The sequence below is a fragment of the Armigeres subalbatus genome, chromosome 2 (assembly GCF_024139115.2).
Source record: "Armigeres subalbatus isolate Guangzhou_Male chromosome 2, GZ_Asu_2, whole genome shotgun sequence".
Lineage (NCBI taxonomy): Eukaryota > Metazoa > Arthropoda > Insecta > Diptera > Culicidae > Armigeres > Armigeres subalbatus.
Window position 1 is genome coordinate 179,337,024 of NC_085140.1, and position 144,179 is coordinate 179,481,202.

Below are 144,179 nucleotides of genomic sequence, written 5' to 3' on the forward strand. Positions count from 1 at the left end.
GGGACTATTGCGAACATTCCTATAATGATGGCGAGATGATTTCTACTACACTTGGGCAAAGTTTCAGCTGAAAGGCAATGACAAGTAGGTTTGACAGCTAGTTATATGATCGCTTGATTTATAGCACTGAATTTTGCATTTCAAATGAATATGAACATTATTATTATAAAGCTAAAGAATGTGTTGGTTTATCTCACACGAAATTGAAATGTAATTACGTTGGTGATCAGTTGAGCACTTGAAGTTCATAACATTAAACGAAATCTGATTAAGATACGTCTCTCGGAAAATTTGCTACGTCGCTACAGTCTATATGAAAGCAGAGTGGTAAACTCTACTGAATTGAAACATAAAGAAAAGGATCTTGAACTAACATACTAAATTGAACTAAATCAGATTACCGGCAGGGTTGTTAATCGTTAATTTATCGTTATCGCCGATAAAGTTGATTGTGATCAACGTTATCGGTTGCTACGATAACGATGAATCAACTGAATTATTATCGGAGTTCGATAAATTAACGTAAGTTAACTCGATAATTTTGCGATAATGGGGTTACTAGATTACGCGAATGAAGTTGGTGTAAAATTTTGACAGAAGCCGAGAATGAAATAAATTTTTTACAGCTGGTTGATGAGAGTTAATTTTGATTGAAGCGGGGCACTCTAAATATATTGCTTAATGCCTGCTATTCTACGAAACGATGAGAAGTGAGGTGCTCTGTTGGTGGTTTGGAGTTTTTTTTCACTATGCAGCATATATGTTCCAATAAGAAGATCGCAAAAATTTGCAGTACCCAGGCGGCCTTAATTCTCTGAGACAGTGACACATAAATACGCTTTTAATGAGAGAACATGATGACTTTCCCTTGCTAATCCTTATCGTATAAGCAAGAATATTCACCTGGAATCGGAACCCCTCGGCAATATATTGGGATTCAAGTACTAGAAATTTATTTGATGCAGCGATCTGTTGTGGTGCATTCCAGGCAGCACCAGTAACGAGTAAACATTCTCTCAACAGTTTGGTGGACTAGCCTCGTCACCTATTCAATATGATTTAGTTGGACTAAGCAGTTTAGTCTTTGAGTCATAAAATATTCATATAACTGGGTGCTCCGGATCTTCTAAACAGAAGTTTTGTTAATCATGCTAGATTAAACAAGTATGGGTAGACATTCAAAATGCTCTCAGATTCTCTACTATGAACAACTGCGGCTTTGTAAGAACTTTAATGATTGAATAAAAATGATTTGGTCAATTCGGTGCCCTCCTTAAATCCCAATTTAATTCCAGGATTTAAAGGCATAACTGAATATTGTAAGGCGATACAATATTTTTTAAATAGATATTGCAAATCCAACTTGTGAATATTTGTACTTTGAACTATAGTACATGTTACAGTTAACTCGATAATTATCGATAAATCAACGAATACTCGATAACGATAACGTTAATTCAACGCTCACTTTATCGCCAACGAAGTATTATCGCAAAAGCGTTATCGTTATCGAAGTTGGCGTTAACTTAACGACGATAATTTATCGATTAACAACCCTGTACCGGAGCATTAAAGATCTATAGACCGAGTTACGGAACGTTAAGTTGACTATTTATGAAAGCATAAATCGTAAGCTTACGATTCAGCGAAAAGAAATTAGCTGTGGAAAATAATATTTGAACCTGGTTCTCCGGCGAAACTGATTAGGCTGATACGTGCATCGCTTGAGTGCTTGAATGTAATAGTGCTTAATGAGGGTGTGTTCAAAGTTTACGAAGAATTTGTTCACCTTGGTAAGCTTGTAACATGCGACAATGACATATCCCGTGAAGTAAAAAAGCGTATTGCTGCTGACCTGCCCGAGTAGCACACTAGTCACATATCAGTCACTATGACTCATATGCGACCAAATCCAGTCACATTGGAGTTGCTGCAACCAAATCAATCTGAACTGTCTGACTAGGGTCTTCTTCTTCTTATTGGCATAACGTCCCCACACTGGGACAGAGCCGCCTCGCAGCTTAGTGTTTATAAGCCAGGTTACCATTTTTGCATTCGTATATCATGAGGCTACCACGATGATACTTTTATGCCCAGGGAAGTCAAGACAATTTCCAATCCGAAAATTGCCTAGACCGGCACCGGGAATCGAACCCAGCCACCCCCAGCATGGTCTTGCTTTGTAGCCGTGCATTTTACCGCACGGCTAAGGAGGGTGCTACTAGGGTGGGAACCCAAAATGTTCGGAAAAATTGGACGAACATCGCCCAAGACCGACAATTATGGACCTCTACAATGCGCCAGGCATAGGTGTAACGATGATGTAGCTAACCAGGTATCTAGGTATAGGTACAGAGAATGAATAATGAAGGTTATTTCTCACGGGACTGCTCATTTGATCGGACGGTAACCTGGGGTGGCATTGTGCATCTCGATTCGAACGTAATTCTATCGAAGCGAGCATGTTTGCAAATATACTATATTAACAATATGATTCACTCTCACGAAATTTTGGCGACACCACATGTGGCGCCAACTCGCGTCCAAAAGGATCGATACACACGTAAATCGAACTACCCAAAATATGACGATCGTTTTACACACACTTCAAAATGTCATCATGAAAAAATAGGGGTGCTTGATGTTTTTTTTTGCAAACTTAATCGATTATGTTTAATCGAATGCAAACGGAAAATCAAATGTTGTAGCAGAGGTGTGGTAGGCATATTTTTGTGGAAATGTATAATAAATTTGATATAGCTCGCTGAACTGTATCCGGCGGGACCATTCCGGTGCACCATATCGAAATTAACGCACGCTGAAGCAGTTGGAGAGCTATACGAGGTTGCTGTGGAAGTTAACATTCTTCTAGCATTGTACCTACTCGCTCTCTGTTTCGCACACCATGTTGCTGTTTGCTCATTTGACTGCAACACTTTTATCAAATATACTATTGTCGCGCTAATCTTTTTCTAGAATGCTGCGGCGGTCTTACACTCGCAGGCTCGACTGCATAGGCATTTCGTTCCAGATTTTGAGAATTACGTCTTGAACTGGTCCAAGTTACTGACCTTGTATTCGTATAGCTTTAACATAATAAAGGATCAAACAAGAAAGTTAAGAGGGTTCAAATCCGGGAAGCTGGGAGGTCGCAAAGTTTTGTCCAAAAAGTCGATGAAATTGTCCCCATATAAGGCTTAAGTCGCATGTTCCGTGTATAAAGGGTTATCGTCCTATTGGAACATGTAGGGCTGACCTCCGTCTTATCACCGGCCCACTGGGGGTATCAATCATCCCCGAAATCTCAGTTTTGTAGTGCGGTGTACGGAGTTGATCTTCAAAAAATGCTGTTTGCAATGCCCCAATCCATTTTCACCGCGCGTAATAAACAAACAACAAGTGACAGAATGTCAACACCACTCACATCCATTAGCGTATATATACCGCTAACGCTGACACCAATACTTGTACAGAATATGTACATTGGGCTTGTAAACACAATGATCAAACATTTGTATCCGAACTTATTGAACACCCTGTATAATAGGTTTATAGTGGTTATCTAGAGAGGGCCACTTGGCCATATTTTACACTTATAGTGGTCATCGGAAAGTTGTCGTGTAATATTGGGTTTTATTATTAGATCCTATAAATTGATCTTGAAAACCATCCCTAGAACGGAATGAAACTTGTTCTGTTGCTTGGGATATCGCCGCATGGCTAAGGAAGCCTTTTATTTTACTATGGTAGATTATTGTTTAGCATGATCAATCGTTTTGAATAATTTTATGACCAGTACATTCAAAGTTAATTGCCTATATGCCGGGTATTAAGCCACCCGGAGTGGAAATTAATTACTATGTCTGAAACTTGATTATGCATATGTACAACATGTGATAGATTTAGTTCGGAAAAGGTATTGGAGGGTAACCGCCCCTTCGGTGGGGTTTGATCCCACGACCCCCATTTTATGACACCAGTTAAACTTATTCATTCGCATAACAAGTTTCAATTTTGGCAGGTGTTGAGAAAGAATTGGGTATATGTGTAAAAAAGATATCGAACCAGTGCATAATCTCCATCCAAGCGTTTCTCAGCTATTTTCAGAGGATTACATACAATTATCGAGTTTGGCTTCGTTATGCTCTTTTAACGTTTGAGCTTCAATAAACAAGTTATTTAGACTATAACTTGGTAATAATCGATTCCTCCTTAATTTTTATATGATGATTTGAAGAAAAAAATCGAGGAAACTCATTTAGTAGTGACGTGGTAAATAATTGACTGTTTTACAACTGAAAGGTTCCGTTTAAGGGAGAAAAAAAAGTTGTTCGGGACCCCTGGGTAGATTTTTTTCAAATAGTCACGAAAAGAAAGCTTAAAGGGTCAAACACAATGGATACGTTTGCGTGCGTTTTGACAGTTATCCATTTTGTTTGGCTCATAAGAGCTATATTTTCACGTAGTGAAAGTATTAGCGATGCTAATAATAAGCTCGCATGCATAATCCCATTTTTGAGAATTCCCAAATTGTTTTAAATTTTTGAATATGATTTGACAGAGAGAAACGAAATTTTGTGAACAAACTGCCCGAAATGAGCGTCTGATATAAATACAATTTAAACATAATAACGTTTGTGGTACAATCTCTCTATATAAAAATGAGTTTCCATTTCCTTTGAGGCAATATAACTCACGAACGGGTTGACCGATTTGTACGGGTTTCTCATTAATCGATTCGTCTTGAGGGCGCTGTTATAAAATATCACTAAATTTTGAGGAGAAAGTTCAGAAATTGAAAAAATACAATTTTGATGCAAGTTGTAAGGAAACCCAATACGATCGCGCTAAAAATGATCTGGAGTGCGGCGCTGAATGAACTCAACAATTGACAGTAAGAATGCAAAATATAGGCGACTCTATAAATCTCGATGTTCTATATCTCGATATCTCTCCCTATGTCGATGGTTTCCTCGGTCCCTTCAATCTATATACATTTTGGCTTTCTACATCTCGATAACTTCCCTATCTCGAAATCTTTCTATCCCGATGTGTTGTAATCGTATTTTGTTCTGGATTCACTCTCCTTATGTCGATATGTTCAAATTTTTAGGCTACTAGACCATATTTGGACGATAACAATACAGATCAACAATAAGTAATGATATTTGTTTTGTAGTCGTTTTTCATAGCAACAAGCTGTTTTGGATCTAGTACCCATTAAAATGTTCCTTCCATTCCTCGATCTCTCCCTATCTCGATGGTCCCTTCAATATCGAGATGTGGAGAGCGACTAAAGTATCCAGTTTTCCGCGAGCGGTAATGGCCGCCAGCTTGCTTGCGGTTCAGTCTCTGATTTGACGTGTCTGGAGGTCAACTGCACCCACCGCTCCGAGCATTCTGACCAATGTAGCATATAAGAAGGTGCTGATTCAATGAATTCAAGCCTTCTTATATACCACATTGATCAAAATGCTCGAATGGTGGGTGCAGTTGACCTCCAGAAATGTCAAATCAGAGACTAACCCGCAAGCAAGCTGGCGGCCATTACCGCTCGCGGAAAACTGGATAATCCCGAGCAAGGTCGGGTACGTTCAACTAGTTTTTCTTGCGAAATCGAGAAAGCACAATAAAATAGGCGTGATTAAGTTTAGCCGAAATATCTCACCGTAATGCTACATTTTGAAAGGGCAAGTGAATTGAACAACTTAGTTGATTGCAATTTACTTGCAATAGAGTTGAACATGTTCAACTTACTGTCCGTTCAAGTGAGTTGAGCGAAGGTGTTTGGACGCGTTTAATCCAAGCGACTTGTTCAATTCACTTTCCATGTCTAAATGTAACAAAATAATCATACCCATTATTATAAGCGCAACATAACAAAACGCAATCGGATGAGTGTCATCTTCATGGCTTTCCACTCAAGATACATATTCATTCAATCAATGGTGGGCAGCAAAAAGTTTTCAATTCATATTAAGTTGAAACGCAGGTGTTAAGTTCCAGTAGGAATTTAGGACACCGAAGTGGAAGAAGAATGATGCATTGGAATAATATCGATAATATTCAGAAAGAATTAATCAAATTTCTTGCTCAAGAAAATGATAGAAATATTTACAGTGGAACAATCATTTTAATGTTTGCGGAACGGCTTTCACAGTTTAAACGATTGAAGCAAAGGTGTAGTTTGTCTGCTTTGCACTGCTGCATCGAAATATTTACAGTAGTGTTTGCATTTAACAAAGTCGATATTCCGGTAATCGATTTATTGAAAAATTTATGGACATCCCCACACTGTAAAATGTCATCGAACAACTGTATGACTACTCACCGGAAGATGGCAGGAGGGTTTTCCAGCACAAGCTAGAAAAAAACATGTTTAGATTCCTCTTTGCTCGCTAGATGATGTTGTTATCACCGGCAAATTGTTCGCCATTTCGTTGTATGGGAAAACTCGAAGTGAACCATATTGTTAATATAATATATTTGATGTTTGGCATTACGGCTTTCGATTCGATCTCGAAAACGACTCATCGTTCGAGTATGCTCGAGGAGGTACAAGATCAACGAGATGTTTCGGCATTATGGAGACTCGATAGCACACTGAAAAACGACTCAAGTCGAATGAAAGTCACTCGTCACCTTTATAGCCTTCGAATGTTGTTCGAGAGTAGTTTCTTGCTGAAAGTTTTTCATTATATTTGTTATTATTTCTCTACGGGAAGAGTATAAATGTTTCATTATTGTATCTTGAAGGAAAGAATGTCATTAGTATACCTACTTTTATAGTTTCCAGACAATATGCCGAAATCCTCGTAAAAACGACTTCAACTTAAATAGTTTTTTTTTGCAGTTTTCACGTATTTCTTGACGATTTCGATAAACCGCGTGAAAAATCTATGGGGAAAATCTGCGTAAAAACGTATATATTCCAAAATCTACGTAAAAATAGTTGAGTAAAATAAAAAAACGCGCAAGAGGTGACCCAAGTGCATCTAACTAAAACACATGGAAACATCAAAGTAATTTATTATCGAATCCTTTTTTAACTTTAAATTATTTAGCTCAAAATTGGATCTGTGGCATAAACTCGAATACATATAATAAATGCTAAAGCATTTGATGAGTTTGATTGCTCTACGCATGCGGTCGACCGCGGTACTCAGACGAATAATGTCGGTGGAAGACCGACAGTTGATTACAATTAGAGCAATCAAACTAAACAAATGCTTTAGCAAAGCCATGCACAGCCAAGACATTTAACAAAAACAAAATTGTTTTTCGTACGGCCGAGTTGCCGAATAATAAAACTTATAATTTGTGTCGTAACTATATCTCAATTTATAAAACTTGTCTTATCGGCATAATGTTTTAATCGGTTTCAACTACTGTGGATTTGAGCACGATTTGCTTGTTTATAAATTAACTGCCAATTCATGCCATGAAGGATGCTTTTCCAACAGGCAACATGCTACACGCAGATGAAATTACTCTTATTCTCTTTGTTTACTCACATTCGCAATGCGCCGAAGGTAGTCTCTCCAGCGCGCGGCATGATAAACACGGAGACAGCTATCTCTTATTCTCTCTGTTTACATTTCGTTTGACAGAACATACTCGATTGAGCTAGTACAGCACCATTCGAAATCTTGCAAAAACGTACGAATCGAGTGATTCGATTCGAGATGCGCAATGTCACCCCTGGTTTGATTCCATGCATTGGAAATGCTATGGAAAGTAAAAATAGATGATTTTTTACAATTTTGTAACACGAGAGTGTCCATTACAGGAATATTTTGGGGGGTCCATAATAGGGAAGAAGAACATCCCGAAACGGAACATGATGAAGTGCCCTATTATGGCCCCAGGGGATCTACTATAGGGCAAATTTAGTCAGTCTTTCAAATGTTAATTTCAACGAAGAACGTCGTACATTTAAATGTTTTATGTATGTATCGTGAAGGGGAGGTGTAGAACTTATTATTAGATATCAGGCGAAATAAGTATGTTGAAAATTTCTACTCCTTATGGCAGGAATGGCAAAATTCCGCTACTAAGGGATCTACTAATTGACATTTTACCCTGAAATATCCGTATGGATGTTCTGAGGGTTTAATAGAAAATTATTCAACTCATACATGATCTTCTAAACGCAATGAATATTTAATATAACATGATTAATAGTTGAAATGTTTGTCGTCGTAAAATCCATTCATAACTTTTGATGAAAATCAGGATGAGCATAATTTCAGGAACATTTGCATTGTAAGTTAAGAAATATTTTAAGCATTATTGCAAACTCACCGGCGAATTGTTTCTAGATTTTCTGTGAACTGTCTGATGAAGTGTCTCCATATAATAATGTCTTTCTTGTTAAGGTGTCAATGCTAGTTGTAAAGTGTTCAGTCTGTCTACCCGGATAAAAAATATGATTAAAATATCATAAATTTTACTGTTACATCACCAATTAAAACATAGTAATTACCATTGAATGTAATGGAATTTTAACAACTAAATCACATCAGAGACAATGGTTTTCCACGATTGAATGAATGGTAAATGGGACTTTTACAGTAAAAAAGGGGGGTTGTTATGTATCTTTACAATAAAAAAATCGAAAATTTTTCATACAAAATTCAGAGCAAAACAATTGATTTAACGGTTATTCAATGGGATGATTTCGAAGGCCAAAACAATAGAAAACAATGTGTTTCAAATGTTTTTTCTCGCACTTTTTTATTGTTTTGCAGTAGAAATACATTTGGATTTTAAATACATTTTACTTCAATCTCGACTTCAATGTTACAATAAAAATACAATTCGATTTAAGTTGTTCAATTTGTTCTGATGGTACTATTTCAATTTAGTTTTAAACTTTATTTGTTATCAGTCAATTCAAATTTTGTTTAATTTTTAATATATTTTTAAGATAATTCTACTTCAATTTTAATTAGGTTCAATTTAAATTTAATTTAATTTCAACTTGATTTTAAATTTATTTCAATTTAATGTAATTTAAATTTATTTGAAATTGAGTTTTAATTTAATTTTAATACAACTTGATTTTTGTTTCAAAATGATTTCAATTTGATTTTAGTTCATTTTTTGTTCGAATTTAAATTAGATTCCATTTAATTTAAATTTGAATTATTAGTATTATTGTTGAGTGCGTTACTGCTATTCAGACCGGGATGCATAAACGTAGATTTCAGTCGCCGATGATGCAAACGGCTGATGCTGCTCGCATTTTTTTCCTGTGGAAGACGTAAATTATAAAATCATGTCAGGTTTCTTACAAAAAGTATAAGTCGAGAAGAAAAAGAAAAGTTACCTGTTTAATTTTTTATTATATCCCGTTGGTGATATAGCTCGATCAGGGATGGTGGCAAGCAGCAGTGTTTTAGCATTAACTCAATTTCTGAAAAGGAATAAGGATACATGTTAACAAAAAATTTGCGAACTGCTTTGGTGGTATAAATCAAGGGACCCCTTCCTAAAGGTATTTCACGTAAAAAAAATAATCTTATTAAGATTTCTAATACTTTTTTGTGCTTAATGATATGTTTAAGAAAAAACTTATACATTGCAATAGGCACATACATTCCAAAACTTATACTTTTCATTGACTTATGAATGTTATTAGTTTTTGGTATGGGAACATTCATTAGATGGCATAATGAAGTGTATTGATATTTTCGAATAGGTTGTTGCTTATGAGGTTTCAATTTATAAGTTTTTTTTTCTTTACGTGTTGAAAGATTTCTCCCACATCAAAATGATCCGGTATCATGATGATAACACTATAGATACTCACCACGGTACAGCGGCCAATGATCGGCCGTCGCTTGCTCGCAGAATCAGTATTTAAATAAATAAAAGGAACACTTCGTTTACTTCGTCTTTCCACTAATCACAAACAAAATTGTACACGTTCATCTAAATCCAGTCATTCTCCAAGAAAAAAATATAAGTGAAAGATTTTGTTCCTTTGATTTTTTTAAATTTAAATTGATCAGAACATGAATATTTCAAGACCTGCAATTAAAATATATGTTTGAAAATCGGTAGAACGCTTTTTCATGTAATAATGAAAGTTATTGTTATTTTATTGTTTTCAATTGTTATTTCATCAACATAATGGATCAATGAAATATCCTAAAATTTTATTTTTATTTTCTTTAAAACGGATTATCTGATCACCGAGATGGAATACCTTTATAGTTTGTTTAATTTTTGAACGAGCAATATAAAACATAAGCGAACAACTAAAATATTATAGAATGTATCGGTCACATTTAAATGTATTGTACTTTTAAAGTAAGTACAATAAAAGATTTTTACAACCGTGAAAAATCTACAATAAGAGTACAATAGATTGTATTATTTACCACACAACCAATTGTATTCCAATGGATCATACCATACAAGGTACTGTAAATTTTTATCCGGGTAACCTCTTGTGATCCAGTCGTTTTTCAAAAGGAATTCTCTATCATTTTATGTCTTCTACTATGATGTTACAAACAAAAACATACAGTTTAAAATAGCATTGTAGTATTACTTTATCGTCACAGTCTATCGATGATTTCTATCTTGTCCTAATTTTGACAGCCCTCAAAGCAACAATTCTTACACATTGTCTGCTCATTACTGAGATGATAATAATACGCTGCATGAAGTTCCCTTTAATGGGACTTTTACGAGGAAAAATAGTTAACCTAAATAAAAAAAGAGAGAAAAATCGGTTTTACGATTTTGGGGTGTCTAATTGAAACCGAAAAGACGCCTAGTAGCAAACAACCTTAGCTCAATTAGCACATTGTGTCCGTTTTGTTGCGCTAAGCTTTATGGTAAATCATAAAAATTCATCAACTTTTTCTTATAGCGCCCGCCATCCGGCTGACGATGACGACCAATGTTTTTCTGAGTTGATTTATTGGACAGTTCGCCCATGTTGGAAACGAGGCTTTTGATACATTTTTATTATAATTTTCCAGAGCCTATTGAACTCTTTAAACTTTGTGAACTAGGGTTCATCAAAGCAATCACAATCTTTAAAATTGAATTTAATTTTTATATAAAGTCTGCCAAGCATTATCCTTCGGTTCTCTTCAAACATGCTTGTTATGGAAATATAATTATCACGCTAAATAGAGAAATAATGCATTTCAACCCCTGAACCATCCAGGAAAAAGAGATAAATACTCAAATATTTGAAGAGAGAATATTCAAACAATCCAGCAGTAGGCGGGGCATATTCAGTTTCCATGGCGCTATGCCATTATGTACAAATGATTCTCGCGGGAATAATAGAGGGAGAGAACAGGCAAAAGAGATTGGACATATTGAAAGCTCATGACGGCGAGAGAAATGGATAAAAATAATCTCTCCTGTGAAACAGTGAAACAAACAAAAATATTAAAATCTCGACAAAAACAAACGAAAAGTAGGATTCACAAAAACGCAAAAAAAAATCGTAGAAACCTCTATCTAAGGCAAGCTCATCTTCACTCGCTCTACTACTTTCAGTATGTTCTCTTATCATCTGCCTGAAAAGAATAACCCCCGCAATCGAGAGGTCTCATGTTTGTGCCGCCAGGTTCACAACAGATCGATAAAAGCGGCTGGAGCAAATGAGAGAAATCTTTCAATCCAATGCATTTGCCAGGCAGCAGTTTCGAACGAATAACGGTCGCGATTGGACGTGTTGGTATTTCTAACGCCGTAAAGCTCAAGCTCTTAAGCTGTGTTTATCGCGTGTTTATCGATTGTGCACTACTTTATCGGCTGAAGCAATCATAAAAACAACAAAAATGGTACAGTGAAAACAACAGTGATTTGTGATACAGTTTTGAAACCTTCTAAACAAATACACCATAAATATGTTCTATGTTTAATGTGGTTTAATATTGAAAGGAAAACATATGAAAAACAAATTAAACAATGACAACGAGAAGACAACGAGTATTATTGATTAAACTGTAATTTGGTCGAATCAAATTCTTTCTGCTCCATTGCTTGATCCTAACAATGGATTGAAAATAAAGGGAATCGAAATGTGACTGCTTTACTGATAATAGATAATTAATGGAACCGCATCGATGTAAAACTGGCAGAGAGGAAGAATATGAAGGTAAGTTTAGCATACCGCCGGTCTTTGAAAAGTATTTAGGGTGGACATTGCTCGTACATTAAAGTTATATTTCAATAAAGAAATGAACTTTTGTAGTAGCATTCTATAGTTACATTTCTTGGACTGTTTCAGTTCGAGCTTCAGGTCGATGAATTAAGAAATGTGTGCGGATTTGTCAGTAAAAAAGCTATCCCATTGATGGCTTTGAAAAAATGTTGGAACATGGTTGACGCATTAAAATATTCAACAACCACGTAACTATATATCGATCAACATAGGTTTGTTTAAAACATAGTGTGATAGTGATATTCAGACAATTTCTTTTTCAATTGTTCTGAACCTAATTTCAGCTTAGCATAGTTTTTACATCCGAGCAAAACCAGTTGTTTCGCAGCGAGAAACAAAAATGTGATTATCTGAAGATTTCAATTATGTAAAGTGTGTTGGTTTGTGATATGAAAAGCACAAGAGGTTACAAGTCTATTTGCAACATCTGGTGATTACAATCATAGAAAAACGAGATTCGAACTACACACTTGAAATAAATTGCCGAATTCGGTAAAATTTTACCGAAATCTCAACAGCAGAACTGTTCGGTAAATAATTTAACTGATTTTCGGTGATTTTGACAGTTGAGCAATGGATAAAATTACAAAAAATCTGTAAAATATATTACCGAACAGTTCTGCTGTTGAGATTTCGGTAAAATTTACCGAATACGGTGCAATGAGTTAAGTGTGTATGAACCTAAGGATATATAATATTTCCGGTGACCATCACACCACTAATTACATTTGGGAAATCTGCTTACAAGTGTACTGATATTACTTCAAAGTACCTTTGGAGGAACACGCTAGCCAAGCTTTGATCGATTAACCATATCTATGATTGATCAGACTTGGTGAAACTGCTAAATGAATCAGCTAAACGGTTGACTGATGATAATTTTGAATATAAAAATTCCAACCAGCTAAAAACTTAAATAAACAATATAACTGCAATATATTCAAATAATCACAAAAAAGGAATGTATCGCCCTAAATTTTTTAGATTCTCACCCCTCCTCGTACGTTTTTCATAACATAACATACGAAAAAGGCACCATCGCCATTAGGAGGATTACCTTGAATGTCAGGTTCAAATGCAATTTGACATAACAGTGATTTGGCACACTAGACATTTGGCATAATTCGGGACTGATTTGCGGTTTGGGCGTAACTTATTTTGTAAACAAACATTGGGAAGCAAATTCCTGCTAAAACAAGTATTTCCTGAGAAAATCAAGGCACGTATCCGAAAGAATAGGCTTTCCTTTATTGGGTAGGGGAATTAGTTGTAGAGAAAAATGATTGCATTCTACGGAATCAATAAAACAATGTTTGTTTACAAAATAAGTTACGCCCTAATCGCAAATTGGTCCCGACTTATTATAGGACATGGGGTCTCCAATAGCCTTAAGAGCAAAGGCGTAGGATTGCCAATCCGGAGACGGCGAGTTCGATTCTCGGTCCGGTCTAGGATGTTTTCGGGTTGGAAACTTTCTCGACACCCTGGGCATAGTGTATCCATTGTACTTGCCACACAATATACATACTCATGCAATGGCGGGCATAGAAAGCTTTCAATTAATAACTGAGAAAATGCTAATATAATACTAAGTTGAAAAGCAGCCCAATTTTCAGTAGGAATGTAGAGCCATTGAAGAAGAAGAAGATGATAGGATATAACAGAGAGTATTAAATATAACTTTAAAAAGTTTATCTAGTTGAGCATGATAGCCTTAGGAGGCATTGGTTAATAATGTATGTAAGTATTAAATCGTGTTCTCTATGTGAAAATTATCTGCATATAGTTGAGATGTCCTAGATTCTTAAATTTGTCCTGGAATGGATATTAAATAGTCTACCAAATTAACCTTGTATGTTACGAAGTCCTCAGTAAGGCGTACATATTTTGTCCATGAACATGAGAAGTTCTAACACACCGAAGACAAAACACATTATAGGAAGAAGTTTAAGAGAAGACATCTTGAGCCACCCACCACGAGTTTGTATCGGTGATGACGGAATCGAAGTTGTTTAGAAATTCTTGTACTTGGGATTACTGATACATGCGAAGAAATTCGATACCGTACATTCATACTTTAGAATCCACAAGACGCTCCCCGATTTAATATAGTTCGCTGAAAATAGTTTGGTACAATTGACTATTTTCTTCTTCTTCTTATTGGTATTACATCCCCACACTGGGACAGAGCCGCCTCGCAGCTTAGTGTTCATTGAGCACTTCCACAGTTATTAACTGCGAGATTAACTTTTATGCCCAGGGAAATCGAGACAATTTCCAATCCGAAAATTGTCTAGACCGGCACCTGGAATCGAATCCAGCCACCCTCAGCATGGTCTTGCTTTGTAGCCGCGCGTCTTACCGCACGGCTAAGGAGGGCCCCATTGACTATCTACAAAACGTTAATTGACTCGGAAGTTCTCTACGGACACGAGACCTGAACAATGCTCGCGGAGGACCAACGCGCACTTGGAGTTTTCGATAGGAAAGTGCCATCTATGGTGGGGTGCGGATAGCAAGCGGCACGTGGATGAGGTGAATGAACCATGAGTTGTATCAATTGTTGGGAGATCCATCCATCGTTCACACCGCGAGAATCGTGCGACTGCGGTGGGCCGGACACGTAGCCAGAATGTTGGACAGTAATCCGGTGAAAATGGTTCTCGACAACGATCCGACGGGAATAAGAAGGCGAGGTACGCAGCGAACAAGAAGGATCGATCAGGTGGAAGACGATTTGTGGACCCTCCCTAGTCTGCGTGACTGGTGACGTGCAGCCATGGACCGGGTTGAATGGAAAAGACTTTTATGTACTGCACAGGCCATTCCGGCCTTAGTCCGAGTAAATAATAAATAACATGAGATGTTCTAGACTTTCCAGTTGTCAGAACTACAGAACAGGTTGGGGAGCCTGGAACATTTGGTTTGGGTAAACTTTATTGGAATATTATACACATAGGCTTTACAGACTTGCATGGACATTAGGGTGGCTCGAATTAGTATGGGAAAAACTTTTTTCAATTTTTTTGATGGGCCGCCCTCTTATTCGGTTCTATTTGATACCCTGATGCTCTGGACAAAATTACAGCCAAATCGGTCAACATTTGGGCAGTGCTAAACTCGTTGGAAGTTTATATGCAAAAATGTATGCAGAAACATCCAAAAACAGTGAATTGCAGTTGAACGGCACAACTTACGATGAAGAACTATGATACTCATTCAGATATTGAAGAATTTATTACAGAATGTTATGCAGAAAACCGCGAGAAGATTAGAGTTTGCATTTCTCTGAAATGGGGTTTGGGCAAATTTCGTTTCTTTTACCTTTGAAAAGAAATAAATTCACCCCTACAACACTCCAGTAAAATGCTAATATCTTTGCCTAAAAAACTCTAATCTTCTCGCGGTTTTCAGCATAACATTCTGTATTTAATTCTACAAGATCTGAATGAGTATCATGGTTCTTGAATGTAAATTGTACCGTCTAACTGCAAATCACTGTTTTTGGATATTTCTGCATACATTTTTCCATATAAACTTCCAACGAGTTTAGCACTGCCCAAACGTTGACCGATTTGGCTGAAATTTTGTCCAGAGCATCAGGGCATCAAATAGAACCGAATAAGAGGGCGGCCCATCAAAAATTAGAAAAAGTGTTTTTGAGCCACCCTAATGGACATGATTGGTTGCTGTCATTTCTGTGTCACACTTTTTGTTCTTTATTGAAGTACATAGTCGTAAAGTTAATACAAACTGTACCCAGCTACTTATCTGGTAAATTTAATATGAAGTGCAAGCATCCCTAATATATTTAACCTAACTTAACATTTTTTACAACAATTCATTATCACTAATGTACGTTTTTCAACTTCTTTAAAACATATTTATATTTGTTTCATTCGTAAGACTTCTTAGAAGTGCGTTAAAGCGTATAATTCCTGTATAAATTATGTTTCAACTTTCGAGAAGCTAAAGTGAGAGGCCTGCCAGTGAAATATCTTTCTCTGTTTATATCTAATACAGAAACTTTTTTCGTGAAAATCAGGCTTGGCAATCTATAATTTTACAGACGATATAAGTATTTTATGGTCTGATATTTGACATTCAGGTTCCATTGTAATCAAATGTAATTTGTGTCCAAAATGGTTACTAATGAAGTGGTCTATGGTAGTGGAGATCGTGTTAGATAACCGATTAGCAGTTAACGGGTTTAAACTATTGAGAATAATATAGCCTAGACTTTCTACTAGACATCGATAGTTTGCCACAAGCTCATTAGAGCCATCCAATAAATTCAAATTGAAATCCCCACAAACTATCAGTCTTTCAAACTTTGAAATCCGTTGCTCAAATTTATCAAGAAATAAACAGACATTTCTTCCTGGATTATACACTCCCAAAACTTTTAGGTTGAAATGTAACGACTCAATGGCCAAAAAAAATATAAGGCGGCCAGGAACTGCCTTTAAAACCTTCTCTTACTTTGAGACACATGCGAAGCGTACTAATATAAGTTGTATTCATCTTTTTTTTCGCTCGACTGTAGTATTGAGCCTATTTGGGAAATATTTGGCTTCGCAGTCTTGAAGAGAATTGAAAACTATGTTTTTAATCTTTTCCCGACGTTTCGGTGCATTTAGGGCATTTTTCAAGGGGTCGATTTGTTAAAGTTTCTTCGTCAAATATGTTTCTGTGTGTGACGACCCCAACTACTTAAATTCCTTCAGGGGGATTCGTCACAATCTTTTATGCGGAGTCAGTTTACCTTGGCACCGACCCGCGCTAGAAAAGAGTTTTGCGCCCAGCAACAGGGTTTTGTTGTTTAAGTCTGCTTACTTTTGCTTTATAAGCAAAATACAGCACTTGGCAAGGTTCTAAATGAACTGTTATGTGTGAGAGAGTCATTAAGTAAAGAGAGAGAGAAAATTGTCAACATAAAGTAGGTTAGCTGTAAGTTAAATGTAAGTTAATAAAGAGTCTTATTTGTACCACCGAACTGAGTGGTGTTTTAATTTTTATTCGAAAATCCAGTGCCGCCGCGCGGCCCACCGGCGGGGATCGTCGCCCCGTCGGTAGAGGTCTGTTCATTGTGGTGACAGCGGAAAGCGCTTCGTGTGAAGCGCCGGTACGCCAGAAAAAATCTGCGGTGCGAAAATAATGGCTTATATGGATTTAAGTGAGTTTCGAGAGTTTGGAAAAACAGCTATCGATTTTATAGCGGACTATTTGGTGAACATTAGTGACAAAGAATTTGGTTTCCTGCATGATCGGGTTTCCAATGAAAACCCCAAGGAGAACATTTCACAAAGAGAACATTTGAAGTGAGCAAACAAGAAGCAACAAAGCGCGAAGAGCTATTATGCTGTGCAAAGCTTGAGTGTAAAATTGGATCATTAATTAATTGCGACGAAAACAGCTGAGTGTAATTGTTTTGAAATGGCGATAAGCGAAAAGTGGCGCTTGCGAAACGACCACGGGCATTCGTTTCTACGACAAAAAATTGAGTTTTCATCAGATCCTGATTTACAATGAACTACAGCTAAGTGGATTTTAATATGCAAAGGTGAAGAAGCCGGGAATTGTCCTACGTTCCGGATATCACACCCAACAAATGTGAATGGTGATGTAGATCTCTGGTCGAGTTACGGATTCGCTTGCGTAGTACGCACGGAAGAAACGAGTGCTTTTGCGACAAAAGATGGTTCAACTGTGCACTCTTTGGTTGAGGGTCTGCGGCCACGAGGAAACGTCCAGCTGCCGACGGAGAAGAAAGGTTCCAGCACGCAACGTAAGCCTGGTGAATCCTCTGTTGCAGGTGGTTTCTAGTAGCTTCGACTTCGATAGGATATCCGAGAAAGTGATTTAAATGATAAGTATGCCTTTTGTCTTCTTTTATCTTCTAAGTGTAGTGCGATACTTTCATTAGTTGAACGCGAGTATTTTCTTATAAGTTTCAGAGAAAAATATGCATTTGGTTTACAACTGGACGTCTTATAATAAGTTTTTGTATTAATAATTTAACTGCGGATTTTGTTTCGTTTGCGCGTATTTTTGATCGCTTATTATTATTATCTACTAGTGAAACATCTTTTTAAATTCAACAACAAAAGTTGTGTGTAAAAGTGAATCTTTTTATGCGTTCAAGTGATATTGCAAAGAAACAGAAGCACGTTGAGTCCAACATTTAGCATATAAGAATAAGTGTTTTAATCGAGAAAATTTATTTTGAAAGTAAAAAGCAGCGGAATTACGCGATACAAATGTACAGAAAAATCATTCGAGTGTATGTGACGTCGAGCACGTTGCTTATTAAGTTTTATTATTAATTAACAGAATTTAATCAGATTATTGCCCCAAACGAACACACATTGAAGAACTCAAACAGTAAAAGACTAAACAGTTTAAAACATTCAGCGTGTAATTCGTAGCATGTAGAAGGATTCAAAAATAATTTATTGTTAAATTATTGTTGAACACATTATTGAAAAATTAAAATTATGAAATTATTCAAAACAAAAAAAAACTGTGAACAATTTTCTCTCTTAAAAAATGGATCTTGACTAATTGTATTTTGAAATTTCAGTCTCTCTCAAGCCTTTTTGTTTTTAATAACGGACTATTTTGAGCCTTGGTTTTCACTATAACGTTTTCAAAGAAGGAATCTTTTGCTAATTTTTTCTTCTTTCAAAGGGGGAACAGGGAATCGGCAGGTATTCCGTCAGGCTATTGCGCTTCGGCTTCGTTTCGGCTAAAGCCGCAATTACTACTATAATGCAATGCATTCTAATGACCATAAATAGATATGAATTGATGGAAACATTGGAATCTATCCTCCTAAAGCGCTAGTTTGGTGGACAATCCTTTTTTATATGACGGCTAGCTTGGTTTTTAATCAAAACCATTACTTTAGCTGTCTTTTAAATTGGGAAAGAGAAATGGACTCTCACATTCCATCATCAGAAAGGGAAATGGACCCTCATATTCCACCACGAGCTGATTGGGAAGGGGTGATGCGATGACTCTGCTTGGCCTTTGACCGAAAAGGGAGCCATCACATTTTTAATTTTTGGATAAATTTTCGAAAGTCATATAATATGGTAGAGTTGCAGTATTTTCATGTGCCATTTTGAAAACAACAACATGGTACATTTTTCTAAAAGTGGGTTTTATATACAACGTATGAAAATGTTCATATTGGCACATTAGTTTGCCAAATTTTAATAAGGGAAAATAATGAAGGAGGATATAATCCTATAGAAAGATTTATTATTTGAAGAAATAATACTATATTACAGGAGAAGAGTCATGCCTCCTATAGAAAGAAATAAAAAGAGATATTGCAGGAGGAGAATTATGCCTCCTTAAAAAGGATATTATGGGAGAGGAAAACACCCTCCAGAAAATTGAACAAAAGGGGAGTACATTTATAGAATTTTGTATGGATCTGGATACTTAAAGTTATCCAAAAAGGGAAAAGTGTACAAAAATATTGCAAGTTCTACCAAGTTGCTATAAAGTTTAGAACTCAACCCGCTACTTTCAATTGAAAGTGATCTTTTCAAGTACACTTTCAACTCATTGGGTAGGGGGTAATGTGACGACCCCAACTACTTAAATTCCTTCAGGGGGATTCGTCACAATCTTTTATGCGGAGTCAGTTTACCTTGGCACCGACCCGCGCTAGAAAAGAGTTTTGCGCCCAGCAACAGGGTTTTGTTGTTTAAGTCTGCTTACTTTTGCTTTATAAGCAAAATACAGCACTTGGCAAGGTTCTAAATGAACTGTTATGTGTGAGAGAGTCATTAAGTAAAGAGAGAGAGAAAATTGTCAACATAAAGTAGGTTAGCTGTAAGTTAAATGTAAGTTAATAAAGAGTCTTATTTGTACCACCGAACTGAGTGGTGTTTTAATTTTTATTCGAAAATCCAGTGCCGCCGCGCGGCCCACCGGCGGGGATCGTCGCCCCGTCGGTAGAGGTCTGTTCATGTGTAACGTACAATGTTACAATGACATTGTACGTTACATAGAAACATATTTGACGAAGAAACTTTTACAAATCGACCCTTTGAAGAAGGCCCTAAATGGACCGAAACGTCGGGAAAAGATTAAAAACATAGTTTTCAATTCGCTCCAAGACTGCGAAGCCAAATATTTCCCAAATAAGTTGTATTCCTCGTTGATTTGAAATCTACAAACGACCCATGCTTAAAACGCTCTTGACATTACAAATAATGCCTAGCAAGGTAAAAATATCATGCAAAAACTTTTCGATATTTTCTTCCGCTGCCTTGATCACATTAAAGATTTAGAGACATTAAGGTCACTCCTGACGGAATCCAAGTTTCAAAGTGCTCGCGTTTTCGGGGGCACACCACTCGATACGGAGGCGGCGCACAACTGTAATTTTTGTTGATTTAGCTTTGCTGCGTCGCAGCATGCGTGAAATAATAAAAATGACAGTTGTGCGTTGCTTCCGTATCGAGAGGTGTGCCCCCGAAAACGCGAGCACTTTAAAACTTGGATTCCGTCAGGAGTGACCTTAAAGAGCATATGACTTTCTAAGCTTGACTGTTTCATAACATTTAACTCGTAGTTTAGTTCTTCAAAATTCTGTGTGTTCTTACACAATCTGTTTTGACTACAAAGACCTCTCTCTTCAGGAAAATATTATCTTTTTTCATTTGGTCAGGAACACTAATTTTTAGTACTTCAAACTCATTGGATATAAACCGCTGGGATGCTTTTAAATCTTCCATTTCAGTTTCCAACTTTGTTGTCGATTGCTTGATTTGAACAAACATTTCATCAATTCGTGAGTTAGTTTTATCGCTTGCTTCGAGAATATCATTCCTTATCAGGTGTGGCAACTTATTAGGAGAAATGCTCATCTTATCCTCTTCACCGTATACATAGATCATCAAATATTTTTGAAAACCTAGAACATCTGGTTTCTGAAATACTGAGTGGCAAATTACTCGCGTGTGTTCTAAGGAAAAGCAAGGACTGGGCATGATTGGCTGTTGTCGTCTTTGTATCAGGCGTAGTTAATCTGTTAGAACAGTTGATATGGATTCCAGAACACTTTGGTGAGCCTAGAACATCTAGTTTGAGTATAACTGAGTTGCAAAATACAACTACTGTAATTTCTGTTAAAGCTAATATTGAAATATATTGCTGTCGAGTTGTTTGGGAAATTTCAACTTCAAGAAATTTTCACAAACCTAATGCTCTGTTCAGCGTTTTGAAGAATAAACTATAGCATATACACTTATATAGAGTTGTCATCAAATATTTCATCCACTCGAGAAGGTGCACAGAATTATGAGTTACGAGTCGTTTGGTAGTTGCAGGATAGCCAATGATTTGCAAAAAAAGAACATTTTTTTAAACTCACTCAGTGTTTTCTTGTTTTGGGAAACTAAAGACAGATTATTTTTCGTTGTACTTTTAAAAATTTTCCACGATGCCATTGAATTTGGGATTGTGTGTGTTTTACAAAAAAAATCGCAATGCCGTTGGACTCTGAAAAAAAATTGCATTCCATAAACATCAAAAGATTATATTATACCCGATTTCATGACATGTAAACGCTCTCAAAAATGCTTCCCATTTATCATGCTTTAGCATCGTATTTATCACGTCTACTAATCTAGACAGATGATGCGCCAAACACTTCTGTAATAGCTCGCCCACCAGCGGTCCCAACTTTAAACTTAATAGCTTCTTGATTATCTTCCTTCCTATATAATCTGAAATAATAACAATCATGCCAAAAAGATTCAGTAGATGGTTGAATCGCTGCTTACCTTTTCCAGCTGCCCGACAGGCCACCACAATCGAATCGATGCGATGGCTCCACATATGCGTTCTTCACCTTACAAATCGGATGTGATATGCGCCGCGCTTGCTTATGCGCTCAGCAGAAAAATGTTTTCACGGGTCATAACTCATGTTTTGCTACATAATGGTACGGAATAAAAACTGGCATAAAAAGCACGTTTGTAAAGATCAACAAATAAAAATACAGTCAATACGTAAATACAGCCCTGAAACATTTCAGGCGAATTTCTTGAGCATTTCGTGTCATGACTGCAGTTTAGTTTTTCTCGTTTTTCTCCATCAAAGCAACAACATCAAAAATATTGTTTGTAGGTATTCATTCATTCTGATGAAGTTCTTTTTGATTGGGAAAATATTTCTTAATGTCACGAACGAGAGAAAACTTACACTCTACAAAAAAAATGTATCAGATTCGGAACTAATCTCAAATTAAAACCAATATCCATTCTGCAATTTGTAGAAATCGAAAGTACACTCTATACAGCAAAGATGGGGGAACTTAACCGCAGATTAAAAAAAAAAAATCAAAGAAAATATCGCAGTTTTCCTCAATTTAAGTTTCTATTGTCGCACATTTTATGTCTCAGTTATTTAAAACACGATGCATTTGCTTTATTCACGGTCCGATAAATAAAACCTTGTTTACTTTACACGCTCACGACATCACGATGTGTCCACGTTCTGTATCGACGAACTTCGAAGAACTCAAACGTCTCATTTTAATCGTGTTCTACGGCCTGCCTTGCTATAAAATCATTAAAATATGACCCTTAACAAAATAATTATTATTTCTATGAGTTCTTAAGCTTACGGAAACTCAAATGAACAGGAGTAACGGCACAAAGTCACCTTCTTTGCTAGATTGTCCACCACAGCGTCCGAATCGCCTACAAAGCCTACGCTTGGGACCATGTGATGGGGTCTTTGTGTACATTCAAACGCGTGCTCTTGTTGCTTCCTACCCCTTCAGAGCTCTATATTTGTAGTCCCTCAACTATAGTCTGGCGGATACAAAATCTATAGCTTTGTTACTGTCATTTAGTTTAATTGACATTGAATCCTTCAATCTTCATGTGACTTCCATATTTAAATGAATAATTTTCATCGCACATTTGACTTCTTAAAACATAATACATTTCACCATTCTCATCCTTCATCAATCATATAAATGTCAGTTTATTTAGATTCTAATATTCTATCCACCAGACTGTAGCAAATACTATCCCATCTCAACGTATACCGCGCTGCTCGATCTGAGCAATATTTTACTCACGACTCCATCAACACCTGACAGCTTTGTGATCACATTTAGTGCAGGATCACCACATCGGCGTGGTATGGTCTTCTGGTTTGCTCGAAGCTGGGGCGTTGTCAAGCGGAACGGTAATTAACGATATTTTACAGCTTGTCGCAGCAGATCCTCGAACCGCTCTTTGATGGTTAATTAAAAAGAGGGGGCACTGGCGAAACCACCTACCACACGCTCGCGGGAGCGGGAACCAAAAAATATTGAGGTCATTTACTCGAACTTCAAGCATCAAAGTCCCATTAAACTGACACAGTGTTCTTGCAGAACATTAAAATGTCTTGGTTTCTTCGTTTTATTTGTGCTGCCGTGCCTCTACGCTCCTACTGAAATTTTACTTGCTTTTAATCTGAACTTTTTAGTTTGCCTGCAGTTATGTAGTCGCACATCGCACTATGTTAACTGGAAAAGTAGAACATGGTATTAAAATAATTCGGTAGTACAGCTTGTTGGGATCGCATCAAATTACCATAGATTAACATTATTTGAAATGCATTTGATTATAACCATGCACTACCATTGCCGACACAGCTTTTAAAAAAAGATAAGAATTGTGCTCATTTTGCTCATCATCTTCCCACCATCCGAGGACCGAATATTGCAACAATCATATTACACAAAAATTGGATCCAAATAACAAAGCATAGCAAACGCCAGATCTCGGTGTTGCCTCATTTTCGTTATCACGATCAAATGTGTAGATCCCAATAGAACGGAACCAATCGTTTGCTAAGGTGCAGTGAAGATCATTTATTGCGGATTTAGTTACACCCTTTTTCGAATTTTCGGATTTTTTGGACTTTGGATCAAGTGAACGTTAATAACAGGGTCGAAGAAACAGTACAGTGCAGGTTATATTGAAGAAGCAATGCTAGTTTACTACATAAAACAAGGCTTTTTTTCCTGAGCAAGGGTAAACGGAAATCTGAAAACAGACAACTGAGGAGGTTAATTCAGGTAGTGTGGGGATGGGATCACCCGACCCACTAAAACAAAAACCCTTTCGCCAGTCCATATCCCCCGGCCCGCATTTAAGCAATACATCAGGGAAGGACTATTGAGAACGCTCACGCCTATGCTAACGCACTCGACGATATAACGCAACATCGACTTCAAGGGTGGTAACCTCACCACACCACCTGTCGATTGCAAGCTATGATAGTAACCTAGGTCTGTATCATAAACTCGCGTAGGAGTCGAGCACCCCGACGACAAACGCCACGCGTGAACCGCAATGACCTCTATATCTACGGAGGTCCCCGCAGCCCATCCGCGACGTTTTTGTTGTTGGGGTGAGCATGGTGTTCACTGCATCACAGTAGTCTCTACTGCAGCTGCTGGTTTTGTTCAAGACGCCACCAGCGCTGTAGTTTCGACGCAATCTGTTGAGATGCTGTGTTCACCGCATTCCATATATCCTCTAGCGGCAACTTCCTCTCAACGAGGTTGTCCGGGGTTGTATCCATACCGCTGACAAGCAGCATGGCATGGCGTTCAACTTAGAATCGCGGGCATGCAAACATCACATGCTCTGCTGATTCTACCTCACCTACACATTCTGGGCACTCCACAGATTCTGCGAACCCGAACCTAAGCAGGAAATTTTTAAAGCAGCCATGTTCAGACAAGACCTGTGATAGGTGGAAGTTGACCTGACCATGCTTCCTACTAATCAAATTCGATACCTCCGGAATCAGTCTGTGGGTCCAACGACCTTTGACTGCAGTGTCCCATGCTCCTTACCATTTGAGCAATGAAGCTGCTCTCTTGACACGTCAAATTTGCCCCGAGTCCCTGGCGTTGAAGCACTACACATTAGAGTAGTTCAAATTTTAAAAATGTTCGAAAATTTCAACTCCCATATGTCTATCAGCTTCTTTTTGATGGCAAAATTTTAAGCAATTTGGAGGTGATTCGCGCAAATTTGTTTAAAGTATCCTACAAATGTCAAATAGTTATGAATTTAAATGTACAACACCAATCTCTACTTTTGGAATCTATATAAACGTCGTTTTAGGTTGATTTAAAGGTTATTAAGAAAATTATTTTGAGCTTTTTAGAGGAATATCTTCACTTGTCATAAGACGAGTTTGTACAATGACAATCCCATTTAATTGGGGTTGGGGTTGGGGTTTTACATTTGAATTCATGACGTTTTGATATTTGTACGCTACTTTAAACAAATTTAGTGTTAATTGCATATTATTCGGCAACTCGGCCGTACGAAAACCATTTTTTTGTTAAATATCTTGGCTGTGCATATGCACAACATATGTTTCGAAATGGACAAATTGATATGAAATTTGCGAAAAAGACGTGTCTTGGAGGGAATCGAACCCTCAACCTCCTACTCTCTAGATAGGCGTGATAACCCCTACACAACAAGACCACTTAAAGGTCACGTTTGCGGAAAAGCCATCAGGATCCGAGTACCAACCTCCACCGCCGTTAGCTCTTTTTTGCAAGTTGAATATCTTTCGGATGCTTGATTTGTCCAATGTTCACATGTGATTTACTGTTGTATATCCGCAGTCAAGCAAGTGCACATTGTTTATTAAACGAAAAGATCGCACTCCATGCCCCCAGTAACTGTCTGGGCGGGACGGTATAGAATGCGAATTCAATCGCACTCTGCTGTGCCAAAGGCTTGCTTGGCTAAAGCATTTGATGAGTTTGATTGCCTTTTACGTAAGCGGTCGCGTGTACTCAGACGACTAATGACGGTGAAAGACCGACACTTGATTACAATTAATTGCATATTATTCGGCAACTCGGCCGTACGAAAACCATTTTTTGTTAAATATCTTGGCTGTGCATATGCACAGCATATGTTTCGAAATGGACAAATTGATATGAAATTTGCGAAAAAGAATCCACGTGTCTTGGAGGGACTCGAACCCTCAACCTCCTACTCTCTAGATAGGCGTGACGCCCAGATGCTTTAATGACCTTACGGAGTTAACTGTACAGGTCCCTACGTTTATCCTCGCTTGCTGCAACCCATGGTGGTTATGCACCACAACAACCTCAGTTTTGTGATGTGCTAACGCCAACCTCCTTGAGTTGAGCCATTCTTCGACTCTGCTAATCGCGAATGAAGCTTTCAATTCAACTTCGTCGAGAGTGTCGCCTGTGACCTCTAGCATTACATTATCCGTAAAGCCTTTTATTTTCACACCAACCGGGAGATTCAAGCGTAATACTCCGTCATACATGATATTCCACAGAACTGGTCCGAGGATCGATCCCTGTGGAACACCTGCAGACACTTAAATCGACTGGTGACCAGCGTCGGTGACGACTAACAATATCCTGTTCTAAAAATAGCTTTTTAGAATCCTACACAGATGATCCGGGACTCTCAAGCGATGCAGGGAATCAGCTATAGCTGCCCAGCTAGCGTTATTAAATGCATTCTTTACATGTAGTGTAATTAATGTACAGTACCTAATACCGTAGAACGGCCTTTACAGAACCCATAGGGGAAGGTGGGTAGACTTGATCCCCGGGGAGACTTGATCAACCCCTGTTTTATCGAGGACTAAAGTAGTTATGTTCCAGCATATTTTTTAGTATAGATCCTCTAGACAAATGACCTTTAGGTGGTGAGTTATTTTTTGGATTGACAACCTTATTTATTCGGCAAGGCGGTTTGTATGTTTTGACCTTCCTAAAGATTTTTTTATTGGCCAGCCAAAATTTGAACAACTTTTTATAACAATGACTAAATCTCGGGTACTTATTCAAAAGGACGTATGTGATTTTGTAAACAAAGACTCAAACGTCGATTTGTCCGATCTGATAGCCCATCCACGCAAACCATCACCATAGACAGATAGGGGGAGGCTTCAGCTACTTGTTGGTGGTGTTGGTTTGCGTGGGAGTGCTATCGGATTGGACAAATCGACGTTTGAATCTTTGTTTACAAAATCACATACGTCCTTTTGAATAAGTACCCGAGAAATGCTTTCGTTTTTTCACAGCACAAAGCTATAAATATGCTTAATGATCTGTACTGATGAAAATGTTAACATTCCATCAAAGTTTTAGGATATTTGGATTTGAAGTTATTGCCTCAATTTGGGACACTTGATCCCCCATTAGTCACCCATACAAAAATTTTGCGAAAAAAATTCAAAAAAATATAAATCTATTCTCAAGCTTCTAATTTTTTGTAGATTTGACAGATTTGATAAAGGGTTGTCAGGAAAAAATGTTTATTGCGTAGATATCATAAAAAGGGGATCAAGTCTTCCCAAATTTTAAAATTGCATGTGCTGTCGAATTCAATAACAAAAATCGTTCACGTATACGCAAAGCAATTCGAAAATTCCGCGTATTTTGAAAGAAAAATATTTTAAAAATCTTCTAGCACGTCGCAACCTCCTTTTAGCTCTAAGAGAGGTTCTGCAAAGATCAGCTATCGTGCTCGTCCACCAGTGCACTGGTTTGCGGTTGCCGGTTGGCATAGTCCTCATGAACATTGTCACGTCAGATGCTCGTGTTATGACATCGGATAACCATTGGCGTAACTAATGGAAAATCCCTGGGGAGGGGGGTTAACTTTTTTTTTTTAATTTTTGTACTTTTTCACTCAAAACAATTAATTTATCGTTTTCGCTCAATGCTCAAAACAACTAATATATATTGTTCGCATGTTGGCCAACCAAACAAACATTGACCTATTAACGTACAACACATCTATTGACGACTTGAACAATATAAATTATGTCCACGACACTCAGCCTATAAAAAATAGAAATGTCGTGGGAAAATCATAGGAGCCTTAGCAAAGCAAAATGAGTCTGTGGATTTTTATAATCCATCCAACAGCATTCCAAGTTCTTTCTCATTTAAATTTTAATTTTCTCTCTTTAAAATCCGAGGGATTTGCCAAAACTTTGTCGAAAATAAAGAAGCCTAGCTTGTTTACTGAAAACCTAAAATTTTCAAGAATTAGCAGCATTCCGAAATCCCTAAAACACTTTACCAGACAAATCGGAAATGGTGAATTCGATACATGCATATGAAACGTTGTATCACATTTTTGATCCTGCGCCTTAGAAAGCGTGAGATTACAATTGTTTTCTACAAAACTTCGAGAAAACTTGAAAATTTTAAAATTTTAAAATATTGCTCATTTGCTGAGAAATTTCATTGATAAAATCAGGATTTGTTTGAAATTCTTCGGTCACCTAAGCATACTGAAGTCTCCAAGCCAAATAGATCATCATACGTTGATATAAAAGATTGCCAAATTGGCTAAGGCTTAGTTTCATGTTCTTGAAAAATAATCATGTTCAGACAATTACACAAAATTCTGATGATGATAACAATCCTGAGACCTATTACGGCCTGTAAAAATTTTCAACTACACAGTAAACAATATATTATGTATCTGATTCTAAATTTCTAACATAAGATAACATATTCTAACAACAATAACATATTCAATAACATATAACATAATTTGAAAACTTTTTGTTCAAAGTAGTGTTATTTTTTATATTAATTTAGTTATTTTAACAACATCCGGCATCAAATTTCTAACAAATTTTGTTGAAGAAATTTAAAACAAATAACATATGTTGATATAATTTTTATACGGTCTTTATCATGAGGTGTAGCCCCCGAGTCAGTTAATTATCGTAACAGATTCCGAAAAACGTCTCTCACGGTATGCAACCTATCTATAGAGTATACAGACATGAAAGTAAATGATTTTGTCATTCTCCTTTGGATTCAAACCCTGTGGTTTTCGCAAAAAAAATGTTTTAGCAGGAATTTGTAAATCGCAAAGTGGTCCTGAATTATTCGAAATTCAAAAACCTGATAAAAAAATTCAACAGATTTGAAAAGAGGGAAGATGAATAATATTCATTATCTGTAGTTAAGCGCTTACAGCTAGATATGTGCAATACTTATGCAAAGTAGCCAAAATTCTAGGGGGGCTATTTGGATCCTAGGTGGGGCTATAGCCCCCCCTAGCCCCCCTGTAGTTACGCCAATGCGGATAACTCATCACCACTAAGGCCTGGAATCCGATTTTCCCACCGTAGTGATTCTTCCAGCAGTTCTGGGTCGAACTGCGAGGTACACCATCCTAGATCAGCCTTACTGACCCGCCTTGTGGTTCTGTTGAGGGTATAGCTGACCATAAAACGTATTTCCTGATGGTCACTAGCAGTATACCCTTCGTGAACCCTCCATTCAGGCTGCACAAAACAAGGCTTGTGGCAATTAAAGTACTCGATAAGTACTCCCGCGTGGTCTTTTGTGCCTAACATTTTACTTTTGGTGGCTGCTTATGCAACAATGTAACTGAATTAGCTCACAATCAAACACAGTTTAAGAAGAAGTTTAAGAAGAACTAGTTTTTGAATAATTTTATACGGTTTATATATATATATATATATATATATATATATATATATATATATTAATGTGGCTCAAATTAGTATGGGAAAAACTTTTTTCAATATTTTTTTATGGGCCGCCCTCTTATTCGGCTCTATTTGATGCCCTGATGCTCTGCTCTGCGATGCTAAACTCGTTGAAAGTTTATATGCAAAAATGTATGGAGAAACATCCAAAAACAGTGAATTGCAGTTGGACGGCATAACTTACGATGTAGAACTATGATACTCATTCAGATCTTGTAGAATTTAATACAGAATGTTAAGCAGAAAACCTCGAGAATTTTAGACTTTGCTCGGCTAAGTTATTAGCATTTCTCTGATGTGGGGACGTTTCTTTTATCTTTGAAAAGAAATAAATTCACCCCTACGACACTCCAGTAAAATGCTAATATCTTTGTCTAATAAACTCTAATCTTCTCGCGGTTTTTAGCATAACATTCTGTATTTATTTCTACAAGAGCTGAATGAGTATCATGATTCTTGATCGTAAATTGTGCCGTCCAACTGCAAATCACTGTTTTTGGATGTGTCTGCATACATTTTTCCATATAACCTTCCAACGAGTTTAGCACCGCTCAAACGTTGACCAATTTGGCTGAAATTTTGTCCAGAGCATCAGGGCATCAAATAGAACCGATAGAACCGATAGAACCGGCCCATCAAGAAATGTTTAAAAGTGTTTTTTGAGCCACCTAATATATATATATATATATATATATATATATATATATATATATATATATATATATATATATATATATATATATATATATATATATATATATATATATATATATATATATATATATATATATATATATATATATATATATATATATATATATATATATATATATATATATATATATATATATATATATATATATATATATATATATATATATATATATATATATATATATATATAAGGTACACCGGGCAAGTTGAAATGCGGGGTAAGTTGAAACGGAAGCTGTAATTTAGATAGGAAATGACCGAATGCTCTGATTATTTTTTTCAACAAATTACTCCCCTAAACGCACCTTCTGACTGCCATTCCCGGAAGATTGCAGCTTTCAAAGCCAATTCCTGCCATTGTTTATTTTTCGCCCTTTGCAAAATCCGAACCAACTATTTGACGTGCCAATGAAACAGGTCTCAAAACGATGTTTGGAAGAGTTTTTTTTATCAAATTTTCACGGTAGGTAATCATTTTATGTTGAATAAGCATAATGATTATGAAAAATCGACGAAAGATCCGTTTGAATTTTTGTATTTTGGTTGATTGATTTTGCTCCGCATGTTCAACTAATCGGGGCAAATAGAAATGCGTGGTGCGGGGCAAGTTGAAACAACAATTCAAAACGTCACCCACGCAATTAAAAGTAATATTTTTTTCCAAACTTCAACATGGTCCATAAATACATATATTCGGAAAACATAAGTTTATAAAAACATGCAAACTTCTGAAAATAAATGTAATAAATTTTCACCAATTCCGTCATGAATGCAACCCTCTTACAATCTCCATTAAAAAGGAAACGGGGTCATGTTTGAACTGATGTTTTGAGATTCTTAATCTACTGACTCTCAGAAAAATAAAGCATAGAGTATGTAAACATTTCGTTAACTCCACCTTCCACTTCCCAAGCTGCCTATTTCTCCAATCGAAAAGTTTAAGAGAGATATGCTGGCTGGTTAATTAATGTGCATTCATAAGAAGCCACAATAGAATTAATCATGTGCACAATATACAAGTGATCCAAATAATGAGCCATCCTGAATAGTAATCCGAGTGGTCATTTGATAAATTTTCAGCGTAGTGCGTTCTCCAGAATTTGATCTCCGAAAATACGCTTTTGACCTTGTTGTACACTGCCCTTATTCGCATAAGAGACCCATGTCATTTTCTCCGATTAGAGTAATTTGCCGTTGAATTTTTCAAATTTGTTTTACAAGGGGAAATGAAAAAAAAAGTCTAATAAATTAAAAAAATGCGATTTTTTTTAATTGACATAATATTCTTATATATTGCTGTGGGACAATTAAAAGAACCATACTTAAGTTTATTCTTTGTGTAAGAGTAAGAGTAAGAGTATCAAAATCTGGAATGTAATTTTTATGCGAGCAAATATCAAGATGAGACAACAAAAGTGGGATTTGTTTTCAAATTTTTAGAACAAAGCCTACTATTTTATCAGATTTTCTTAAACAGGAGAAAATCTTAAGCTAATTTCTGAAAGAAAATCAAAATTGCCATAAACTTACATGGGATTCTTATGTGAATCCTGGCAGTATTATAGTCACCTTTACAACCGCGTGATTCTCGAGTCTCATTGAGTACATACATTTTGTTATTAATACGGCAGAATTAGCTCATGTCTGTATAACGCAGTGTTTCATCTTGCCCCGATACGCGGGGCAAGTTGAAACGATGCGTATAAAAAAATAATTTAAATATACAAAATATGTATAAAAAAGTTTTTTAAGGTTGCTTATTTTTCATGTATAATCGTTGGCCCGAACTAGCAAACACCGCAAACGGATTCAAAATATATCAAAGGGTGATTTTTTTTACAGCACTTCTAATTTCAACTTTGAAAAAACCGTTTCAACTTGCCCCGGTGTACCTTATATATTATATTTTCATATTTCGGAAATATATCACTAGAAAACTCTACTTACATATCTGAACTTCTGGATATCAAACAAGGGAAAAGATGAAACGATTGATACGATATGGAGTGCTAAAAATCATAAGCGTCTCTTCTGTACGTTCTTCCTCATAGTTATCATAGTTCTCAGCGGACTTGCATCGGAATTTGGTTCTGTTTTCAGGAATCGAAATATTATCAATTCGGTGCAAAACCGAATTATAGCCGCTAACAAAGTTGGATTTTTCTCACAATCCATACGTTAAACCTAACTTCGGAAGTTCGCTGTTTTCATTTGGTGATGTGCTATACAGCGCACTACTTCCGAAATTAGGTTTGACGTATGGATTGCGAGAAAAATCCAATTTCGATAGCGGCTATATTTCGGTTTTCTACTGAATATATAATATGTTCTGAGGATATTCGGTCCCTATAATTACCCCGAGCAGCACAAGTCAGACAAAATCAGTTACAGCAACTTGTGTGTGACTAAATCTGGTCACATGCTAGTTGCAGTAACTTAAGTGGAATATGTGTGCTGCTAGGGTAGGATAATTTTGATCACCGCGTGACTAAATCAAAATTATTTTTTTGGCTTTTTTCGGTGATAATTATACTACTCAAAGCGAAAGGAGTAGATGAAAGTAATGAAGAAACAGATTCGTTGACACCGCAAGCGAGCGACTAGTGTGAAATGAATATTCATTTCATTTATTTACTTAACATCTAAACAGATAACACTGAATCAACAATTTGACGCCACAATGCACGGTTCGAGGCCGCATCTCTCCATCCTCGGATACGCCCCACGCTCGCCAAGTCGTTTTGCACCTGGTCTGCCCATCTCGCTCGCTGCGCTCCACGCCGTCTCGTACCTGCCGGATCGGAAGCGAACACTATCTTTGCAGGGTTGCTGTCCGGCATTCTTGCAACATGCCCTGCCCATCGTACCCTTCCGGCTTTAGCTACATTCTGGATACTGGGTTCGCCGTAGAGTTGGGCGAGCTCATGGTTCATTCTTCGCCGCCACACACCGTCTTCTTGCACACCGCCAAAGATGGTCCTAAGCACCCGTCTCTCGAATACTCCGAGTGCTTGCAAGTCCTCCTCGAGCATTGTCCATGTTTCATGCCCGTAGAGGACAACCGGTCTTATAAGCGTCTTGTACATGACACATTTGGTGCGGTGGCGAATCTTTTTCGACCGCAGTTTCTTCTGGAGCCCGTAGTAGGCCCGACTTCCACAGATGATGCGCCTTCGTATTTCACGACTAACGTTGTTGTCAGCGGTTAGCAAGGATCCGAGGTAGACGAATTCCTCGACCACCTCGAAGGTATCCCCGTCTATCGTAACACTGCTTCCCAGGCGGGCCCTGTCGCGCTCGGTTCCGCCCACAAGCATGTACTTTGTCTTTGACGCATTCACCACCAGTCCAACTTTTGTTGCTTCACGTTTCAGGCGGGTGTACAGTTCTGCCACCTTTGCAAATGTTCGGCCGACAATGTCCATGTCATCCGCGAAGCAAATAAATTGACTGGATCTGTTGAAAATCGTTCCCCGGCTGTTACACCCGGCTCTCCGCATGACACCTTCTAGCGCAATGTTGAACAACAGGCACGAAAGTCCATCACCTTGTCTTACTCCCCGGCGCGATTGAATATAAACTGAAATGAAATGAATATAAACTAAAGATTAGCAGAGGGCCATATGAGAGAACAAGCATTGTTGAAATCGCTGTTATTCTGCCTAATATGCTGTTCGGCAAGCGTAAACAGTTCTATTGATTCGTTGCATATTTCCAGAGATTCAGCGTGAATGTCCTAAATTTCTTCACGCATATCTCAAGTCCATACTTCGCCCAAATTAAATCTAATTCGAACTGTATTTCAACAATTTTTCGCCAATTGAATTCTATAATTGAGATAGTTTTGATTATGGCGTGATAAAAATGCGTTGTTTGTCGAGTTGGTATGGACTAGATCAAGAAATCGACTGAGGCAATAGAATGGAATAAAATTATTGACGGGAAAGGTTAATTTCGCGGTTTTCGTGAAAATGTTTAAATTTCGCGGCTAACATCAAATTTCCACCACCCCTAGTAATGACCCAGTGCAGCGCTCTAGTCAGTGCCTCACCACCGTGCTTGAATAGCGCTCCTGGTAGTTGGTCAACCTCAGGGGCTTTGTTGTTCTTCAACCGGCCAATCTCCTTCTGGATTTACTGGAGATCCGGAGCCGGTAAAATTATGTCCTGCGCGCGTTCTCCCAGGTTCATCACCATCACGCCATCTTCGTCTGCCACATCGCCATTCAGGTGTTCTTCGTAGTGCTGCCGCCACCTGTGGATCACCTCACGTTCGTTCGTAAGAAGATTCCCGTTTATGTCCTTCCACATATCAGGCTGTGGCACGTGGTCTTTACGTGAACGGTTTAACTTCTCATAGAACTTTCGTGTGTCATTAGCGCGGTACAGTTGCTCCGTCTATTCACTGTCTCGATCTTCCTGCTGGCCCTTTTTTCTCCGGAAAATCGAGTTTTGCCTGTTCCGCGCCCGTTTATATCGTGCCTCGTTCGCCCTCGTGCGGTGTTGCAGCAATCTCGTCCATGCTGCATTCTTCTCTTCCACTAACTGCTCAAATTCGCCGTCATACCAGTCGTTTCTCTGATCCGGGGGCACGGTGCCAAGTGCAGCGGTTGCAGTGCTACCAATGGCGGATCGAATAAATATCTCTCCAGCCATGTTTAAGAGACGCTGCGCCTAGCTGCTCTTCCGTTGAGAGTGCCACTTCCAGCTGCTGCGCGTAGTCTTGGGCTAGTCTACCGTCCTGTAGCTGCCCAATGTTAAGCCGCGGCGTTCGACTACGACGCGTGTTGTACACCGTCGAGAGGTTTGAGCACAGGCATACTGCAACGAGTTCAATATCCACACTGCGGTAAGTGCGGACGTTCGTGATGTCGGAGAAGAATTTACCGTCGATTAGAACGTGGTCAATTTGGTTTTCTGTTTCTTAGTTAGGTGGTCTCCATGTGGCCCCGTGGATATTTTTGATGGGAAAGAAGGTGCTTCGGACTAACATTCCGCAGGAGGCTGCAAAGTTTATGCATCGTTGTCCGTTATCATTCGATACGGTGTGCAAACTTTCCGGTCTATACATTTCCTCCCTTCCTACCTGTGCGTTCATGTCTCCGATGACGATTTTGACGTCCCACAGTGGGCATCCATCGTATGTCTGCTCCAGCTGTGCGTAGAACGCTTCTTTCTCGTCGTCGGTTCTCCCTTCGTGTGGGCAGTGCACATTGATGATGCTATAGTTGAAGAAACGGCCTTTTATCCTCAGCTTGCACATCCTTGCGTTGATTGGCTGTCACCCAATCACACGTTGGTGCATCTTACCCAGCACTATGAAGCCGGTTCCCAGCTCGTTGGTGGTGCCACAGCTTTGGTAGAAGGTAGCCGCTCGATGCCCGCTTTTCCACACTTTCTGTCCAGTCCAGCAAATCTCCTGCAGCGCCACGACGTCAAAGTTGCAGGGATGTAATTCATCTTAGATCATCCTGTCGCAACCTGCGAAACCTAGCGACTTGCAGTTCCATGTTCCAAGCTTCCAATCGTGGTCCGTTTTGTGACCCACCTCACACCAGGACTTAGGCTTGTGCGCTTTGAGCGGCACACGGTCGCTTTGGTTGGGCCTACTTGCAGATACATGCAGCTTTTTATAGGAGTTTAACAGGGCCCACTGTCAAATCCCACCACATCCTAGGCAAGCCCCACAACTCGCAGATGGCCTAAGGAGGGATTGTCTAGCCCTGCTGCCTCTCTAAGCCATTTGGCTACCAAGATATTAAAAGCTTTCAACATTCTCCATGTTTACATCGCCATGTTTACATCCAACGATTTGGTTTTGTTGACGTTGATGACTGCACAGAAAAAAAATGTGAAAAGTAAGCAGCGCTTAAAACTTGAGATGCGGATATATACGCTATTCTACGCTGAAACGGTTCTCTTCCTAACAAGTTTGCGTACAACTTGCAAGCAATATTGATGATTCACGTTAAATATTGTATACATTTAGGCAATATCACGCGTGCAATTACGCTAATAATGATGTTCCATTAATGTGCATGATTTTTAGTGTAAATTTCATTGAATTTTTCTATCTGTGTGAACTCTCCGAAGAGAAGCGCTAGGCAATGTCGTTTAGCTTACTCTGCATATCAGAGCGCCGTTGAGCGAAGATGGCAACGTCATCAGCCAATTCGAAGTCGTTTAGGTGCTCCATGGTTGTAGACTATCGGATAAGTTGCTTTACGCTTACGAACTAGACTTCCTCCGTATGAAAACCGCTTCAAGTTTAACGGCCTAGACGAGTTCTTCAACAGAAAATGTTTTGTTCTGATCTTCTGACAAACATAATTGACTGTGCACCACTGCTACAACAAGTGAATTTCCACGCACCGCGTCGTATGCTTCGCAACCAAGCTCTACTCTATATTCCGACACATCGCACATTATATGGTCACAATAGCCCTCTACTCAGGTGTTGTAGACTCTTCAACGAGGTTTATAATATCTTCGATTTTATTATTCGAAAAATAGGTTAAGATCATCACTTCAAGTTATACAATCTGTGCAACAAACAAATGTTGAATAAAAAAATGGTGAATAAATAAAATATAAATAATAAGATCTGCAGCATCGGCTGGCGCATAACATTATTATAGTAAGGTTTCGGACCCATGTTCTAAATCTGGCAACGATTATCCTTTCACTTATAGGATCTCACTTCATAAGCGCAGAGTGTGCCTGTGCGCTTAGTAGAAGCCAACTCCGCGATACTGGAGAGCGTGTACACATCGTAAACCAGAGTATAGCAGAACTTGTCTCGACGGCAGTCTGTGATCTCCAAAGTTTGGCCAACGGACTTCACTGAGTCCCAGGATCTCAATATTTTGTAAATTTTTTTGTAAATTTATTCATTGTTTCAACAAATCAAAATATTGTATATTAATATAATAAATAATTTCGTAATAAATTCGAAGACAATAACCAAAAAACAGACAATGCGAAGCCACCCACCGCGAGTTTGCATCGGTGGTGACGAAATCGAGGTGGTAGAAGAATTTTTGTACTTGGGCTCACTGGTGACTGCCGAAAATGATACCAGCAGAGAAATTCGGAGACTCCGCAAGACGCTCCGATCGAATAGAGTTCGCCGCCGTACCAAACTGACTATCTACAAAACGCTCATTAGACCGGTAGTCCTCTACGGATACGAGACCTGGACGATGCTCGTGGAGGACCAACGCGCACTTCGAGTTTTCTATAGTGGGGTGCAAATGGCGGACGGTACGTGGAGGAGGCGAATGAACCACGAGTTGCATGAGCTGCTGGGAGAACCATCCATCGTTCACACCGCGAAAATCGGACGACTGCGGTGGGCCGGGCACGTAGCCAGAATGTCGGACAGTAACCCGATGAAAATGGTTCTCGACAACGATCCGATGGGCACAAGAAGGCGAGGTGCGCAGCGGGCAAGGTGGATCGATCAGGTGGTAGATGACTTGCGGACCCTCCGTAGACTGCGTGGTTGGCGACGTGTAGCCATGGACCGAGCCGAATGGAGAAGACTCTTATATACCGCACAGGCCACTTCGGCCTTAGTCTGAATAAATAAATAATAATAACCAAAAAAACACTAACAAAAAGAATTGTGCAGTAAATCTGAAATTAAGGGATGACTAATTTCATTGCTGTTTGTTTTTTATAAAACACGTCAGTCCTTGCAAACCATCATGGACAATGTATTTCACCGAAATTAAAGCATAACAATTAATAATCGCGCCAGCATAAGTAATCACAACAAATCTATCTCAGAAACTTAAAACGATACATAAAGTACATACTTGAATTGAAAGAAAAAATGATCAAATAATTATCGTGGTCCACGGCCGATCGACTGATCGGATTATAGACGGTCGCGAAGAGCGTAGATGTCAAGAAATGATGATGTCTATGTATGTAACATCGCGTATGAAAGTACGTTCGATCGTAAGCAACAACAAGGGCAACGATTTCTCCTCAGTCAGTGGAACCGATTTGTCCGATGGAGCATGTTGTGTAGCTTAGGATTCCTTCTCATGCAAGGACGCATAATGCGACTTCCAAGTGAAAACATGCCGCATCTTCATGCCCTCGAAAGACAACCACCAGTAACAATCAATCCGATGATCCGTGAAATCTCATTTTACGGTAGCACTTTTCCTGCCCGATTGCTGCCATGTGCTGCCCGATTATCAACGGTGGTGCGCTGAATGGTTGCGCGGCATGACGGAAATGTTTTAAAGAATTAACGTCGAGTCGTAGCAAATCACTCAATTAGCGTTGACCAAGTGGAGCAAGTTGGAAGATTGCATTGATGTTTTATATGAACAAAAGCTCCGAATGTTGATTATTGTTCAACTCTAGTATAAAAGTATGTTCATTTTTTGACGAAAGTGTTCTGGACTTTAAACTGGACTGGACTTTTTACCTTAGGCATCTGTTACTACAATAAAACCAATTTTTAAGAAAAAATGACAAATAATGAATCGAGTTGAAACTTTGATCTACAGCTAATACGATTTGTTTTTACATTTTTATTGATTTTTATATGATGTCTGGAGACTCATAATGTATGTGTGCTTTTTGAGAAAATAAAAATGAAGGTTCAATTATCCAGGAAAATCAAAAAATACATAAAATATTACTAGATGGTGAGCTGAAAATCTAAATTTTCTCAGTTGAAATACGGGGGGAAACGAAAATTAAGTTTATTTCATCCTTTTCCGCTTATAGTTCGGTATGGCTGCGGTAATGGATGGTGAGGAATTCGTTGCTCTGTTAGTCATAACACGATTGTACCAAACAAATCAACTTCCCCATCTTGGATGATTCGTACATTCTGATTGTTGTAGCTTCGATGATGTGTGTAGCTGGGTGGCATAAGTTTGAAGAAATGCTTTGATGTTGATATGTGCTGATCGGGCGGATGTTTCGATTTGCGATACCTATCACTTCCAATCGCAATAGTCAAATAATCTTCATCGTTCATTCTTTCTCCCACAAACGATATGTAGAAACCAGCTGCATCGTGATGTTTCTAAGATTGTTTCATACGGATTAGGAAAACGATTTGAGACCATCTGCTGTTGGTAGAAACTGTTTACGGTGGGAAACCTAATAAAATTCAAACTGCTTTTCTTATCGATTGTTTTGATGTTGAAAACAGTTGAAAGCTGTTTAAGAAGTACTGCATACCAAATGTTGAAATAAAATGGAATACGCCAACTCAGATTGAATAATATGGAATAATCATTAATTCACTTCATCTTGCATTGAAACTTGAATCTCCAGATAAGTTTGTCTCAGTCGTGTTCAGTGTAACAATATTTTCTCATTCTTTTGTTGATAGTTTCTTCATTTATATTAATTTTGATTATTTTTTTTGGGAATGCTCGATTGACCAAATAGTTCTGGCATTACGTGGCTTTTTGCCAGATTTTTGTTTTAAATCTAATCTGATCAATAGAGGTATTGTTCCTTTATTTTCTTGATAGAATTTTGAAATATTTAATCAAATGAATTCAAAACAAAAGTATTGATAGTTTACTTGATTGTAAATGGTACCACATTAGGTAATTATTTCTAGAATTCGAACTAAGGTTCGAAGCGAAAAGGAAGAAATTCTCCAAATGAAAAATGTACTGTATTATTAGTGAAAAGAACTGAGCTCAATGTAAAAAATGCAGAACGGATGCAAAGAAAGGTTATCGGGATCAATTCGCCTGGAACACGAAATCGATACTGTCCCATAAACCGGAATGAAATGATACGGCCACTATCGTAAAACTTTCAAGAATGCACAAATCTGAATGAAAGGCGCAAGCGTGCCCGATCCCATGGCATCTTCTGTGTAAAATATGTGACAATCGACCGTATTAACTTCGGAATCAGGTTCTCCACTGCTGCTGACAACCGACAGAACTGGAAAGAACGCATGGGAAGATTTTTTTTCGGACGGTGTTTGCTTCATCTTTCTTCGAGTTCAATCGTTCAACCGCAATCGAAAACAAAACGGTAGTATTTCAGAAGTTTTATAGATATTAACTTATTATGTTGTTTAATGTGGGACTTTATCTTCCTGTACATTTTTTAGATTTTTCAGAAAGCTAATAATACCAATAACCATAATGCATCTTAAGTATAAACTTTCTTGTTTATTAATACACGATACTTCTAAGTCATTCATTCAAAAATACCCATTTTGTACCAATCCCAAGACTCTGGTCTATATTAACAAATAGTTCTCTAAGACGAATTAAGTACTGTCCTTGATACGTATTTCGACCACAACTGTGTTGGTCGTCTTCAGTGTCTTGTACTTGACTCGACTTAATTCGTCTTAGACGGTTTAATACATTCCACTAAAAGAGCTTAATATATTTTTCTGAAATAGTTCTCTACAATTAGCGCACATGTTACACTCTTAGATCAATGAGGTCATATACCATAGAGTTTACCGACCTTTACAGTATTGCAAATTTGTAGATTTTCAAAACATGTAGTATTTCGCATATTAAAAAATATATATTGTTAAAAATAAGTTTGAAATATCGTGAAATTGACGTGAACACATTTCCGGCCTATATACAAGTAGTCGCCCTAATGGAACGGTGTTTAACATCTCTGAGATTCAGCGCTACATAGACTCCACTTACAAATCAATATTTATAAATCAAACATCATTCTGAGTCAACTGTATTGTATTTAATATAAGCACCATAGCCCTATCAAATATTAAAGTATCTTTATGTTGTGATTTTTTTCCTACTTTCAGAAAGAACTTCGCTCCTGCACAGCATGCGGTGAGCCCATTTCAGACAAGTACCTGCTAGACGTGGGCGGATGCTCGTGGCATTCAGCCTGTCTCCGTTGCTGCATTTGCCACACTCCGCTGGATCATCAGCCGTCCTGTTTTCTTAAGGATCAGCAGATCTACTGCAAAAGCGACTACATAAAGTGAGTATGCCAGATCGATACATTCTTTACAAAGTTTCCATCCACAAATTACGTAAGTGTCGATTTCTAGACTGAAAGTTTTTTTTTTCAAAGGCGCGAAATTTAGAATTTCCATAGTTACAAAACTGAGAAGAGAAGCCAATTTACCACTTTGCTGCGATTTGGGCTGATATTGAGTTTTAGTAATTAGCTTAAGTCTCCTGTTAGCAGTGTTGGTAAAATCACTCATAAATCTCAATCAACGAGCGCTCCCGTGCGAACGAAATCGTCTGCGATTTTAAAGGAATGCATCACGCTTGAATTTTTCATGCTAAAACGCATCATTTCACTCATTTGCCAAAAAATCATTTTGGTTTAAATACGCATTTGAAATCAATTTGGAGGCAATTCATTGCTTATACATAAAGGAGTGTCTAATATTTTGTGCGACAAACATCAATTTACTGTTTTTAACGAAGGAGAACAAAAGAAAACCCACGATGATTCAAATGGATGATTCAACTCATCCATGAGTTTTTAGGTGCTGAGTTGGGTGCGTTTCAACTCACGCTTGATTTGAATCATCCATGAGTTTTGAGATGTTGAGTTTTTACCAACACTGCCTGTTAGCCTTGAGCAAGGCAAGGGCGTGAGAAATCCAATCCGGAGATGGAGAGTTCGATTCTCGCTCTGGTCTAGGTTCTCTGGTTTTTCAGGTTGCTCTACATTCCAACTGGCCAAATTCCAGTTGTGATGTAGTGCCATTGAAAAAAAGGAATTAGTATAGGTCACGTATTCAGCGAACGATGACGAACGAGGAACGGCACTATCGGTCGCATATACTTTTGGGTTTTGCGAACGACATCGACCTCATTGGAATCGATCGCAGGGAAGTTGTGGAGGCTTTTGTCTACATGAAGAGGGAGATGGCAAGGATGGACTTCGCTAAAAAAAAATCTGCCAAGGCAAAGTATATGGTTGCGGGTAGAGATAGATGTAGATCTAGTTCAGTGTGTCTTCTACCTAAAAAAAACTGGAAAACCTCGAATTATCAGGGATTTTTTTAAACCTGGAATAATCCGGGAAATTTTAAACTTGTCTTAAAAAAATACGCATGGGTCTGAGACATGATTAGCTACGTCTACAGCAGGCTACAATGAATCAGCAGTAAACACTACATTTCTCATAGTTGTGTTTAGTATGTTCGAAACGTGTTTTGTAGTAAAGTCTCTTCCATCAGTGACGTTCACTACTCAAAATATAATAAACTAAAACTTGCTGCTTTTTATTCATACGATCCATTTACTGACAATTGTTGTAATTTTCGCCGAGGATTGATCAAAAGACTCTAAATGATCTGACTGCATTTGCACTGCAACGCCATACCGCAGTGCTGGAATCTTTACCGCCATGCCAGAGGGTACAAAGAGCCGCAACTCCATCATTCACTTGGAAGTCAAAACCAACCTCAGTGAAAACAAGTTTCAACACTGTCCAGGGGAACAGTCGGAGTTCGACGAATCACTTCCTTTTACAGTGCCCAGTTTTCGAACGGATGACGTCATCTGATAGTCTTTATTACCTACGTGATCATTGCATCCAAGATGCATACCCCACTACACCCAAAAAAATCTGCACGTTGTTTCCACCTGAAAAAGCACGTAGATTTTTTTCCACCTGAAATTCACGTAACCTTTACCTGATTTGTCGATAGAATTTTCATTCTACGTGAAAATCAGGTAAGTTCTACCAGAGTTTTGGATAGAATTCACCGGACACGTAAGTTTCACCTGAATTTTCTGAAGCATTTTCAGTTACGTGTGCACGTAAAATGTACCTGAAAATTCAGGTGGAAACAACGTTTAGATTATTTGGAGTGTAGGTGTTTCAATATGCCAAATTCACGATTCAGCCATCTTGGATTTTAGTATGGGAGAGCCAGCCGGTTTGTTTTCGTTTTGCACTGAAAATGAATTTTTCACCCCCACCTTCTTCTTGGCAGATTGGAGCACCTAGTAGTGAATTCATCTTGATTGCATCTGTCGTAACTGCCTTAAACAGGGTCATTTAGATTATCGCTTTCTGGTCCCTAACCCCGCACTTCCTGGACAACCCAGGGTGTCTGTTGAGCAGATTCCCCCTCCATTGCTTAGGAAGAAAAAAAAGATTATCGCTTTAAATTCTCTTACCGGAAGTGCAAAGAACGACATCCCCCACTAGTGGTCTTCAAACCCGAGAAAGATGTTCCTAAAGCTGCAGGATCTACTACACCTTCCAGTAATCTCCCCACAAATATTCCTTGAGGTACACCATCAAATCCTTCCCAGATGGTCTCTGATGCCGCAAAATCCAACTCAGAATCGTCTCAGGCATTACTAGCTACAGCAGTGGTGATCATCGAAGATGATTTTGGAAATCCGTTTCCGGCGAGAGCGCTTTTAGACTCAGGCTTGAAGAGTAACATCCACACCGAATAAATGAACCAACGTCTGAAGGTGACAGGAACAATGTTGTAAATTGCCATTTGCATTCGTTTGTATAATGTTTACAGAACTTTTTCCAAAAGTTAACTATCAATTCATGAGGTATGACGAACTTATAGCGCTTAAATGTGCCTACAAATTTGTCTTGTCCTAGCAAATGTCATTCAAATGATATTAACAGTGGCCACTAAAAAAAGGGAATTTCAATACTTCAATATTTTCCTATGAGAGCATGAATGCTTGCAGAGAAATATTTCCTTATGTGAATGAATCCTTAGAATATTCAGAAAATGTCGCCCACACACTTTTACTCCAACATGTTCAGTTGCTTAAAACATGCCGTCAAAACAATAATTTCAAGCGATCAAATATTGTGGGAGTAGTATAAGTATACTAAAGTATACTAAAGTAAAAGTATAAGTAAAAGAGTAAAAGTATACTAAAGTATACGCGTATACGCGGTGGACAATTTTAAACTAGAAAATGTTTCGAAAACTGTTAAAGGATTTTTGGCCTACTGAGCTCCGTTGTATACAAAGGTGATTGGAAGCCCAAAGACACGCCGCACGGCGGACCACGGACCATATGATATTAATCATTAATCTAAGTTTAAACACTAAGGCCAGCTCTTTATACTTCACTTTGTACTTTGTAGTTTTCTTTTCGGGCCATTCATACCTACATCATGAACAGGGTTTGCAGAAATCGCTCCCAATAGATAACGAGCAACGATATTACGGAGAAAAAGAAAAAATTGGATAGCTCCGCGGAAATAACACGCAGAGGTAAATCCCCGCATAGAACAAATCATACATAGTGTGCGTTGGATTGAGTTCAAACATTAAAAAACATCTGTCATAAATCTAATTATTCGAATGTCGTGAACCAACATAAACATGGGAAGATTTGATTATTAGCAGTACGCTATCAACGTACCTTAGACAGTTGATTCTTCAAAAGTATAAGATAAGTGACTAACATCTAGGTTACTTTGACCTGACAACCAAAGTACCAGTACTACAAGTGTCAAACCGATGTTGGTGATGGAATTAAACATGCACTACAACATGATGCATAAATTATGGCCAATTGAAACTTATTGAAGCATAATTTGACAAAATAATTTAAATGACTACAGTGCCACTAGCGTTCTAGTACTTATAATTCTACTCCTTAGACTAACCTGAACATTATAAAAGGAACCGAATTTCACTACAATATTGAGAGCAATTTTATCACAGTTGTGTAATTGTTTTACAAGCGGCTAATTGGGCCTATGCAAGCCATCTGTCTAGCCGGTGTGCTATCGTTTAGGTCTGTTTAAAGTCCTATTCAACATTAGGTCTTAAGCTAGTGTACTTTGAGCACCACGTGGTCGCTTTAGTAGAGCACACTTGTGAACACATGCAGCTTTTTATGTAAGCGGAACATCCTAGCCAAGCCCCACAACTCATAGTGGCTAATGTAGGGGTTTTTAAGCTCTACGACCCCGCTGCAGGATGGAGCAGATAGTGTTTCAATTTCTCTTCTCTTAAAATTCGGTTCCAAAGTTTAATTTTTGTGCTGCACTTTTATTGGAAAAATAGTAAAATATAGAGCTCTTATAGAAAACGTCGTGATTTGCGATTTTATTAATTTATTATTATACTTTTTATTACCACCTACTTCATTGTCTGAAGTTGAATCTTAAATATTTTAAAATATTCCCACTAATACTATTAATTTTCTGATAAATTTGGATATAGAAATGTCATGAACATAAATGAACCGTTTGTTTGAGAAACTGCATATGTAACATTTTTGGCCAAAATGAGATTTTTATATATTCTGAATCCTCTTCCAAAAATACGTATTCTGGCAAAAAATACGAAAAAAATTGTTTTTCAGGAATGTATGATTTTTTCTTGTTTGTTTAAGAAACTACATATGTCCATGCACTTTGAAGAGCATTTATGGAGTACTGCTTCCAGTTTTTGCACTGGAAGTGCCTCAGGGTGTTACCAAAAACTATTGATCTACATCGAAGAAATCGAAAGGTTCGTTACCAATTTGTTCAAAAACAGTTTTTTGTTGTTTTCTCGAAATTGTGTAAAGTGGACTTATGCAGTTTCTCAAACAAATGATTCAAATATAAACAAAACATAGCAAATTTAGCATCAGCTGCCTTTGATTATTTTCCAGGAAAATATTCATTGGAGGCGCTTTGAATTTTCAAGGATTCCATTATTTTTTTTTGCAATGCGTAATAAAAGAAAAGCAAAAACTGTTCCGAATCATAACAAGCCATGAAAACAAATTTACCAAACATGTATACAAGTGCAAAAAACAAAATCGGATAGGCAGCCCCCACCGAAAAGTGATGATTTTAGCTTTCAACAAGAACAAGTTGAAATACATCATCAGAAACAGTGCTCCCCGCGTTTGGAGCTATAAGGTAGAGGCCTGACTAAAAGAAACGCGAATAGAAAATATGAATCTGCCAACACTGAATTCAATCTTCTTCATCAAAGAACAGCACAAGAAAAGGAAGAAATGGTTTATGTAGATAAAATCTCACAATCCGCTATTTTATGTGTCCACATCACATCACACAAAGGTAAAGGAAAAGGTATTGGAGGGTAACCGCCCCTTCGGTGGGCTTTGATCCCACGAACCCAGTACGCTAGACAGGTGCTTTCCATACTAAGCTACGAAGGACCTCCGTCGTCCTCCGCAGCTTAGCGGGGACTGATGAAACCAAATTTCCAACCTCGGGCCACCAGCCAAACTCTCGTAATACATTTTAAGAACTAACTCTCTCATATAATAGGGAAAGCACCTGTCTAGCGTACTGGGGTCGTGGGATCAAAACCCTCCGAAAGGGCGGTTACCCTCTAATACCTTTTACGAACTAAATCTATCACATGTTGTGCGCATATGCATAATCGAGTTTCAGACATAGTAATTAATTTCCACTCCGGGTGGCTTCATACCCGGCATATAGGCAATTAACTTTGAATGTACTGGATTCATAGATTGATTATTTTATTTTTCTTCACAAACAAAAGTGGCTGAGAGAATTCTGAAACTGGAGCTACGAAATAATGGTTTCAAAAAGTTTAAAGAGGAAGCGGTAATGGATCACTGGTGGTAGAATTGTAAGCATGCCTGTTTCTTATTTCGGTGTGCCTGGGTTCTATCTCAGTCGGCGCCGTTATGAAGCGTTATAAAGCGACAGATCCCCACCACCTAAACTCTCATGTAAATAACTCCGGGACTACTATGGACTTTTTGATAATTGTCATCCATGTGATAAAATGTGTACTAGGTGATGATGATGTTTCAATTTAAAATATATCTTTCGTTGCACTCCGTTTAATAGTAGGGGAACTGTTCCGTTTTCCATCTCACTGGACAAATTCATCTCATCGCAAAACAAAGAAATACAGCACCAATCTCGTCGCTTTTTTCTGCTAACACGCGTGCTCACAGGTGAAAAAATAACAAAAATAAGAAACAAACCAAATTCCTTTTCATTGCTTTGTTTTAATGGGATGGAAATAGCTATTGGATGAAGTGCCGAACCGTTCCCCTATGTCAAAATTAGCGGCCGTGTCGTCAAAAGAAGCTCCGTTCAACGGTAGTTCCCTTTCCTGTTGTCCATTATGGGACGAACACAATGCTGTGTCATAGCAGCTAGGACCGTTGAGTGAACGACTATTAAAAAATGTTCCTAAAATTAGTACACCATTACGCATTTTTGTCATAGGTACCCTCCGAGAGCAGCAAAGATACCCCCTAAAGGTACATGTACCACTGATGGAGATCCGCGGTTGTACGCTAATAAATAAATGAATGAACTATGGGTAAGTGGACCTGCTATCGTCAGTTTGTTTTTGGGCGATCCCAAGCATAACCGTCGTAAAGCATTTATACTAGTGGCGGCAGCATTTCCTAAAGCAAAAAAATCAGTGCAAATATGAAATTCAATCGTCCCCCGATCATTTTGCCAACTAAGTCAGCTGATTAATTTGGGTGTGAAATAAACACGCAGTTTTGCATTCCAACCCGTTTGTGTCCTATGTTTCCAAGGGGGAACTAATGCGCTAAGCACGCTGAACGACAAAAATGTTAAAATGAGGAAAAAATCCCGAATGGTATACGGTAGCACTGGTGAAAAATGCATGGATGATATGCATATAAATAACACGTTTTACATGCTCAATTTAACTCAATTAAGCGGTTAGGTGGGGACCCAGCATGATAAATAGAAGGATGCATAAATTCTGGCCTTCTGCATTTTGATTTCAAATCGGAGCGAGGTGTTGAATGTAAAACAAGTGTGTTGAAAAACAACGTTGATTATTCTAGTATAATAATTATGATGAATGACAACGAAACTTGGGTCAATTCCAAATAGCGTTATTCAAGATTGAAAAAAAAATAGTCAAGCATCTTCTTATATTTAGATTAGCATTTGAAAAAACTCTGATAAAAGGCCCGGAGTGCCGAAATATACCAATCAACATCACTTGAGGAATTGAGGTGATTTCTGTCTGTATGTATGTATGTGTGTAAAAACTTATTCATATACCCTATACCCTATAGGGTATTAACCCTAACCGATTTGCTTTCAACAAGTTGCATTCGACGGAGAATCCTGTGCCATTGTTTTCAAATGCAAATTGGCTAGCTCGGACTATGAGTTCGAAAGTTATGGCATAAATACTATTTTATTATATTGCGCTATTACCGCCAAGTGGATTTATCAAGGATTTTATTCTTCCGTGCTCATTTTTTTCCCATTCTGTTCCTGTAGCAGTTCATTGATTGCTAAAAAACGATTTCAGTTTTGATGAATTCAACAAGAATGTTTTATGCATAACACATTTTAATTTTGAGGGATCATTACTATCGTTTATTTATATTTTAAGAAATTTTCTAGCATTATATCCCATAACTGGGACTTTACTGTCTCGCAGCTTAGCTGTATTCCACAGTTAATACTTACGAGTTTAGTATACGAAGTTACCATTTATGCGTGTTTATGATAAGTTATTTTTTTGTAAAATTTTCCGTATCTTATCTATTTCATCCATATATGTATTGTCTGAAAATTACTTATAGGGCAAAGATCTCACAAACTGATTCATGCAATGATTCTGATAATAACGCAATAAACCCATATCCCCTCCGAGAAAAAAAATCTTTCATTTGGGACTGTGTGAGCCACCAACGACGACGCCTCGGTTTTGTTTATTGGCACCTACAACATTCGAATGAGGCTTCTTGATCGCCGCAATATTTAAATTCGGCAACCTCGTATGCGCTGACAGTAAAATACCGGGACAGGGGCTCACCTCTGCTCTGTCGAGAACAGTGAAAAAATATGTAATCAATTTCGAAAGTTATATAAACTTCTTCTTTCATTCATGTGCGGACTTTAAAAACATGCGGGTTTCACCGTTGTCGGTGGCACTTGCGATGCAGTTCTGAAAAAAACATCAACAGTAACAAAAGGGGAAGGTGGTAGAAAATGTTCCAGATTTTAAAGTTGTGTAAAATTGTAAATTTTATTTTTTTACGGCATTATTTCTACATATACGAATACAGTTTTGTAAAGCCAAAAAGGGCTTAAATTTAATTAGCGGTGAAGCACATGTTTGATTTATTTCGTATAAGCGTTCAGACATTCAAAATAGGAAGAATCACATGGCAGAATAAAGTGATTAGCGTCTTCGAACGTAATTAGTTCGTAAATCGAACTCTGTCAAAATTAAAATTCCGAAACAGAGTCTCAAAAAATGGAATCATAAAATAAATCCACATTTTTCAAATTCTCACAATTGACAGTGTTTAGAGCACAGATGCTAGTGCATCAGTGAGATCTAAAATATATCTAATTCATTAAATATTGCCTTTACCGACAACTACCAAGCTTTTAGTTAATGAGCAGTGACTTAAAATTGTTTTTTGGAAAGTATGACTAAGGAAGTATTTACACTAAACCTTCCCCTCCCTTACCCTTTCTTGACCCGATAATAAGTGTAAGCTAACCGGTTATCGTTCCCAATAAAAATTACAAATTACAAATTACTAAAGAGTTCAGAATAATTGATTAATTCACTTAACACAAACGTGTATTGAATATCTAAATATATTACTTCAATAATTTGAATAAAAAAATATTTTAAGCTTAGTTTTCATATACAAAAATGAGTTTGCATTTACTTTGTAGCCGTACAACTAACGACAGATTTATTTGTTACGCCAGATTTTTCTATTGTTCGATTTGACTTGGAATGCTTATATATTTGAATATGTAGACGGAGAATTTCATAGGAAATGTCAAACAATTTAAGCTCGCAATGAATTTAAATAAGAGTACGGAACTGCAATCAACCCAAAGTTGCACAGAAAACACTTCCAGCAAATCCACAGAAAAACTATGTAAGAAACTCCACAAGAAATTGCAATGGAAAAGCCACAGATAATTTCTTTAGAAATTCCGAGACGATTTTTTGGTAGTTCCTTTAGAAATTCTATAGGAAAGATCTTATTAAATTCTAGGGGAACTGTTCCGTTTTCCATCTCACTGAACATATATTCATCCCATTGCAAAACAAAGAAATACAGCACACCTCGTCGCTTCTTTTTGCTAACACGCGAAACATCCCAAATTCCTTGTCATTGTTTTTTTATGGGATGGAAATAGGAGCTATGGGATGAAGTGCCGAACCGTTCCCCTATGAGGAATTCCTATGGAAAATCATATGGGATTTTTTTTTTCAAAAAAGTTTGATTAGTAATATTAAGCGATTCAAATGCTTTATTATGAAATACCTGAGCATGTTGTGCTCAAAGTATTTTGCATATAAATTTTTGGTATCATTTTTTGGTATTTTACCTCTTATGCAAGGATACGTCATAAAAATTTCTTCTGCTCGGGTTACAAGCCGCTGCACAGTGGAGAAATTTTCAGCATAAGGAGCATAATTCAAAAATTTGAACCGAACGGGGTGTTCTATACCAACGCAGAATCTTACCAGAAATCGAATGCATGCAGTAGTTACTGATGGTATCCGGTGCAAGTTGGTATTTTTTAAGATTTTGTATTTCATATCTTGGGTACAATGCACTATGGTCCAGGATACAGATTTACGCGGAAAGATGCATTTTACGCCAAAACTATATTTTTTAGAAAAAACTGTTGTTCTACAAAATTGTTCGAAATAGTAAGGCCATCATTATGGTGCAACCAAAAAATAGGGTGGCCCATCATATTAAAAAAATAGAAAATATTTTTATTTTTTCGGTATATTGACATGATATGTTCTACAAAGTTGTAGCGCAGCTTATTCCAATCAATCTTGCTAAAAAAACTTTTTCTGTAGCTCTTAAGTTGGCTGATTTAGAGCAATTTTACCTAATTGGATTAGGGTGTACCCCACAAAAACAGTATTTTTAATCTACTTTTTTTGTTTTAGATTTCTCAAAAAAGTCGTCTTCAGGTGACTTTTAGAGCTTAAAAAAATTCAACTTTTGATGGGTGAATATGCTCAATATCTATTACCGATCAAAAGTTATAATCATTTTTCTGTCAAAATTACATTTTTTTTCATAAGTTGATATCTCCGGTTAGGGCAGACCAAAAAAATATGTTTACACGGCATTTGGAAGAGAAATTCATATTCCTTATCATGTCAAAAAATTGGAGATATGTTATTTTTTTATCTCAAGTTTTACCAATTTTACTAAAATCAAGTTTTTTCAAAAAAAATGATATAACTCGGCAATGGAAGAAGATACAGACGATATTCTTATAGCAAAACACGCGTTTTGGAAAGCCCCAAAAGTCTTCAGAAGGACATTTGTGAGAAATAAAAAATAAAAAATCTACAGCTTTAACACTTTTTATAAGTTTTATCATTATCATCGTATTGCAAGATTTACGAGAAAAGATGCATTTTCGGCCTAAAGCATACTTTTAAGAGAAAAAATTTGTTCTACTAAGTTATTCTGGATACTCCAGCCCTTATTTTAGAGTTACCAAAAAATAGGGTGGGCCATTTTTTAAAAAATGTAAATTTTTTATTTTTTTTGTTTTGCGGAGTATTGACATAAAATGTTCTACAAAGTTGTAGTGCAGCATTTTCACATCAACTTTGCTATATTAACTTTTTATGTAGCTCTTAGGCTCACTTGTTTAGAGTAATTTTACTTACCAGAATTAGGGTGTCCCTCAAAAAACAATATTTATGATCTGCTCATTTCATTTTTTTTTCACGGGTGTCACCTTCTGAAGACTTTTGGGGCTTTCCAAAACGCGTGTTTTGCTATAGAATATCATCTGTATCTTCTTCCATTGTCAAGTTATATCAATTTATTTGAAAAAACATGGTTTTAGTAAAATTAGTAAAACTTGAGATAAAAAATAACATATCTCCAATTTTTTGACATAATGAAGAATATGAATTTCTAAACATATTTTTTTGGTCTGCCCTAACCGGAGATATCAACTTATGAAAAAATGTAATTTTGACAGAAAAAAGATTATAACTTTTGATCGGTAGAAGATATTGAGCATATTCACCCATCAAAAGTTGCATTTTTTTGAGCTCTAAAAGTCACCTGAAGACGACTTTTTCGAGAAATCCAAAATAATAAAAGTAGATTAAAAATACTGTTTTTTTTTTAGGTACACCCTAATCCAATTAGGTAAAATTGACAACCAAAATCAGCCAACTTAAGAGCTACAGAAAAAGTTTTTTTAGCAAAATTGATTGGAATAAGCTGCGCTACAACTTTGTAGAACATAACATGTCAATATTCCAAAAAATAAAAAAATATTTTCAAATTTTTTTATATGATGGGCCACCCTATTTTTTGGTTGCACCATAATGATGGCCTTACTATTTCGAACAATTTTGTAGAACTACAGTTTTTTCTAAAAAATATAGTTTCGGCGTAAAATTCATCTTTCCGCGTGAATCTGTATCCTGGACCATAGTGCAAAGGTCTTCAAAATTCATAAAATTGATTATAACACGCAGAAGAATCTTGCAAGGTTGAAACAACTATTTCGATTGTTGCACCAAACTACGTGCATATTGTTGTTTCAATCTTCAACATTGTTGTTTCAACGATGATTCATTGCTTCTTTCAATTGAACATTATTGTTGTTTCAATCCTGCATCGCATGATTGAAACAATAATAATATCGTTGTTCTGGCAACTATTTCGTAATATGAAAAACCTGTAGAAACTGATCAACATAAATCATTCTGTCTACAAGAAGTAAGTATGGAGCAGAGGTAAGGTGGATGACTCTTACTCCCCTTGTAACTAGTTCGATTCTGCTTCTGTCATATTTTCCTATTTTGTTGATGTCATCGTAGTGTCGATAAAGTAGTTTCGTAGCATTTTCGAAAGTGAAAACAACCATACAAATAGTTGTTTTCTGATGTAACATTTGACAGTGACAGCTGAAAAGCATGGTTGAAACAAATATATCCGATAGTTGAATCAACTATCGCGTATGGTTGATTCAACCCTATTTGTGGTTGTATCAACCAAAAATATTGTTATTCATAAATCAATGCAAAAATATTGTTGATTTGAAGCAGAATCAGGTTGATTCTACCACATATTTTTCTCCGTGAATGCCAAAACTTAATGCAATTACGTATCAGGCTTCAAATACCCTCAAAAGTTAGCTATTTTTACCAGGTTTTCGAAAATGGTATAACATTGCTGCATCGGCAAGGATCGGTGAGATATAATTTCCAGGAAGACACTTGAAAAATATTATATTATTGAAAAAGTAGAGCACATTGCTGAAAGTATCAAACTTCAATTTTACTACACAAATATATAAAGTCATACACGAAATATTTCAAATTCAACCAGCTTTCTTCAGCCGAAAAACATTGATAATACGTGTACTCATTGCTAAAAAAAAGTTTCACTGACAATTGAAAATATCTTCAAAACAGCTAATTTTGATTATAACCAAATATGATTGAAGTAGTAAAAAATCAATATGCACCCACTTACGTGATAGAAAGTGCATGTTTGTACAATGCTTATACAGTGTAACTTTTTCATCCTTTGTAAATACCTTGTGGCTATGAAGCTCGTTTGTACGCATTTGAATATAGATGTTATTACGCATTCAAAATATTTGAAACATTTCACAACTCGTCTCACTAAGCTAAGAATTTTTGTAGTCCAAAGTTTATATTGTGACAACAGTTTTTCTTATTCCTGCAAAAAGTGTTTTGATTAATAATAATTTAGGGAAACCATAATCATATACATGCATTTTCGATTGAATTCAATTTTTCTAAATTTAGTGTTATTATCAAAAATGAATTCGGAACAGAATGATATGGATTTATTTAAAGTATATTTTAAGTCACTTGAGAAGCTTCATCGAGATTTTACTTTTAAAGTTGTTCAAAATACTTTTCATTAAACCAACATTCTTCCTGAAAAACATGAGTAATATTTTGACAATAAATAAATGCTAAATCGGTTTGCATTATTTAAATATAATCTACATATATGTTTACAACAAACAGTTCTGTTTTAAAATATAATAATTATCAACAATAGTAATATATCAAGAATCATAAAATAAATGTATATGTGGGATTTTTGTAATCGGTACGCAGATTCTTCTCAAATTAGCAAATAATTATGAAGTATCAAGAATTATTTCCAATGGAAACATACACTTTTATCACGTAAGTGGTTGGTTGAATGCTTGAGTGGGTGCACATCTTCTCATTTTTTTTACTATTACCATCTAATTTGGTTATATACCCGTAATGCTGGGTAGATACCTCTTCGTGGTGTGTTACGGGGTAAGTTCTACCATGGTCACATTGCCAGCTACAGGCACATCCTGACCCAATAAATACCTTCCCAATATCCAACTCCATGGTACTTATTTCTTATCTTCCTAGTAACGGTACAGATAAGCGTGGACAGGAATAGTAATTCTAATGCTTTTGTCATTTTTGTCATAGATTGAAATTAAGGACTACACCCACCTTGATTTCTGATAGCAATCTGGACAGAGATTTCAAAGGAAACATGAGTATCACTAGTTTCCAGTCCACGAAATATACCGCAGCAATGCCATGCTTTTGTGTTTTCATATATTCGTAATATATTTATTTTTCATATTTCATTATACTTATTTTTCATATTTCATTATATTTATTTTTCATATTTTTACATTTATTTTTTTTTAATTTCCATATTCTTACATTTTTTTTTAATTTCCATATTTTTATAATTTCATAATTTTACATTTTAATATCTTTTCAATTACGTATTTTATACTGTCCTAATTTTACACTTTCGTGTTCTATTATTTTTGTGTCTTAAAATTTTCATATTATTATGTTTTTATATTATCATATTGTCATATTTCTTTAAATGTAACATTACACTTTCATATTTGATATTTTATTTTGTAATATTTCATATTTTTGTATTTTCATATTTATATAATTTTATGTTATTACACTTTCATATTATAATATTTTTATAATATCATATTTTCCATATTCTTATATTTTACCTATTTTATACAAATACCACTTTATGATGCTTTTATATTTTTATGTTTTCATGCTTCCACATTTTTTATACCTCTATATGTTCATATTTTTATACCTTTGTATTTTTAAATTTCAAATTCCATATTTAAATCATTTGTATTTTCATATATTGGTATTTTCTTTTTTCATGCTATCATATTTTCATATTGTTATAATTTCAAATATTTTATTTTCATATTTTTTTTGTCTATCTTATATCTTTATACTTTCATGTAGTTATAATTGAATTGAATTATCTTTATTTACGAGATTTTTGGTCCTAGGCCGATTCATCTCGTGATGTTGTTATAATTTAATTTGCATATTTACACATTTCTATATTTTTATGTTTCCGTTTTAATATTTTTGGTAAAATATTTTTTTATTATTTAATTTTTATACTTTTTACTTTTTCCATGTTATATATTTTTTGTGTTTTAATATTTTTATATTATCTTATTTTCAGATCTTCATATTGTCATATTTTCAAAATTTTATACTTTAACATCAATTTTTATATTTTAAGACATTCAATATTTTCATATTCTCTCGCTTTTATGTTTTTGTGTTATTAATATTTTTTATTTTAATTTTTTATTTCATGTTTCCATATTTTTTATACAGCAAATTTTTATTATTTTATTACATTATATTTTTATGTTTCCTTTTTTCATATTATAAAATTTTCATATTTTCATGCTTCTATATACTTATATTGTTGTATTATGTACCTTCATATTTTCATGATTTAACATTTTCATAGCCCACTACAAAACATCCCAGGAATGAAAGCTTCACAACCTGCCATATAACCTTTATGCAGACGACGTCCTGGCACATAACCTGCTATCTGATATTCATGACATTCTAAATAATAATTAAATTCTTTACAATTTCCAGCTTCTTCTACGAGAGATGTACAGCCCGAGTTAACTTCGGCTCCTAGTTGATGTTATATTCTACAAATATATATAATATTTGATATAATTTCTTATCATAATGTTATTCATTTCACTACATATTTATATACAACTACCAAAATAAGAACTTAAAAGAACGCGATGCGTATGGTACGGTATGTCCACGCATCCTTCAACCCCTGTAGATTCGTGATATGTATCATGTTGAAGTGAATACTTGAACACGATACATCTCGAAGAATCATCTCTGCGGCAAACACAACGCAGTGGGCCTGGCCGCTTTGAAGTTTATGTCATATCACTGGTATGCTGTGAGCCTCAATATTGACAAGAAAAATTATTGGGCGTCATCTAACTCAATTATTTTCCAGGATGCTTTCTTTGTACTGGCTGCGTTTGTGTTCGATTAGATTAGATTAGATTAGATTACCATCTAATTTGGTTATAATCAAAATGATCTATTTTGAAGATATTTTGAATGGTCAATGAAAATATCTCTGGTATGTGCTCACGCATTGTCAATATTTTTTCAGCTAAAGAAAGCTGGTTGAATTTGCAATGTTTCATGTATGACTTTGGATATTTGTTTAGTAAAATTGAAGTTTGATATTTTAAGCAATTGCTCTACTTTTTCGATTATATAATATTTTTAAAGTTTCGTCCTGGAAGTTATATCTCACCGATCCTTGCCGGTAGCAGCAATGTAATACCATTATCAAAAAGCTGTTGAAACTAGCTAACTTTTGAGGGAATTTGAAGTCTGATATTTGCATTATTGCAATTGGTTTGTTGAAAAGATATTTTAGTTACTAGATAAAGATTGTCGCTGTCGTCGCTGTCCGGAACATCTTTTGCTGGCGAGGATAGGGGATCTAAATGTCAATAAAGGAAAAATACATACGATTTGACAGTTTTATACCACACATGTTTCGGACAGCAGAACAAAGGGAACCGAAGCGACAAGCTTTATCTAGTGACTAAAATATCTTTTGTTTGTTGCTGTTAGTGAATGGAAAAGCGCATTTTTGATAATATATCGATTCTTTTCAAGACCACCATTTTATTCGGGAGAAGGTTGAGCCGAGACGAGTTTTCTTAAAATTGTAAATCATAATCACTTGGCGACGGCAGAAAGTTGCTGTCAGCGACGAATTTAGTGCAAAATATATTTGCTTGGTGACTGCAGAAAATTTGATGGCGTCAGTATCACGGCGGCGCACAGTGACTCAAATCGTGTTTTAGCGCGTTTATTCAATAGTGCGATGCGATTAAGCGTAATGGTGTATTCGAGACATTCTATTAGTAAGTTAATTCTTTTCTTTTGAAGTATTCAGTCACATGATCAGTCCCCTCCAAAGTGAGATGAAAAATTTATGTTTCTTTATTTAAAAATTATAATGTTTGTGTCTTAGCAAAAATGTTGCAAATGTTCTGCTGAAAACTTTGTCGAAGACGCCAAATTAGTAATTCCGTTATTTTTAGAAATTTGTTACTTTTTATGCCGGCAATCCCTTAAAATGGATTTTCGTCATACATGTTTCATTTTCAATTCTATACTTTGCATGTTCTAGTAAGTTTTAGATAATATTGAAATACGGCGTTTGTTGACTATTGCGACATATAAACTTGAAAGCAAAAAGATACAACAGTGGATTTTTTAGTTATATTTGGCATAACTACAACAACAAGGACGAATTGTGGCAGACAATCTCATATGCATAACAAAATTGAAGTAACTTAAGGCAAATAGCTCTCACTGGTATGTTGAATATCACAAAACTTCAATTTTTGCACAAAAGTTTTAGTCACAAGGAGTAGAGCCAACGCACCACGCGTCTCCATATGCTTGTATGGTTATATGATGAACATGTATAAAGCTTGTTGGTATAAAATATAATAAATCTTCAAAAGTAATGAATTTTTGAACTGGGTTTCTCCAATAAATTTCTTCGGGAAAACTTTTTTACCACATGTAAAGGTACATATAAGGTCAGCCTCCTCTATTTCCACTAGCACCCAGTCGAGATTGTGTACTGTGGCTGAGTGCAGAGCAGAATAAAAAGCATTAAAATTAATGATTATGTTTATGTGTTTTCGATGTTTGTTTTCTTTTTGTTCAACTGCAAATGTGTCCACATTACGGTCGTCGAAGTAAGCATATAGATAGGAGAATTTGCCTACCAGCTATGATTGCACTTAACGGAAACCAATCTAAAATTATTTTCTCATTTATTATTTCGTTTGAATGGTATGCAACAAGTAACATCCCCAATGAAAAATCTAATTATTTCAAGTTCAACATGAGTTCAAATTAAATTTAAATCTAAAGCCAAAGGATAACCTACATCGCATATACACAATGTTTGATTCTAAATATTACAAAAAGTATAAGCTTTTTATAAAAATATCAGAATCTGAGAAGCAGTTTTCAAAATGATGTGGATAATCTGGATTTCTTTAATCAATGGAGTAGTAACAAAAGATGACCCGATGTAATACATATTTTTTACCATTTCAGTGAAAAGAATTCAATAAAGATGTTTCGCCGTATTTTCAAAAAATGATATCAAAAGTGTGTAGATTGTGAAAACGTGTCTACTTATTTTCCAGAAATTTAGGTTTAAATAATTAGGCACAATTCAAACAAAAAGGGCAAATTTATGAAAAATGACCTGCAGCACAAGCTGAAATTTTATAAAAAACAGTTTGCTAAGGTTGAGAAAGATTTCTTTTTATTTTTTAACTCCCGGCCAAAGAAGTAAACTCAAACTGAACACCATAAAACAAATATCCAACAGCATTCGTGTCCTATCAGTACAAGGCGATCATGACAAATTCACCAGTTTGCTCTGCGCCTTGTCCGAGCGTAATATTTGCGATCATGCGATTGAAATCTCCGCAACGTTACTTCATCTCGCACGTCACATCTTCATTGCTGCTGTTCAGCCGAACGTCGTCGTGCGGACCGTAATCTAGGGACAAACAGCAGAGCTCACAGCTGGGCTAATATTACACACCTTTCTGGCCACATGATATTGCATGATCTGCCAGAGGAATCGTCGCTGTAGCCGCTTGCCCGGACTGCGTGACATGGTGGAACGTATCCTGCTGATAGGGTACAAATTGTGTCACCACCATGCCACCATTCAACTGCAGCCAACAGCGATGCACAATCGGAAAAAATGAATTAAAGTGGTAAGGTTTATTTTTTATTAATGCAAATAAATCAAAAGTACTGTGCAGAAAGATAGGATGATTCCGCTACTGACATTTTTTGAGTAGTACCTAAGAAGTAGAGCAAATTTTGTAACGATAATTAAGCGGAAAAATATTCCTTCCCATTCCCATATTCCTGCAAGGAAAGCAGGAGAAAATAATTCAATAACACCTAGTTCTATTATTGTTACTTACTCATACACTGTTATGAATCTGATGTGCATAAAAGGTGAAATACCAAAATCTAATACCAATAGTTAATATGCAAAATACCTCAAGCATAACTTACTCTGTTATTTCAATACCAAAAACGTGGCAAATTATTATTTGTTCTTAATAAAATACATGTATATTCTGCCTAAAGTATTTTGCATTTGGTTTTTGGTATATTGCTTCTTATTATATGAGGATTTTCTGAAGAAACTTCTATGTAACTTCCCATGAAATTGCAGGGGGAGCTTCCGGAGGACTGCCTGATGAAACTTCTAAAGAAATACCTGATGGAGCTTCCGGAGCAATTTTTGGTGGCACTTCTGGCGAATCTTTCGAATGTATTCTTGGGGAATTACTGAATGTATACGTACAACTTTTAGGAACTTCCGGAAGAATAGCTGCTGGAACTTTAGGAGGAATTTGTGGAGGAACTTTCGGAGTCCCGTAACGCCGTGCTGTGTTACGGAGTAAGATTTATCATGGTCACATTGCTTCAGACAAATCCTGACCCAACGGATACCCTCCCCATTATCCAACTCCGTGGTACTTATGAGGGTGTCGCTAAAGTCGCTAGCCTCTTTTAAGCAAGTACCATAACAACATTTCCTTCCTTTCGCTAGTTACGGTGAAGATGAGCGTCGCTAGGAGTAGTAATCCTCATGCTTTTGTCATTGTAGACTGGATAAAGGACCCCTTCCATTCTTGATTTCTGATAGCATTCTAAAACATGAGTATCTTTAGTGTCCAATCTACGAAATACACCGTAACAATGTTAATGCTAATGCTAATTTGTGGAGGAACTTTCGGAAAAAATCCTGGAGGAACTTTCGAAAAAAATCATGGATGAACTTTTGGAGTAACTTCTCGAGGAATACCCAGAGGAGGTTTTCGGAGCAATTCCTGGAGGACCTTTTGGATATTTGATGAAACTGTTGGCGGAACTTCGGGAGGAATTGCTGGGGAAGGTATACTCGAAAAAAATCTTTATAAGGAACTTTGAGAGAAATTTTTGCATTTCCCACTTCTCAATTCTCTCTTATTACTTCTTGCTTCTCACTTTTCACTTCTTACTTATAACTTCTCACGTTTCACTTTTTACTTCTCACTATTACTTATCATTTTTCATTCAGTGCTCTTCACTGAGCACTTCTTACTATTCATATATTATTTCTCATTTTTCATTTCTCACTTCTTACAATCACTTCTCACTTCACACAATCACTAATCACTTTTCATTTCTCACTTATCACTTCTTACTTCTCACTTATAACTTCTCACATGGAATTTTTCACTTCTAGCTTCTCTTTTCTTTTTTTATTGTCTTTATTATCGAGACTTTTAGCCTTCTCTTTTCTCTTTTTTCACTTTTCACTTCCTACTTATCACTACTCACTTCTCATTACTCTTTTTTCACTACTCGCAATTTAAGTTTTTTCAACTCTTCGGTCAAAGGTCATTCCTCCAAATGGCCCGACACTTTGTATATCGTGCATATGAACTGTTTCTGACAACATCTAGTTGGCGAGGTGAAGATACATTGAATAAGTTTGACTAAGAGAATATCGAGTAAGTACGGATATACAGTACACAGATAGAAGAATCCACCGAAATTTACGCTAAAAATCATGCATATAAATGGAACGCCATTATTAGCGTAATCCCACTCGGGATATAGCCTTAATGTAAGGGAAGGTGGTTGGTTGTCGGCCCCCTTTTTTTAGTTCATAACTTTCCTACATTTGCATAATGTGGTGATATTGTCATACCAATGGAAGCCTATAGGCATAACTGGTGAAGAGTTTTGATTTATTCCATCTATTGGAAAACTTTTATTAACAATTTTGTTAAGCGTTGTTTTTATGCCATTCTGAAAAAGGTGATCGGTTGTCGGCACCCCCAAAAACTCATTCAAAATTTAAAAAATACGAATTGAGGGTTTTATGGCTGAAAATATCGAAATTTATTTTGGAAACAGTAATGAAATTTATTGCATTTAAGTACATTATACAGATTTTAATAAAATTTAAAAAATTGTTCGTTGAAAATAATATAAACGTTCATACTACTGGTTTCACACGTGAATCCGCACTTATTGAAAACAATGTAGAAATAACGTGTATATCCAGCCGCATATGTCAAAAAAACGCGCGATGCTATTGGAAAACAACATGAATTGAAATGCGAAACACGTTAAATTTCAATGGATTGCTCTCGTTAATAAAATGAAAAATGCGTTTCAGAATTTGTTTCTAAATATTTAAAAAAAATGCAGATAAACATTGATAAAACCCATTCATGTAATATGTTGTAACGAATGATTTATTAAAAACCGCATTAAATAACGAAACTACTTATTTACACACTAACAGTCACATATGGACATAAAACGGTTGTCTCGACTGTAAAGGCTCCCCCAGACCTAAGCGATTCCATCGCCGCGACGGCGACAACCAGTCGCCGCGATTCTATCGTTGGGTCGCTGCAGGCAATAGCCTATTTACGCTTTCATACCTACGGCGACAGAATCGCTGTCGCCAAACGATAGAATCGCGTCACGACTGTCGCGTCGCCTGTGTTTGGGGGAACCTTAATGCAGCGAAATGTCAGCAGCGGCAGGATTTCGTTGGAGCTCTGACCGATTATGTGTTGCCGTTCAGCTGTTTCACGATCGAGGTTCGCCGGATAATTCCCCGTTGACTTGATGGCAAAGTTCACATTAGGGGATCCGAATAGAACTACCTGTGAAACAGATGATTTTTCAACAAAACAAAACAAAAATAATAACTAAATCTTCAATTTACCTCTAAGCTCTGTTCCTTTATTAAATTCCACATCATTAAAAAATCAAAGTAAAATATGTAGGAGCACAACTTCAGGCAGGCGCCATAATGCTAATTTGTCAAACTGAACGTCAACTAGATCGATGTTCAAAACTGCTGTGAAATCTAGTGCTGTCAATTCAACTTAATTTCCTAAAAGTATAACGTGTATTGCTATTGAATATACACAGCGATGAAACACTTTAAACTCACGTTCGAAAGAACATTAATCAAGCGTGTCGATTATTTTCAGTGTTGTTTTTGCTTACAACTTGGCTTATTGCCTAAAATTAGGCAATAAACTGATGATTTGCCATGATATTTCACCGCTGCCATCTGGGTGCCTACAACCGAAATTAGTAACCTTTCAGAAAAGTGAAAACGATAGTTTAACTGCGACCGCTAGGGTGGCATTGAATATTGAATCACAAAATAGACTAAATCTAGAGTGCTTTGAAAATAGGTCGTACGTGCAAAAGAGTCTTTCTTTGGATCTATTCTCTTTCGATTATTACACTGAGGAAAATGGACGTACGATTTTCAATAAAACGCCTTACGGAAATTTGCCACAAGGAATCGGTATGAATTTCAATATGTTGCCTTATGAATGATGATTTTCATTTAAAAAAAAGTGAAGTGCGGCAGACTGGATTCGAACCATGGACGTCGGGGTCGGGAGGCCGGTATGTAGACCACACGCCCGTCGACGCTTGGGTATTCGAAAAGGTAACTGCGTATAAGAAGCACTGATGGTGTAATATTCAGTCGAATATTCATAAGGCGCCGGTTATGAATTTCGACAGTCCAGTTCGCTGAGTGTACGAAACTATACAAAAGTTTACTTCGAATTTCTTGGCAGATATCCAAAGATAATAGCTTTGTCTATCTTGCTGAAGTGGAAATGTAGCGAAACATGCAAAACTAGCCGATATATTAGCGAAAGAGAGCGTGATCAAAGAGAATTTCTCGTTTGCACATACGACCTATTCTCAAAGCAATCAAGAAATTTGCTTTGTAAATACGGAATGCTCTTACCTATCCGATTATTTTATTCGATTTATAACACTTCGCAAATGACCAAAAAAAACTTTGAGGTGGGTTTTTACTAGAAAAAAAAAGTAAAATGAAACAAAGGCTTCCAAGTACTTCGGAAATGAGCATAACAAGATCGTACTGTTCAATCAAAGGTAATTGCCTATTTCCGGGGATTAAACCACCCGACTTGGACGTTAATTTACAATGTTATGAAAACTCATATGTGAATATGTACGTTATGTGGAAGATATTGATTTGGAAAATGTATTGGAGGTAACCACTTTCCCTTCGATGGGACTCGAACTCGGGTTCGAGTCCCATCGAAGGGAAAGTGGTTACCTCCAATACATTTTCCAAATCAATATCTTCCACATAACGTACATATTCACATATGAGTTTTCATAACATTGTAAAAGATCGTACTTATATAGCACACGTATGATATATGTCAAAATGATAATATCTGTTTTCTGTCAAAAGTTACGAGGGGGCACAGTGGCAAACCCACCTTGATTTCTGATAGCAATCTGGATAAGGATTTCAAAAGAAAAACATTTTCTTGAGAGGTTTTTCCTTTTTTACCTTTCTCGTACAACAAAGTTGTACCAAGTTGTACCGAAAGGCTATCATTTCACTCCGAAAACGAACTTTTTATAGAAGCCACGGAGACCCATAGTGTTATATACCAATCGACTTAGCTCGACGAACTGAGCACATGTCTGTCTGTCCGTGTGTATGTGTGTGCACAAAAGCTAAGTAAAACATTAGACAACTTTTCATATAGTAATCCTTAACCGATTTTCAAGTTGCATTTTGTTGCATTTTTGTTGCACGTTTGTCGATTTTCAAGTTGCATTTTCAAGTTTACAAGTTGCATTCGAAAGGTGGTAAGCCCTTGTAGATCACCATTGAATTTTGTGACGATTGGCCGTTGTGTTCAAAAGTGATTGAGAAAATGTTTCATAGAACCTTCGATTGAACCATGTAAGGTTGGTGTCTTGGCTAAATGTGAAAAAGGCAGTATCACTTTTCGGTGAATTAAGTTGTTTTTTTTTTCATTTTGATCAGGTTTGTTTGTGACGTAGGACTACGTCTATGTTTTCTATATTGGGGTACACTTTACGATTGCGAAAATCGGGGACCGTCACGAAAATATGATAGACTTTAAACTTTAATATCTAAGACGTTTTTCGATGGCTGTTTCCGGAGATGAACCAGCCTCGGGCTAAAAGTCTCCTAAATAAAGACAAAAAAAAAAGTTTTTCGATGGATTTTCAATTTTTTTGGACCATTCGATCAAGGATGAGTTAACGCTTCTTCGTATTTATTTGAAAATACTGATTTTTAACTATTTACTATTAATAATTGTTAAAAAGTTTAGAAATAGGTCAACCAACCAATCACGTAAATGCATCACTAGCACAGACATCAAAAATCAATCACTTGCGGGTTTGGATCTAATCCTCAGTTTGAACAAGGTTTCACGCAGAGCAGACGCATCAAAGCGATCGCTGCAGAGCGGACACAGCATCACGGAGGCGCTAATAGCATTTTCAAAGGAAATCCATCGCATTGGTGGTGGTGCTCGATGTGTTGCTGCAGATCATTCAACTTCAACGAACCAGCATTTTATATGAAGAAAGGGTTGGCCATAAAAATAGCACTGTGGCGAGCCCGCACCGCCAGTGCGGATGCTGAAAATTTATTACAAATTGTGGTGTCAGCTAGTTGGAAAGGAGCATTGGGAAAAGAAAAACTGGTTCTTCTCAGGACCAACATTTTATGAAAAGAACAATACGCATCTTAGATAAACAACATCTCAACGGTCGGATCAACCTTCTTTTGTATAAAATGGTGGCTTTTGTATAATATCAATGAAGACGCCACCCCAGTGGAAACTATCTACATCAACTGCCCATCGGTGAACGTCGCTCGGACAGACAGATGCCAAGAGATAATGATTTGTAATATGAAGAAACTTCGTCTTGAGTCAAATTTCTGTTGTTATTCCTCGCAATAGTAAGCATCTAACCAACGTCTCATAACCTAATTCAGAATACCGTGGACCCCCGATAATTTGAACAGCACCTCATTCACATTAACGGGGTTCATTTTTAGTTTGAACTTCTGGTTACTCTATAAGCATCAGAAAAACTGGTTTCTGGCTGCCCTCTTCGCTGGTTTGTTTTGATTCTGCGTTCCATATCACGATGTTCCATTTTTCTTCTCTCGATTCCACGTGGTAAATGACGTTTGAACCATTTTTAATTTGAACGATGTTCAAACCAACGGGGTTCAAATTAAAAAGTGTTCAGATTAAAAACGGTCATATTACCGGGGGTCCACGGAACAGCGATTTTTTTTTGATTTTTAGAATCTATCATTCTCGGAACTAGGAATGGGCGATACCGATACGATATATCGGGAATCGATATTTTCGCTCTGATTAATCGATTATCGATTTTTTTATGTTCGATGTTTGACCGTATCGATGTTTTGTAGCTGATATCGGATTTCATTTTTTTTTCAAATTCCGAGACATTATCCGTAATATATCAAAAGTAAAAATATAACACATTAGGCACAATCTGTTAAAAACAGCGAAACTTTGATGTGCGATTCGATGAATTTTTTTTTTGCTCGTGCTTCTAATTTTTCGAGCGTATCGATTTATCGGAATAACGATGTTTCAACGCCGATATTTTTCGGCATCGATAATTCGACAATAAAAACATCGATTCGGTAGTATCGATATTTTTCCCAAAAACGCCCATTCTTACTCGGAACGGTCCGTTGTCTGCGGAATTCCGATCAAAATGGCTCGCGCGCGCCGAAAAGCAGCTTTCTTATATCTAATGAAGTAGTTCCATTAGCCCCGCCCCTTCGTTAATCGTTATGAGTGCACATTATATTCACACCTAGGGGAAAATACCTATTCTTGGCAGTCTAGGACATTCGCCAAATTGAATGATAAAAATAATTAATAATTACACTAAACACAGGTACAGCTTAACTGGTACACATTTGTATGCTCTTTCTTTGATGATTGGTGTTCACTAAATATAACAGCTTTTACCACAAACTCAGTAAATTTATTATAAAGTAACAGGTCAACGTTTCTTCTATTGGCATAGCAATTTCTATTATCAGCAATGGATTTGCTTCCTTTAGCAACTAGACATGGAAGTGAAAAACTGGTAATGTATTGGTGCCAAATGCTGGTTGTTTATATCCTCCAGTAGTAAAATTCATTCATATTAATCGGCCGCACGCTCATCTCGCTTCACTCAATTTTGGAACAAACTTTATTGTTTATCAAAACTGGCTTAACACAAAACATGAATTTTTAGCCTTGGCATCAATTTTATGTCATGTAGACAGATAGGCAAAAGCATTTAAACACATTGTAAAACAAATTTAACCCTTATGAAGCCAACAAAAATCAGACGTGAATGGCAGATAGGGTACCCGTGTACCCAGATATTGACATTTTCATTACTTTTACCATTTTCAACCTATTTGAATAATGTTTGCCATTTAGGAGAAGGGAACTTATATGCATTTTGTCCGCTGCCAAGATTTACATCTTTTGTCTTTTGTAATGCCTTAGAGTATACACGCGTAAGCAAAAGTCTATCAACCTCTTTCAAATATACAACTTGCTCTTTGCGGTCCTTACATGATATGTATGTTTCATAAAAAAAACTATGGTGGTTGTGTACAAGACACGACCGCTCGACGTAAACTACGTGAAACCAAATCCATACACATAAGAATGAATATTTGTCTGTCTGCCCTTATAGACTAGGAAACGGCATGAACATTTGTATGTAGAGGTTTTAGGGAACGATGAAGATTCTTATGATGATATTAGACCCCTCCTCTTCTGGAAGAGGGACTCTCATACAAATGAAGTACACATTTCTGCTTTAATCGAAAATTAATCTAAAAAATGGAATCCAAAATTTGCAAATTTCGAATACTTAACGTCTTTTAAATAATGTAAAAAATATATATTTAATCAATTTTAGGTAAAACGAAGCTCGTCGGTTCTGGTAGTATAGTATATTAACAATATATTCCACCTCGTGAGTCTTCATAAGTATGTTGAATAATGGACAGCACTGTCCTATCCAGCCGCTGGAGCCACCCCATTCTTACACTACGTTTCACAGTTGGATAATATATAATACCCTAAAAGTAGGCAATTATTTATGGTTGAAATGCGCTATGTAGGAACGGGAATGATTATAATTTTTGATGAGCTTGGAAAGTATTGAAGTCGCAAAAGGAAAGCGGTCCTGTCAGCCACATAAGGGTTAAAACACTACGGTGTTGCTATCACTTTTAATATAATCCATGGTCTGCGTAAAAATCCGAATAGAAACATTTGTATTTTAACACTTTTTTTTAAATAAATGCCATCGCCGGATATTTTGTTCGTATTTTTGCTAAAAAAAATCACATAGAATTGTGCGTGCTTTTTAGCGTGTGTTTGATATGCTCACAAACACATTCTCTCGCTCTATTCCGAAGTGTGCTGCTGTCAAAGAAAACGAACAGTCCCGATTTTATTTAGTGAAACATAGAGCAAATATTGCATAAATTTGCTCTTTGTGGTAATAATCAAGTGCTGATAAAGTGTAAAAAGTAGTGTACGTACTTAATTGGTCGTGTCAAACGCAGTAAAGAGGAGAAACAGGCGATCCAAAAAAGTAAGTAACAGTTTGCTAATCGTGCGCTGCTTTCTTTGGCAATGCGATAATGGCAAGGATTTCGAAGGTGCAACCCAAGAAACAATTATTCTTTGAAGAAATGTCTCTTACAGCTACGCTATTCAGCTGTCTGTTTAATTATGATTGATTTATTGCATTTGATACTACTATACCAACCTTGTTCGCCCAAAAATGGAGAATCTATTCAACAACAGTAGTTCTATAAGCATGTTGAAATAAATGTTTAAGCTATTACCTTGCCTCGATTGTTCAACTGCAAAAACAATAAAAGAGCTACAACAACATTAATTCAACGCTTGTTACTACAAAGCTTATTACCCGAACTAATAAAGCGTTTGTTCAATGTTTTACAAATAAGGCTGCTTGATATACTATTGTTTGTGTAATATAGAAGATTGGAGGAAACTATTATTCAACATTAGTTTGAGAAATAACGTTGGTTTTGGTGGCTATAAGACATCTCAATTGTTGTAAGAAATATCTCAAATAAAGCTTATTACAAGTTTCCACAACAAGCATTTTTTTATAAAAATGTTGAAAGAGGACTAATTCTTACGGATAATTTTCATCTTTATATTATTTTATGGCTTTCATGAACTATCGATTTTTCAACTAATTAATTTCTAGAACTGTGACTTGTTTTTTTACATCAACTAGCCATTAGTACAGTTATCACAATCTCGAACGATGTGAGGCTCGAACCCAGGACCCTTCGATTGACATCCGCCTGCTCTTCCACTGCTCCATGCAAGGTCATATAAATCGACCATGTTAAATGTAGTTATAAATTATTTAATAACAAATTGAACAATTGATTGCACAAACATTGCATAAACAACATTTGAACATGTTTATTAAATAGAATGTATATGACAACAATATTGTTGAAAACGTTTGCACAACAACGTTTATACAAATTCAGATAAGCATCGAATGTAGTTCCTCCGCAGTATAAGAATCGTTGAATAATGAATTCTGAAACAACCTGCTTCCAATAGTCAATCCGTGCGCGCATCTGATATATGGGACGAAGTCGACGGACATAATTGATTTTGTCAACAATGATGAATCAACAGCAATTATGTTGTGTTAAACAACATTTGAAAGAACTAAATAAGTAAGTTATTTGAACAGTTATCATACAGTAAACTTATTTCACAATTAATTAACATGTTTGGTTCAAAGGCTTACAATCTAATATAAGACTTCTTCATTGAATTGTACAACTTCGGCAGCGCTGTTGCATAACAAATTCTAACAAATGTTATTAAGCGTCACATAAACATGCTATTCAATATAAACTCGATTACACAAAATAGGATTTATTTTGGTGGAATAAAGTATATTTACAGTGAATAATACAACTGTTCTTCACCCTGCCAGGGAAATTTTAGGGCAACATTTGTTAAACTTTTATTCGATGCTTTATTCAAATAACAACAGAACAGGGAACTAATGCAGTGATTTCAATCAGTATAATATTTATTAAACAACTTCTTAAACATGCTTTATTGTTCAACTACCATCGCTTCTGTTCAACAATTGTTCAACAAGCTTGTTGATTTATGGCTCTGAATTGTTTCTTGGGAAATTTGTTTCGATGATTAACTCATCAAATCTTGCTACTTTTACGCAAACAACTCATTCAAATGAAAGCTTAGACTTGAAATTGTGTGATTGAATCAAAATTATGTTCATAAATAGTGTATGTTTGCTGAAAAAGGCAAATATTGTTGAGGGTGCCAACAACTGTCGCACCCTGCCAATGCCGTATTCTACCCTATATCAGATCACAAAGGAGCGGAGCTAACGGGCTTAATTTATTGAATACAAGAAAGCTGCTTTCCAGCGCGCGCGAGCCATTTGATCAGGATTTCGCTGAGAGCGGTTGAACAAGATTTTATGCAGGACGGACGCAGCGGAGTGAACACAGCAGCACGAAGGCGCTCTGGTAGCATTTTCAAAGAAAAATCATCGAATTGGTGGTGGAAGTCTGCGTTTGTGGTCGTCATTCAACCTCAACAACAAATCAAAATCTTGTGATGAAATTCCATCTGACTGCTACTGACGCCATCCATTTGAACAAACTCATTGCATCATCTCCCTCCGTCGCCAAACGATGGTAACCCGGAAAAAATCGATATCATTTCTAATGACTAACGAAACAAAACCAAAGAATTAAAAACAATAAATCTTTCCAAAATCGTCATTGTCGTTTAAACAGCCGAACAGTCTGTTTGTCTGGGTAAACAATTTTCCCAACGGTCAAAACCTCTTCTTGGATAAATAGTTTAAGTCCTGAAAAGGACTGTTTGTAATTTATTCTTGAAGTCCCACTCACTTTGCCACCAGCGCTATAGAAAACGATGCATGTACGCTTCCATCGCGGGCGGAAGTCGAACGTTGCAAATTAATATATTTGTGTTTGGTTTCGCGCCATCTCCGATTCTGCTTATTTTCCCTTTATTCCGGACATTTTTGAGCATAATGTCTTCTAGGATTCTGATTATATCCACTGAAAGATAGACGAGTGGCTTCAGTGGCGATACGGCCGATGAGTCGTTCCTTTTCCACGGCTGGTTCATCTAACTGGGAGCTATTTTCAGTTTCTTGATTCGGTTGACCTCCGAGCAGTTTGCACAATGCTAATAAATTTACACAAATTATGATGAAAAATACCCTCCATTTCGTATAGCTACGTAGTCCTACGTCACCTTTGCGTACAACCCGATTGGGCTGCACCTTTGAGTTTTTCATTTTGATTTTAAGAGCATTTAAGAGGATTTTCCTACCTACCTTTGATTATTTTGACATTTTTCCTCCTAACCTTTTTATTTATTTATCATCAGACTAAGGCCGGAGTGGCCTGTGCTGCACATAAAAGACTTCTCCATTCAGCTCGGTCCATGGCTGCACTTCGCCAACCACGCAGTCTGCGGAGGGTCCGCAAGTCGTCCTCCACCTGATCGATCCACCTTGCCCGCTGTGCTCCTCGCCTTCTTGTTCCCGTCGGATCGTTGTCGAGAACCATTTTCACCGGATTACTGTCCGACATTCTGGCTACGTGCCCGGCCCACCGCAGTCTTCCGATTTTCGCGGTGTGAACGATGGATGGTTCTCCCAACAGCTGATGCAACTCGTGGTTCATTCGCCTCCTCCACGTACCGTCCGCCATCTGCACCCCACCATAGATGGTACGCAACACTTTCCTTTCGCAACACTCCCAGTGCGCGTTGGTCCTCCACGAGCATCGTCCAGGTCTCGTGTCCGTAGAGAACTACCGGTCTTATAAGCGTTTTGTAGATAGTCAGTTTGGTACGGCGGCGAACTCTATTCGATCGGAGCGTCTTGCGGAGTCCAAAGTACGTACGATTTCCAGCCACTATGCGTCTGTTTGCGTCGTTTCTCTGCTGGTATCGTTATCGGCGGTCACCAGTGAGCCCAAGTACACGAATTCTTCAACCACCTCGATTTCGTCACCACCGATAGAAACTCGTGGTGGGTGGCTCACATTGGCCTCTCTTGAGCCTCTTCCTATCATGTACTTCGTCTTCGACGTGTTGATGACTAGTCCAATCCGTTTAGCTTCGCTTTTCAGTCTGATGTAGGCTTCCTCCATCCTCTCAAAGTTACGTGCCATGATATCAATGTCGTCGGCGAAACCAAATAACTGGACGGACTTCGTGAAAATCGTACCACTCGTGTCAATCCCTGCTCTTCGTATTACTCCTTCCAAAGCGATGTTGAATAGCAGACACGAAAGACCATCACCTTGCCGTAACCCTCTACGCGTTTCGAAGGGACTCGAGAATGCCCCTGAAACCCGAACTACGCACATCACCCGATCCATCGTCGCCTTGATCAACCGTATCAGTTTATCCGGAAATCCGTTTTCGTGCATTAGCTGCTATAGCTGGTCCCGATCGATTGTATCATATGCGGCTTTGAAGTCGATAAATAGATGATGTGTGGGCACGTTGTATTCGCGGCATTTCTGCAATACCTGACGTATGGCGAACACCTGGTCTGTGGTAGAGCGTTCACCCATAAATCTCGCCTGGTACTGCCCCACGAACTCTCTTGCAATTGGTGTTAGTCGGCGGCATAAAATTTGGGAGAGTACCTTGTAGGCGGCTTTCAGCAATGTGATTGCGCGGTAGTTGCTACATTCCAGCTTATCGCCCTTTTTGTAGATGGGACACACCACACCTTCCATCCACTCCTGCGGCAGAACCTCATCCTCCCAAACCTTGATAATCACCCAGTGCAGCGCTTTAGCCAGTGCTTCACCACCGTGTTTAAACAGCTCTCCTGGTAGTTGGTCAACTCCAGGGGCTTTGTTGTTTTTAGCCGGCCGATCTCCTCCTGGATTTCCTGGAGATTCGGAGCCGGAAGTCGCATGTCCTGCGCGCGTGCTCCTAGGTTCATTACCATACCGCCACCGTTGTCTGCCATATCGCCATTCAGGTGCTCTTCGTAGTGCTGCCGCCACCTTTGGATCACCTCACGCTCGTTCGTAAGAAGGTTTCCGTTTATGTCCTTACACATATCGGGCTGCGGCACATGGCCCTTACGTGAACGGTTCAACTTCTCATAGAACTTTCGTGCGTTATTAGCTCGGTACAGTTCCTCCGTCTCTTCACGGTCTCGATCTTCCTGTTGGCGCTTTTTCCTCCGGAAAATCGAGTTTTGTCTGTTCCGCGCCCGTTTGTATCGTGCCTCGTTCGCCCTCGTGCGGTGTTGCAGCAATCTCGCCCATGCTGCATTCTTCTCCTCAACTAACTGCTCACATTCGCCATCATACCAGTCGTTTCTCTGATCCGGAGCCACCGTGCCTAGTGCAGCGGTTGCGGTGCTTCCAATGGCGGATCGAATATCTCTCCAGCCATCTTCAAGAGATGCTGCGCCTAGCTGCTCTTCCGTTGGGAGTGCCACTTCCAGCTGCTGCGCGTAGTCTTGGGCTAGTCTACCGTCTTGTAACCGCCCAATGTTAAGCCGCGGCGGACGACTCCGACGCGTGTTGATCACCGTCGAGAGTTTTGAGCGCAGACATACTGCGACGAGGTAGTGGTCGGATTCAATATTCGTACTGCGGTAACTACCATTCCGCGGGAGGCTGCAAAGTTTATGCATCGTTGGCCGTTGTCGTTCGATACGGTATGCAGACTATCCGGTCCGATGACCGGTCTATACATTTCCTCCCTTCCTACCTGAGCGTTCATGTCACCGATGACGATTTTGACGTCCCGCAGTGGGCATCCATCGTATGACTGCTCCAGCTGCGCATAGAACGCTTCTTTCTCGTCGTCGGATCTCCCTTCGTGTGGGCAGTGCAAGTTGATGATGCTATAGTTGAAGAAACGGCCTTTTATCCTCAGCTTGCACATCCGTGCGTTGATTGGCCGCCACCCAATCACGCGTTAGCGCATCTTTCCCAGCACTATGAAGCCGGTTCCCAGCTCGTTGGTGGTGCCACAGCTTTGGTAGAAGGTAGCCGCTCGATGCCCGCTTTTCCACACTTTCTGTCCTGTCCAGCAGATTTCCTGCAGCGCTACGACATCGAAGTTACGGGGATGTAATTCATCGTAGATTATCCTGTCGCAACCTGCGAAGCCTAGCGACTTGCAGTTCCATGTTCCAAGCTTCCAATCGTGATCCTTTATTCGTCTCCTAGGTCGTTGCCGATTGTATCGAGTCGTATTATCTTCTATGTCGTTCGTAATAGTTGGTTTTAAAGGCGGCTTATTGGGCCTGCGCAAACCTCCTGTCTCGTCGGAGGGCCGTCGTGTCAGGGCTGTTTAGCGTCCCACCTAACACCAGGACTTGGGCTTGTGCGCTTTGAGCGGCACACGGTCGCTTTGGCGGAGCCTACTTGCGGATACATGCAGCTTTTTATAGAGGTTTAACAGGGCCCACTGTCAAACCCCACCACATCCTAGGCAGGCGCCACAATGGCCTGGGGAGGGATCGTCAAGCCCTTGGACATAATCCCTGCTGCCCCCACATAATTTAATATCTAGTTTTGTTACGAACATCTCAAACACGGTAAATATGAGGGAATACCCAAAAGGCGTTTTGCACAGGGGGAGGGGCTGCGCGTTTTGGGGCCTTTTCCCCTAACAACATTCAGAGTAGTTTGGTAAAGTCATGAAATACACTCGACATTTTCATCATGAGAAATGTGATTGTGAAATAATTAGTTGAATCGCAACCCTTTTTTTTTTACTTATGAAATTATGGTCTATAGATTTTGCTATTATGTTCACTACTCAAATTGAATCGATAAAAGCTGAGTGCTACCACAGCATTGTATCAAACAAAATTTTGAAGCGGTTTAAGAGGATTTATGACTGGTCCAGTATAGGGAAGTTATCCTAGATGGGTAATATCCTGAACTGGAAACAGAGGCACAGAGCTGCTAGAGCTATGAATATAAATCTAATAAACACAGTCCGGAAGAATCGGATATTCACAGTTCGGTACTATTGACTGCTTTTTTCACTTAGCCGTCCTATTGTGCGGCGGAACGTACTGAAAAATGATAAATTTCAAGATATGTTCGAGATTATGTGCATAATTTGTCCGCTCATGTTACGCGTGAGTGCTCCTGAAGTTGTCCGTGCTTACTTTCCCCGCCGAACTCTCGGTGTGCGGACCCGAGAAGCTCCGGTATGGGACGAGAATTATCTTTCTTTCTCTTTGATCGCAGCAGCAGAGGGCATTGATTTGGTCATCTTGTCGGGTTTGATTCTGATGAAGGAGGAGAGGAAGGTACGCACGCTACACGGCACACCAGCAGAGGAAAAACTGTGAGAACAAAAATCGTGTCGAAGCGTCTTTCAAGTTAATGAATTTTATTGCCTTCCCATTTGGCTGCCGAGCGCTACCGGTTTGCCAGGTTCTCATATCTACAATTGCCACTACTGCTACTGTCCGCTGCTCGTGGAAGGAAACGATGTGATCAATGGGATGCTGAAATCACTCCGATTGGAATCGGAAACTGAGAAAGCTATTTGTAGCTATTTGAAATGGAACCGCATCTGAGACTGGGTTGAGGGTCTAGTTGCCAACTGTTGGTTGGTTGTGAGTGGAAATAATTTATCAAAAAAATTTGTCATTTGCAAAAACAGTGTCATGAATAAAAGATTATATTTAGAGCTAAGTAAAACAGGTGTGTCTTAACTTGCCGTAAAACTCACTTACGTAGGGACCCTAAACGCCTACCACTTCAACCTGTCACCAGGTTGGATTTTGGTCGAATTCTTCTATTTCTTGTGAGAGGCTACGCTGCCATGAACCTCTGGGAAAGCCTCTGCTGCGATGTCCTGCTGCGTTCCAATTCAACGCTTGTTAGCAGATTTAGTTTCGACCCCTAGGTATAGAGTGGCCGACCCAGTCCAACTGGCGCTCCCGAGTTTTATTTGCTATTGGCCTCTGGTGACTCCAACGATGAAACTCGTTGATTAAAATTCAGTTATGAGGCCACCAGGTTCGAATTATGTATCGCAGGCATTGGTTGATGTACAATGTTCACATCATACACACATCATTAATATGCATGATTAGAATTTAGTTGATTCCAAATTTTCATTTTACTAAGCACTAATACATTTCATATAATCAAAAGACGCTTTCTTTAATTCAATACTGGTACTCCAATAAGTTGGGTTTTCAGTGAATCGTTGGCTCTTGGTTTTGTTGGTATCCACATTCGGGTAACATACCTTGATTAAGAAGAACGAAGTACGAACTCACAATCTGATATTTCAAAAATGTTGTATGGAACTTCCAAGGCAAACCAAACCGATTGTCCACACTACCCACTACCGGATTTTCACTCTGTTTAATATGTGCTTACGTTAACATTGATTTACTTCTCCACTCTCCACCATCTTACTCCTTGCGCTTGGCTGTAAGCATGGTTACATGCTTCTTGCATGTTAACGTTCTTGTGGCGCGTGAAAAAATATGTCGATATTTTATTATTCGCTTCCCCTGTTATCGTTCTGCGCTTCTGGCTCCCTTTAAGTTCTCAATGAAACTAGCATCGTGCAGTGCGCGAAGGTAAGGCCCACAGCTGCAATAGACGGGGAAGTAAATGTGCGCATTTCAATGCATGGTGCTGACAATGCATGAACCCATTTCAGCACTGATTGTGCTTTTGCAGGCTGGCTGCCGGGGTGACGTCGAGCCGCAGTAATTAAAATTCCAGCAACGTTCGTTCGCAACATGTGAAAATTACTGTCCCAAATCATGTCGTGGTGAATTTCAAAGATATGTTTTATTAATAGGCACGCTGGGAAGATGCTGCTGTAACATCAATCATGAGAACTGGATTTTAAATTAACATGTGGTGACAAGTTTTGGCTTTTGGCGAGGAACAATAATTCCTTTCCGTTTTCTGAAGTAGGTACATAATGAAAATTCCCGAAGTAAGGCCTTTAGATCAACACTCGTAACCAAAGATTTTTTTTTCTTTATTTAGGAGACTTGCAGCCCGAGGCTGGCTCATCTCCGGCGTAACCAAAGATCTATCAGCCTATTTGAAATATGGTACATGCTCTGTGTGACTCATAGAAGAGATTGTGTCAAAACTTAAGTTCTTGGTCATCCAGAAAATTTTCGAAACAAGGCCTTAATATCTACACTCGTAACCAAAGATCTATCCGCCTGTTTCAAATATGGTACATGCTCTGTGTGACTCATAGAATAGATTGTGTTTAAAGCATAAGTTCTTGGTCATCCAGAAAATTTCCGAAGTAAGGCCCTTAGATCTACACGCGTAACCAAAGATCTATCCGCCTGTTTTAAATATGGTACATGCTCTGTGTGACTCATAGAATCTTCTTCTTCTTCTTTTGGCATTACATCCCCACACTGGGACAGAGCCGCCTCGCAGCTTAGTATTCTCATTAAGCACTTCCACAGTTATTAACTGCGAGGTTACTAAGCCAGGTTACCATTTTTGCATTCGTATACCATGAGGCTAGCACGATGATACTTTTATGCCCAGGGAAGTCGAGACAATTTCCAATCCGAAAATTGCCTAGACCGGCACCGGGAATCGAACCCAGCCACCCTCAGCATGGTATTGCTTTGTAGCCGCGCGTCTTACCGCACGGCTAAGGAGGGCCCACGTCTCATAGAATAGATTGTGTCAAAACTTAAGTTTTTGGTCATCCAGAAAATTTTCGAAGTAAGGCCTTTATATCTACACGCGTAACCAAAGATCTATCCGCCTGTTTCAAATATGGTACATGCTCTGTGTGACTCATAGAATAGATTGTGTCAAAGCATAAGTTCTTGGTCATCCAGAAAATTTCCGAAGTAAGGCCTTAATATCTGCGTAACCAAAGATCTATCCGCCTGTTTCAAATATGGTTCATGCTCTGTGTGACTCATAGAATAGATTCCAGTCCAAATCTAGTGCCAGACCAGGATTGACAAACGTTACGTCAATACATGACTCGACTTCATTCATATGGAATGTGCTAGTGGAACCATCATTGACTAACATTGCGTCGAACTTCGCTAGCGTCTCTAGTAATGCTTGACTTGCGTCGTGTTGATCCCTTTCACTTTTTTAGAAGGGGGTCTTGGCTCTGCTCATGGGGACCTCTGTCGTCTACAAAGGTGGAGTGATCAGAGCGCTTGTGGCAAAGCTCCAACGAGGCCCAAGGATTTTTTTTCTGGCTGAGAATTGTTAAATTACCCTCAATGGCACAGTCGAATGAGTCAATGAGGCTGATTGTTCAGACAGTAAACTTATTTGTTGACCTAACAGTGACTCTCAAAAATCGAATTTAAAAATGTTTGGTGGGAATTGATTTTTCCCCAAGAACTTGCTTTGATAAAAGCAAAATTTTCGACTTGTTGTGTGTATTGGGGAGACCCCAAATCTATCGCCAGAGATTAATTTTTTCGTAAAATGGGTGTATGGGTGGCAAATGGGGATCAAATGTCCCATTTTGACGCAACAACTTGAATTCTGAATATCCTAAAATTGCGAAGGAATGTTGACATTTTGACCAGTAAAATATAGCATTTGGTCATTGTTAGGAGAAGTTATTTAAATTTTGCGTGACCACTAAACAAATCTTCATATATAACTCACCACATAACGATCATTTGTCTAGAGGCCAAAAAATACGCTAAAATAAAACTTCTTTGGTTCGCGGTAAAACATGGGGGTCTCCCAAGGGATCAGTCTCCCCACCTGTCTACAAGCAAGTCACGACCCATATAACTTTGATTGAACAATCTCTACCTATGATAACAGATGATGCGAACCATGTTGATTATCCCCATGTCATATTTGTTTCAGAACCTTTGGTGCTAAATGTGCTCGCTGTAGTCGAAGCATTGCCGCTTCGGATTGGGTACGTCGCGCTCGAGAACTAACGTTCCATCTTGCCTGCTTTGCCTGTGATAGCTGTGGACGGCAGTTGTCCACCGGGGAACAGTTCGCCCTGGCAGACGATAAGGTCCTCTGCAAGACTCACTACTCGGAGATGTTTGACTGCGGCACTTCCAGTGATGGTAAGGTCTATCGTTGTTCTATTTCAGAGACGTAACAACATGCGATTTGTGTGTTACAGATGGCTGCGAAACGGATGAGTTCCAGAAAAACAGCAAATCGAAAAGGGTGCGAACAACATTCACCGAAGAACAGCTGCAGATTCTGCAGGCAAACTTCAACATCGACAGCAATCCCGACGGGCAGGATCTCGAACGGATAGCTTCAGTGACCGGCCTGAGTAAGCGGGTCACACAAGTTTGGTTTCAAAACTCCCGTGCGCGTCAGAAAAAGCACGTTCAAGGTATGTGTCGAGAATTTGCAACGGTTTTATTTGTTAACGATATAGTTTCTCAATGAAATTTAATTTTTACCTTCTTCATTATTTTTAACTAACCACCGCCGAACAAATTACGCCAAACGAGACGAGCCAGCCTTCGGCTGAAAGTCTCGTTAATAAAGAAATAGAAAAATATACGCCAAATTTTGGCCTCTTAACCGAATGATGGCTGTTACAATCAAAATAATGTACAATGTACATATCTGTTTTGTCGCTTCTATAATATGTACCAAAGCAAAAATAAAAAACCCAGATCAATCCACCTAGCGTTGGTGGTGCCTTTCTCGCGCATTAAAAACTAAGAAAAACACATAAGATAGGTCGAAATAACACTTTAGGGGGATAGATTTTACTTTTTCCATCAATTCATATCCATTTGCGGTCATTTGAATGCATTGCTGCAATCTTCGAAAAAAAAATTCTTTTTTGAAATTGTTTTCCCAAGAGGGGACCCTTGGCAAAAACAATGTTTTTCTAATAACTTTGGAACGCAATGACCGATCAAGCCAATTTTCAATAGGAAACAAGTAGACCGCAATCCGCGTCGATTGCAACTTGTTGCGAGCAATTTCTAATTCTATTCGGATAATTCTAAGTACCAAAAAGTGTGTCTCACATTTTTGTACACACACACCACACACACCCTCCATCTTTTCAAAGTTACGTGCCATAATATCTATGTCGTCGGCGAAGCCAAATAGCTGGACGGACTTATTGTAAATTGTACCACTCATGTTAATCCCTGCTCTTCGTATTACCCCTTCCAAAGCGATGTTAAATAGCAGACACGAAAGACCATCACCTTGCCGTAACCCTCTGCGGGTTTCGAAGGGACTCGAGAATGCCCCTGAAACTCGAACTACGCACATCACGCGATCCATCGTCGCTTTGATCAACCGTGACAGTTTATCCGGCAATCCGTGTTCGTGCATTAGCTACCATAGCTGGTCCCGATCGATTGTATCATATGCGGCTTTGAAGTCGATAAATAGATGATGTGTGGGCACGTTGTATTCGCGGCATTTCTGCAGTACTTGGCGAACACCTGGTCCGTGGTGGAGCGTTCGCCCATAAAACCCGCCTGGTACTGCCCCACGAACTCCCTTGCAATTGGTGCTAGTCGATGGCATAAAATTTGGAAGAGTACCTTGTAGGCGGCGTTCAGCAATGTGATTGCGCGGTAGTTGCTGCAATCCAGCTTATCGCCCTTTTTGTAGATGGGACAAACGACACCTTCCATCCACTCCTCGCAAATCTTGGTAATGACCCAGTGCAGCGCTCTAGTTATTGCCTCACCACCGTGTATTAATAGCTCTCCTGGTAGTTGGTCAACCCCAGGGGCTTGTTGTTCTGCAGCCGGCCAATCTCCTCCTGGATGTCCTGGAGATCCGGAGCCGGTAGAATTATGTCCTTCGCGCGTTCTCCCAGGTCCATCACCATACCGCCATCTTCGTCTGTCACATCGCCATTCAGGTGTTCTTCGTATTGCTACCCCCACCTTTGGATCACCTCACGCTCGTTCGTAAGAAGGTTCCCGTTTATGTCCTTACACATATCAGGCTGTGGCACGTGGCCCTTACGTGCACGGTTTAACTTCTCATAGAATTTTCGTGTGTTATTAGCGCGGTACAGTTGCTCCGTCTCTTCACGGTCTCGATCTTCCTGCTGGCGCTTTTTCCTCCGGAAAATCGAGTTTTTTCTGTTCCGCGCCTGTTTATATCGTGCATCGTTCGTCCTCGTGCGGTGTTGCAGCAATATCGCCCATGCTGCATTATTCTCTTCTACCAACTGCTCACATTCGCCGTCATACCAGTCGTTTCTCTGATCTGGGGGCACCGTGCCAAGTGCAGCGGTTGCGGTGCTACCAATGGCGGATCGAATATCTCTCCAGCCATCTCCAGCCAAGAGACGCTGCGCCTAGCTGCTCTTTCGTTGGGAGTGCCACTTCCAGCTACTGCGCGTATTCTTGGGCTAGTCTACCGTCTTGTAGCCGCCCAATGTTAAGCCGCGGCGTCCGACTTCGACGCGTGTTGTACACCGTCGAGAGTTTTGAGCGCAGGCATACTGCAACAAGGTAGTGGTCGGATTCAATATTCATTCGCACTGCGGTAAGTGCGTACGTTCGTGATGTCGGAGAAGAATTTACCGTCGATTAGAACGTGGTCGATTTGGTTTTCCTTTTCTTGGTTAGGTGATTTCCATGTAGCCTTGTGGATGTTTTTGCGGGAAAGAAGGTGCTTCGGAATACCATTCCGCGGGAGGCTGCGAAGTTTATGCATCGTTGGCCGATGACCGGTCTATACATTTCCTCCCTTCCTACCTGTGCGTTCATGTCACCGATGACGATTTTGACGACCCGCAGTGGGCATCCATCGTACGTCTCCTCCAGCTGTGCGTAGAACGCTTCTTTCTCGTCGTCGGGTCTCCCTTCGTGTGGGCAGTGCACGTTGATGATGCTATAGTTGAAGAAACGGCCTTTAATCCTCAGCTTGCACAACCTTGCGTTGATTGGCTGCCACCCAATCACACGATGGCGCATCTTACCCAGTACTATGAAGCCGGTTCCCAGCTCGTTGGTGGTGCCACAGCTTTGGTAGAAGGTAGCCGCCCGATGCCCGCTTTTCCACACTTTCTGTCCTGTCCAGCAAATCTCCTGCAGCGCCACGACGTCGAAGTTGCGGAGATGTAATTCATCGTAGATCATCCTGTCGCAACCTGCGAAACCTAGCGACTTGCAATTCCATGTTCCAAGCTTCCAATCGTGATCCTTTATTCGTCGCCTAGGTCTTTGCCGATTATATCGAGTCGCATTATCTCTTATATTGTTCGTAATTATTGGTTTTCCAGGCTTATTGGGCCTGCGCAAACCTCCTGTCTCGTCGGAGGGCCGTCGTGTCAGGGCTGTTTAGCGTCCCACCTAACACCAGGACTTGCGCTTATGCTTATGCTTATTGCGCGACTTATGCGCTTTGAGCGGCACACGGTCGCTTTGGTGGGGCCTTCTTGCGGATACTTGCAGCTTTTTATAGGAATTTAACAGGGCCCACTGTCAAACCCCACCATATCCTAGGCAAGCCCCACAACTCGCAGATGACCTGGGGAGGGATCGTCAAGCCCTTGGACATCTTCGCCATGTTAAAACACAGTGATTTCACGCACATGTCCGTCTCCACCAGAAGGCAGCAGCGCGGCTTCGTCAATGCGAATTTCAAGCCCTACCTCAAGCTCATACCTTGAGAAAAGCACAATAAGCTATTTTATGAGACAGTTTCGAACAGCTGATCGGAATTTTGAGTGAACGGCTCGATCTTTGTTTTGGTAAATTTGCATGTAAACCATCATCATTTCATTCCATTTTCGCAAATGTTCCTTGTAAAATGTAAATATTAGTGTTAGGTCTCCTGTCATTTGAGCTTTCTGTAAAATAGCTTATACATAGCCTATATAGCATCATCGAATACCATCACCCTAATCTAAGTCAAACTTTTGATAAATATACTTTTTGTGAAACTTTTAGAGAACTCTATTTCAAACAGATTTCGAATCTATTATACGTAATAATATTTATATTTATCTTTTATGTTCAGTTCCTAGAGATGGCGACCTGAATCCATTCGCCAGGCACATTAATCTCCAGCTGTCGTACACATTCCAACAATCGACCGTAATGCACAATCCGATACACATGGGCGCTATGGCTAACGTTGGCCATTCCGGTAGTATTAACTGCAACAGCGGCAGCATCAATAACAACATTACGGTAGCAGCTTTTAGTAATAACAACAAGGCAAATAGTTCGTCAAAGTCATCCCCATACAGCAGACATGGTAGGTAAAGTGATAAGCGCATACCTGATTACAATTATGTACAAAGATAACGAATTTCATCCACAGAATCGTCGTTGGATGAGTTATCAGAGGACTCCGCCATCCACTGCATGCAGAACGAAATGTGAACCGGATGGACAAATGTTTTAAAGTATTATTTATTTTTAATAGCAAAGATATTTAGGAAATGAAAAAAAGTCATGAAACTGCATAATTAGTTAAGTAATTATTTATCTTATTCATTTAAGAATTAATGGATCAGTAATTTGTTGTATTAGTTGTGTAATGTGCAGTTTTCTATGTTTTCATTAATAGAAATGATCCTTGGGCAGAAGCGATTTTAAAACATTTGCAAATCAAATTTGCATCATGTATAAGTCATTGAATAAGCTAATAAAAAAAAAATGATTTAAAACTTTCACGTGCCTCCCATAATTTTCATTATCGAATCATAAGAGATAAGTTTTGTTGTGATATGTTTCCTATCCTATCTACCTCTACTGATGATGGACGAATACACTCCGTGTACGGATCACAGCCGAATGTATTACGTCATAGTCCAGATCGCTCGTTCTTGTGCCGCCAATCGCCAGTCTCCCCAACACTCTCGATTGCGTCTACGCTACCGATGAATTGGGCCAACGAACGAAAGTGTATTAGGAGGATCGTCGTACATACTAATAAAACCGTAATCAGCATGCGTGACATTCGCCAGCGTAAACAAAAACGCTTTTAGTATGTCTGTAAGGCGAGAGAAAAGGTACACGAATTCTTACACCAGATTTTGGAAGAAGTATTTCAAGTTTCAACACTAGATTGGTTGTGATTGGAAGTAATTTTGACCAGAAATGAATCAACGTTCGGAGGTACCGATGCGCCACCTGTTCGATGGCAGTGATCTGAATGTGTACGACAAAGATATTATCAATTTGTCTGCCGGAGCACCAGGGCCAGATTTGTTGAGCGAATGTTGCAAAAGTTTCAAAATCGCTACCGAGCATAGAATGGTAAGTACAATACATTATCATCACATGTTCATTTTAATGAACGATAAACAACTCAAATTATTCCACCGGAGCGCAATGGTAGCTTTTCAATTAAACTCAACTCTTGGCTGAGATCATTACGAAGTTTTACTTCGTCGGTTATTTTACACTAGCGGGTTTGTTAATTATTTACACTGATGATAAGAGAATAAGTATTGCGCTATCTACTACTTAAGGACAAGCATCACAGAATCCAAAACTAAATTCACTCATGTTTTCAAGAGCACACCACTCAATACGGAGGCGGTGGACAACTTTTGTTTTTGCCTTTCTCGTATACTAAGGCTCTGTCTCATTTGGAGAATTAAACTTAAAAGTGACAGTTCGAAAATTAGCAAATAACTCAATCATAAGAATGGTTGGTGCTACCCAGCAATTCCAATAAGACATCGATGTAAAATCTGTCAAAACTAATCTTGCTCTGCGAGCAGGGTTATTTGATAATTATTGAAATGTCACTTTTAATTTTAATTTCAGTTTAATTCTCCAAATGGGACAGACCCTAAGTATACGTAAAGGCTATATGATCACTCCAAAATCAAACTTTTGATAGAAGGCTCGGAGACCCATAGTGTTATATACCAATCGACTCAGCTCGACGAATTGAGGTGATGTCTGTTTGTGTGTATGTATGTATGTGTGTGTGTGTGTGTGTGTGTGTGTATATGTGTGTATGTGTACAAAATTTTGTAGACACACTTTTAGGAACTTAGCATTGGCCGAATTACTCGCAATAAGTTCTATTCGACTAAGAATCCTATCCCATTGTTTTCTATTGAAAATTGGCTAGATTGGACTATGGGATCAGAAGTTATGGTCAAGATAGTATTTTCTTTGCGCAAAACACGCTAAAAAGCGCTCACCCATATTTTTTTTGCACGAGAAAGGCGCCAACACCGCTAGGTGGATTAATCAGGGTTTTTATTATTATTTCAGCTTTGATGCGTCGCCCAAGTACACGAATTCTCCAACCACCTCGATTTCGTCACCATCGATAGAATCTCGTGGTGGGTGCGGCTTACATTGACCTCTCTTGAGCCTCTTCCTATCATGTACTTCGTCTTCGACGTGTTGATGACTAGTCCAATCCGTTTAGCTTCGCTTTTCAGTCTGATGTAGGCTTCCTCCATCCTCTCAAAGTTACGTGCCATGATATCAATGTCGAAACCAAATAACTGGACGGACTTCGTGAAAATCGTACCACTCGTGTCACGAAAGACCATCACCTTGCCGTAACCCTCTGCGCGTTTCGAAGGGACTCGAGAATGCCCCTGAAACTCGAACTACGCACATCACCCGAGCCATCGTCGCCTTGATGAACCGTATCAGTTTATCCGGAAATCCGTTTTCGTGCATTAGCTGCCATAGCTGGTCCCGATCGATTGTATCATATGCGGCTTTGAAGTCGATAAATAGATGATGTGTGGGCACGTTGTATTCGCGGCATTTCTGCAATACCAGACGTACGTCTGTCTTTGATTTCCAATTGACGCGAGATGTCCTCCGCCGCATCTTCACATCGTTTTTCACTGAGCAGAACAATCGACGCATGTTTTTATTGCAGTGATGTAACATGATAATGGATAGACTGAGAACTATAAAAATGAGGCGTATTATGATTATTCATAATTGCCGAAACGTCGATAATAGTAAAACCCTGTTTTGGCCTTGGAATTAAGACTGCATACCAAAAAAAACTCCGAAAAGATTTGTAATATTGTATTTATGTCTTTATTTTTATTTTTATCATCATTGGGACTGTGTCTAGTCTGAGTTGGAGTGCGTGATCTCTCTTGTTCCGGACAGCAGAATTAATGTGTTCTGCATTGCGCGGCCGGTAATAAAATTAATCAGTTCAGTGCGTGATCTCTCTTGTTCCGGACAACAGAACGATCGCGCGGTCGGCCGAATTATTGTGTTCTGCATTGCGCGGCCGGTAATAAAATTAATCAGTTCAGTGCGTGATCTCTCTTGTTTCGAAGCGGGCTTGGTAGTCATATGGCTACTGCTTCTGCCTCATACGCAGGAGGTCGTGGGTTCAATCCCAGGTCCGTTCCATTCTCCTACTTTGTATCCTTCTCTTTATTTCTCATGTTCTAGCAATCGCTAGAACTGGAAATGGACTTCCATACCGTTTCCATTACTATTCCTATATCTTCAACTTGAGTATTCTATCAGTAATCAGTAATGAGCAGGGAATCAATTTTTTTTAATGCGCCTGCGAAACAAGCGACAAAAGAGAACCAACGACAAAGCTTTGTTTTTGTCGGAGATAATAATGACAAAGATCCGAAAAATTTTGTCAGCAACAAAAAAGAAAACAATATTGTTGCTGAATTTTCATTCCGTTATTTTGCATTATTTCTAGTGAAAATTTTGGTTTTATGCTATCATAGTTTCTGCTTTTATGGAAATATTCGAGAATCGAACAATGATTACAAAATTAGCAGCGTATTTTCGGAGATATCAGAGCATGCAAGGCAAATGATTCTTGTCATATTGTGTTCGGGTTCTGATAAAGGTTTGTCGCTAGGTGCGTTTGTCAGTAACAAACTCTGTTGATGACAAAGAGTATATTGTTAGGCGTTGCTCGAATATTGATTCCCTGGTAATGAGTATTCTATCAGTAAAATTCCCTGTGCAAGAACAGCTGATCTGGTCATAATGGAGTAGCAACTACGAGCAGTCAATCAAGCTCAAGCTCAAGCTCATTGGGACTGTGTCTAGTCTGTTGGAGTTATTCAAGAAATGCAAACCCTTAGCGGCCATCCGCATGATTTACAATTGCTTTGGTAAACCAGATGGTCTGAACTCCAGAATGATTTGGATAGATTAGAACATTCGATTTCGAGAGATATAAATCGTATACCATGCACATTGTCTCTGAGCGACAATAGCCAATGGATTGCTACATGATTTGTACCAACCAGAGTTGACTTGAACATATCTTGGATATATCGCAGAGATATATCTAGATCATAAATCATGCACAAGGTTTTTAAGGGCCTTTATGAGTTCTTATTGGCTTTGTATTGAGCTCAGTTGACATGGTATATCAATAGTTCTGAACTTAAGAATGATTTGGAGAACTCAGAACATCCGGTGTAGACATATCTAGATTTTAAATCATGCACACTATGGGTTTCTATTGTCTTTGAGCCCATTTGACTAGCGTCTAAACTCCCGAATGATATGGAGAGCTCAGAATAACCGGTTTGGACATATGTATTCGCAAATCATGCATATGGCTTCTTAGGGTCTGTATGAACACCATGGGTTGCTATTGGCTTTGTATTGTTTTCTTCCTAAGCAATGGAGGGGGAATCTGCTCAACAGACATCCTGGGTTGTCCAGGAAGTGCGGGGTTAGGAGCCACCTCCAACAGCAAACGAGGGAGGCAGGACTGCATCCCCGACCCGCTAAACCGCCAGTGCATAACGCACCCTCGAGGTTAGCTGGGTGTCCTTGCAGCATCGAACATCGTGACTCGCTTTTTTAGAAGAACACCATGGTATCGTGCCAGCACATTGCCGGCTTTCCAGGTGGCCTTACCACGCCCTATGTCCTCGGAAGGCGGGAAGGTCGACTTCGCGCCTGCTTCCCTCTGCACGACTGGTATCAAGAATGATGATGCCGCGTGCACCCCAAACTGACCTTTCTGCGATAGGGCCTATTTGCCAGCACACAGAGGGACTTGCCGACGCGGTGCCTACGCCTGCCCCAGCCTTGACGGGGACCCCTTTCCGTCCTCGGGCTCGGAACCCGCCCGGTTGACCAACGCCGCGAAAGCGACGATACCATGTTGTTCTTCACGCGGCCACTTGTTCGATAAAAGGATCGAGTACGACCACAGGGCACCGGTATGACTCATGAAGCCGACTCCGAACCCTTGGACCACCTCTTATTTGCGCACTAGCCATTCCTCGAGTCCACACGCCACCTTCTGTGTAGCTCCGAAACGATTTGGACGATAGCCGATAAAACGGCGTTCCAGCCAACTTCATCTTTACACATCCTCCGGACTAGGTTGTCCGGGGTAGTGTCCAGACCACATGTGGTCACGCATTGTGCGAAAACGCGGGCACATGAACAACACGTGTTCCACCGTTTACTCTAAACCTGCGCACACCGGACACTCGGGCGAGGCCGAGTGTCCGAACCGGTGTAGGTACTGTCTGAAGCAACCATGGCCTGTAAGGACCTGGGTCAGGTGGAAAGTGAATTCCCCATGGCGCCTCTTGACCCACGTACCTATCTCCGGTATCAACCTATGTGTCCATCTACCCTTAGTGGAATTGTCCCACGCAAGCTGCCATTTGACCATTGAGGCCAACCTGACAGTCCAACGGATGCCTCTCGTGCCGCGCATTTCCGGTGATGACGCAAAGTGCATCGTGCGACACGGTACGGTACGCGCTCGCAACGCTCGCCCATTAGGCACATGAGCCTATACGTACTTTCTAACTTCGTTCTGTAGCAGTTAATACGCAGGGCCGTGCCCCAAGCTGGCCCCCCATACCTCAGTATGGACAGAGAAACGCTAGCCAGAAGCTTGCGCTTGCTGGCATAAACCGCAGAGCTATTGGACATCATCCGGGACAATGCCACTATAGCTGTGGAGGCACACTTGCAGGCGTAATTGACGTTGCTACCAAAGGTGAGCTTATCGACGATCATTACCCCCAAGAGTTTGATGGAGCGTTCAGAGGTGACCGTGCAGTTGCCTGCCCTTATCACCGCTTGTTGCTCCGACTTTCGGTTGTTAACTCGGTTGTTCTAACTTCCTGGAACTCATCCACTCCTCCACAATTGCGATCGAGTGGGCTGCAGTCAACTCCACCTCTTCAATCGATTCACCGTAGACCTCCAGCGTAATATCGTCAGCGAAGCCGACGATTACCACGCCCACCGGGAACATCAACCTCAAGACACCGTCGTACATGACGTTCCATAACACCGGACCCAGTATGAAACCTTGCGGAACCCCTGAGGTTATGTCAACGCCCTTCCGACCCGCCTCCGTGTCGTATACTAGTACTCGATTCTGGAAGTAGCTTCCGAGAATCTTGTACAGGTACTCGGGAATTCCAAGACGCAGGAGCGCATCTGCAATAGCTGCCCAACTGGCACTATTGAAAGCATTCCTCACGTCGAGAGTCACTACTGCACAATAGCGAACTCCCCTCCTCTTACGCTGGATAGCTATCTCCGCGGATTTGGTAACCGACAAGATAGCGTCTACGGTCGACTTACCCTTTCGGAAGCCAAACTGGTTACTTGATAGACCATCCGCACCCTCCGTGCGTATCAACAACCCGTTGAGGATGATCTTCTCGAGCACCTTCCCCGCCGTATCAAGCAGACATATTGGTCTATATGCCGACGCTCTATTTGCCGACGGATTGGTTTTCCCGCCTTTGGCAATAGGACCAAGCTCTGCCTTTTCCATGCTTCAGGGAAGACTCCCTCGTCCAGGCATCTCTGCATGACAGATCTGAACATCTCGGGAGCCTCAGCAATGGCCGCTTTGATGGCCAGGTTCGGAATACCATCCGGTCCTGGCGCTTTACCTACACTAAGGGACTGTGCAATCCCCGCAAGTTCCGCCACAGTTACTTTTCCCTCGTCGGCCACCCTGGCCCCTGGCAGCTCCACAAAGGGAGGCCAGGGACTTGGGTCGTGACGTGGGAAGAACCCCGCGATGATCCTCTCCAGCATCTCTGGAGACCGCTCTGTAGGGGCCATCGCCCCACGTGTCTTGGCCATTACGACCCTATAGGCGTCACCCCATGGCGTTGGCCCTTTGACACAGGCCCTCGAAACAGGCTTTTTTGCTTTATCTAATCTCAGTCTTCAGAGCGGCTCTAGCAGCCACGAACGCCACCCGTTCAACACGCTCCTCTTCTGTGCGTGCTCACTGCATCCGCCTCCTTGCCCGTAGGCGGGCGCGGCGCAGGTTCGCAGTTGCTTGGGTCCACTAGTAGGCAGGTGGCCTCCCATTCCTAGGGTGGACTTTCCTAGGCATGGTGGCATCGCATGCACGCGAAAGTACTGTTACCAGCTGCTCGCGGCTCAGACCAAGAGTATTGTGCTCGCGGCAGAGCGCTTCCTTAAACACCACGTCGTCAAAGTATGATGTCTTTCACACACGAGGGCTATGCCTCGCCCTTCCGTCCGCTGAATGCTGGTCGTATAGTCGATACTGTAGCGAACCGCCAGGTGGTTGCTGTGAGTGTAGCCATTATCTACCCTCCAGTTCGTAACGTCGATAATCGACTCGGCCCCGTTCCAGCTGTAGGTACTTTTGGTACCGACATTAGCCAAGTCCACATCCAACATGGCCAGTGATTCCAGCAGGATCTGCCCCGTTGATTCGTGGATCGGCTTCCCCATTCCACGGCCCAAGCGTTGAAGTCCCCCGCTATCACCACCGGCCTACGCCCCATCAAGTTAGCCGTCAAACAATCTAGCATTCTACCGAACTGCTCGATCGACCATCGAGGAGGCGCATAGCAGCTGCAGAAGAAGACCCCGTTGAGGTTGGCAATGACGAAGCCCTCGTGTGTCGAAGACACCAACTCTTGGACTGGGTATTTTCCCGTTGTCCATATCGCCGCCATTTGAGACCCATCGGTGACCCAATTACCGTTCCTGGCGGGTACCCGGTAAGGATCTGCTATGATGGCGATATCCGTCCCCCATTCAGCAACTGTCTGACACAGCAGTTGCTGGGCTGCATCGCAGTGGTTCAGGTTTAGCTGCGTAACCTGCACTGTGATTTTGCAGCACGCTTAAACGCCGAGCACTTCGAACCCCCCATGGAGTGCTTGCTGTTCACAGCTTTGCTGGAACATATCAAACAGTTGGGAGGGTCGTGCAGCATTGTGCCTTATGTCCCTCCAATCCGCAGCGTCGACAGAGCTTGCTTCTGTCAGGGCCTTTGCAGTCCCATTGCTTGTACCCCGGTTCCAGGCACTTGAAGCAAACTTCGGGTTGCTCGTATATGCCCACAGGGCATAGCGACCATCCCGCCTTGACGCTTCCTAACTTGCCTACCTTGGAGGCGTCCGCTGCAGATAACCTAAGCAATGCTACCTGCGTCCCTGCCGGACCTTTCCGTAGCCGCACGGCTGCGGTGGGCGTCTCCACTTCACACTGTCGCTGCAGTGCCGTGACGAGCTCTTCGACTTCGGTGATCTCGTCCAGGTCTTTAACCCTTAGATTCACCTCCGTCGTGAGTGCCCTCACCTTGACCGTCTCGCCTAGGACTTTCTCCGCCAATTTCTTGTAGGCGGGCCCTTTAGCGAGACGGCCCGCTTTTGCTCGAGGATCATCTCCCCCATCCGGGTACGTCTTATTCGACGTACGTCGGCGCCGAGTTCACGAGCTTAACGTCACTCCTCATCGCCTTCAAGACGTCCGAGTACTTAGCCTCGTCCGCCGTGATGACTAGAGCATCGCCCCTGGAGCGATTGGCGCCTACCCTAGACTTCTTGCTACCCTCATTCGCCTGGGCCTTCTTTTCGGCCCTTGACGTCTTCGGTTTCCTCTTGTTCTTGACCAGGGTCCAGGAGGCGTCATCCCCTTCTATTTCCCTGGTCAGGTGCGACTGAGAGCTCTTAGCCTGCCGTAACCCCTGTAACCGTTCGTAGCTTCAGCTAGAGGTTTATGATTACCCGTTAACTTAAGCGCCACTTCCGGGATCCGGAAGACCACCGGTCGAGTTCTTTTGCCCGACTAATATTCGACTTCTCTCCTCAGGGGTCACTCGAACGGTCGCTGGCTGAAACGTAAAATATTGCTTTGCACCAAGTGCTTCTTCAATTTGGCCACCTCCCAAGTTACATTACCCTCAAACTCTTCCAACCCGCCAATAAATCCCGGCAGCAATTATGCAAAGCGAGTGATCAACGTAGTCAACGGAACGGAACGGAAAAGCGAACCGAGTGATCTCTTAGTGATTACTCCAACTAAAAACTACTCGATCTTCTTACTTACAATTCATGGGGTTTATTTGTTTCGGGTTGAACACATTTGGAATTGGTACGGATATGGAAATGTTTATCTAGATCATGGCCATGTCTACACACTAGTCACATACCTGCGCAGGTTTTCTTCTTCGTCGACTTGCTGGGTTTCGCCGGCGCGATGGCGGCGAACCGGTTCGGAACGATGGCGTCGAACCTGTTCGTGGCGATGGCGGCGAAGCTGTCCTTGACGATGGCGGCGACATAAGAATCGCCTAGCTGCAGGATGGTGCGCTGCTGATGAGCTCGTGCAAATATGGCCGAACTAAAGTCGCGAAGTGGGTGGCGGCTGGACGGAAGGCCTCCGATTTTCTCGTGAGAGCTGCGTCGACGGATGTCGCGCTTCCCGGGTTGATTTTCCCCTCCGGACCCGTGAAAGCGTGAGATTGGAATTGTGAGGACCAGAGCTGTGTAGGTCGCTCCTTCCCAGATGTCAACTCACCATTTCGCAGGCTTTGTATTGAGCCCGGTTCGCTTGGTAGACCAATTGGTCTGAACTCCACAATGGTTTGGAGAACTTAGAACATCCGGTTTGGACATATTTAGATCATGAATCATGCGCATGGCCTCTACTGCCCCTATTCGCATAAGCGTCCCATGTCAGTTTTCTTCAACTTGAGTAATACGCCGTTGAATTTTTTAAACTCGTTTTACATGAAGAAATACAAACAATTCTAATAAATTCATAAAACCTGCAATCTTTCTGAAAATTTGGCACAATATTTATCTGCATATATTGATATGGAACTATTAAAAGGACCATAATTATATTTATTATTTTGTAAAAAAGTGTACTAAAATCTGGAATGTGACTGTTATGCGAATAAATAGCAAGATGGGACAACACAGGTGGGTTTTGATTTTCAAATTTCTGGAACACAGCCTATTATTTTATCAATTTTTCTTAAAGATGAGGTCATTTTTAGCTTATTTCAAAAGCTTTTTAGCTTAGAGAATCAAAATCGTCGAAAACCGACATGGGACACTTATGCGAATCACGGTAGTCTAGCGCCTGTATGCGTTGTTATTGGCTTGATATCGAGCCCAGTAATCTTGGCAGATCAATTTGTCTGAACTCCAGAATGATTTGGAGAACATATCATCTGGATCATAAATTATGTGCGAGGTCAGTTTCGGCTGACGTTGATGAGCTGACGATTATTTTGGTAGGTAGGTGTAAACATGTGAATTTGGCTGAGAAATGCATGAGATATTGCTTAGTCAAATTCTGGTCGATACAAAATCTTATACCCCCCCTTAAAACCTGTGACACCATTGTTAAACGACCCCTAAGCAGTTGCATTCAAGTTTTTAAAACGGTCGTCTCTTTTTCGGAAAAGTAAACTGTTGAAAAACGAAGCAATCGTGAGTCCTATCCAGTACGACCCAGACAACGTTTACGTAGAGTACCTTGGACCTTAGCAACAAGAGTTGTTATAAAATTTTCTCATTCCTAATCGAACCTCCATTCAGTTAAAACCTGTTCACATTAAACGTTATTGTTCCTGTTAAATCCTGCGTTGTTTCTCGTCTCCAAAGCTCTGAACATCAACAGGTTATGGGTGACCAACATAAAGAAGCTGCGGTGCACGGAATTCAACAGTTTTCCGAAAAAGGCTACGACGTCTGGCAATTTCGTGTACAAACTTATTTGGAGTCGGTGAACGTGTGGGACGCTATCGTGAAAAATGTACCGACAGCGCAGAAAAGTTCCACCAAATGGATAGGAAGGCCAAGGCGATATTGGTAGGGTTTGTAGCGGATGAGTATCTAGGCTGCATTCGGGACAAAGGCACGGCTAAAGCAATGTGGAAAAGTCTCGAGGATACTTTTGCAAAGAAGTCAGCAGGTAGACAAACTCTTATTAGGAAGCAAATAGCAAGATTGCACCTAAAGGACGGCGCCTCGGTTCGGGTTCATTTGTTGGAGTTTGAAGATTTAATCCGTCAACTGCGCATGGCTGGATCGAAGCTTGAAGAGAGTGATGTTTGCTCATCGCTAGCTCTCACGCTTCCGGAGTCTTATGATGCACTGGTGACAGCACTGGAAAATCTACCAGAGAACGAACTAACCTATGAGGTAATGAAGACCCGTCTGATTGATGAAGAACCAAAGCGAAATGAAAGAAATTATACCGTAGAGGACAAGACAGCAGCGTCCATCGGAGAAAATCAGAAGCAAAGTAACCGGTTTAATGGAAAATGCCACGTATGTGGAAAAAGAGGACATATGAAGAAAGATTGCAAGAAAGCTAAACGAAACGCAAACGAGGCATGTACTTCAAGATCAGTTGTATTCATGGCAGATCGTAAAAATTCGATACGAGACAGCGTCGGGAAGATTGTGTTCAAGTTGGACTCTGGATCAAGCGACCATCTCGTAAATTAAAAATTATTTTTCTCATCCCTAAACGCAGTACAACAGCCGGTGATAATCAATGTTGCTAAGGATGGACAATTTTGGAAGCCAAGCAGGTTGGAATCATCGAAGGAAAAGTAATCTGGGAGTTCCGTTGCATGTCAAGGACGTGTTGTACGTACCAAGCCTCCGAGACAATTTGATGTCAGTCAAGAAGTTAACAAAAGCAGGAATTGAGTCGTGTTCAACAACAAGGTAGCTATGTTGAAGTTTAATGGAAAATCTATTGCGACGGCTTATCTGCGAGGTAATCTGTACGAGCTTGAAATTGAAGTCCCAGAAAAAGAAGCGAACATGTGCAGTTCGGAGCTAACCAATCTATGGCATCGAAGACTAGGTCACCTTTGTGAAAATGGTATGAAGACGATGATGCGAGAAGATTTGGCCGAGGGACTACAATTCAAACCTGAGAAGCTCAAATTTTGTGAAGCCTGTGTTCAAGATGAGATGTGTCGAGAACCATTTGATGGAAAACGAGAAAGAGCAACGAGACCACTTGGAAGAATCCATTCGGATGCTGTAGACCAATAGAGCCTGCATCCTGGGATGGCTACCTTATTTCGTGAGCTTCATCGATGATTATACGCATTTTTCAATGGTGTTCCTGTCGAAGAAAAAGTCACAAGTATTTGAAAAATTTCAAGAGTATGAGGCTACGGTAACAGCCATGTTCGGTACATCAATATCGAAGTTGACAGTAAATCAGGGTCGTGAATACTGCTCTAACAATCAGATGAAGTTTTACAAGGCTAAAGGTATTCAAATAGAGACGACGGTGGCGTATTCCCCCCAAAAAAAATGGGGTGGCGGAGCAATTCAACCGAACACTGGTGGAGAAAGTTCGTACCATGCTAATCGACTCAAGAATGCCCAAATCAATGTGGGGAGAAGCTGCTTTGACCGGTACGTTTTTACTAAATAGAAGTCCTACATTGGCGTTACCCAAGAATCTCACCACGGCTGAAAGATGGACAAGTCAGAAACCAACCTTGAAGAAACTAAAGGTCTTCGGCTGTAAAGCATTCGCTTGGATTCCGAATCAGCAACGCAAGAAGCTTGATGCAAAAAGTCGAGAATTGGTAATGATTGGATATACTGCAAACGGATATCGCCTGTTGGACAGGAATTTACGGAAAGTTGTCATCGCACGGGATGTAAAATTTAACGAAGATGTATGTATGTTTCCGTATGCATCAAACCGTGATAAATCCGAAGATATTCCTTTGAAGATCTTGACATCGTCTGATCAAGAAGGGGAAGATGAAAACAATATCATAGCCGTTGAGCAGAACGAATTTCCTGTAGAGAAGATTGAATGTCAAGTTTATCCAGCAAACAACAGCATAGCTATCACAGAGAACGAACATCCTGTAGAGGAGATTGAAGGTCAAGTTAATTCAGCTGAATTCGATGAACAATTACCCACCGCGCTCCCTTCGCAACCAGAACGGGACAGCAATTCAAACGAATCGTCCACGAGGCGCAGCGAACGGGAGCGCAAGTTTCCTGGTAAGTTACTGGATTATTTAACTGGTTTTGAAGCAACTGCTGTTGGCTCTTTACCATTCTCAGATGTATCGCAAAAGTTCAGTGAGATTCAAAACTACGATGATCATGCACTGTGGATGAACGCTGTGAAAGAAGAGCTTAAATCAATGCAGGCAAATCATGTGTGGCAACTGGTACAACGACCTGAAGGCGTCAAGCCCTTGAAATCCAAATGGGTGTTCCGGTTGAAGGAGAATGAGCATAGTCTAGCGGTGCGACACAAAGCGAGGCTAGTCGTAAAAGGTTTCTTGCAACGTCCTGGCATCGATTATGAAGAAACTTTTGCTCCTGTAGCTCGTTTGGCAACAGTTCGTGTAATACTCGCAGTGGCTGTACGAAATGGCTTCCATCTGCATCAAATGGATGTGAAGACGGCCTTTCATCATGGCAACCTGAAGGAGGAATTGTACATGGAAGTACCGGATGGGGTCAAATCAGCACCGGGAACCGTCTGCAAACTAATGAAGTCAATATATGGACTCAAGCAATCTCCCCGGTGCTGGAATGAAAAATTCAATGCGATATTGTTAAAGCTCGGATTTACAAGATCGAAAAGAGATTATTGCCTGTATACTTCTACGACCAAAGGAGATGAAATCTACTTGGTACTGTATGTGGATGATTTATTGATCGTTGGAAGAAACATACGATCTATAGAAATGCTGAAGCAACAACTGTCCCGTGAATTTGAAATGTCGGATTGCGGTGAGGCAAGGTTCTTTCTTGGAATGAAACTCGAATACAATCGACAAAGAGGAATTTTGAAACTGTCTCAAGAAAGGAATGGTCAAAAGATTCTGAATAAATTCAACATGACGGACTGCAACGCATCGAAAACTCCTATGGAAAAAGGATTGCAATTGAGTCGAACTGGAAATCAAACTCGAGAACCCTACAGAGAACTTCTTGGAAGCTTAATGTATCAAATGCTTTGTGTTCGACCCGATCTTTGTTTTCCGGTTAGCTACCTAGGACGTTACCAGCAGAATCCAGTAGATCAACATTGGCAGGCTTTGAAGCGCATCGTGAGATACCTGAAGGGGACTGCCAAACTCGGTTTACTATACAATCGAAACGAATCCTCATCACCGTTAATCGGATTTGTGGATGCAGACTGGGCGTCGGATCAAGAAGATAGAAAATCTGTGACTGGTTTTGTTTTCAAGGTGTTCGGATCAACCGTATCGTGGGCAAGCAGAAAACAAGTAACGGTATCCACTTCATCAAGTGAAGCGGAATATGTTGCTCTTAGTTCCGCTGTCAGTGAAGCGATTTGGTTGGGTGGACTCCTGGAAGATCTAAACTGTAAATCAAAGACAACATCAATTCCAATCTACGAAAATAATCGTGGTTGTATTGGACTGGCAAAGAACATGGAATCGATATGGATGAAGCACATCGATATAAAACACCATTTTTTGAGAGATCATGTTGCGGCTGGAACAGTGAAAATCGAACCTATTGGAAGTGCAGACCAAGAAGCTGACATTTTCACGAAGTCATTGGATACAGTACGATTTCATGATTTACGATCAAGACTTGGAGTAACCGATTGAGAAGGGGTGTTGAAAAACGAAGCAATCGTGAGTCCTATCCAGTACGATCCAGACGTAGAGTACCTTGGACCTTAGCAACAAGAGTTGTTATAAAATTTTCTCATTCCTAATCGAACCTCCATTCAGTTATAACCTGTTCACATTAAACGTTATTGTTCCTGTTAAATCCTGCGTTGTTTCTCGTCTCCAAAGCTCTGAACATCAACATAAACTTTGAATTCGATTGCTGTCATCACAAAAATTAGTTAAATACGTTGGGCAGAACTTTGAAATTATATTTTAAAATAACGCACAATGCTGCTAATAACGTTTAGACCTTACCTTCTGTAGCGGTACCGCTTGAAATGGAACCACAACTGGAAAATATTGTTGTGAAATTGACAACGGAATCCACGCTTATAACTGAACTCCCATTCACGATTCACAATCTTGAATGCAATATCTTCGTACGGTGGTCCTGCGTGGAATCGAAGCGTTGCAAAGTCTGGATTGTCTGAACACGGCGTCAAAAAGTATTGCGGCGTAGAATTCTTATTGATCAAATCTGGATAAAATATGTTGAATTTGTAGCCCTGCACAATTTTCGGAGGCGGGTTGTCCATATCGTAGTGAGTTTGATTGTATTTATTCCACTCGAACCCGGTATGGACACGATTGAAGTATCGTGGCTTTCTTGGGCGGTATTTGTCGGACCAAAGATAGACCTGCGAATCGACCCGTGATTCCACGGAGAATTCAGCTTCATCGTCGTTCATACCCCGCTTTGCTTCTTTGCGAAGTAAAACTTCGTCTTTGGAAAAGCTTTCATCCTCCTGATTGATTCCTAGCACTTTCTGTCTGAGGAGATCCAATTCCTCGTCATCTCTTTCTTCTGACACTATATCCACACCCGTCTCCAGATCTCCTTCCGAAATATATTTTGGCTCGTACCCGCCCTTCTTATACAGCTCAAAACATTCATTTAGCAAATCAGATTCGTGACTCTCTTCGTCCATCGGGCATTGCTCAGTGCCAGAATGACTGCTGCTGTCCCTCGAGTTTTCATCCATGGTTTCCTGTTTCCGCAAATCAGAAGGTCCGCTTCCACTAGGCCCTGCTTCAGGATCATCGCAATCTTCCTTCTTCACGTTCGATTCTTGTTCCTTCTTCAGCATTTCCAGTTTGTTTCGGAGATTATCCTGATGGCGATCACGCAATCTTGCGCGAGCCATGTGGGCTTTTAGCTGTGATAGCAAACTTTCCCAGTAACCAATATCCAAACCGTCCTGTTGACTATGGATTTTATCCTCGATTTTCTTCTTCAATTCTTCCAGCTGAGACGAACTTTTCCCTTTAAAAATTTGAGTCACATCCTTCGCAACACTCTGGTGGATTCCTTCTCTCCGTCCGGCGGCCATTCTTTGTTTTTCGACCTCTGCTTTGCGTAACTTTTGCAGCTCATCTTCCACGATGATTGTCAAATCGTTCCAATAGTCTCCATTCTGGCCTTTTTCCAGTTCATTGTAAACCTTGATGTCCGCCATCAAATCCTCCAGGTCGTCTAAACCTAGCCCATTCAGATAAGTATACGGCTCGTGCATTTGCATTTCGATGGACTCTTCCAGGTTCTGCTCGGAAATGTACTGAGCCAGCAGGTCAATCGGCTTCGCACGGCCATCCTGAATGCGAATCTTACTCCTCAGCTTGGCTTGATCCAAATGGAAAGTTTCCTCCTGCCGTTGCCACTCCTCGAATTGCGCCACTTCCTTTGAACGCTGCATCAGATACATATCATCCTCCCGCTGCTGCTGTTGGTGCTCCCGCTCCAATCGTCGCTTTTTCAGCTTTTCCAGCTCGATTACATTATCCTGCTGCTTCTTACGGTTCAGTGCTTCCAACTCCTTCCGAGACAAGTTTTTCAAGCCCTGTTTTTCGAGCTTCTTCTGCCACACAAATGTGGCAGATTTATGCTCCGAATCGTCCCACATGTCGTGCGGAAAACTGGAAAATGAAAATTAATTTGAATGTTATGTTTAAATATTGCAAATTTACCAAATTTACAGAAAAGTACGCGTACGCTGCAGCGTATACGTATCTAAACAAGAACTTCCGCACAGCAAACAAAACATCAAACGTAAACGTCAAACGCCCAAAAATAAACATTGAAACTGACAGCATACACACTCATTTTAATCTATCCAAAAATGAGTCAAAATTTTACTCACTTTGGAAAAAGTGCAACAGATCACTTTTGGGTAAATATTGTTTAATATAGATAGTAGAATCTATAGATGAGCGAAAGCATGGCTGAGTCGATTTTTTTGCCCGTGCACACGCGCATATGACGTCACATTGAAATCGTGACGTCATGCTCGTTTGGAGACACGTTTGACAGTTCGTTTGGAGACAGAGGATTTATCTTCGCTCATCTATATATTCCACTATCTATATTGTTTAACTTTAATAAGTAATGGCCACGCTCATTTTTTTCTACTCTAAAAATATCCACATTATTGCGCTTTTTGCACTTTATAAGAGTTTTGCGAGATTTTTTTGCTCACAGTTAAATCAGCGGGCTATTGAAATAGTAAATAGTAATTACTGAACCATCAGCAAATCCAAAAAGTTTGCTAAAAACTCAGTGTTTTCGGTCGTTATACGGAATTTAACAGCAACCTCGACAGCAACTATGTACAGTAGACGTTCGATAACTGCAACTCATTAACTGCAATGCTTTTTAACTGCAATTCGGTAGTTGCAACAGTTTTGCAGTTACGGACCGCTAAACTTCAAACTGATGTCAAACTCAATGACAGCTGCATTGCGCTGCATCTGACGTCGATTGACAACCGGTTGACGTCTAGAATGCGTTGCAGTTATCGAACGGCATTCGTTAACTGAAAAAGTAAATATTTTGCAGTTATCGAACGGCTACTGTAGCTGAAATTATTGTAAATAGATCCAGTTGAAAACCAAACTGATCTTGCGACAATCGCATTTCTTACATTTCTGGATGTCGCAACTGCATCGCGAGTAGTGCGCATCTATGCCATAGTCGTGCGCCATCATGCGCACCGCCTACGATGCAGTTGCGTTATCCGGAAATGGGAGAAAATTCGATTGTCGCGAGATCTCAGTTCGGTTTACAACTGGATCTATTCTCAGCAGGAAAGGATCCTTTTTCAGCAGGAAGAGTGGGTGAGCCGCGTGTGGCCGATTCTCAACCGAGTTAGGGCACGCTGGCGGGCTACGCTCTCCTGGTCTGCCCACCCGGATAAAAAATACAATAGGTTTACAATAAAATAAATATTATAAAAATATAATAAATTTCATTGATGAACAATAAACTCTACTGACTAGACTACCATGCAAATTTGCAATATGTTATGGCAAAAAAACATTCGAAAATACTTATACTCTTCATTATGCCACCTAATGAATGATCCCATATCAAAAAGCTAATAACATTCATAAGTTAATGAAAAGTATAAGCACAGATAACAGATATTGAGGCTGGCATCCGATACGTGTGTAAACGTATGTACTGCCGCAATCTGTTGAGTAGATGGCAGTAGTGGGCCAACGTATATCAATTCAAAAGTTTACACAGAATTTTCAATAAAATTTGTTCTAGCCTAAATATTGCTTTTTGCATTGAAACTTTTCGTTTCGTCACTGAAACCATTGACACTTGTCTTCAGCGACTGCTTCCGCGATAGAGCATTTGCACATTTCATTCACTCATACATCTATATTGCTGTCAAAATGTGCATTTGACAACTAAATTTTTAGCTAAAAGCTCTATTTTTTGACACCGGTGCACTCACACAACCAAACGACATCAGTTGTCAAAAAATCAGGAGTACCAACTTGACCACTATCTCCTTGTCGCCGAGTCTGGCGCTGAGTGCTTGGCGCGGAAACCCAAAGGTAGGAATAAAATTTTGGGGCTTATGCGCAATATCTGTTATCTGTGGTATAAGTTTCGGAATGTATGTGACTAATGCAATGTATAAGTTTTTTCTTATACATATCATTAAGCGCCTGCTTCGGCAAAAAAGTATTAGAAATCTTAATAATATATAACATTAATTTTTTTACGTGTTCCAATCAAGTTGCCATATTGTTGTTCCATTAGAGCATCATTATCGGTCGCGAGCATTTTAATCACCCTCGCAGCGCTTTCATTTTAGATTCGTCACTCGTTTCCGTATCGGTTACTATTTTCGGCGCTCAATTTGGTTGCTGTATTCCGTACCGGTGACGTTTGACAGATGACAGTTCATCAAATAGCAGCGCTCTTATCGCGCTACCAATTTGGTCACCTGTCAGTCGCGCAACTGTTATAGCAGCGCGTTTAGTAGCGACTGGTAAAGTGCCAAGTAATGATACTGCGCTGCCAAACGGCTTAAACTCACCACCGATAATCTTGCTCTTAGACGTACAATAGATTCTATTACCGGCAAAATGTGGGCAATAGAATTACAATAATTTCTATTGTAATGGCAAAATTTTGTTCGAGAAAAAATTAAAAAAAAAATTTCGTTGGAATCCAGCAAAATTTTGCTGGATTTTGCCGAGCTGTAAAACCAGCAATCCACCCAGCAAAATTTATTTTGCTGTTTTTCCAGCAAACGTGAAAATCATATAAATGACAGGTACATTACTGTACTTTCAGCAATGTCAATAATAGTTTGCTGGACGGTCAGTAAAACCAGAAACATTACGAGCTAACTCATCAGCCAATTCGTTTCCAGCTATGGAAGAATGGCCAGGTACCCATATAAGGTGTAAAGTATTAACTGAATTCAGTTCCTCAATTTGAGTTCGACATGCGATTACTAACTTCGACCTTGAGTTGGCCGAGGCGAGAGCTTTGATAGCTGCTTGGCTATCTGAACAGAAGTATATTACTTTGCCCATAATGCGTTGCTGCAGTGCAGATTGCACTCCACACATGATTGCAAATATTTCCGCTTGAAAGACAGTGCAGTGTGTACCCAGTGAGTGTGACTGTTCTGTAGTGAATCAGATTTCAAGCCTCGATAGCAAGAATCACCAACAACGTGCCTTCATCTCAACAATAATCAACAGACTGATTAGTTTTCAAGTAAAGCGTTACTTCAAAAACCACCCGTATCCGATTAATACCGATATGCGCCGAACGCCTCTTCGTTTTTCGATTTTTCAGTTAAATTTCTTTTTTTTTCATCGATCATCGTTTGTCATCAATGACACATTCAGTCGACTACACGCCTAATCTAACTTATTCTATATGCTTTACGTTTTACACCTTTACTCAACTAAAATATTGTGAAATTTTCTAAAAATGCGTTTTGCTTTTTGCTCAATCGTTTCAGAATCATTCAAGTTTACAGTCTTTACCATAATACAATGTATACTAATTCAGAGCCAAACATAACATCAATCTTATACACCACATCTTTCCCCTTCTCTACTCTTAAATTTTATATCTTAAATTGTATCAATTATTATCAATCCAAATCAAACTGAAATTCATTCAAAACCCATTTCAAATCCAAATTCAATACAAAACCAATCCGATTCCAACCCAAATCCAATCAAACTTCAATTCAAGTCCAAAAAAAATCCAAATCCATTTCCAATCCAATTTAAATCTAATTCGAATCCAATTCAAATGCCTTACAAACCCGATCCAAATCCAATCCAAAACAAATCCCAATCCTATTCAAATGCAATATAAATCTCAATCCAAACCTAATCCGAGTCCAATATCGGATCTTATCCAAATCCTATCAAACTCCGATCCAAATCTGAACAAAATCCAATCCAAATTATTTTCAAAATGACATCTTAATCCAGTCCAAATCTAATACAAATCTAAATTCAAATCCATTTTAAATCTTATCCAAATCAAATCAAAACTCAATGCAAACCCAATCCAAATCCAATATCAGATCTACTCTAAATCCAATCAAACTCCAATCTAGATCCAAACAAAATCCAAATCAAATCAATTTCAATTACAATCCTAATCCATTTCAATCCAGTCCAAATCTCATCCAAATCCTATCCACATCCAAATTCAAATCCAATCCAAATCAGAATGAAATTCAATCCAGATCCATTTCAAAATCAATCCAAATTCAATCCAAAACCAATTCCAATCTAACCCAAATCCAATCTAAGTCCAAACAAAATCCAAATCAAATCCAATCTAAGTCCAAACAAAATCCAAATCAAATCCAATCGAATTCAGTCCAACTCCCATCCCAATTCTAATCCAAATCCATTTCAAATCCAATTCAAATGCCTTACATATCCAATCTAAATCCGAGTCTAAATCCAAATTCAAATCCAATATAAATCCAATTCAAATACAATACTATTTAAATTAAATTCCAATCCATCTAGTTCTTGTCCAAACCCGTTTTTTGAATTGTAATCAAATCTAATTTCTTTTCCTATTTACCAGTTTTATTTTTCAGCACGATACTTGATCCAAATTTTTTATTTTATTTGCTTCCCTTTATCTCCATAGTATTTCCGTTTTATGTTGCTATTTCGTCTCGTTTTTCTGCTTATTACTTTTTTTACACAATCTAACTCCCCCGCCCTTCCCTCGGGGAGCTCAACAAGGATTTTTTAAAATAAGTTTTCCGTTTCCATTTGGCCAATACATCTTGATTTTCTTATTTTTTTGCGATTTTACCACCATTCAACTCTCCCGCCCTTCCGTCGGGGAGCCGATCAACCTTTTTTTTGCCATCCAGATTTTTTTCTCTAATTTTTTTTTGACTTTCTTTTTCTTCTAACTCACTCACCCTTCCGTCGGGGAGCTCAACGACTTTTTTTTTTACTCCATAATCCTTTTATTTTTTTCTAGCGATTTTACCACCATTCAACTCTCCCGCCCTTCCGTAGGGGAGCCAATCAACTTTTTTTTTGCCATCCAGATTTTTTTCCCTTAAGTTTTTTTTTGTTTTTTTCTTTCTTTCTTTCTTTCTTTTTTGCTCAACGACTTTTTTTACTCCATGTTACGTTTCAATTCGATTTTTTTTTGCCACATCTCATTTTTTTTTTGCAATTTTATCAACATTCAACTCTTCCGTCCTTCCGTCGAGACCAATCGAGAACTTTTTTTTTTTGCCGCCCATATTTTTTTGCGATTAATTTTGTCATCCAACTTAAATCCAATCCAATACCAAATAAAATCCAATTCAAAGCCATTTCAAATCCAATCCAATTCAGTCCAAAACTCATCCCAATCCAATCCACTACACTACTGATTCAAAAATCGTAAAGCCAAATTGCTTTTGTTTACCAGCAGCCAAATTATCTGCCTATTCCCCTTACTGTTTCCATCCAAACCTTGGCCGAACCATATATTTAGCAATCACAAAACTCACCATAAACCAACAACCATAAAAACATATTAAACAAAAAAAACTTCAAATACAATAATTATTGGGAGCAAAGCCACGCCATTGTAGTGAATCAATCGAGATTTCAAGCCTCGATAGCAAGAATCACCAACAACGTGCCTTCATCTCAACAATAATCAATAGACTGATTAGTTTTCAAGTAAAGCGTTACTTCAAAAACCACCCGTATCCGATTAATACCGATAACCGCCGAACGCCTCTTCGTTTTTCGATTTTTCGGTTAGATTTCTTTTTTCATCGATCATCGTTTGTCATCAATGACACATTCAGTCGACTACACGCCTAATCTAACTTATGTAGTCTAATCTAACTTGTAGTGAATCAATCGAGATTTCAAGCCTCGATAGCAAGAATCACCAACAACGTACCTTCATCTCAACAATAATCAACAGACTGATTAGTTTTAAAGTAAAGCGTTACTTCAAAAACCACCCGTATCCGATAAATACCGATAACCGCCGAACGCCTCTTCGTTTTTCGATTTTTCGGTTAGATTTCTTTTTTTCATCGATCATCGTTTGTCATCAATGACACATTCAGTCGACTACACGCCTAATCTAACTTATTCAATATGCTTTACGTTTTACACTTTTACTCAACTAAAATATTGTGAAATTTTCTAAAAATGCTTTTTGCTCAATAACAATCAATGGTTTTAAAATCATTCAAGTTTACATTCTTTACCATAATACAATGTATACTAATTCAGAGCCAAACATAACATCAATCTTATACACCACATATTTCCCCTTCTCTACTCTTAAATTTTATATCTTAAATTGTATCAATTATTACCAATCCAAATCAAACTGAAATTCATTCCAAACCCATTTCAAATCCAAATTCAATACAAAACCAATCCGATTCCAACCCAAATCCAATCAAACTCCAATCCAAGTCCAAACAAAATCCAATCCAAATCCATTTCAAATCCATTTCCAATCCAATCCAATGTAAATCTAATTCGAATCTAATTCAAATGCCTTACAAACCCGATCCAAATCCAATCCAAAACAAATCCCAATCCTATTCAAATGCAATATAAATCTCAATCCAAACCTAATCCGAGTCCAATATCGGATCTTATCCAAATCCTATCAAACTCCGATCCAAATCTGAACAAAATCCAATCCAAATTATTTTCAAAATGACATCTTAATCCAGTCCAAATCTAATACAAATCTAAATCCAAATCCATTTCAAATCTCATCCAAATCAAATCAAAACCCAATGCAATCCCAATCCAAATCCAATATAAGATCAACTCTAAATCCAATCAAACTCCGATCTAGATCCAAACAAAATCCAAATCAAATCAATTTCAATTACAATCCTAATCCATTCCAATCCAGTCCAAATCTCTAAATTCAAATCCGATCCACATCCAAATTCAAATCCAATCTAAATCCGAATGAAATTCAATCCAGATACATTTCAAATTCAATCCAAATCCAAATTCAATCCAAAACAAATTCCAATCTAACCCAAATCCAATCTAAGTCCAAACAAAATCCGCATCAAATCCAATCCAATCCAGTCCAACTCCCATCCCAATTCCAATCCAAATCCATTTCAAATCCAATTCAAATGCCTTACAAATCCAATCTAAATCCAATCCAAATACAATACTATTTGAATTAAATTCCAATCCATCTAGTTTTTGTCCAAACCCGTTTTTTCGAATTGTAATCAAATCTAATTCCTTTTCCTATTTACCAGTTTTATTTTTCAGCACGATACTTGATCAATTTTTTTTTGTTTGCTTCCCTTTATCTCCATAGTATTTCCGTTTTGTGTTGCTATTTCGTCTCGTTTTTCTGCTTATTACTTTTTTTACGCAATCTAACTCCCCCGCCCTTCCCTCGGGGAGCTTAACAAGGATTTTTTTAAAATAAATTTTCCGTTTCCATTTGGTCAATACATCTTGATTTTCTTTTTCTTTTTTTTGCGATTTTACCACCATTCAACTCTTCCGCCCTTCCGTCGGAGAGCCGATCAACTTGTTTTTTTTGCCATCCAGATTTTTTTTCTCTTAATTTTTTTTTTTAACTTTCTTTTTCTTCTAACTCACTCACCCTTCCGTCGGGGAGCTCAACGACTTTTTTTCTTTTACTCCATGATCCTTTTATTTTATTTTTTTTTTAGCGATTTTACCACCATTCAACTCTCCCGCCCTTCCGTCGGGGAGCCAATCAACTTTTTTTTTGCCATCCAGATTTTTTTCTCTTAAGTTTTTTTTTTTTGCTTTTTTTCTTTCTTTCTTTCTTTTTTGCTCAACGACTTTTTTTTTTTTACTCCATGTTACGTTTCAATTCGATTTTTTTTTGCCACCGCCCTTTTTTTTGCAATTTTATCAACATTCAACTCTTCCGTCCTTCCATCGGGGAACCAATCGAATTTTTTTTTCTTGGCGCCCGTATTTTTTTTTGCGATGAATTTTGTCATCCCACTCAAATCCAATCCATTACCAAATAAAATCCAATTCAAAGCCATTTCAAATCCAATCCAATTCAGTACAAAACTCATCCCAATCCGATCCAGTACACTACTGAATCAAAAATCGTGAAGCTAAATTGCTTTTGTTTACTAGCAGCCACCTCCTCTCACATCCAAAACATCCGCCTATTCCCCCTACTGTTTCCATCCAAACCTTTGCCGAACCATCTATTTAGCAATCACAAAACTCACCATAAACCAACAACCATAAAAACGTATTAAACAAAAAAAAACTTCAAATACAATTGGGAGCAAAGCCACGCCATTGTAGTGAATCAATCGAGATTTCAAGCCTCGATAGCAAGAATCACCAACAACGTGCCTTCATCTCAACAATAATCAATAGACTGATTAGTTTTCAAGTAAAGCGTTACTTCAAAAACCACCCGTATCCGATTAATACCGATAATCGCCGAACGCCTCTTCGTTTTTGCGATTTTTCGGTTAGATTTCTTTTTTTTATCGATCATCGTTTGTCATCAATGACACATTTAGTCGACTACACGCCTAATATAACTCATTCAATATGTTTTCCGTTTTACACTTTTACTCAACTAAAATATTGTGAAATTTTCTCAAAATTCTTTTTGCTCAATAACAATCAATGGTTTTAGAATCATTCAAGTTTACAGTCTTTACCACAATACAATGTATACTAATTCAGAGCCAAACATAACATCAATCTTATACACCACATATTTCCCCTTCTCTACTCTTAAATTTTATATCTTAAATTGTATCAATTATTATGGTAAAGAATGTAAACTAATTCAGAGCCAAACATAACATCAATCTTATACACCACATGTTCCAATCTCAGCTCACGCGAATAGACGCCTGCACCTGCTCTACCTTCGAGGAGGGAGCCGTCAGTGTAACAAACAATGCTGTCCGACATACTTCTCTCCAAATACAGTGAACGTTCGCTAATTGGGGTTTTTCTAGTTGGGGCGCTTTTTAGTTGGGGGTTCGCTAATTGGGGCGAAACCCAATTAAAAAGCAGCTAAACGTCAGAATGTGATGTCAGAAACGCGTTGACGTTTTGTTTCCGTGTTTGGCGGGATCGATATTTTCTGGCGCGTAAAGTTTTCTTTTGTTCAATACAAAAAGTAAACAACATTGACGCTTGTCAAACCGCCCCAATTAGCGAACGGCATTCGCAAGTTGGGGTGAGGTCGTGCCCCAATTAGCGAACGATCACTGTAGCCAGATATCCACTCATCCCGCGAGGGGAATTGTGTTGAAAATGTCCTATAAGGAAAACTACTAACGTGTGTGAGATCACTTGGAGCAAGGAAAATTTTGTCCCAATTAACCATAAGCGGTAACAACGAAGTGTGTGTAGAACTGCGGTTTACAGGATTCTCTTCCATAAAACCGAGTACCCATAGTCGGTAAGTACAAGAAAATGCTTCTTGTTTGAGATGTATGTGTAGTGGGGCCACGTTGAAAAGAACTTCGAGAGCAGCCGTGGGAGTTGAAGAGAACGCACCAGTCATTTCCATTAGGCACATCCTTTGAAGATAGCCTAATTTAGACTGAATTGTCCCCACTTCCCCCTTTTGCCACCACACAAGACATCCATAAGCCAAAATTGTTCGTACAACTGTTATGTAAATCCATTTGATATATTTGGGTTTAAGACCCTAAGTTTTACCAAAGGTTCGTCGGCATTGGCCGAAAGCCATACACGCCTTTCTGATTCTGAACTCAATGTTAGGAGTCCAGGAAAGCTTTGAATCCAAAATTAGACCCAGACTTTACTTGATCAGTTACATTGATTTCAATAGATGTTTTATTCGGATTGACCGAAAGGCCATATTGGCGACACCAACTTTCAACTACCTGAAGAGCATTTTGCATCAGGTCGAATAAGGTAGTAATGCACAAACCCACTATCAATGTAAGATAGTCGTCGGCAAATCCATAGGTAGGAAAACCGCCATTATTGAGTAACCTCAATAGCGTATCTGCAACGAGATTCCACAAAAGTGGAGATAATACTCCCTCTTGAGGGCATCCGCAGACAATTAATTTCCTAATCGCTGCTTGACGTAATGTCGAATAGAGATGTCGGTTTTTAAGCATCTGGTGAATCCATTTGGTAATAATATTAGGTAGCCCATGACAACGTGCGGCTTCCAATATTGCATCGAAAGACACGTTGTCGAAAGCACCTTCAATATCTAAGAAAGCACGCAAGCACGATTGCTTTTGAGCGAATGCTTTCTCGATATCGTACACAACCTTGTGTAGAAGAGTCACGGTGGACTTTCCAGATTGGTAAGCATGTTGATTAACATGAAGAGGCATGTTTGCCAAACAGTCATCACGAATGTGATGATCGATAATACGTTCTAAGCATTTCAGAAGAAATGAGGTCAGACTGATGGGTCTAAAACTCTTTGCTTCTTCATACGAAGCACGTCCTCCTTTTGGGATAAACTTTACAGTGACATCCCGCCAGGATATACCCAGTAGCAAAACTGCATACTAAAAGCTTTTTCAAAACATGTTTGATATGCTCAAAACCTCTCTGAAGTAGAACGGGATAAATCCCATCCTCCCCTGGAGATTTGTAGGGAGCAAAACTGTTAAGTGCCCATTGAATCGATTCAGTAGTTATGATTCTACGTGCTTGAGCCCAAGACCCATAGCTACATGAAAAGACATCAGGATCATCCGAAGATGTTATATCGACACATCCAGGGAAGTGCGTATCAAATAAGTGCTCTAACGATTCTTCATCAGAAGAAGTGTAGTCGCCATTTGGCTTGCGAATTTCGCCAATTCGGAAATCCTTGGATCTCGCAAGAATTTTATTCAATCGACTGGCTTCACTCAAATTGGAAACATTTGCACAAAGGTTTTTCCAGCCGGATCGTTCAGCAGATCGTAGAGCCTTCTTGTAAGCTTTGCGAGCCAACTTGAAAGAATCCGTCCCTGCTGAATGGCGTTTGTTCCAACTCCTTCTACACTGCTTTCTTGGTTTAGCCAAATCGGAATTCCACCAAGGGGTTCCTCTTGAGGTTTTTACAGAACGTAAAGGGCAAGCTTCTTCGAAAGCTTCCACGATGTGCAACGTTGTAGTATCAACTGCATCATCCAAGTCGGTAGGAGTTTCTATAGAAGGTAGATATCCATGAAATTTGGTAGAGAGCAACTCTGTGTAAAGATCCCAGTTCGTTGAACGAGGATTTCTAAAACGCAAGGTCTGCGAAGTAACATTCAAATGATCAAAGTAGATGTAGCGATGGTCAGATATCGATTCCTCATCTGACACATGCCAATTCGTCAACTCGTGACTGATTCTATTGGAGCAAAGGGTTATGTCTAACACCTCTGCTCTATTAGATACCATAAAGGTTGGGCGATTGCCTATGTTAAGTAAACTAAGTTCGGTACTACTTAAGTATTCCATCAAGCTGGAGCCTCTCAGATTGATATCCGAGCTACCCCAGATGATGTGATGAGCATTAGCATCACTGCCGACAATTAGCGGAAAGCTTTTTGAAATGCAATATATGACAACTCATTTGAAAGCATCCGTAGGGGATGGTTCATCATGTGGTAAGTAATCCAAACAATAGACGTATTTTCTGACGGGGGTTCCGCCAGTTGCATCAATTGTGACAGCACATACATCCTCGGTTGTTAGTTCAGAGATAAGTGTAGTAACGATAGCATTGTTAACAAGCACACATGCACGCGGCATTGATCGACAGTTTGCCATTTCTCTACTAAAACAGCAAAAACCGGGTTAACTAGGTTACCTAGGTAGAAGCTACCCTTGCGAAAATAGGGTTCCTGCACCAAAGCCACTTGGGATTTGCCATTTTGCATGAGTCTACAAAGATTAATCGTTGCTGTTCTTTTATGCTGAAGATTGATTTGAGCTATCTTAACTGAAGCCATTGCAAATTAAGATAATGCACTCCACAACTTCAGCATTAATATGAACAGCAACGATGAAACCAAATTGGTATCTTATCAAGAAAGTCAAAGACGAAACACAGAGTACAATGTGTATAACGCATAAAGCGAATCCATATAGGTGACAATTTGTTGAAAAACTAAATAAAAACATGTGCATAATCCCACCCTTATTTAACCTCAAGTTGAAATTGAATAAGAGTAGCCGATTATTTCGGAGAAGCAAAAAGTCAACTACGCCATAGCTCCGGTTAGCGCAGTAAGGGCTAGATACTGTGAAGGGTGCCCTGGTGCTTTGCATGATCGACTTGCTATAACAGTCTCTCCGAGAAACACATAACGATCTGCACTATCTTTTACTTCCTTATTTCTTTAATTATTTTGTTCCCAAAACTCCATATAAAAAATATAAACATTGCCCCCACGTGAAACATGTAAATATTGTTCGCGGTCGGAAACATGTAAATATTGTCCTAATATGATGTCAGATGACGTCACGCTCCATTCGTTCATAAGTATGGAAACAAAATTTAGCAAGGTTGCCGGTATTTTTTGTTCTTATCACTTTAATGTCAAAAGTGTGCCGCAGAGTGTGCCACCACGTGCCACACTTGTGAATAAAATCCTTAAAATGTGTGCTTGGAACATTGTGCTCAGCGTCCCACCCCTTGTTTGCTACAACTTTGCGAAATACACTGCATGTCTATCTCATTCTGGTGGAAAAATAATTTTCTCAACTCACTTTTAGGGGGATTAATAATTAAACTGTTTTCAGGTCTGTTTAGGTCTTCATTAAGTTAATATTATTGCTTATGTACTATATTTATTGTTTTTGATATTATTGTTTCATGTTGCTTTTAGACATTACTACTGATTATAATAACAAAATGTAATAATGATGTTTTTCTTTGCAGAAATTTGAGTTAGAAAATAATTCATACCTTTTTCAATATGGGCCAAGTATTGGAACCACAGAATTTCGTCAGACTTTGGCTGGATTCTTATCTTGGGGTTATCAATCAAATGTTAACGCGTAAGATCATTACCGACTTTGCTCATCTTAAATTGAACAACGAATCTTAAATATTTGCAGGTCTGATTTGGTGCAAACGTCTGGTGCAACACATGGTCTTCATTTAATCCTATCAACGTTGATAGATTTGACTGGTTTCATCTTCGTGGACGAAGTCACCTACATGATAGCCTTGGAAACTTTTCAGCAATTTGATTCAATGAAAATTGTTCCTGGTTAGTGGTAATTCGAAAATAGATAAGAACATATTTGTACAGATTTGGCTTGTTTTAGTGCCGCTGACTCGTGAGGGCCCACATATAGATACGCTTAGCCAACTGATTAAAAAACATAAGTTCAAACCGTCTGATAACAAGCTTTTCTGGGGTGTCTACTATACAATTCCAACGTTTCACAACCCGACTGGAATTCTTTTTTCGGAAGGTGAGATATAGGCGTCCAGATTTTTCGTATAATTAAAACTCGATCTTTTTTTACAGAAGTTAATAAACAGTTGATACGGCTGGCTAGAAACAACGACATTTTAATAGCTTGCGACGATGTCTACAATCTGCTGTACTATTCATCGGGTAACAATCTCTTGAATCAAGAACCTCCGAAACGGCTATTTGCGTATGACATTGAAGATATCGGAAACGATGGCTGGAAAGGCAATGTTATCTCCAATGGATCATTCTCTAAGATTTTATCTCCAGGAATTCGTCTGGGATGGATGGAATGCCCACCGCGTTGTGTAGAAGTATTTCGCGCTAGGTAAATAGTTACTGAGTTTTGACGATTCATGAGCCAGAGTATAACTTACGATCACCAATTACCTTCATAGCGGAGTTCTTAAAAGTGGCGGCGCAGCGAACAACTATACCGGAGGGATTGTGACCAGTATGATTCAGTTAGGGTTGGCTCAAAAGCAGCTCAGTATGTACTCAGAGAAATACGCTGAACGTCTACGAACCGCGTGTGAAGTCCTGCGAGCCAAACTTCCAAAAGGGTGCCACTTTGTAGTACCAAAAGGAGGATACTTCATCTGGATCGAACTCCCCCCCGTTTCCGACGAATTACTTAAGTACCATATGCAGCTCTTTGGGGTATGTGCAATTACCGGAAATAGATTTTCTCCTACTGGGACGTACAAAAATCGTATCCGATTGACGTTCGCCTTTCATTCGCCCGATGTTTTGGAAGTCGGTGTCGATAAGTTGTGCCGGGCTTTTGAAGCTTGCGTGACCCGTGATGGTATATGAAAATTAAGTTTAAAATAAATCTTACTTTTGCAGTTTGATTTGAGTTGCATAACTAATTCTGAATACAAATCCACTAATAGCCTATTTAGATTACACCATTAATTATATTAATTATCGAGTTAAATATTGGAAAGAAAATTGAATGTATGGGGTTTGGGATCAAGAGACTCTTTATTATTATATTTATTATCATAAATGGCGTAATCTATAAGGCTGTGACCAATCAACCAATTTGTTTAACTTTTAGTTAAAATTTGACAGTTCGATGGTTATTTCTCTGTGGTTAAAAATAAACCTGATCCGGAGCATGGTTAAATTTGACAGTTCGATAGTTAAACTTTGTTCACGAAAAAATGGGCGTCAAATCCATTTTGTTCCAAATATAGCTATCAATCTGTCAAATCTCAAATGAGTCGGCTTCAGGGTACAATTTTAACCACGTTAGGAAAATAATCATCGAACTGTCAAATGTTAACTAAAAGTTAAACGAATTGGTGAAATGGCTTACAGGCTAATATCCTGTTCAGATTACACCATTTATTAAGATAATTATCGTGTCAAATATTAGAAAAAAATTCAATGTATGCGGATTGACATAAAGTTACTCTTTATGATGATATATATCATCATAAATGGCCTAATCTGACATTCGTTTTTATATCTTGAGCTTGGTATTGTCGCGCTTATCTTTTTTTAGAATGCTGCGGCGGTCTTACGCTCGCAGGCTCGACTGCGAAGGTAAACGTCAAGATAGCCGCCGTGTTAGAAGATAGGCAGAACTTTGCCGCTCAAAAAAAACCACGTGCTTTTCGCGAAATGACAGGAGTGTTCTATTGTATTAGTGAGATGCAACTGGAGTCACTGAGTACATGGAGAGTGTTTATCATGGCAAGTGCATACGATGGATAAGATTTGCATTAACCCTGTCGTGTTTAGTGACCGCTGCGATTACCTGAGAAGCAACCCGCAGGAAGCCGCTGTATTCTATTTAATCTCGAGATGCATAATATTAACGCATTTGCCCAAAAGTACACGCGGCGCTCCCCACAAGAAACGACGCACCGCACTTTTGCTGCCCGTATACTCGATTCTTATGGGGAGATAACATTGCGGCGTTTCCTATGGTGCGGTTGTTCCTTTCAAATGTGTAACGCCGTGTTGATGTTCCATTCGTATAAATAACTAAATAAATAAATTAAAAACTGATTTTCCATTATTCACGTTTGGTCATCTTATTTCAAAAATCTATGTCGAACCCTCCCTGAGGAAAATGGACTCATGACTTTCAATCGAACACCTTATGGAAATTTGCGACAACCGATTTCTATGAATTTCAAGATACACATATCACAGACAAACAGACGTAACACTAGAGAAAATACCATCGACCATGACTTCAACGATCAATTTAAATTTGATTGATTACGCAATTCACAACTAGAGGCGTTAGTGTCGTAATCCTTCAGGTTTGACATTTCACTCCAGCGCCTTCTGGTGACGATGTCATACGAAACATCGTTTCGTGTAACATGCTCGCAAGATGGTGGTAGAGGAGTTGAGTGATGGATTGTTCAGAAAAATGTTCAAGCTGTAACGTCTGTTTGTCTGTGTACATATGTTACCTTATGAATGATGATTTTCGTATAAAAAAAGTTAAGTGCGGCAGACTGGGTTCGAACCGTGGACATCAGGGTGGAGAGACCATGAATTTTATTTCAACCTTGTTGAGCTAGTATTTCCTTCCACTATACCTTTTGAATCTGCTGATTATGCGATGCGCAGTGCTGAGAAGCTGTAAAGAGGTTCGTAGCATGATGCGAACGAGAGCAGGGGCATGGATTGCAGCAATCGTTCTCAATTGACAACAAACAACGATAAAAGAGAGGCAGAAACCTTGTCACCTCCCCCTTTGGGGGGGGAGGGGGGCGCATGAGACGGAGACAAAACATGATCGAAAGAGTGGCAGTGGCATTGATCTACCTCATACTTACCCTGCCAAACCGAAAATACTAGGTTCGATTCAGTGGAACCATTGCAAAAGTAAGCTACTCGGGTCACTCCATACAGAATCAAAAGCGTATATTTTACATGCATTATAATTAGTTTTTATTACTTACTCATTAGTTGGTTAATGTACTTAGACCTAATGTTGAGTGGGCGTCAGTGTTTGGGTGTATCCCCCGGCGTCAGCAAGAAGGCGCGCTTGCCCGGACAAACGTCTTATAACCGGCACAATGCCGAACTCTCCAACGCCACACGCCTCGTACAGATGCGGGGAGCCCATCACCGATCCACTCGATGGCAGCCACCACCATAGTTTTGGATGGAAGAAAGGCCTATTGAGCACAAGACAAGGGAGCACTTAGATTCACACGTCTATAATGTAGTATTCAGAGTAGCGGCTAATAATTTTAGTTTGTATAAGTGATTCTAGACTATGAATTGATTCTGATATTGCGGATAGCACATCAAACATAATCAATCAAATATACCAATTTCGTGAAATCACATATTTCGCGTGTCCCCAATTACCGTACAATGTGGCAAGTTTCACATTAGACTTGATTCGAACTCTCAATGTTGCATATGCACAAATACTGATCCTATCGTGAAAAAAATGTAAACATTGTAAACGTTGTGTTGGTAACGCTATCGGGTTGAATAGCAACGACGAAGATTGCACTGGCAGTTTGTTGTCGAATTTACAAACGAACAGTCGCACCGCTCTTCGTCGTTGCTGATTAACCGATAACCAAATTCAGATCATGATAGATCTTAAATAAATCACCATTCTAAAATATACATATAATATGCACTTTTGGGACTTGTTTTAGAAAAACTCAAAAAGGTGCTTACCGATCTCACAGTAATCTTATGCTAGCTACTCCATGCTTCCAATGAATTCAGCATACATATCTACGTATCATAAGCTAGCTAAGAAAAGTCCAATTAATTCACCTGGCAAAGACAATTCACCTTAGGCGGTTTTACCTGGAGCCAAGCTCCTCACTATCGATTTGCCACTTCAATTCCGTAGATTAACTTCCACTCTATCATGCACTTCACTTGTATCGAAATATAATGCCAGTCAGGCAACTACACAAATTTGGTCGGTATACCGTCTAGCCTGCTTTGCGTTTAACTGACTACTGACTTAGTGCTCAGAGTGATTATCGAAGCAGACGTTCAAGCCCGCCTCGTCTGCCGGTGGATAGCGATAACGCATACCGATATTGATGAGATCGGATCGACGCGAGATCGGATGCTGCGATAGCCGCTTGATGATGGTACTCATATGGATGCGAGTGAACTGTGGTTTTTGACTACCTCCTCTATAGGCGTGTGCATATGGTCGGTCCTTTGTGCTCTGCTCTGACCTATTTTATAAGGAAAGTAGGTAGTGCGATGCCCTCTCATCTGCGTATGGGCTTGTTGGTTGCCTGATGATGATTATTGACAAAATCTGTTCTGTTGTGCTGTTGTGTAGTGTGGTGGTTCACATATGGCGAGAGGAACATACACTTCAGTTAATGTGGTAGACCTTGGGAGTAATAATTCAAACTCACGCGTGGTCTGTGGCGTTTGTACAACATAGGTTACAACCTCTTCGAATCATAACAAGCCATGAAAACAAAACTATCGCACATGTATACAAGTATCGTAACAGCGACCGAAAAACGTCTCTAACGCTATGCTACCTATCGAGAGTGTATACAGACATGATAAGTGAAAGATTTTCTCATTCTCCTTTGGATTCAAATCCTGACAGGGGAGAAGCTCCTCGTCCTAAAGAAGACCGCAGCTGGCACTCATATAGAGCGCTAGTCCAAGAACTATTAGGTGAGGGTGATACTCCAATGCCCGCAGCTGAACGAAGTGACGACAGCGGAAGAGATCGCCTCTGCCATCAAGGGCCAGACAAAGTTGGACACAAATCGTGGGCGTGCAAAGAGTCGAACAGATGCAACTTGCTGGAGCTGCAGCGATAATAAAGCACCATTTTGCATTGGAAAGCCACCAGGGGCCCCTCGGCGTACATACCAATCTTTCTGATGAATACTGAGGGAAGCTACTGCACAATATATTCAATAGTGCCTACTAGCTGAAGATCACGAACTTGTTACTTCGACTGGAATGCGAACTTCGTATGACAGTTTGCATGGTTTGCTCATTTCGAGTCGAGGTGAACAATGCCACCCCTGATCTACGAGCTGGAAGAAGGCTTGGTTAGCGACCCCACTGCTGTGGAACTTAGGTGTGCTTAGGATAAAGCTTGCGCCATGAGTCAAGCCTGTGGGATTCGCTGAGACCGTAAAAATTACCGTTTACGGAGGGTTCATCGAGGAGGAGCCAAATGGCTCAGGGAGTGGAACAGTTCGAGGTAGGTGGACCTACCGCCTAGTTAAAGGAAGTAGATTCTTTCGATGCAGTGGTAGCTATAGTAAACCCCTTTGCCAAAAGAGGTTTAGCAAGGTCTCCTCCCAGAGGGGTGGAGAGCGTAGTGACGGAGGCTGCATCTAGCAGCACCACAGTCTCCCCAGCAGTGATATGGGATAGGGCGTCGACCCGAGAAAACGACTTATCGGCCCAAAAAGGTGAAAGGCATCAACAAGACGCAAGTCGTCGAGGGTACCTGCCGGCCAGTGCCATCGGCACAAGAGACCGCAAATTCCTGGCAGCTGGTCAGTAGGGTAAAGCGAAAGCAGAACCCATCTCGAACCGCGAAGGAAGTCAAGGACTGAGGCGCTGGAGTCCTTAAATCGACGCGAGCAGTTGATAAACCTTCGGGTGCGGGTATGACCCTTCAGTTTAAACAACTGAACGAGATCATGGATGCAAGCAACATCGTCTCTACCATCAAATCGCAGTGCGGTGTGGACAAAAACTATACTGATACGAAAATTATTCTGTTCTGACACCGCAAGCTTAATGGTTTTACAAATCAATGGTGGGAATGATATTTTTAGGGTTCCTTGGCGATTTGGGTTCAATCCGACTAGATTAGGTTTGATTCTGATAACCTGTTTTGATAATATTGAGATTGCTGACAGCTCACATTGGCTGGCCCAGCTGATTCCAAACTCGATGAAAATAATAACAAATAGCCGTCAGAACAGTTAACCCAGATGGTGCAATTGCTCACGAACCTGCATTTCCAGTCACAGGGCTTCAAATTTGATGAATTTCACCAGGTGAGATGACTGAGTTGAAGTTTGTTTGTTGTTGTTTTCATCGAGTTCTGCGGAAGAACCCCAATGATAATAAAATGGTTACCTCTCTTGAACCTCTATTGAATAAGTTTTCCTTCAGAAGGTTTTAAGGATCGCAGCCAATGTGACCAAATGGCCTAAGAGCCACAAAAACAGAATAAATTATTTCGTGAAATCATCAAGCATGAGGTAGTATACGTTCTATTTTGATTGAATTTAAAAAATTTCCATTTCGTATATCTTTGGATTGTGGCCGGTGTGACCATATGTGACCACATGATGTTTGTTATTTCAGGAACTCTGAAAATATCATTCTCATCACTGCTTTGAGAAATATGAAGCTTGAGGTGTCACACGGCCTTTTTTGACACACGACTTTTTGACTCAATTTAGGAAATGGCCATTCCGGAGGTTCCTGTAATAAAATAAAAATAAAAATCAATACAATGTTTATGGATGATCTCCATTTTTTTTAAACTCGTTTGTCTTTATGCCTTGGCCGTTATGAACTCGATTCTATACAACATATGTTTTTGTTTTCAAATTCGTAGATTACAGTTTTTCATAATATGGCCTGACGATTATCTCGGTGCTTGGCTGCCAAGCCTCCGAAAATCCACACACAGGAGTGTTCAATCAGCCGATGTTTTAAAATTAATGAGCATTTGATTAACACGGTGCCTCAATAAGAAAATAATATTTTTTAAATTCATGTTGATCTACCTAGTGAAGATATATGTGTGCTCGTATTTTTTTATTTAAATTTTTGTACAAGTGCATTTGTTTAAGTATTAGTTTTCCACCTGGGGCCAAACCTTTTGATCACTGTTTTTACCACAACGTTCAAATGAAGTGAGTGTAGTGTCAAAATTTGAATGATTAGGGGAAGTTGGTCGGTTGTCGGCACCCCGTCGTAACTTTTGACAGAAAACATATGTGGTCATTCTGCCATTTGCCATTCGTGTGCTATGTAAGAATGATCTTGTTGTGTTCATTTCCGAAGCATATTGAAGTCTTACAGAGAAAACCTTTTTTTGTCAAGTAAAAACCCACTCCAAAGCTTTTTTTTGTCATTTGCTTAGTGTTATAAACCGAAGTGAAACTATCGATTGTGATTCATACCGTAGCGATCGCAACTTAACTATTATTTTCACTTTTCAAGAGGGTCACTTATTTCAGTTTTCGGCACTCCGGTGGTTACCAAGGGAAATCATCAGTTTAATGCCTAATTTTAGGCTTTAAGTCAAGTTGTAGGCAAAACTAACAATTTTTGAAATCTTGATAAAATGTGGATAATGTCCTTAAATGTAATAAATTTCATTGCTATTGACACGATACATCTTGATTTTTCCTGCCATAACGCTCCCACTTCATAGTTTTTCTTTTTGAGTGTGTTTGTGCCGACAACAGATCACCTTCTCCGAAATGACATAAAATCAATGCTCAACAAAATTGTAATAAAAATTTTCCGATAGATGAAATAAAACAAATCTCTCCACCCGTTATAAGCTTATGCTAATTATTGGTATGAAAATATCACCTCATTGTGCAACTGGATGAAAGTTATGGACCAAAAACAAAAAGGTGCCGACAACCGACCACCTGCCCCTACTATTTTAACATCCCCCCAATATAGTTTTTTATATCGCTTCTTTGGTTGGGATATGTTGACATGAGATATGAAACAATAAAAAAAAATCTAAATCTCCACAATTCTTTTGTGTATAAAAGTGGAGTGAAATGAAAAGACAAATGTAGCTAAGATTTTTACCTATTGAATTTTCATGTAATAAGGGCGGTGCGTATTGTATATCAAATGCAGTATAATTTCTATCGCAAATTCTAGATCAAATTAAACCATTTCGCTATTGCTAATATTGAACTGTGATTCATCCGGCTGATACAAGATTTCTTATACCTAATTATAAAGAGTGTCAAAAGGTTGAAGTCGAAAGCAGATACGGAAAGTAGCCGGTGTCTTTGCTCTCTTTTTGAAGATACGAGCTCAAGCGTGGACGCCGTTCATAAACTGTTCTACATTTCTATGAGGGTAGGAGTTCATGATAAGCGTTACATCATCACGTTTATATAGCCCATAGGCTGAAAATTCTGTAGTACAAAAAACGGGATTTAAGGGTTTAAAAAGGATTAAAAAGGATTATATATAGCTCGGTTTATGAACGAACCACGAATCATGTTTTTTTTTATTTGGAAAACTCCTTGGTCTTTGTACCTTGGTCGTAATCAGTTTTGGACAATAAAACATTTGTTTTGTTTTCTTTATTCGTAGACTATATTATTATTTTCGAACTATGACTTAGCGCTTATCTCATCAGCTGCCAAGCCCACCACCAGTCTACAATTCCATTCCTCAAATCTTCCGATTTTTGAAACTGCTCTGTAGATAGACACTATCTTGAGCACCTTCTGAATAACTTCACCAAAATGCAATGTTCCTAATTAGTCAAAGTCTGGGAATGTAACATCCTCGTGATATGCATGCAAAGTTTCCATATCCAGCACTACCTCTGTATTTACCACACCAGATCTCGTAATCGAACCCTCGAGCACATCGTTGATCAGTAAATTGAAAAGCATACTGTACCGCTCATAAAAAAATCTACTCCTCCGCTCCTTTTTGCTCGCAAAGAAAAATACGCGCCAGATAGTCGCCTAAGAAAAATATACTTCCAGAAAAAAAGCTACTTCGATATTTTTTAAAATTTGGCCGCCACGTGGTGTAATCCGGCGACGAATGCTTGGATAGCACGTATTGTAGTGAATTTCCCTATTGGACCCGATCGTTCGAAATAGTCGCCGTTTTTACCTTCACACCCGTTTTCATAGTAAAATTTGCCAAAACTGACAAGTCAGTCACGTGCTTTTTGCTGTTTAGGATTTGTCAAAGTTAACGCCATCGTGTGTCTTCTTCTTATTTTTACTTGGATTCGTCTATCCAAAAGTAGCTCGCCTTGTCTTGATTACATCTGCCCAGTCAGAGTCAGTGCAACCACATAAATAGTGTTTGACCTTCATCCGCACCAAGATGCAGGTCGTGACTGCGTGTCAGCTTCAAATAACGAAATATGCGGTTTGATGCCGGGCGTTCACTTGGTTTTGCGAACTATCCACTGAGAATTGCGCAGTAATAGTCAAGTCTGGTCACACACTTACAGCCAAAAATAGGATCCCAACTACTAACCTGGGATCAACCTTTGATATCAGCAAAATCTTCAGTAGTATCAGAGGTGTTCAAGAGCCCTGGATCCATCGTTTGTGGTATCAGGTTTAGTTTGAAACATGGCAATTAATTGGTCGATGTAAACGCATCATTATATCGGAGCAATATCTATGGTGTCACAACCAACACCTACGATTCGTGGAATATGTTCCCGAGCAGGAGCGATGATCCCGATAACAGAAGTTGGTATGAACTTGCCTTGCATAAGAGGTAAAATACGAAAAATGAATATGCAAAAAAACTTCAGGCATAACATACTCAAGTATTTCAATACCAAACGAATAATAAATTGTTATGCCTTTGGTATTGTAATACCTAACATAGTATGTTATGCATGAAGTAAGTATGAGTTATTTTCTCCTGATCGGGTTGCGAGACAACTCGGAGAAGGCGTCTTCCAAACCTGCACTCGAACCATCTCAGTACTACAGTGACTATAATAACAGTGTCGTCAAGTGTCAGAATTGGAACAGAATCGCCTGTCAGTTTCATACAAATGCGCATTCCAAACGAGCAGGAGACCTGTCAAACGTAACACTTGACGTTACTCTTCTTATAGGGCTCTACTCAGTACAACTCAACAACGATTATCGCGAAGAGTCCACACGACGATCACTCACGGAGAGAATCAGAAATGGGTGACTTCGGCCCGACTAACTAGCACCGTTATGCATCACTCACTAGAGAGGAGCGCTGGAGGCTACACTTACCTATGCTTTTTTACAATTCTGATGTTTTCGTCAACCCGTTTGTTTTTAATAGATTTCTTTTTCCTCTGTCACCGATCTAATATAATATTCCGTTGATTAAACTTTAACACTTTTGTTCTTCAACAATTTCTCAGACTAGTCTGACTTGCCGTCTTCTGGTCTTTTTTGGGCTGATCAAGTTCTGTTGCCAAAAAAGCAACATTTAAGAACGAATTAACCATCAGCCCAAGACGTCAGGCCCGTATATCAACTGTCAAAGGATCATTCTCAGGCATCTCAGCCAAATTCACATGTTTATATACCCAAAATATTAATAATTGTCTGCTCATCAATTTTCCGAAATTGATATCAGATTGTTGATCGCCCACACCTACACCTCTATAATCGATGGAGGAAGGATCGTCAGTTGGCCACTTTTATATGGAAGAAAATTTCCTCGAATACGCCCCTCGCTCGCCAAGTCGTTCTGCACCTGGTCTGCCCATCTCGCTCGCTGCGCTCCACGTCGTCTCGTACCTGCTGGATCGGAAGCGAACACCATCTTTGTAGGGTTGCTGTCCGGCATTCTTGCAACATGCCCTGCCCATCGTACCCTTCCGGCTTTAGCTACCTTCTGGATACTGGGTTCGCCGTAGAGCTGGGCGAGCTCATGGTTCATTCTTCGCCGCCACACACCGTCTTCTTGCACACCGCCAAAGATGGTCCTAAGCACCCAATGACCAATCATGCAGACAATATTTCTACAGATGAACTAGGTTCTCCAAACCTTCCAGGATTTCAGAGCATTAGTCGGTCAATTTACCTTTCCCGTCAAAAATTGTATCTCGTTTTATTGTCTTAGTCGATTCTTCGGCTTAAGATCAACTTTAACTATTTTTAAAATCGATAACAAAAACCGAAAAATTACTGCACGTGTGAACCGGCCTGAAAAATTCACCCGATGTTCGTTCAAAATCGGGCCAATCTTAGAGAACAGCACGTTTTCGATTTTTGTTTTTAATTTAAAAAATACTTAGAGGCGTCAAAAAATTTGGGTTCTTTGCGAAAGTTGACCTTAAATAAGCCAAAGAATGGATTGAGCAAATAAAAATTTTTGACGGAAAAGGTCAATTATGCTTGGTACGAAACCAATTGCAACCCATGGTGTCCCAAGGTGTCCGAACAGGCATTTAGAGTCCATGCGCATTGTTTTCGATCTAGATATGTCCAAACCAGTGGCGTAGTCGGAAAATTGGTTGTAGGGGGGGGGGGGGGGTTTCCGAAAAAAAAAATTTCGAAAAAAATAATTTCTTCTGAAAATTTTGTCTCTGGGAGGGGGGGGGTTATGTCCAAAACCACCCCCGTGGCTACGCCACTGGTCCAAACAGTATTTCTAAGTTCTCCAAAGGGGCCGTACACTAATTACGTAAGCATTTTTTCTGGGATTTTTAAACCCCCCCCCCCTCCCCCTATGTAAGATTTCTCCCATATATTTTTTTTTTATTTTATTTATTTTATTTATGCTATCATAGCAACCAATTTATTTTGTTTATTTACTAAAAAACCAGGAAAAGCGTTTGCAGAACTATTTGCTTCGATTTTATAAAGTTCTAATTATAACATCTTCCAACATCTAATTAGGAGCGGTGGCATTTGTGAATTTGACCAATTAATGAATTTATTTTTTTTGTGATGACCGCAGCCGTATCTGACCATGGATTTCGGATATTTTCGGCGATGAAAATTGATAACTAGACATCTCATGTCCAACTTCCCTGCATTCTCAACCTATTTATTAGTAACAAATCTACATGTTGTTAGCAACTATCAGGAATTTTGGAATTTCTATGCTTCTTTGCTGCATCTAGTCCTGTTTTTCAAACTTTCACGTTCAATACTCTTTAATTTCCTTTAATTTCGTGCTAGCCTCATGATATACGAATGCAAAAATGGTAGCCTGGCTTAGAAACCTCGCAGTTAATAACTGTGGAAGTGCTTAATGAAAAACTAAGCTGCGAGGCGGCTCTGTCCCAGTGTGGGGATGTAATGCCAATAAGACGAAGAAGAAGAACTCTTCCATTTCCACGAGATTTTTTGTTCGAGTTTAGACGAGAAATCTTATCGAATGGGAAGATCCATTCCCATTAGAAAGAATTTTCCGTAAAAATTCGAAGAAAATAATTCCGTATTAATTGAAAAGAATTGTCGTGAAAAATCCTGTGAAAATACAAAAGAATCAACCGTAAAAGTTTGAAATGGTTTCCAGTGGAAAATCAAAATAATTTCTCGTGAAAATTCGCAGAATTTGCGGTGTAAATTAAGAAGTTGAAGTATTTCCCGTAGAAATCGGACAAGGTAAATCCGTCTGGAAATCATTTCGAATCATCGGGAACTCCATTGCCATTTGAAATTAACTTACCGTTGAAATGTTAAAGAATTTTTTTACATTCGAAGGAATTTCCAGTGGGAATACGAAATAATTTCGCGTAGGAAACGAAAAAAAAGCTGAAAAAAGTTAAATATGAAGCTTGATGCACAATAAATTTATTTGTGCGATGGTAATCTTGGTAATCTTCAATATTTATCGTTCAAGCAAAATAGCTCTGAAGCTCCAATGAATAAAAAATATGACGCTTTAGCTTTAATTTCAACTGGAATCCTTTAGCAGACTGACATTGCATAAACGAGAAAGCTCTTCCTACTGGTGAAGATGCTCCAAACGTGAAGTTGTATTTTTCTGTGCTATGTTTTTGACGCCTCTTTAACCTTTCGTATTCACAGCCCCGCATAATAAAAAACAACATGTTATATGGTCAGAATCATTATTACGATGTAAGATATAGCTTCACAGTTTACGTTGCGGTTATCGAATACTTTTCGATCGATTCAACCATAACTGCTCGACATCATCACTAAATGTCAACATATAACATGCTGTCTCTAAAATGTTCTTTATTTCCTGCATTATATGTCAACATTTTATCATACTGTTGAGCGAAAATTTTGCACGCGAAAACAGACGATTTTTATGGTGACATAACTTAACAACCCATTCAACATAATGTTATTTGTCAAATAACCGTACCACAAACTGTTAAAACTTTATATGAGATTGTTCATTTACAGTTGTCAACAGTAAAGGATACTGTTGTCGACCGCACGGGAAAATATCCATGTACAGTTTGTAATTATGCGGGAGAACATTTTCATCAAAATTCATTTAGCAATCACCGATTGTAGTACTTCATTGAAATTGCATTTTAATTTTTATATCTCTCGGCAATAATGTTCTTGCATTTGAACATGGGAAGTCTAGATATCAAATCGTCGAAAACATCCGATATTTATATTGACTGCGGTCATCCTCATAAATACATTAGTTGGCCCCTGCTCATCACAAGATGTTGTAAAATGTCCTGGAAATAGAAAATCAATTTAATTTTAGAAAATCGTAGAAAATAGTTTGCAAACGCTTCTCCAGATTTTTCAGTAAATAAACAAAATGAAATTGTTGCTAAGATACCATGCAGCGTCGAAAGCAATTCGGCGTTGGAAGCAGATACTGTCAAATTATTTTATGGCAGCCGCCATTATGGCGACCGTGGAAAGCTGGATAGCAACTCATACAGACCCTTTGAGGCTATGTGCATGATTTACGATCCAGATAGGTCCATGATCAAGAAAAAGAAGAAAAAGAAGAAGGTGTCCATACTGGCCCCTAGAGGCCATCTCAAGTAACCGTAAGCATTAAGTCACAGCATGTTAGTGGATTAACACACTAACTTTTTCTTTTTCGAGCTCGGCAAAATCGGGCACCGCTGTAGCTCAGCAAATTTCAGAACTGAACTTCGGCAGAAAATTTCGTTTATTACTGATTCTTGGAATTTGTTTACTGTATCTCAGTAACCGAAACGTCACTTTTACTGAGATCTCGGCAAAAATCATGTTTGCTGAAACTCGGCGGTGCCCATCTCGGGAAAATAAACAAAAAATGCTGAGATCTCGGCGAAAAAAATTAAGTGTGTATATTGGCATTTTAGTAGCTAAAAAGCTTTCTATAGATTTACGGGTGCTTACATACTCTATATAAGCATCGCTAATGCATTGAAGCCTGAACAAAATGTTGCATTACTATCAGCATTATATTCGCCTATAATGCTTAATATAAATGCATTCAAGCACCGAACATTTTAAAAGCATGTTTGCTCTACATTGGAATTAGTAATGCAAATATTGAATCTATGTTTAGACATTGACATATGTACTGTACATGATTCACGTTTTAGATATGTGCAAATCCGGTCATATCACCAGGTTCGGTACAACACTGAAGCTAACAATATGACGTCCCCAATAAGGGACCGACTGTTTACTTCGATGGCATTTACTTCCAGTGTGCAGCAGCCGTAAAAAGTGTAGACAACAACCTTCCGTGCACCATGTTTACGGTACTCGTCAGTGAGTGGCGATACCGGCGTTTCTATCTGTGTTGTTAAGCCTGCTGTGGTAAACAAAACTTAAAAGCTAGCCGAACCAAGAAAACTAAACGAGGTGCGACTGTTCGCGTCGAGATCCGTCACAAGAAGAACGATATACTCTTTCTCCCATTCTCTTCTTTGTTTTCGTCAGAACTTTCGTTGATACGAACAAGCAGTCACACTCGATCAAAGTGTTTGATCGACTGCACTCATAACAAAATGCAATCAGAAAACAAGATTATATCGCAAATAAAAGAATAATAATCATTTTGCGTTTTATTCAAAATAATTGTATTTAAATTATATTAATCTCAATTATGTCCACCACACCTGCTACTCTATGTTCTGAGATTTTCACAATTTTCACCACGAGCTTATGGAAGAATGGTTGTTGGAAATCGATAAAATGTATGGGCAAATCAAGTATTTTGCAAATTTATGGAAAATGGTGGTGTTTTAGATAAAATTAGTGAAAAGGAATGAAGTACAGTATCCCCCGCTTATCCGGACCTCGCTAGTCCGACGACTCGTTAGTCCGGATCTCGCTAATTCGGAATTTTCCGGATTAAAAAGTATCAACACCCATTTAAACACATTATGCTGTCAGTTTTCAAATTTGTGCTGTGATTTTGTTTTGGTTCATTTGTATGGATTTGGCAGTCGGATTAACGAGAGAAACCCCGATAGTCCGGCCATACATTTGTCGGATCAGCGGGGGTATACTGTATGAGGTGAAAACATTATCTCCTGCACTTAGTTTGCATTGATTAGTAGTCTCATAGTGATGAAATTTCGATTTTACTACCATTGAAAAAACGCCATCTCTTGCATTAATCGTTTTGACTGGTACCTTATTTCGAATCCAAAGGTGTCAGGCTACCCGTGTCGAAGGGATGAATGGCCTGGGGGTAAAACAATTAGCCAAGCAGTTAACGAAGCCTGTAATGCTGGGTAGACACATTATCGTGATGCATTACGGAGTAAGATCTGTCACACTGTGCTCTAGTTTTTACTCTTCTTGTTAATGCTTATGAGTAAAAATATAACCCAAAGGATGCCGAAAAACTTTCCTGAGGAAGGTACGTTTCCGGAACGTCCACGAAAAAAGTTATAACGCTTCAAAGATTGATTGTTCAAACCATATGCAAAAAATCGTTTATTCTGCCAGCACTGCTGAACCTTGTGGATCAATAATTTAACTGAGTGCTATTTCAAAATTATTAATTTTATAGGGTTTTGCAGCTAATGGGAGTTATTTATTCAGATTCATTTAACAAAGCAAAAATTCCGACAAGAAGGAAGATGGGTTTTGCCCTCTGACAACAATACGTTGTCCGGTAGTGCAAGTCAGAAACATTAATTTCTTGCATATAGTTTGAACAATCAATTTTTGAAGTACATATAATGACTTTATTTGTACACCTTCCAGCTACGTAACTTCTTTGGAAAAGTCTTTCCCATATTAATCTTCATATAAATTTAAAACGCGATGGGGAAAGCGAAGACGCAACCAAACAAGTCCATATTTGGCACAGTTGATTGGGATCCCAAAATGATTCAGAAAAACCTTGATCTCACTTGATAGGATGAAGTTTGCGTTTTTTCATACAACTGCGCCCCACCTGAGTACGTATCTTGTGTGGCAAGAACAATGCCATTTTGCATTCGTATATCGTGAGGCTAGCACGATGATACTTTTATGCCTTGGGAAGTCGAGACAATTTCCAAACCGAAAAGCGGGAATTGATCCAGCCACTCTCAGTATGGTCTTGCTTTATAGTCGCGCATCTTACTGATAGGCCAAGGAGGGCCCCTATATAAATATTCATAATACTTTCCAATAGTTACTGCAGTCGGATCGCAGACGATGGATCTGTCCACTTATCATATTCTGCAAAGTGCCATAAAAATTACACATGTGTTGACCATAAGGGAAGAGAAACAGAGAAAACGGTTGAGAATTCTCTCGTTTTAGCCTGAGTTTTAGAAAAAAAGTTGGGTGAGAGTTGTTCTCCAGAGAACGAAATATCCTAAATAATTAGTATAAGCGCATATATGCGAAGCACATACTCGACTGAGAAGCTGAAAATTTCATCATAATTCTGGAATACTTCATCAACCAACGTAGACCAATAAGACCAATAAAATTCAGATAAACACACCTCAAATCAAAAGTGAGGAACAACCAACTGATATGCTGGTGGTGACCGATACAGCGCCGAGTAAAACAATAACTGATAACTGGTCAGTATCGTCATCTTATCACCGCACCAGTTCAATCAGGCTTACTGAATAAATACGGAAAGCAAGATATGCACAGTACATGCGGGATGAACATGTGAGTCCATTTCTGAGGAGGTTTGTTTTTACCATCGCGTGTTTGCCGAATTTGGAAGTAGCATACACACAGAATAGGGGAGGACTTTGTCATACAAATTTTATCTTGCTGTAGAAACTCTTTCACTGATGGTTTTACGATTCAACTGATGTACCATGATGATCGCCACCCTTTATGCTCTCTCTCATACTGCCCCATAAAAAACATATACCGGTTCAAAGCACCGCGGATCTCCCGTAGGTGTATTCGCGATTAAACGTAGCAGTAGCACACCATCAAACTGTTGAGCAAATATTTGCGTGAGCTTGTTGGTAGCCACAATAAGCCAGCGAATGCGATACACGGCCGGGTAGAATGAATCAGTCGTGAAATATATGTAAGGCTGCGCGGTCGGTTGAGTTCAACTTAACTTCGTTCGCACGGCGAAAGGGTCGACCATTGAGTAACCGGTACTGGAAGTGGCCTTAATTAGATTGTCGGATTTTATATAGAGTTTAAGATTAATTACTTTCGTGGCGAGCTGGGACTTCAGTATTAATTTTGAGAAGACTGAATACTGGAACGAAAAGTCTGAGGCAATAGCTGCTAATTGAGTGAGCTCAACGAACAAAGTTTTCAAAAACAGGAAACAAGGAGGACTAAGTTTCGTGCTGATGGTAAAAAGTGCAAATGAAATTCGGAAATTTCATAGCCCAAACTACGAACGGTGTCAATTTCGTTTGAATAGTTAGTGACGTCATTTGAAGATAGCACTTGAAGCTGTTCGTCAATTGTGGAGTGGCTGGCAAGGAAATAAAGCTTGTTTTGGGCAATAACCAAACTTACAAACAGGTAAGTTGTTGTTTGGGTTTTCCCCCCATTATGGCCATGGCGAAAGATAAGGCCTATCGTAGTATTATCTCCATTTTTTCATTTTTCCATGGGTAGCAGACATACTATATGAGGATAATTATTGTTCGTAGGTAATTACTGGCTGGGTAACTATTATTACGTCATCGTCGATCGGCCGTCCATCTAGTAATGTGAGCGGGTGATTACCCATCCGAGACGGAGACTGATTTCATTCAAGCCGGTTCCATAAATTTTTTTATTCCCTAACGTTTATCAAAAATATTTAATCAAAAATAGAGATCTCACCATAGTTTTTCATCACTCTCCGACATAGAGTGTTGTTGAAAAACTTCCTAGATGTCACGCATAGGATCCAAAACCTTACAAAAAACGACTTAGAAGAAACGATAAAATTGTCTACTGGAAGTTAAATTAATGGAACTGCTTGTATTTTTGAAACCGCGATTTCGTTTCTATGTGTGCGTGAATTGAATGAACAGCAATAAGCCCTTATCTTCGCCACTAGAAAACGACAAACAAAACCACTGATGCTCCGAACGGTGAGGATGTTATTTTCATTTCGCTCCAATCTTCTCAGCTCAAATCTACTTTGCAAATATAGGGCATCGAAACATGGTTTGAACTAAATTGAAGGAATTTCAAAGTTGTGTTCTAAATTATATCAATTAATTTTATCCACAGAACCGTTTTGATGCAGCGAATTCTAATGTAAATCTTATGTTTGTTATTATTTTTCAATTTATGAATTATGCTTAAATAATGGTATCTGTTGCTTAGAAAAACACTGATTTATTTCTTGTTTCGCTGAGGTGAGCCAGCCCAGGTATGAAAACCTCATTAATAAAGACAAGAAAAATCTTTTAATTCATTGAAAATTTTCATACAGATATTTTAATAGTTGGTTCTTGATTGATTAATCCATGCACAATTTATATCAATTACTATTTATATAAAAACCATATTCGGCAAGACAGGGTTGTCAGTAGACTGCAAATGGGAAAACGTTATTTTCAGCATGTCTGGATCAAACCATGAAACTGATAACACTATTTCATTTTCGAAACTTCGGGTGACTTTTTTTGAGTGTACACCTAATTTGGCAACTGAAATTTCTCTGTGGTTCACATTTGTGTTTTCTCTTAGATTAGATTAGAGTAGAAGTGTATCAAAGCATTTTCGTTAGCTATTCCAAAAGCCCGTTTGAGCTCTTACATTTCACTTATTTTGTAAAAGCAATACTTTCCCAGCCTTCAGGATTTACGCAGCTGCATAAAATGAGCTGTGCTGTGTGCTAGTTCAAACCATGGTTTCGTACCCTGATCAGTGATCATATATGTATATTGTTTCCATTTTGCTTTGCGTTGGTTCCATGATCCGCTGTGCTCTGCAATCCAATCGACAAAACACATTTTTAAGATGAATTTTTTCGACAAATCACGTCGATGAAGAAACTTTTAGTTAAACAAATCTTGTAAACGCAGTCTGGGTAGAATGGGGCATGAGCATGGCACACCTTAATTGAACGAACGGTTGAGAGCTGCCGAGCAGAGGTGTGCAATGTGTCCCATACTCCCAGATTCAATAGAGTTAAAATGTGTACGTGTTCAATTATGTCACTTTTTGATTGGCATTGGACTCCCAATTTCTTAGACTACGTTGTTATTTCTGAATTGACCTCACTCTTGACCTTTAAATAAAAAAAGCTCATAAGCTGTGTCATAGAAATATAATTCAATTTTCACCATAAAAATACACCGTTCTGAATTCTTCACTTGGTGTCTTGGATTATTATTTGACTTCGTTCAAAGAAACTTAACCAAGATGATCATGATTAAAGCAAACAATTGAAAGTCGTGCAACTTTTGGCTTAAATCCGACATAATCTGTGCTATCACGGTGGATATTTTGCATTGAGCCTGACAATTTGAACTTCAACAAATTGATATTTATTTATTTTGAACGCGAATAAAATTTAAATAACGTTCGATCAGTTGGTGTTGTGAAAAACCATTTCATGATTTCTTGTTGTTTGACTGCGATTGAGCGGAACATTTTTCATTGAAGATCATAAGTCCCTTGTGTTGCTCCCACAGAAGGAGACACTTCTGTAGACACTCCTTAAGGGCACCCCTCATGGAATCCAAATTTAAAAGTACTCGCATTTTCAAGGGCACACCAGTCGATAAGGAAGTAACGCAGAACTGTAATTTTTATTATTTCACGCATGCTGCGACGCAGGAAAGCTGAAATAATAAAAATGACAGTTATGCGTGGCTTCTGTATTGAGTAATGTGCCCTTGAAAACGCGTAATGTGCCCTTGAAATGCTTTCATGATACGCTTGTGATCCTGATCACTAATAGAACATCCATTCTGACCATTCTGACTTTTTCCTTCCATTCGATGCTCAGAGTTTTATAGTAACGTTTAATCACACGACTCACCGTTGACTGCACGATTCCGAGTTGTTTTCCGATGTCACGATAAGAGAATTGAGGATTTTCCAGGTGCTTGTGGAAAATCAATTTGCGTTGTTGCTTTTCGGGTGACCCCATTGTTTTCAGTTTTTGAAAAACTGACAGCGATAAAATACACTCTAAACTACATCTACCCAAATTAGAAAAAAAAGTGCCAAATGGGTAGTTTTCTACAGCGTTTTTTCCGTTATACAGTTTGACACTCTTCATGACTCACACACCGCTGCTTTCAAGTGTTAAACACTATTCTGTTTTGATTTATTTTGGCCATTCAAGCGTTCACACTTAAGATAAATCGCCGAATTCGGTAAAATTTTACCGAAATCTCAACAGCAAAACTGTTCGGTAAATCATTTTACTGATTTTCGGTTATTTTGACAGTTGAGTAATGGGAAACATTACAAAAAAATCTGTAAAATATTCACCGAACAGCTCTGCTGTTGAGATTTCGGTAAAATTTACCGAATACTGTGGGATCGTTCAAAAATTACGTCCATCGTTTTTCAGAAATTTCAACCCCCCCCCCCTCATCAATTCCCCAGTGATTGCTTCTACGATAGAGCATTATGCACATTCAAACTACACTGAAAATAATGTTGTAGTAATACTAACTATGGAGCAGCGCTTAAAATCACTATTTTAGTTTGTAGTTGATATCCAGTTTTCCGCGAGCGGTAATGGCCGCCAGCTTGCCTGCGGGTTAGTCTCTGATTTGACATTTCTGGAGGTCAACTGCACCCACCGCTCCGAGCATTCTGACCAATGTGGCATAAAAGAAGGTGCTGATTAAGTGAATTCAAGCCTTTTTATATACCACATTGATTAAAATGCTCGAACGGTGGGTGCAGTTGACCTCCAGAAAAGTCAAATCAGAGACTAACCCGCAGACAAGCTGGCGGCCATTACCGCTCGCGGAAAACTGGATAAACGAAGCATATTTAAAATAACAATAACACTCTTATAAATTTTGCCACACGCATGGTCCAAAGAACAACAATGTGTGGTGAAGAAAATTCACAAAGTAAACAACCTTTTCAGGCCAACATCAAAGTTACTGCGAGTGGCAAATTAATTTCGCTGAAGTTATTTTGGCATTAATCTGTTCAATTTAATACTGGCCATGATGGTAAGTATTTAATATTTTAGATTTAGACAATGAAAAAGAATTCGTGGGTGATATAGATATGCATTTTCGTCTTACGGACCATCGTTTTATACGTCGGCCACCATGCCAGCTGCAGATTATTTGCAATGTTGAAGTGGTTCGCATCGTTTTAGCCTTTACCCGGTATTTTCGCCATAGGCTCTGCAGTGCAATCGGTATAACAGGCCTCAAGAAAGCGACCATCAAAGTGATCTGGCGTTGGTGGCTCACTAGCAAACGCACATGCTGTTGCTGCCGAAAACGACGGAGAACCGGTGGAATGACGAACAGGGATTTTTTTATTTATCACCAATATATTTTCCAGTGCGCAAATGCTCTATGTAATTCGAATAAATGCCAATAAATTTAAAGTACAATCAATTAAAAAACCTATTATTCATTTACGATAATATGGATAACCATATATCAAGCCATATATACATTGTTAATACTACTATGGATCGAAAACGGGCATGGTAAAATCAACTGCAGTGTTTACTGCTGCACATAGTAGTTTTAACTGAAATTATAGTACAACTCGACAAGAAGTGTCAAGAAGACTCCATAGTAAAATCAACCGCAGTCATGGTTGATTTAAGTATGAGATGTAGTCTGCACAAATCAAGTGGTAAAATGTTTTTAATTTTACCCTCGATTCGGTAGATATTACCATGCCGCATCTTTCAGTGTACCAATTCATAGATAAAACGGGGAAGGGTAATTTAGACGATCCCCACCGATGTGTATCCAAATGAGTCTCTAGTATAGCAACGAAATGCGTTCATATTTTATTTATGCACTTGTTCTCGCACCGGTTGTTTCTATCAAGGTTGTTGAAGTGCAATCATGCTTCGCACCGGTGGTGAATATCCGGTTGCTATTGAGGCAAACACGGAAACAAATAAAATCAGGAATCTTTCAGAACGCGCTCCAACTTTTGTAATATAAATATGTGCGTAATGCATTTTGCGATTATCAGATTAGCTAGACACACATCTGCTAGGTGGCGCTAGCTTATATGCAATAATTTAGTGAGGTGGATATCTCGAGATCTATAAGACTTAGAAAGATTTTGTCTTCTACAAAGTTGTTCGGGTAGCCATAACATTTATGATGGAGACTAGTTTAGTTTGGAATTCATACGCATAGCTGCGCTAGTGTATGAGAAATAACCTGTTAGGTTAAATATTTCTAAATCCGTTAGAGTTAGAAAGTGGCCATCTTCTACAAAGTTATCCGAATTATCTGTTAGGTTGGTTATTATGTAAGATTTAAAAGGGTAGTCAAAACCAGAAGTTTAGTTTGAAACCGCAATACTCGTTGACGCTTGAGTTGAGTCGAATAGAGTCAAGTACGATACACTGAAGATGGCCTTACTGTAGAAGTCGAAATAAGTATCTGTCAAACACTCACAAAAAACTCCACATTATATTAATGAGTTCACACATGGATTTTTGCAATGGGGGTAGCGAAATGGATTCCATATTTTCGACACATATATTCCATGCGCCCACATGCATTCCATGAGTTTTCACACATACTATCCATGTGGGTCATAGAATCCATGTGTGAATTTGTATGCAATTAAGTATGTGTCGACGCATGATATGCATATTTCAAAATACATGGATTTTTGCCATAAAGTATGTGTTGATTTTCCTGAGTGAAGGTACAACCAAGTGGTGGGATTAAATGGAATTGATTCAATATTCTGAAAATTCCCGATTTTGAGATATTTAACCTATCAGTTTATTTCTTATACACTAGCGCCACCAAGCGGTTATGTCTTAATCTAAACCTGCGTTGGTCATAATGGTTTTGACCACCTGAACAACTTTGTGGAAGGCGGCAATATTCTAAAAATTACATATTTTGAGATACCTGACCTATCAGGTTATTTCTAAAACACTAGCGCCGCCAAGCGGTTGTATTATTACCTAAACATGCTTTCGTCATGATGGTTTTAATCATCCGAACAACTTTGCAGAAGACGGTAATATTTTTGAGATTTCAACTATCGAAATATCTAACCTTTTAGGTTATTTCCAATTCACTAGCGCCGCCAAGCGGTTGTATTTCAAATTAAACTTGTTTTCGTCATGATGGTTTTGACCACCCGAACAACTTTGTAGAAGACGCCAATATTCTAAAAATTCCAGATTTCGAGATATCTAACCTATCAGGTTATTTCATATGCACTAGCGCCGCCAATCAGTTGAAATCCAAACTAAACTGACCTCCATCACAATGGTTTTGATGATGAATAACCGAACAATTTTTCAGAAGGCGGCACATTTTTTATTTATGCGTTACTCTATATTTCCGTGTGATGGTTTGGCAACGGTTGGAGCGGGTCGCCAAATTTGCCAACTCGCTATTCACCGAAGGTTGCGTTTACATTTCCCAAACCCGTTTACCAACGACCGGTGCGAGTTCGCGTCATGATAGAGGTTGCTATTTTGGCTTTATTTACGCACTGGTGGGGATCGTCTTAAGCTATCAGTACACTGTTTGTCATAATGACAAATATTTGTCAAGTCAGCCTGATATCCATGTCGATTTCTGGTCAGTCTGATAGATATCCGGATAAACTTGACAAATATTTGTCATCATGACAACACGCAGAAAAATATATTGTAGAAACAACAATATTCCGGTTTGAATTCAACAATAAATATTGTTAACTCAGGGCTAATAATATTTATCTTTTGAGTCAATCGAGAATATTGTTGTTTCTACAATCGAAGCAATAGTGTCGTTGAGAGTAGATTCAACAATATTATTGTTAAATTAATTGTCACTGTATTTTTGATTCAATGTGATATAGATGATTGATTCAACAATAAAATATTGTTGAAGCAATAATAGTGTATTCGATTGTATCTGACTATTATTATTTTGAAGCCAATTTATTATCATATTAATGTTGTAAATTATAAATTATCACCACTGTTCAATGTTCATATGATCTAATTGGTCCGGTCCTTCATAATAAATACACGAACGTGGCAATCTACCTGTTCGAAGCAGAATCTTCATTGTTGGCAGCCAATCACATAATTCCTGTATTCATTAAAAAGAATAGTGCAAATATCAAAAATTTCAGAAATTAATATCGGCTATGAGTTTACCTTCGGTTCCGTATCATTTTCAATATACTCCTGTACAGCACACTTTCTTTTAAAACTTTTTCGCGAGGAAAACATTTTTTCAGGATTACTGGAAAAAGTACACTTAAAAAATTACACACTGTTTCGTAGTTAGGCAAGTTCGAAGCAAAATCAAATATTGTTGGAATAAAAATATTATTGTAGTTTCAACAATGTAACATTGTTGATTCTACAACAAAATGTTTTTGATGCAATAATAGGCCTATTATTGAATTCAACAATAAACTTTTTAGATTTAATCATACCAAATTCAGCTGCGTGAAACAGTGTACTGAGGGCTTTAGTCAAAAGTAAAGTAATTCGACCGAAAGCCATTTGGCAGAAAAACAGGATAGACCGAAAGTCATCTAGCCGAATTCTATTTGGCCGAATTGGACGTTTGACGAAACGGTTATTGGGCCGAAAACAGTTTGGCCGAATTGGCAAATGAAATACCGTAGAATCTACCGTCAAAATTCTAAAGAATTTTGGAGTATTTAATTAAGATTTTTTTAACAAAATCCGAAAGATTTTCAAAAGAAATAAAAAAAAAGAAATCTGATTAGATTTCAAAAGATTTCCCGAGGAAATTTCAAACAATATCCAGAGGAAAAGTGTTACAAACAGTTCAGCAAAACGTCATTTCCGGCCAAATCCTTTTCCACCAAACGAAAATTTCCGGCAAATGGTTTGTTCTGCCAAATTGCATATTTCGCCCAAAAAACATTATCAAATAAAAGTTCCATTTTGTTGACATCGGGAACAATCAATCAACAGACAGATGGCTTTGATGTATTGTACGTGGATTTCCCTATTGGACCCGACCGTTCGAAATAGTCGCCCCCGAAATCGCCGTTTTCATAGTAAAATCTGTCAAAACTGACAAGCCTGCCACGTGCTTTTTGCTGTTTCCCTCGGACTTCTCTTTCTTTTTCCGATGTTTTGACACCTGTTTTGATAGACAAGGAGCAAAAACTAAGGTAATCTACCAAACATTTTTTGAGTTTGACAAACCTTGCTGCAAAAGGGAACGTATGTCATTGGCAAGTGAACCGACCTTTGAATCCATTGGTCAAGTAAATCCACAATATTTCTTCCAAAAATATATCTGTCATATATAGTTCTGCACTTTTTTCCGTATCGTTCATCAGTCAGATTTTAATCACATTTCATCTAGTATTTATTAGACACAAGCATTTTAAAATTATCTTCCTATGCTATACTGTAGGACATCGTCAGCTATCCAGTGCTATCGCGGCCATCACGATGCAGTTGTGACATCAGAAAATAAAAGAAACCTCAATCGTCGCGAGAGCTCACTTCGGTTTTCAACTGGAAGCATAATAAAAGCATTGTTTTATCGATTTCGTTGATTGTAAATGCTTATCTTCAAAATTCATTCCCTTACCCGATAAAGGGAACTTATTTTGTGCAGTACAGTAGCCGTTCGATAACTGCAAAATGTTTACTTTTCAGTTAACGAATGCCGTTCGATAACTGCAACGCATTCTAGACGTCAAACGGTTGTCAATCGACGTCAGATGCAATAAAAGTGCATCTAAATGTGCAGCGCAATGCAGCTGTCATTGCGTTTGACATCAGTTTGAAGTTTAGCGGTCCGATAACTGCAAAACTGTTGCAACTATCGAATTGCAGTTAAAAAGCATTGCAGTTAAATGACTTGCAGTTATCGAACGTCTACTGTATGGGTTTTCTTAGGAAATGCTAGAAATGCTTGAAATATGTACTAGAATAAGAGATCGACAAAGACGCCATGTTGTTTCTAATCGAACTGTCAAAAGCGGTTCCATTTCGACTTGCTTACTTTTTGCATCCATAATGGAACGTACACACGGTCAAGCAGTTTGACCAACACTCCACCTCTCGTTTATTCAAACATCCATCAAGTTTTACCAACAGCGGCACGAACAATCAATTTATTCGACCAAAAATATCACACACGATCGACCGAAGCGCCAACTTGAGCACCAACCATTAAAAAATATATGGGGGTTTGTGCAACTTTACTACATGTTCGGCGAACCTTGACTCCACCCCCGACAACTCAAACCAAAATCAAACCGTTTTATTTTTTACAACCGAGCCGCCAACTGTCAAATGGTTGTTCGAACAACTTCACACACGTTCAAACAAAGCAGCAACCGAAGCATTTTCTTGAAGGCGGAGTCAATGTTCGTCAAACTGCTTGCCTGGTGTGTACCTGGGAGGGAGCTCTCGATACTACACATCAAATAAACAAATACTGTCGTCAGGCAACAAGCAAATTTTCTGCAAGAATAAACAATCAACGTAGGCGCCACTTAAAAAGACCAAATTTTGTTTTGTGTGTTATTGTTGTTATATTGCCTTAGAAAATTTTCTTGTCGAGAGTTTTGTTCTCGGCTCGCTCTGACATGTCATGACAGCTAGATTTCGGCTCGGCTTGACACACACATTTTTTGAATCTGTTTCTCCCTCCCAGGTGTGTACGTTGCATAAGAAGCAAGCAAAAAGTAAACAAGTCGGATTGGAACCGCTTTTGACGGTTCGATTGGAAACAAGATGGCGTCTTCGCCGATCTCTTATTCTAGTATTTCTAGTAAAATCTAATCTTGTTCTGGAGCAGGATCATTTTGAACCAAACTAAAAATGACTATCGGACTTCAAAATTTTAACAGAAAGTTAAACGAATCGATCGAATGGCCCTTTGGGTGGCCACCAAAGTAGACGCATCACACGATGGAATAAGGGGCCGTACACATATTACGTAAGCACATATGGGGGGAGGGGGGGTTGGTCAATATCTTACGCTCCATATAAATAAAAATTCATTTGTATGAAAAAAATCTTACATGGGGGGAGGGGGAGTCGAAAAACCCTGAAAAATTGCTTACGTAATAAGTGTACGACCCCTAACAATTAATTTCAATGAACTGACAAAACGCATCTACTCTGGCCACACACTTAGCTAGCAAGCTTTAGGTGTAGTCTACCGATTGAACTTCTTGCGTGATTTCACCAACAGCTCATGTTGACCTTCGAACTGACACGCCTGCGCCGAACAGTCGACAGACATGCAATTGACTTAATTAGAATTTCTTTCCAACAGTAAACAAATCGATAAATATGCAATGAAACTTCGGAATTTCACCTAACAATATACGTTTTTGTCTTTCTTTCCCCACAGAGAGTCCTGATGTTCGACAAAGAGACCGGAGAGCTGGAACTGGGCGCTTTCCACGATGGTGGAATGTACTTCGACCGGGAAACAGGTGAAAGCAGCTCCCAGCCCACGCATGTGGTGCGACGTGAGCGCTCGAAGTTCACCATCCCGAAGCAATACCTGAAAAGCTGCGATCAGAGTACCGGCCGCAAGCAGGGCTGTATTTCGAAAGTCAACAGCAGCTATCCGCTAGCGAGCCGGGAGAAGATGATGCACTTGAAGGAGGTATTCGTTAAGCGATAATTTCCGCAATCAGCTACTTTCGAGAGGGTTAGCCAAAATTCCAAATTTGTTGTTAATCTACTGCCTGTTTTACCATAGATTCGATCATTGCTGAATTAGGCGATTGAAATTGTACCCTTTGTTTCGCCAATTCGCAGGAAATTATCCTTGGCTATAACAAGACCAGTTATCTTCTACTGTTGATTCCACCGCTCTTTATCATGCCCAAGTTGGCTCTCATGCTAATCATGGCCGTTGAAGTAGCACTGCATATGTGGGCTCATCAGAAGAACGCATCAAATCGAAATCCGGAATTCTACTACCGCACTCCGTTGCATGTCCTGACATGTCAGTTTTGTGAAATGTGCCGAAGCGAGCGGCAAATGGATCAGATCGTAAAATTGCAGAATGAGCGGATGAGACAGATGCAAAATTATTTCCGAACAGTAACAAGAACAATTGCTTAAACATCTGGTGATTATTTGAAACAAAAATATTGCACAACAAATAATTGATAGCATGTATTTTTAAAACTCGGAACATAAATAAATATACAAAATCCTTTTATATTATTGAATTGTTCATTTACGCAAACTACTCCGAAAAACTCCGTTTTTAGTATAAATGTTTCTTAAGCATTGAAATAATTGAATGATCCTTATTCGGTAAGGACTAATTTCTTTACCTTCCCTAGGGTTAATCTAGATTTGATGCCGATAGCGACAGTTTTTCTCTTTAGTTTATATTAATTTGATGTCCTTATGTACGTTCTCCTTCGAGGAGGAAAAAGAAGGTAAACTACCTTTCTTGGATCTACTGGTCATCAGAGAAGCAAATACAAACACATTGAGCCTCGAAATCTACAGGCAGCCCACGAACATCATGAGAGTCATCCCATATACATCGAACCATTCGTATCAAAACAAAATGGCAGCATTTCATCACATGATCCACAGGATGCAGACGATATCCCTGAGCGAAGAAGGAAAAACGAAGGAACTACAACACATCTTGGAAACAGCGAAGATCAACGGATACCAGGAGAGGACTATACGAGTGATCATCAACAAGAAGGAAAGGACCCTACGACGAAACGGACTTACAACGCTAACATCGATCGATGTCGAGCCGCTAAAAAGAGTTTCGATCCCATATGATGAACACATCACCAACCAGCTACGCCCTCGACTAAGGAAATTCGACATCGATCTAATATTGTCGGCGTAGCACCAACTTAGAATTCGGAAGTCGGGACTTCCGAACCGAACTTTCTTCCGAAGTTTTATCTGTCAAACTAATTGATGCGTTGTTTAGCGCATCTTTAGGCGAATCTAGCGCACTATTTCCGAAGTTGGGAAAGTTGCCTGTATCTGGAGAAAAATCCAACTTTGGTATAAAAATCGGTCTAACTTTTATCCGGATAGACAATACTACCCAATTGCAACTACCATCATTTGAGTTTCTTGCTGATATTTAGATGGCAACTTTCTGTTTCAAATTTGGTATTTTTATCGTTTAACTTTTTTAGAAAAAAAATCTAAAGTAGCCCCCGGAGTCAAAAGAAGCCCCGCACGACTGTACTTACCTACTTATGAATCCTGTACACCTCCGGTGGTGCAAAGGGTCGACTTGAAAGATCTCCATCCTGAGCGTTGCCCGGCTATCGCTTTAACCTGTTGCCAGGTTAGATTTCGGTCGACTTCTTTTATTTCTTTATTGAGGCTTCGCTGCCATGAGCCTCTGGGTCTGCCTTTGCTGCGATGTCCCGCTGGGTTCCAGTCTAATGCTTGTTTACAGATTTCTTTTCCGCCCCTAAGTAGAGTGTGACCAACCCAGCCCCACTTCCGATCCCGAATTTATGTTGCTATCGGCCTCTGGTGACAACGACGATGGAGCTCGTTGTTTGAGATCCAGTTGTAAGGCCACCAGGCCCGAATTATAAACCGCAGGCATCTGTTAATGAACACCTGCCGCCGTTGAGTATTCTCCACTGATACACACCATGTTTCGCTAGCGTATAACAGCACAGATTTCATGTTAGAGTTGAAAATTCGTATTTTGGTGCGTTCACTTATCTGCCTGTTTTTCCAGATATTTCTTAAACTTGCAAAGGCAGCCCTTGCTTTCTTGATCCGTTCGCCTACGTCGATCTTGGTACCGCCGTCTGACGCCATTTGGCTACCAAGATATTGGAAACTTACAACATTCTCCACTGGTTGCGAGGCTACTATGAAACTGGAAGGAGTCACCGTGTTTACATCCAACGATTTGGTTTTGTTGACGTTGATGACTAAGCCTGCCGAAGAGGAGCGCTCGGCAAGGTCGTTGAGCTTACTCTGCATATCAGAGCACCGTTGCGCGAGGAGTGCAACATCATCAGCCAATTCGAAGTCGTTTAAGTGCTCCATGGTTATAGGCTGCCATAACAGCCCGCGGTTTGGTTCACGGTCAATCGCATCTACCAGAATCTCTTCGATTACGATGAGGAACAGTAACAGTGATAGAATACATCCTTGCCTCACACCAGCTACGACCCGGATAGGGTCGGATAGGACCCTACACTACACGAAAAGGCCTCGTACTGTGCTTCGATGAGGCCGATGATTTTCTCAGGAACCCCCTTGCGTCTCAGGGCGCCCCACATATTCTCGTGATTGAGACGGTCGAAAGCTTTTTCGTAGTCAATGAATACCAAGTAAAGGGACTCTTGGAATTCGTTGACTTGCTCCAGAATGATGCGGAGCGTGACAATATGGTCCACACAGGATCTTCCGGCACGGAATCCGGCTTGCTGCCGCCGGAGAGTCGCATCGATCTTCTCCTGAATCCGGGCTTAGATAATTTTGCATAAAAAATTGAGAACGGTACACAGCAACATAATCACCCTTTTTGGGCACCTTCACTAAGATACCTTGTATCCAGTCGACCGGAAAGTTGCGTTGTCCTAGATATTACTAAATAAACGATGCAGTAGTTGAGCGGATGTCATGGGGTCAGCTTTGAGCATCTCGGCTGATATGCGATCGACCCCTGGGGCTTTATTCGATTTCATGCTTTGGATGGCTGTTTGAATCTTTAGCAGTGATGGAGCTTCGGTATTGACGCGTGCTATACGTCGGATCCTAGGCCGATCATGCCGAGTGATGGCCTGGCTGGCACTTGAAAAAGTTGTTCGAAGTGCTCGAACTAGCGTTTCAGCTGGTCAGTTGGGTCGGTCAATAACTGATCATTCGCGTCATTCACAGGCATCGTTGCATTCATCTTTGCCCCGCTTAAGCGTCGTGAGATATCGTAGAGGAGGCG

The 144,179-nt window shown here is 39.2% G+C and overlaps 4 protein-coding genes across 6 annotated transcripts; 3 read left to right on the plus strand and 1 right to left on the minus strand.

Annotated features, from left to right (window-relative positions):
* The first annotated feature begins 11,463 nt into the window (after nucleotides 1-11,463).
* LOC134211315 (LIM/homeobox protein Awh-like) lies at nucleotides 11,464-83,549 on the plus strand. 2 transcript variants are annotated; one of them, XM_062688065.1, is made up of 6 exons: nucleotides 11,464-12,133; nucleotides 41,294-41,475; nucleotides 78,792-79,006; nucleotides 79,066-79,287; nucleotides 82,911-83,154; nucleotides 83,217-83,549. In XM_062688065.1, the coding sequence occupies exons 1-6, from the start codon at nucleotides 12,128-12,130 to the stop codon at nucleotides 83,230-83,232; spliced, it is 885 nt and encodes a 294-aa protein (XP_062544049.1). In that variant the 5' UTR covers nucleotides 11,464-12,127; the 3' UTR covers nucleotides 83,233-83,549. The 2 variants fall into 2 exon arrangements, with proteins under 2 accessions (XP_062544049.1, XP_062544048.1); XM_062688064.1 differs by having other exon boundaries at nucleotides 11,465-12,133; nucleotides 82,911-83,150.
* Nucleotides 83,550-83,859: 310 nt separating this feature from the next.
* On the plus strand, nucleotides 83,860-113,965 carry LOC134211314 (uncharacterized). The gene is made up of 6 exons (XM_062688063.1): nucleotides 83,860-84,157; nucleotides 112,495-112,613; nucleotides 112,674-112,828; nucleotides 112,887-113,036; nucleotides 113,093-113,366; nucleotides 113,437-113,965. The coding sequence occupies exons 1-6, from the start codon at nucleotides 83,999-84,001 to the stop codon at nucleotides 113,852-113,854; spliced, it is 1,275 nt and encodes a 424-aa protein (XP_062544047.1). The 5' UTR covers nucleotides 83,860-83,998; the 3' UTR covers nucleotides 113,855-113,965.
* Nucleotides 98,000-99,889, minus strand: LOC134211313 (splicing factor Cactin). Its single transcript, XM_062688061.1, has 2 exons — nucleotides 99,786-99,889; nucleotides 98,000-99,725 (listed from the first exon to the last, which is right to left on the minus strand). The coding sequence occupies exons 1-2, from the start codon at nucleotides 99,851-99,853 to the stop codon at nucleotides 98,063-98,065; spliced, it is 1,731 nt and encodes a 576-aa protein (XP_062544045.1). The 5' UTR covers nucleotides 99,854-99,889; the 3' UTR covers nucleotides 98,000-98,062.
* A 16,216-nt stretch (nucleotides 113,966-130,181) lies between the features above and the next one.
* LOC134211316 (uncharacterized) lies at nucleotides 130,182-141,445 on the plus strand. Of its 2 annotated transcripts, none has more exons than XM_062688066.1 (3): nucleotides 130,182-130,641; nucleotides 140,619-140,879; nucleotides 141,035-141,445. In XM_062688066.1, the coding sequence occupies exons 2-3, from the start codon at nucleotides 140,628-140,630 to the stop codon at nucleotides 141,341-141,343; spliced, it is 561 nt and encodes a 186-aa protein (XP_062544050.1). In that variant the 5' UTR covers nucleotides 130,182-130,641; nucleotides 140,619-140,627; the 3' UTR covers nucleotides 141,344-141,445. The 2 variants fall into 2 exon arrangements, with proteins under 2 accessions (XP_062544050.1, XP_062544051.1); XM_062688067.1 differs by lacking the exon at nucleotides 130,182-130,641 and adding an exon at nucleotides 140,355-140,539.
* The last annotated feature ends 2,734 nt before the right edge of the window (nucleotides 141,446-144,179 follow it).

Coding starts and splice junctions, on each gene's coding strand:
- LOC134211315 (XM_062688064.1), top strand. Junction 41,476..78,791: donor TGCAAAAGCGACTACATAAA/GTGAGTATGCCA, acceptor TATTTGTTTCAG/AACCTTTGGTGCTAAATGTG. Junction 79,288..82,910: donor TCAGAAAAAGCACGTTCAAG/GTATGTGTCGAG, acceptor TTTTATGTTCAG/TTCCTAGAGATGGCGACCTG.
- LOC134211313 (XM_062688061.1), bottom strand. CDS start 99,853: ATGTTTTGTTTGCTGTGCGGAAGTTCTTGTTTAGATACGTATACGCTG. Junction 99,726..99,785: donor CAGCGTACGCGTACTTTTCT/GTAAATTTGGTA, acceptor TTCATTTTCCAG/TTTTCCGCACGACATGTGGG.
- LOC134211314 (XM_062688063.1), top strand. CDS start 83,999: ATGAATCAACGTTCGGAGGTACCGATGCGCCACCTGTTCGATGGCAGT. Junction 112,829..112,886: donor TTCAATGAAAATTGTTCCTG/GTTAGTGGTAAT, acceptor GGCTTGTTTTAG/TGCCGCTGACTCGTGAGGGC. Junction 113,037..113,092: donor TGGAATTCTTTTTTCGGAAG/GTGAGATATAGG, acceptor CTTTTTTTACAG/AAGTTAATAAACAGTTGATA.
- LOC134211316 (XM_062688066.1), top strand. CDS start 140,628: ATGTTCGACAAAGAGACCGGAGAGCTGGAACTGGGCGCTTTCCACGAT. Junction 140,880..141,034: donor AGATGATGCACTTGAAGGAG/GTATTCGTTAAG, acceptor GCCAATTCGCAG/GAAATTATCCTTGGCTATAA.